This window comes from Leguminivora glycinivorella, chromosome 1, assembly GCF_023078275.1.
Source record: "Leguminivora glycinivorella isolate SPB_JAAS2020 chromosome 1, LegGlyc_1.1, whole genome shotgun sequence".
NCBI classification, from domain to species: domain Eukaryota; kingdom Metazoa; phylum Arthropoda; class Insecta; order Lepidoptera; family Tortricidae; genus Leguminivora; species Leguminivora glycinivorella.
The window spans coordinates 14,181,250-14,325,428 of NC_062971.1; the positions used below are offsets into that span (position 1 = coordinate 14,181,250).

The 144,179-nt window shown below is 34.8% G+C and overlaps 1 protein-coding gene across 2 annotated transcripts; it reads right to left on the minus strand.

The window, feature by feature from the left end:
- Window positions 1-12,907: 12,907 nt before the first annotated feature.
- Window positions 12,908-80,372, minus strand: LOC125231370 (aryl hydrocarbon receptor). Of its 2 annotated transcripts, XM_048136825.1 has the most exons (9): window positions 80,309-80,372; window positions 29,395-29,489; window positions 26,393-26,482; window positions 19,062-19,271; window positions 17,544-17,731; window positions 17,120-17,226; window positions 16,740-16,881; window positions 15,882-16,611; window positions 12,908-13,941 (listed from the first exon to the last, which is right to left on the minus strand). In XM_048136825.1, exons 2-9 carry the CDS (start codon window positions 29,482-29,484, stop codon window positions 13,939-13,941), a joined length of 1,560 nt encoding a protein of 519 aa, XP_047992782.1. In that variant the 5' UTR covers window positions 29,485-29,489; window positions 80,309-80,372; the 3' UTR covers window positions 12,908-13,938. The 2 variants fall into 2 exon arrangements, with proteins under 2 accessions (XP_047992782.1, XP_047992774.1); XM_048136817.1 differs by having other exon boundaries at window positions 12,908-16,611.
- Window positions 80,373-144,179: the final 63,807 nt, after the last annotated feature.

Genomic DNA, 144,179 nt, shown 5'->3' on the forward strand with positions numbered 1-144,179 from the left:
TCAACTATAAGAAGAACAGTTCAAGTGTCCAGTATCTCAAGTCGGTGCCCGAAATACAATTCTCGGCAGCACGGTTGCATTAAACAGAGCCATATTTTATAGTACTCTGTGGTCATGAGTACATTGAGTACCTACCTAGTTTTAGCAAATTCACCTTACGTGTTCAATTTGTTTATTTATTTTTATTTATTTATTTTATTAAGAAATAAACGGTCATATACAAAAATGTCTACAATGATACTGTCTACACTAAAGACCTACAGTTTCCTTAAATATTTATAGATGTGCTAATTATAATATTACAGGATATGTATATTAATATTAAAAATGTACAAATTAACAACGGAGAAAACTATGACAGTTACACATGGTGTTGTAAAATTTAATACTTAATTGTAACTAAGTATATTTAATACTTAATGGTAACAGTATAATTTGTTAATTATTACTATAATATGTCAATTGCAGGAAAAGGGTTTTGATACATAAATAGTATTATACTCCAAAAACGAAGGTTATTTTAGGTATATGTAATTGGTTTCATTTTTTCAAACAGAACCCTTAAGATCTACAATAAAATTCCATTAGTATCTCATTTACATCTCCTAAATCCCATTGTCATTAATGAATGCAACCGAACTCGTTTCTCGTTTATTAATGTCATACTATTTGATTATGCTACATATTATTATCTCACACATGTGCGTAGGTATGTCGTAACAAGTGTGCAAGTAGTGAACCTTATAAAAGGTGTTACGCTGATGAAAGAGTATGGGAAGCTGTACTCATTATGTGGTGAAAGTGCAAGAACAACTATGATAGATAAATAGAATAACTACCGATATTACTTAGCAGTTTTTTTATTTCGTTTTGATGCAGCTATTATTGTGATAGGTTATCGTTTCTGGTGGAACATACATGGTACACATATGATATGCATCATATCATTAAGTAGCTTTTATTTAGCTAAGGTAACATGGGGTCAATTGAAGGGTTTTCCAGCTAGGCAAGTTATAGTCCCGCCGTAGTCCTGCATCATACGGAACATTTTTAGGGTTCCGTAGTCAACTAGGAACCCTTATAGTTTCGCCATGTCTGTCTGTCCGTCCGTCCGTCCGTCCGTCCGTCCGCGGATAATCTCAGTAACCGTTAGCACTAGAAAGCTGAAATTTGGTACCAATATGTATATCAATCACGCCGACAAAGTGCAAAAATAAAAAATGGGAAAAAATGTTTTATTAGGGTACCCCCCATACATGTAAAGTGGGGGCTGATATTTTTTTTCATTTCAACCCCAACGTGTGATATATTGTTGGATAGGTATTTAAAAATGAATAGGGGTTTACTAAGATCGTTTTTTGATAATATTAATATTTTCGGAAATAATCGCTCCTAAAGGAAAAAAAAGTGCGTCCCCCCCCTCTAACTTTTGAACCATATGTTCAAAAAATATGAAAAAAATCACAAAAGTAGAACTTTATAAAGACTTTCTAGGAAAATTATTTTGAACTTGATAGGTTCAGTAGTTTTTGAGAAAAATACGGAAAACTACGGAACCCTACACTGAGCGTGGCCCGACACGCTCTTGGCCGGTTTTACAAGGTTTTATTCAACTTGCCTTGTTAAGTATGTTAGTTTGGGTCAAAACGTAGAAGCTAAATTTGACCTACTTTCCGGTTTCTGAAATTTTGCACACATATGTAAATCATGCGACAATGCAATATTATGGTATCATGGAGCTGATCTGATGATGGAGCAGAAAGGTGGTCATAGGAACTCTGTTATGAAACGTCGTGTCCCATCGAGTAAGGAGTTTTTAGAAACGTCTCGGAGAGCAGTAGATGACTGTTGAAAGACAGGTAAAGTCAGCGATAAAAGCTTGTGTCAAAACTTTGATTAAAGTAAAATAGCGGAAGATAGGTGACGCGCCACTCAAATGTGGCCCTCAAAAATCAAGCTCCCGTCGCTTGATTGCCTTCAGTTGCAATCGGCACTGCGTGCGCATCGGATGTCGTGAGACGTGTGACGTGAGGAAATTATAAATTATTTTTTATAGGTAAAACGTAACCAAAATGCTTTCGTGTGCTTTTATGCGTTGCACAAACCATTCTAAAAGGAAAAACCAATCGCATGGAATCACATTTCACTCGTAAGTACATGAAAAAAATTATTTTCTAAGATAATTTATAAATTCAGTATTTGTTTTGACGGCCATTTTGTAGAGCGGGATAGAAATATAAGTTTCATTGACGTGCGACCAAATACGCATGATACATTAATGACGCTCAAAGATTGCCTTTTGTGATTTGCCTTCGCGGTAGCGTCAGCATAAAATGTTGATCATAATAAATCATCATCACTACATAGTATAAAACAAAGTCGCTTTCTCTGTCCCTATGTCCCTATGTATGCTTAAATCTTTAAAACTACGCAACGGATTTTAATGCGTTTTTTTTTTAATAGACAGAGTAATTCTAGAGGAAGGTTTACATGTAGGTATAGTACCCGTGCGAAGCCGGGGCGGGTCGCTAGTAATTTATATAATAAAACTTTTACCTGGTATTGATTGTTGATTGATTAATGATTATATTATTTTTTCGTTAAATGATATTTGACCTCATTTTTGCAACAAACTTTAGTAGTACATTATTTTGTTATTTTTATTTACAAATAATAAAATAATGATCAACTAAAGTTTGTTGCAAAAATGCTTGCCTTATCGACAAGATTTTTTTTAATTCACTCGCACCAAATATGTTTATTTGTTTTCTAGTTTTCCTGGAGATGAACTTGTCAGACACAAAAGGCTTATTGTAGTGCGTAAACAACTACAAGAGCCAGACTGGACGCCTCGACTTTTCTCGCTATGGTGAGGGGAAAAGTTTTGTAAATAACTATTATTCTAAGTATAGGAAAGTACCCTATCGTAAGCAATTTTAATAAAGTTTGTCTTAAAGAAAAAATATGAGGTCACTATTTTAGTTCCATCAATTTCTGCCATTTCATATTTTCAAAAAGTAATAGTGTGTTATGAGTGAGATTAGGGTTGCAAATAGAAAAAAAAAAAAACAAATGTTTTTTTTTCAGAATTATGAAAAAAAAAACCGAGCACCATGGTTTTTTTTCTAAATATGTTTTTTTTTTCACATGAACAAATAATTCGACAATAACGGTTTTTCGTGACTTGTAACGTGTTTAAATAACAATAACGTAAATTTTAATACGATTAACATTCAGTATACAAACGTTTATTGGGGAATCCCCGAAGCTACGTGCAGCGTGGAGAGCCGGTCGTGTTGCCAACAGTAAATAGTGATAACTACCAACTACAGATTTCGTAAATGTTACTTTTATAAGACCAGAACTTTAAGTTATTTGATTAAATTCGTTTAATAGTTAACATTAAGTCTAAAACTGCTTTGCAAATTTTGAGATTTCGTACTTTAGAAAAAAACATACTCCAGAAAAAAAGTTGGTTTTTTTTCACGTTTTTTTTTCATGTTTTTTTAAGCCAGAAAAAACCGTATTTTTTGCAACCCTAAGTGAGATACATGTCATCAAGCTCTTCTATTTTCATTTCAATTTTACGAAGTTTCACTTCTTTCGCGCGGAGTAACTCCACGCGCTTTTTTCTAATGTCTGTATCAAATAAGATATTGTTGACAGTTGTGGCAAAAAGTGCCTCATCTAAATTTTGGTTAATAAGTTCATAATTTAGTTTAAAAATAAGACGTAATAAATATAAAAAAATATACTCATAATTATGTTTTTTTTTGGTAACCCTACTTACACCAAACTAAACATCGCTCCACAGTGCAAAATAGTAAAGTAATAAATAATAAGTAATTTATTTTGTTTTCATAAAAAATATGTTGCATAATTCTTATACTCCAATTTGTCTGCTGACGCTTCTTGATTCTTTGCAATGACATTTTTTTTTAATCTTTATTAAAGAGCTTTGACATGACACTTGGAAAGAGGCTCATCTCGATGCGCGCGTTTGTCTCGTTCGCACTACCGTCGTAATAAATCGGTGTGTCTCTGTCGTTCAATAGCGTAAATTTACATAGCTGTGTGGGTCTTCTTGTATATAGTAGTGTGTAGTGCCATTTATTAGCTGACATGATTTTTCTTCCGCAAGAAAAATGATTTTTTCGCAAGAAAACTTATTCATCTTACCCCTCGAGAAAAACCCTTCAATGTTCAACCCATGTTACGTGACATTTATTTACGTAGCATAAATAATACTTAAAAGTATCTAACAATAATGAGAAACAGATTTGTGTGCACCCAGGCTTAGTAATTATAATACATCGACCCACAATTGATCAAGGCCTATTAACGTCTTCAACTGACTGGCTAACAGCTCGTTACGATTTCGTTAAACGACGCAGTTTTCTCGGCGAAAGTGAGAACGTTCTCGGCTATGGAAAAGTGCAGGTTAGGGTTACGTGGCTACGAAGCATGTTAGGTTAGTTTTGTATAGCTACATATGTAGTTATGTTTGCCAATGATTTGACATGTTGAGTGATAGTTACCAGTGTGAAAATGTATGGCACTTTTATAGACAGTAATGAAATATTGCTGTGACTTCCTACATATTATTACGACTAGAATCGTTTCACAAAGTGAATTCATAGGCTCGTTACATGAGTCTTTGAAGGTATCATACATTATTTAGTTCATCATGCACCTCTTGATATTTATATTTTGGGGTTAAAATTTTATAATTTAAATTGTGATAACATTACTCATTCTGTTGCAAAATGTATACATCTATATTTATAAACATACAAGTAATCTGATTTTAATAGGTTATTAATTAGATATGGATCTGTTCTGTTAAAGTTAAGTGACGCTAAACGTTGCTCAGAGTTGCAAAATTATCTGTCACTTTTGCATTTATATTGTTAGAAAAATACTTTGAAAGAAAAATCTACTGGTATAAATGAGAACTGATTGTGAGAACCATTAGAAAAACTGTCATTTCACACTTGACTGTGACGGTATCAGTGTAACAGTAACAGTTTAAAGTGGTGTCATTTCATACCACTTTAGTGCACTTTCGTTTTGTAGTGTTATGTGCAAATTGTTATATGTACTTAACTCATGATTGTCATGATGAGGCACGCAGGAGTTATTCCAATTTTAAAGATATGGGAAGTGTTATTGAAAAGGTCTAAATGTCTGAATATAAGAAAAATAGAACGAAATAAATATTTCATGATAAGTATACATTAGTGTTATTCCCATCACAGAACAATGGTTTTCCGAAACTTTAGGTGTGCGCGGAGTCGAAGTCAAGAGACCCTTTTGACATTTTGATGAAATGAAAGGGGTAGGTTACATCGATCGGATGCTGCCTTTGCACGTGTCAATCGATGAACGCAGAGACAGCACCGGCCAACGAGTAAGGACCTAAGGACTACCTATTTAAATTAGTTAATCTAAAATTATTAGGCTATTTGTAAAAGTAATAGTTTTTTGGAGGATTAAGATTGAGATTTATGACTTTTATGAGTGTTTCGTTACAGATATTCTTATGAACGTGATGATTCTGTAAAAAAATGTCATGTTGCATGTTAAAAACTTAAAACTAAGGTTTGTTTATCTATTGTTTAAAAAGGACCTAAAAAGAAAGTTATCTTGTTTTTCTTTATGTTCATGTTATCTTATATTTTTTGAGAAAAAAAATATTTTCATTTCAAATAACTGAACTTATACCTACCTATATGCTACCTACATGCTACCTACTTATGTTATTATTGTATCATCAAGTATTCATAAAAAACTCCAGCGATCTTTCAAATGTACGTTGCCCTCAGATGTAAATTTTACGTAACCTATAGTATCAAAATGGGATTATAATTTACGTAGAAGTACCATAGCTGGTTTGACCGCGCTTTCTTTCCATGGGTACATATTACGAAGTAAAACTATGGGTCAAAAGTAAAAAAATGCCTTTCTCAGTTAGCTGAGAAACATTAATATGGCCATAAACTTTAACTGGCGCCCGTTACTGTATCTACGCTAAAGGTTAACATCTACCACAAAAATATAGTACAAAATTAACTGTGTCCTACATTGTTATTATCTCACCGAAACCCACGGTAATCAGTCGCTGACCACCAATAAAATGCTGACATCTCTATAGAGACTGGTCTTAAAAGAAAATATATGTAAATTGCAGGAGAAATATGAGTCATGATAATTAATAATTAGCATCGATTCGTAATGCTATATGATCGTAGGTAGCTTTCACGTGAAGCTTACTACAACTCCCTTATTTGCGCGAGTTAAGCATGCCTATAAAACCTTCCAATCCCACAAGAATAATTAGCCAGCAAATGATATCATGACTTATTAAATATTAGAGCTTATTAATGATCGTTTCACGGTACCAGAAAAATGTAAAACGATGACCTCTGTAATAACTATATCAGCAAGGTAATTTTATTCACAAACGTAACTTAATCCTAACTTTGACCAAGCCATTGGACCGCACGAGACTGGATTTCTATCTGGGATCTGACCTAATTTCTCTTAAACATAACTGCTTTTATATGTAGGTATATCTACCTACATAATAATAGTAGTGACTATAGACTTCTAGAGCTGGGTTAACTTAGTATAACAATGATGTAAAACCGTACATAATTAATTGAATATAGCGTAGAGTATTAAGCTGTGTGTACATTATTGTAAGAACATCCACAAAGTGTCATAATGTCAATAGACGTAAAAAAAGAAAGGCTCAAATTCCTTTGACTTCGCCCACCAAAAAGCAATAAAATAATCAGTCATGTCATTCCCTCGATTTTAATCATGCGTCAGATCATACGTAAGGTACTCTAAGCTCTATAAATATTGTAGCGATCCGACCTTTAGGTCACAAATATAGGAGGCATGTGACCGGCGTTTCCATACATTTTATTCTAGCGTAATTATTGAGGGAAGTAAGAATATAATATGCTAAAACCATACACTGACTGCACAAGATGCTGAGATTTCATACAAAATGCGGTCTGGTAGGACTAAGATGGACGGCTGTCTATCATTTGTCACCATGTTCTGTCACGTTCTAACAGGTAAGTGCGAAAGTGATGCATGATATGACTAAGTAGTGTCAAAAACACGACCATGATACGGCCACTCATTTGATTGTTGCATATAACGAAGAACATAAATTATCTTGTCTCGGTTGCTATTTTCCTTAGCTGTATTGGCAATCTTGTAATGATACTTATTTATGATATACCTAGAGTAGTCAGTCATTCTAATGTTTTATCTATTTTCATCAAACTAATTAGTTTCATATTATTTAGAAAATACCGCGGATAATTGTATAGCACGGTAAAAGTCTTCTCAAACAAGTTTTATCCGTGACGGAATTTATTTGTCTTAAGTTGTTTGCTATGGCTTAGTGACGGTTAGCTTGCTTGTTTTCTGAATGGTCCGAGGTTCCCGTTAAAATGTCATTTAGGCCACTTTAAGAACAAGAGTAATTTGTGGGTCAAAAATATTTAGGTATGCCATTAATGAAGTCGAGTGCGTTAGTATATTATATTCTGTGTTTGTTAATAATTATGTTAGAATGATTGATATTAATCATATACTTGCGGACATTATTGTAATTGTATTAACTACTTCGTATAAACTTCCTCATTTTGTTTCAATAATTTGATTCAAAGTTTAGAATTTAATGGTTTAACAAATTTAAATTAAATATATTTAACATAATATATTATAAATATGTTTAATATAATGTATAAGTATGTATATCATTTTTTATTTATTTTATTTATTATATTAAAATAAAAGGCGACAAATATAACAGAAATTGAACCGAGTTTTTATAATAGTGTAGGTAATTTCTCAATAAACAATAGTAAAATTCTTTAGGTTTGAAGAGATCCTCTTTCCTGTCACCAATACTAATTTGTTCTCCAAAACTATATTTAACTTGTCAAAATAAAATCTAGACTCTTCATAAAATGGTTTGTAGAAAATGCCGTGTACTAATTAATTATAATGTTATTATTATTTAGGTATAAAATTTAGACTCACCGTTAAAAAAATAAAACAGAAGACGTTTGACAACTGCATCTTTCACACACGTAAAACGAAACAACTGCTATCAAAACCTATGTATAAATAAGACTATCAAAATAAAATAAATAATATATATAAGTGAGTGGTGTGGCCCGATCGAAAGCCAGGTAGGTAATGCGAATCGCTAGAGATGACTGCGGACCGGTGGGCTGTGACGGTACACCTATAGAGTTGCTGACACCACTTGTTTACTAATAAATACACCAATGTAAACAGACTCAACTATATCAACAATCGGTCAAATTCTATTTTAATCTAGTCCCCAGTTATTTGTAAACTAATTCTATCACTTTGTTTGTTGTCATTAATTATGTATTTGTGTATAAATGTCTATTGTATCATGTCACTTTTGTTTCCATATGACAACATTTTTGTGGTTGGATATGGCTTTCCAGGGAGCCTGTATTTAAACTTGTTTGCAGATGTCGATGTCGCTTCAACTGAATATACTTGTACTAGTAAGTACGTAGTGAGAGTTATGTTACATGGTCGCTGAAGCAAAATTTTGTTGTATCTCTACAGAATACAGATGCAATGATTTTTTCTAGTTTCTTTGAATATAGGTACTCATATCATATCGAATTAAATAATATATACCTATGTACATAGTATAAGTTAAACATAAGTCCTTTAGGTATCGACGCAATTATAGGTGAATGAAAGAAGGAATGTAAAGACATTTGGTTATGTTTACCGGTATCTACGTTTGTTTTGAAGTTGTATCAAAACAGTAAAGCAACATTTCAAGAAATTGACAACATACCTGTTTGCGTCACTTGATATATTGAATGTTCCGAATTACTTTTGTGGAAACAATCAAGTCATTCATTACACTTACATGTTTATGGATTTTCCGGTAACCTGATCAATCTGATCATGTAGTTAAAGCCTGACTAGAAATATACATAATATGACTACGCGCCATGTTGCGGAATTTCAGTTCAGTTTTTTAAATTAAATGGCTTCAGTCCATTGGGACCATTTCGCCAGTGTCCAGGTGATATGAGCTAATTATTAATAATTTTTGTACGGTAAGTACGACAGTGTACGGTGAGTTAGCACTCGTAAATTGATAGCTAGATTTTACAAGAGCACGTGGACTACTGGCCGTTGACGACAAAAACCGGCCAAGAGCGTGTCGGGCCACGCTCAGTGTAGGGTTCCGTAGTTTTCCGTATTTTTCTCAAAAACTACTGAACCTATCAAGTTCAAAACAATTTTCCTAGAAAGCCTTTATAAAGTTCTACTTTTGTGATTTTTTTCATATTTTTTAAACTTATGGTTCAAAAGTTAGAGGGGGGGGGACGCACTTTTTTTCCTTTAGGAGCGATTATTTCCGAAAATATCAATATTATCAAAAAACGATCTTAGTAAACCCTTATTCATTTTTAAATACCTATCCAAAAATATATCACACGTTGGGGTTGGAATGAAAAAAAAATATCAGCCCCCACTTTACATGTAGGGGGGGTACCCTAATAAAACATTTATTTCCATTTTTTATTTTTGCACTTTGTTGGCGTGATTGATATACATATTGGTACCAAATTTCAGCTTTCTAGTGCTAACGGTTACTGAGATTATCCGCGGACGGACGGACGGACGGACGGACGGACGGACGGACGGACGGACGGACGGACGGACGGACGGACGGACGGACGGACGGACGGACAGACAGACATGGCGAAAATAATAATAAACCCTAAAAAAGAGGCTAAACGCGTTTCGAGATTAATTCTTCATCAGCTTCTCACTACAACATTAGTTTACTGCATAATAAGCTATCGATATTACATTTTAAACAATATTAATGAATAAAAGAAAAAAAAATTATTCACGACATGAAACCGCTAAGATGGCGTTCGAACCGGAAGTCTGCGGAATTTCATTAGAACTATTTTCTTCATATTGTACTGAACTGTCACCCCATACATCAGAATAACAGCGCTCTCCTGACAATAGTCATATATTTCTGCTCAGGCTTTAATAAAATAATTAAAATGCTTTCAAACTTTACACTGAAAAGTCTATATCCGATGCCAAAAGTGATCCACAGAAATTTGAAAGTCGCGTCTTCTTAAACGCCATAAGTATCTACAACCACGTAGTGTGTAGGAAAATATTTCCATAACAACAAATTCGATAAATAAACATATTAGACGGAGAACTGGTAGAATTTTGGAGTAGATACGCTTGAGGCAAACTGGAAAGATGCTTAGATGTTAGATGCTGCTGTTATCATAACCTACCTCAGTCCTGCAGGTCTGGCAACTGGGGAGCGGGGCTAAATCATACTCATATTCAATTTATCTCTTTTTTCATTTAAAAACTGTTTGAGCACTATAACTCGGTGGAAAATAATTTTTAAGAAAAAAAAACCGCCGCTTTGGGGTTCTGGTGGAAGCTACTTGCGAATTGGATTATGTAGACATGTGTAGGTATTTTTTAAACTGCTTCTAATGCTTTAATTATTTGATGGCAAACAAAAATCAATATACGTATGTAAGGTTTGAGGAGTTTCCTGAATTCCTCATGAATCCGATTATAAGAAATCGAAGCTTGACAAAATTTGATCAGAAAACTCAATATGCTTAACAAATATAACTAAATGAATGTTACTGTTCTGAACTTAAATGCATGCTGTTCTTAGAATAATACCAAAGTCACTATAAGTGTGCCGTTCAGATTTGAGGAGTTCCGTTCTGACCATCATCAGGAGTTCCACTGCACCAAATGTCACTGTTCTGGATGTAAGGGCATGCTGTTCTTATAAAAATACCAAAGTCACTATAAGCGTGCCGTTCAGATTTGAGGAGTTCCGTTCTGACCATCATCAGCAGTTCCACTGCACCAAATGTCACGGTTCCGTACCTAAATGCATGCTGTTCCTTTAAAAATACAAAAATCACTATATGTATGCCTTTCAGATTTGATGAGTTCCCTCGATTTCTCCAGGATCCCATCAGAACTGGGTTCTGAGAAAAATGGGACCAATCTGTATGCATATACTATCAATCAAAAAAAATTTCAAAATCGGTCCAGTAACGACGGAGATATCGAGGAACAAACAATAAAAAAAATACAGACGAATTGAGAACCCCTTCTTTTGAGATTTGAGGCGGCGGTTAACAAACAAGGCAAATGTTTAATATTTTAGGGGTTTTAACATCCGGTTATATATGATCAGACTTCGATCGCACCTACACGCTCTCTCATCGTCACTTATTGTCAGTTTATATTTACTAACAACCCCTTACGACAGTCACATACAAATAACTGCGAGATTAATCGTATAACAGATGTCTGTCAACACTTGGTATACTTATTTAAATTGTTATGAAGTTTGTTTAACTTATTTTTCAGTACAGATGGTGTTTTTTTACGCACTAGTGCGAGAAGTGGTTCATTATATGTCAGGTCGAAACTTCGGAGGCTCATCTGTACTGAAAAACGTCGTACGATACACGTGCGAAAAGGAAATTCGAACTTCCTTTTTTACGCACTTATATCGTAATGTACTAATTAGCCAAATGCCAATCCTTTTTCAGATGCAAAATATGTATAAGCTCTGTAATAACAATAACTAATAACTATATCCGCAAGGAATACCTTCCTTGATCAAACTTTATTGATGGTTATTAAGTACTTATTTATTTTGTAATTTTAAAACCGTTAAAGGATTAGGACGACCGGCAAGCGAAGAATAGCGTGACAGGGTAAGGGGAAAATAGATTTAAAAAAAAACACCTTAGTGTAATAAGGTTGTTAAAATTTCGTTAGCGTAGTGTAATATTTTTCGCGGTTGTGTAGATCCTGAATTAATTAAATATTGACTTTCGCTCAATGGTTTGCACCCATGAACTTTGAAAACAGCTTTAAAAATCAGCAGGCAATTATATCTCAGGGAACATACATTTATTTATTTATCTCAAACATATGTATACTTACATAGTTCAAAATTTTTACAAAAACTTTTTAGCTATTAATTTGGAGTACAGTTGACGTCAAAGTAAGGAATAACGTGAAATATAATAATATATTTATTATGTATCTTTTGAATCGACTGTACTATCTATACTGTGTTAATAGCAACTACCGCCACCTTTCTTGCACGAGACATACTATTGACATAACCTAGCAGAAACATTATGAGGTAGTTCATGTAGTACCTGCTTTTTTCTCTAGATGGCGTTGTCAACCACTTTAATTGCTAAATTGATGCAGGAGTTGGTTCTGAGCTTTTCACTCGGTTTCACCAAGGTTTTACTCATAACATGACATGGAGTTCCTTTATATTCTCAAGGAATAAACATAACTGTATCGATGTTAATGTCTGCATATTTGCTAGTTAGGTCTGACGTGACGGTAAATCTTTCGATTCCGGTACCAAAAGGTTGGAAAAACGAATACTACTTCAAGGCTGTTTTTTAACCCCCGACGCAAAAACGATGGGGTGTTTGACGTGTCTGTCTGTGGCATTGTAACTCCCGAACGGATGAACCGATTTAGATTTATTTTTTGTTTTGTTTAAAAGCTGAGTTAGTCGGAAGTGTTCTTGGCCATGTTTCATGGAAATCGGTCCAATATGTCGCGGTCGGGGGTTTTTTCAAAATTTTAATTTTGTGGTTAGGTAACTATAACAAACGCTTTCAAGTTGTCAAAAAATACCGACCTTTCTCATTTTCTCAAGCTTGATTTTTATGGGTTTCCTGCGTATCATTATAATTATAATTGCTGTGTCTAATCTAAAAATACAAAACAAAGTCAGTGGCATGAAAAATTTATTTAATTTTCTTTTAATTACATTAAAATGTAGGTATGCTATGCTAAAATAAATACAGAAACTGTTTGGATATCTTCATCTTACTTATTATGTTCATTTAAATAATTACGAATAACTAATGTTACATAGAGTTAAGTGTAGAACTAAATATTTATTTACAATTTTATTAATAAATTAGAGCATATTTTAATGTTATTATGATATAAAGTGTTTTATGTTTCCATTATGTTTGAACGCAATTACTCGTATTGCTTACTTTCAAGTTTACAATTTTTAATTTTTGTTGAATTATTTAGGGCAACGTGTCTTGAATAAATTCAAGTAAGAAAAGTGAGGTGAGATAAGACTACCATAGTTTCTTTTACTCGGGGCAAGAGGAACAGTATGAGTCTTATCCCAACTTACCTTGCCTATATTGAAGTATAGTAAATGGTTTTATATACTTAATTTTTACATAACGGCAACCTTACTTTTTAATGATGTTTAGAAAATAGTTTTACACGCATTTTCAAATCATTAAGCAGCAAGAAAAAACTTGAATCGTGCATTCCAGACCGAACTCCTAATTCTTCAGTCTATTATTTTAGTAATTAGGATATATCAAACAGAGATTATTCAATAAGAATTTTTGCAAGCTCGTCTAAAACATATGAATAGGTGGCATATTCCGAAATTTTGTATCAAGTTTGTTTAAAATAGAGTTAATTATTATCATATTTTTGAGTTTGATATTGCGCCACACTTATGCATTATACAAATGAAATTAGGTAGGTAGTCATTGGAATACTTCTGTCGATTCTTACGTTGATTTTTCAATGATCTTAACGATAAGTTAGAAGACATTGTTTTATGTACATGACGAAAAATACTGGTTACAGCAAAATTATTTCTGGAAATAAGCAGTTAACCTGCCTGCAGCAGAACCAAGAGATCCAAAATGTTTGCCTATTTTACGACTCAGTGTTTTTCGTAATATACAAATATACGAATTTTAGACTAACTTAAGTCTAGTCGTCGATGGAGTCGCTGCCTTGCCAACCCGATCACTGTAGCACAATAAAAGTAGGATTAATAAATGGAAGAGAAAAAGGCACGCGAAGTGTATGTACAAAAGTGCTGATTTAAAATGACGTTGGCAAGGCAGTGCTGGTACAGCGACACTATGCGCGGCACGCTCATTCCAATAACACACAAACTCTGCGTAGCTCTGTGTGTATTTCCATTTGTCCGCACCGGTCACTTATGGGAAATCATAGATTTACATCTCTCATTTGGTCATTTGGGATGGGCAAATGGAAATACACCGTTTTTTGGCGGTACAAAGTGCAGACAGTCTAACGTTATTACGAGTAGGACAATTTGTTAGTGTTTTTTGCTATATAATTTTGTTTTTAATCTGATATCTGTTACTGAGTTGGTAAGTATAGTCGGGGCAAAATAAGGACATACACTCGACAGTTATCAATTGACCTTTATCATACAATGCGAAGACCTATTGGCAACTATTTCAGAGTGAATTATTGTACGTTGTACAATATTGTAAATTTACCTACTTGCAAAATTAACATGTGGCAAAAGTGTGGCGCATAACAATATAAAATATTATAATTATGCTAATATTAAACTGATATGTTTTGTTCTAGGTTGTTCTTAAATCAATTTTATAAAACAATTTTATGTGAGAAAGCCCTTAATAACTTTTATTTTTGTATTTGACCATACTGCCATCTAGCGTATGCCATGCCAAACATCGGCAGACATTTTAAAAGCAACTAATCCTTTCAAAGTTTTATACCATACATTGGAAAAATGCTCAATTTTTATTTTTGCGAGCTAAGCTATATTTCAATACAAAGCCCAAGCATTAAATAACTATTTAAATTAAATATGTACAATTAATTACTAAAACTCTCATTGTAAGATATAATAATATTAAAACCTAACTACAAAATGGACTACTTGAATTTCATAATTCTAGCATAGAAGAACATTTGAATATTTACAAGGAATTTATCTACATTGAAGAAAATGGAAGGACCCTGTTTCTGGTCTGACATGCTCTATAATCAGTGTCATGAGCATGTCTTTGGATATATCTAGACAAGAATAGACAATGAAAAGGTCACGATGTGGTATCAAACCATAATGAAAAGAGAATCATTCTGTAGAAACGTATGCAAAATGGGTGTCACCTTATTTAAGGTTTCGTGCTTTACTACATGCTAAAACTTTTACAGTCAATGGTTTCCACATTTGATTAGTTATGAGTTTACTAGGGTAATTGAAAAGGACACCCTTATTTTTTTGATGCCAAGTATCGTCTAGATTATCCATTAGAAAAAAAAACAGAAAGTCGAAAAAACGTAAGAAACTTGGTCTTACGATTTTTGGACTATAAGGCTTAGCAAAGAAACAAAGACTGGACTGAGCGAGATATAAGAAGGAAATAAAACTCCTGGTAACAAGTTGTTTTGACGCGTGATAGGGAAGTCACGTATGATAGTAATATTATCAATAAGTAAAATATCACTAAACATTCTAGGTAGGTAGTTGATTTTTTCATTAACGAAGTCACGCGACAAAACTTTGAAGACACGAATTTGATGGAACTGTCGTCAAAGTTACCTTTACGGTAAAGTAAATTTAGACAGTGATTGCAAAAACTTTGATGGTGGAACATTACTCTTCATCAATTTCAGTTTCGGTGTGTTATTTAATTGAACGTAGGTACTCGTACCTAATGTATCATTTTATTTTGTAAGTTCTTTAAATTTATCAGTAAGTAAATTATAATACTTTGTCCAGTAATGAATTTGAAGTATACCCTGATGTGATGAAAACTTTTTCTCATAATCAAAGATGCAATGCGACAGTTTCATCAAACACCATAATCTACTTAAAACGAAACAATCGCACGCAAAAAAGGCTACTAAAATCATTGTGTCGCTTCAGCGGTGTGGTAATGTGATGGATGGTAGCGCCAAACCTGGGGTGGGGAGTACTCCACGGGCACTTCTTGAGCCGTCCCGCCAGCGCCCCACATGAGGACAGTCTGTCTGGGCACCTCTGCTGGTTGCGTTTGCTGCATCCGTTCATGTTCCGCAGATCCGCTGGACCCCCCCGGACTTGGCCCGGGCACAATACTAGGTGATCTTCTTTCTTGTCCCGTTACAGGACTCATGTACCTTCCAGTAGTATCCACGTACGTGTATTCTCTAGAAGGGGGCCTATGGTATGTCGGTGCCACGTCATAACCGGGCGGTGGCGCCGGTTCTAGGAAGCCATTGGGCGTATAAGGAGTGTAATGGTACGATAGAGGTTTGTATTGATGGAAGATATTGTCGGCCGTGAGAAACCTGTCATCCAAGGGCGGGGGGGCATAATGTAAGGCGGGTGCTGGAGGATATTCTCCGTATGGTGCGGTGTAGGCACCGTTTAGGTTAGTATACGCTGCTGCGACGGCATCAGCGGCTAGATAGTCTACAGGAGGAGGAGCAGGAGTGGAAGGCACCCGTCTTTTATTCCGACAGGTAGAAAGGAAGTCTCGAAGTTGTGTTTTGTAGCGGCGCGCGTTTCGTGGAGGGGTTGTGACGGTAGACTCGCAGCCTGAAAGTTGTTCCGTTTCCGAAAAGTACAGACTTGTAAGGCCCGTGTCCAGATAGCTGACTTTGAAGTCCATAGTCCGTTTGCCGAGGAGGTCGCGGCCTTCTTCCTCCCTGAAAACAGACATTCATTTCCAATAAGCAGAGAATAAAGTCTCAACTGTAAGTAAGTAATTATATATATAATAAATACATCATTGCTAATACGTTGACTGAGCCTTCCAAATATACATTTCACTTACATTAGCGGCCTATGTGTGCTAATAACGAAGTCAGGCTTTGAGTTTTTATAAACTAGCCGCGATGAGGTCTGTAGCCACTGCCACTGCCCTTCTTTGGTCTGGAAGCGGTACGCGATCATGCCGGAAGCACCCGTTTTTAATACTGAAACATATTTGCCCATATTTATTTTATATGCGTAAACTTAAAACATGTATTAATCAATTATAATGGTGAACTTAGATGGTTATTAAGAACTATTCTCACAGTGAAAACGTGAAGTATGTAAATCTAAGAAATTCTTGATTATTTCCAAGGAGGCTTTTTATTAGGAACAAAATCAATTTTGTTGAAACAGGCCAATACAAAATATGTAACTGCGGGGACATTTTATAATACTTACGTTCTTGATGAGCGCTGGCCACATATGCTAGGTCATCGTAGTGTACTAAGTCGTAACCCCCCATGTTCCCCAGTTCTGCATCCGTGTACCCTAGAAGCATCTTGCCCCTGAAATCATAAAACATAATATTTTTTACCTTCATCTTTGAAAATTAAGCTAATAAAAATAAGTGAAAACAGTAATTGAAAAGGTACGATTAGAAGTCAGACTCCACCAGAATTACTATAGTTAGCAGTACTGTAGTGCGATACTGTATGTCATCGTTTGTAACAGTTTCGGACGTAATACCGTCGACAGTAATACCGCCGACAGTAGCCTAGTAGTAATAGTAGTAGTCCTGATGTAGCCACATTTCGACCGTCACACTGATTGAGATTAAAGTAGAATTTACAACCAAAAAATTTTATGTTATACCCAATCTTACCTTTGGTCCATAGACACGAGCGAAAGATCTAGTTTGTGCTTGCTCTTAAACATGACCTCTTTCTGAGGGATTTCTAGTAAGCTTGGTGGTCCGAAGGGGGCACATATTGCAAACAACGCTAGAGGTGGTTCTTCTGTCTTTTTATTCTGCCCGTGTAAGATTTTGACTCGACCCCGGATGTCTAGCCTCTGTAAAAAGTATATTTACATTTTAAGACGATACGATACAGGTCAATTCTCCATACAAACGCTCTCGACTATTTCCTCCCTGGTTTTTGAAGATAGAGCAATGATTTTTTCAACACAGATTATTATTATTTTTATCTGTGTCGGACCGTTTTGATTTTTTTGGTATTTTTATTTTAAAAGACGCTAGAGCCAATCAACAATTTCTAAAAACGGCCTTTTTCAATATGGCTCAAAAAAACCGGCCAAGAGCGTGTCGGGCCACGCTCAGTGTAGGGTTCCGTAGTTTTTCGGTATTTTCTCAAAAACTACTGAACCTATCAAGTTCAAAACAATTTTCCTAGAAAGTCTTTATAAAGTTCTACTTTAGTGATTTTTTTCATATTTTTTAAACATATGGTTCAAAAGTTAGAGGGGGGGGGGACGCACTTTTTTTCCTTTAGGAGCGATTATTTCCGAAAATATTAATATTATCAAAAAACGATCTTAGTAAACCCTTATTCATTTTTAAATACCTATCCAACAATATATCACACGTTGGGGTTGGAATGAAAAAAAATATCAGCCCCCACTTTACATGTAGGGGGGGTACCCTAATAAAACATTTTTTTCCATTTTTTATTTTTGCACTTTGTTGGCGTGATTAATATACATATTGGTACCAAATTTCAGCTTTCTAGTGCTTACGGTTACTGAGATTATCCGCGGACGGACGGACGGACGGACGGACGGACGGACGGACAGACAGACATGGCGAAACTATAAGGGTTCCTAGTTGACTACGGAACCCTAAAAAGGTGTGATACTCAAGATCGGTAACAATTAGCCAAAAAATCTAAACGGTCCGACACAGATTATTTTTTTGTTATTCAGGTTCTCAAATTTCGTTCCGTTTAAGTAAGTTTTGAAGGTGGAAATAGTCGAGAGCGGAACCTCAATTTTAAAGATTTTTTCGCAATTATCTTTTAACTGAGTAGTTCTTAATGGACATTTTTTTTCGATAAATCTAGTTAATAACACTAGTATATTTAACTGACATTCCCAAATTGAAAGGGCAGCTTCGCTCCCGTAGCGATAGCGTCTTAAAATGATTTTAGTTTTATTAGCCATTAGTACATAACTATTTGTGTTATAATACTACGACAAGAGTTTATCTTTTAAATCCACCATTTCGAGCTAAGGATATTATATAGGTAATGGTATAGGATGAATAAAATTAATGTTTTACCCACTATTTACTAACATAAGAAGCAAACTGTGGATTCGTCATTCAATCGTCAAAATCTAATCATCATCTCTAAAAAACAATGTATGATACTATTTATAAACTTACCAAGAACCCCGAGGTATTGTCTAGCAGGCACCTAAACCGTACAGTGAAGCTTCTCTCCAGAAGATGCGCTCTCTCCGGCCTCAAAACATCTTGGAGTGTCAGATTGCTGACTTCAGGAGGTAGGAAGGAGTTCCACAGCAGCTGCCGCTGCAGCTCTTCTCGGTCCTCGGAGTGGACTAGCTCGTAGACCGACTGGTGGACTATGTCTGACTGGAATAGATAAAATTCAGGGTTATGATTAATGAAACTCAAATATCACTAAATAATTTTTAAGAAAAAAAAAACCGTCGCCTTTCGGGTTCTGGTGAAAGCTACTTGCGAATGTTGGATTATGTAGAAATGTGTAAGTATTTTTTAAAACTGCTTTTAATGCTTTAATTATTAGATGACAACACAAATGAATATACGTATAACGTATACGTTTGAGGAGTTTCCTCAATTCCTCCGTGAATCCGATTATATTATAAGATTTCGAAGCTTGACAAACTTTGACTTGAAAACTCAATATGCTTAACAAACATAACTAAATAAATGTCACTGTTCTGAACTTAAATGCATGCTTTTCCTACAAAAATACCAAAGTCACTATGAGTGTGCCGTTCAGATTTGAGGAGTTCGGTTCTGACTATCATCAGCAGTTCCACTGCAACAAATGTCACTGTTCTGGACGTAAGCGCATGCTGTTCTTATAAAAATGGCAAAGTCACTATAAGCGTGCCGTTCAGATTTGGGGAGTTTGGTTCTGGCCATCATCAGCAGTTCCACTGCACCAAATGTCACTGTTCTGGACGTAAGTGCATGCTCTTCTTATAATAATACCGAAGTCACTATAAGCGTGCCGTTCAGATTTGAGGAGTTCGGTTCTGACCATCATCAGCAATTCCACTGCACCAAATGTCACTGTTCTGGACGAAAGTGCACGCTGTTCTTATAAAAATAGCAAAGTCACTATAAGCGTGCCGTTCAGATTTGAAGAGTTCCGTTCTGGCCATCATCAGCAGTTCCACTGCACCAAATGTCACTGTTCCGTACCTAAATGCATGCTGTTCCTTTAAAAACACAAGAATCACCATATGCCTTTCAGATTCGAGGAGTTCCCTCAATTTCTCCAGGATCCCATCATCAGAACTGGGTTCTGAGAAAAATGGGACCAATCTGTATGCATATACATTCAATCAAAAAAAAATTTTCAAAATCGGTCCAGTAACGACGGAGATATCGAGGAACAAACATTAAAAAAAAAAAACAAAAAAAAAACATACAGACGACTTGATCAGATAACCGTCCTTCTTGAGAGATATGAGGCGACGGTTAAAAACTAGGTATTAGGTAGACAAAACAATTTAAGGATTCTATTGTTCTATCTACTACAAAGCACACTAAAACAATAAATAAACTCGAGGTGAATTCAAAAAAACAGAGTCATCATCTAACCATAATTCAATAAAATACGAAATAGCCCTAAATAATCGATTTCGACTCGATCATCAAATCATGTGTAACGAAGATGGACATATTAATTTCGTACTCAATAATGTAAATGTCAATCTTACCAATAATGAATTAGGGTGTAATATTGATTGGGGTTGGACAGTTTATTTAAAAAAAACAGCGCTTTAACACATCATGTAACAAAGACCGTGTAAATATGGATAATGCAGCGTGCTGCAAGGAACTAATTGAAAATCAATGGGGTCGCTCAGGGGACGGTACTGGGGCCCGGTGACATGTAAATGATTCATACACAAAACCCCAAAAGGTTAGTGAGAGTGGGGGAACATATTGCTGGCATTAAACGTCAGAGGATGATTTGTTGGGTAATTGCTTTTGGGGTAGCCGTTGCTATGGAGTAAAGCTGTGTTTTGTTGATATCCCTTTGTTTTTGCAACAACGTTTGGAACATCGAACAATGTAGTAATCTTCAACTGTTTTGTACATATGGAAATGATTATCTTTATAAAAAGAGTGAGAAAGAGATCCTTTCTTTGTGAAACTTATAAGTACATCATCATCGTCGTCTAAACCGTATCCGGCTATGGCGATTCCTTGTTAGTCTATGTGATCTGAGTTTTGGTTTTGGTGGGCTCTTAAATGACTCGCAAAGCCGAACTTAGTTTTAAACGTGTGATTACACGTCTTTATAAGTACATAGAAAATGTACAACGTGTAAATTAAAATAAATATTAATCAAAACATAATCAAATCAAATCCATTTGTTTAAAAGTTATCAAGTATAATAAGGTTATCAAGTAGCATTACGTATATTTAAACCTTCATTATTCATAATACTAGACATGATTTAGAAGAAAATCACTCTACTAACAAAGAAACACAAAAGGAATCATCTGACCTCATTCATAACAGAGAGTGAAACATCAAGTTAGGTGTAATGGACATGGACGATCGATACGCCACCTGGTGCGCTCCTGACTCAGGAACGATATGGCACAGGAGTGCTCCAAAAATATTTGGATCAAGGTAGAATAGACTTTATGTCAGAGTAGTAACTATTTTGTTAATGCTAAATAGTTGTGGTAGTTTTATAAGGATAAAACAAATTGGAGGGAATTGATATTATACAATAAAGAACCTAATATCTAATCTTAATGTACTTATATTGGAAACTGTAAGATCGAAGGCTATACATGTAGTAACTTTACAAATTGTAAATGATTATTCTTATTTCAATACACTTCAAACTTAGTAATTTAGTTTTTTAACTTTAATTCTGTATTTTAGTTTGTTTTATAGCATCTCAGGTAAGTAAATAGTTTATGTTCTGTTGGGCCAATATTTCTAATTACCAACTATATAATCTTATGCAGTATCAGATACATATAGTTTATTTTATTAATAACACTAGGTTACATATTATAACCATTACATATATTGCATTAATTATTAAATTTATTGTTTTACACTTCAATTTAATTATTACACAACTTACTGTAAATATTTTTTTTTCTATTTAAAATAAATTAATATTATATGTTAGGGAGCTCTAGGAACTCGTGTACGGAATGAAATACATGGGACAGAGTGATGGATTAGAGGACATAAAACATCAGACTATGTACAAACAATTTATGAGATACACAGTTATCAAATATAAAAAAAGAAGGCACTGATATTATTTAAATTGATAAAGAATACAATTCTTTAAAATTTGTTTACTAAAGTTAAACGGATGATTGTAGAGAAACGCACCGAGGGATTCCTGGAGCCCTCCTGGCTCGTACCGGGCAAAGGGCACGTGCGCACGCCAGGAAGTAGCAAGTACCGCCCGATTTAATGATTCCAAAATCGATTTGTTTAATCACCAGATACCCCTGCTCGCAAAGAATAAAGAGATAGAAGATGCATTGTGTACAATCAAAGGCAATGTAACTCCATTGAAGACAAATGATACAGTTTAAAAAATAAACCTACCTGTAAACCTACGATTGCCTAATATTAATATTTAACAGTTTTGACACGTATTAGGTAAAACATACGGGTCAAATTGTCAAAACTGAAATTCTAAATGTTTTAACCCTGTGTCGAGAGATGGCAGTTAATGACGGTTGACTACAAATTTTAATTTTACTTTTACAAAAATCTTGTATATGCGTTCTCTTTGGTATAATTAACTGAAAATTAAGTGATGTCTATGAGCTAGCTGAACTAAACGCATAATTTCAAGACATATTTTTCATTGCTTTCAGCTGCCATTTCGCGTTTAACGAGCTATTTATGAAAACGAGTAAAACGACTTCTAATAAGGCATGCGAATATTCAAGAAATTTACTAACAATCGATTGTAAATATAATTTATTGAGGGAATTATAAAAAGTTTCTTAAAAGAAAGCAAACAAAAAATGGTTGTGAGCTGCTTAAATCTTGCGCCATTTAGTTTGGTACCTCCCACGACTACATTAAAGTATAAATAAAGTAGCCTTTTTAGGGTTCCGTAGTCACCTAGGAACCCTTATAGTTTCGCCATGTCTGTCTGTCCGTCCGTCCGTCCGTCCGCGGATAATCTCAGTAACCGTTAGCACTAGAAAGCTGAAATTTGGTACCAATATGTATATCAATCACGCCAACAAAGTGCAAAAATAAAAATTGGAAAAAAATGATTTATTAGGGTACCCCCCCCTACATGTAAAGTGGGGGCTGATATTTTTTTTCATTCCAACCCCAATGTGTGATATATTGTTGGATAGGTATTAAAAAATGAATAAGGGTTTACTAAGATAGTTTTTTAATAATATTAATATTTTCGGAAATAATCGCTCCTAAAGGAAAAAAAAGTGCGTCCCCCCCCTCTAACTTTTGAACCATAAGTTTAAAAAATATGAAAAAAATCAAAAAGTAGAACTTTATAAAGACTTTCTAGGAAAATTGTTTTGAACTTGATAGGTTCAGTAGTTTTTAAGAAAAATACGGAAAACTACGGAACCCTACACTGAGCGTGGCCCGACACGCTCTTGGCCGGTTTTTTATTGTTCAGTTTTATGAGTGGCATTGACTTTCTATAAACATTTAATCTATGCTAAATAGTCAGTCAGGTAACGAAATAACTCGGTTGCCTCGAGCATAAACAAAAGCAAGCGGGGGAATAAAATTTATACCATGCTCCTTTAGTGAAAGTTTTATTATAAGGGGTCGGATTTGGAGCAAAATTGGGGTTTTTACTTCTGATAGCAATAACTCACCGCGGGCTTTATTAGCCGTAATGCGGAGGGCATTTATTAATGAGCAACTTTTTAAAAATGCTGCCTTTTTGTCACGTTTTTTTCGTGTTTAGGGTTCCTTTTGATTCCTGTGTTAGCCGTCGTGATACTTACAACATTCTAGCGTATTTTATCTAGTTTTACTCTAGTTGTTACAGTTGACATGAGCAGGAGCCAGAATATTAGTGATTTTTGGAATCATACCTCAGTGTTTATTTTCGTTTAGCACCAATAGATCGTTGAATATGCTCACATTTCTGCGTTGTCAATAATAAAAATTCATCACACTGTACCTAATGATAGTGATATTTTATTCATAATATTGATGTCGTTACTTTTTTAATAAACAATGTTTGAACGGTGCAGTAAGTATAATTGATTAAACTAATTGAAAAACCTATCTGATTAATACATTGTGCAATAAAAACATCAAAGGAAAGATCAAAGTAAAAAAGGCTATTTTAATGTTTTGCAAATTTTATAATGGTACTAATTTCATTACACAAGAATTTATATATTTTATGTACATTTAACAATATCATATAATAGTATTTTATACAATCGTGATATAATACAAAGCTTTTCAGTCGAGTACCATGTTTAGGCCACGAAGCTTTGCTGAGTGGCCTAATAGTACGGTACGAGAGTGAAAAGCTTAATTATATCACTATTATATACCTACAATACTTTTTCTACGAGTATCATCTTCATCATCAATGGACGGAAATATCATCATGCAAGTTCAAATTAATGTTAATAGCGTTGTTCACCGTTGTATCAACATCGAATTACCTAGCAACCAATTGTTTGTAATAACCGCCTCTGATTGGCCGATAACGGGACGGATAAAAAAAAATGTGTTTCAGATGCCGACAAATTTGCCAGGTATCGCAAATTAGTATAGAAATTGTATGAAGTTCTATTTTTGAAATTATTACAGTTAACTAAAGTCAATTATAATGAGATTATTATAGTTGAGTCGGAACTGCCATAGAGTATCCAACACTGAAAAGTTAGCACTTATAGTTTAGTCTGTGGTTTCCTAATTGACAGATTACAGTCGACGAGTAGAAAAACTATTTTATTCAGCAGAACCCTTGAAGTTATGATATTATTTATTATATTACTACTTATAGTCCGATAAAAAGCTTAACCGATAAAATGGGGTGGTTACTGCAAAGGTTTATCGTCGAATATAATATTTTTATTGCAAGAAAAAGTTTCGTGAATAAGTAATTAAAAATGTTACATGTTCACGTTCAGGTATTTTAACATTTTTGTGAAAATAATGAAGTCCACTTTGCTTCTTTTATTAACTATTTTCGTATTTTATGCTAAGATGAGAGTTCGTTAATTAACCATCTTTACATTTTAAACTTCAAATGAAATAAATATAAAATATACTAAATGTTTCAGATTTAGATGAAAAATAAAGTAAATACATATTCCGTGCTTATATGTAGGTAAGTAGGTACCTCAACAATTTAAAATAAAAACTATTAATACAAAAGTAGTTCCTTATTTAGAGATTAATCACCGCAAGTTTCGTGATTAGCAACAATTAGGGTTAATTACCACTAAATCAAATTAACCAGTGACAAATTAAACTAGCTATGGAGTGAAGGTTTTTTCAGCCACCGTTAGTAGAAAATAACTGAAACTTTAGTTTCAGGTTCAGTAGAAAATAACTGAAACTACATATGTAGTGCAAGTGTACACATACAAGGTGTATAAAAAATAGTAGAGATCCATTTAAGGGTATAGGTATCACATTTGCTATGCATTGCACATTTTCTATATTTCTATTTCTTTCTACATTTGTACGGATTACCAAAAGTGGAAAAAAGATGACGGTTTTTATATATGAAATCTTCCTGCCTTATAAATTGAAACAGTGAAAAATGTTATGGCGTCAGAAAATATTTCTTCTCATTAGGGAAAATTTGAAAAAACACGATAACGAATATTCTTTTAAACAGATCGGCACTGAAAGTCAAAACGGAAAAAAAAAATAAGTAAATCGCATTCGACGCCTAAGAGACATTGAATATTAGATCCCCAAAATTTTTGCTACACCTTAAGACGATACGATACAGGTCAATTCTCCATACAAGCGCTCTCGACTATTTCCTCCCTGGTTTTTGAAGATAGAGCAATGATTTTTTGAACACAGATTATTATTATTTTTATCTGTGTCGGACCGTTTTGATTTTATTGCTATTTTTATTTTAAAAGACGCTAGAGCCAATCAAAATTTTCTAAAAACGGCCTTTTTTCAATTATGGCTCAAAAAAAGGTGTGATGCTCAAGATCGGTAACAATTAGCTAAAAAATCTAAACTATCCGACACAGATTATTTCATTGTTATTCAGATTCTCAAATTTCGTTCCGTTTAAATAAGTTTTGAAGGAGGAAACAGTCGAGAGCGGAACCTCGATTTTAAAGATTTTTTCGCAATATCTTTTAACTGATTTGTTCTTAATGGACATTTTTTTTCAATAAATCTAGTTAATAACACTAGTATATTTAAATGAAATTCCCAAATTGAAAGAGGGGCTCCTTTCCATTTTAGCATTTTCGCTCCCGTGGCGTCTTAAACTTGTATTAGTCATAACAAACCTGGTGGAAGCCGAGGTAGCTCTCTATGCTGTGGGTCGCGAAGAACACCTCGCCTTCGCATGTGAGGATCATCAGGAAGCCATTCAGCGCCTGAAAATTTGTAATTCACATTTCATACTAAATTCTCATACTAAGTTCAATACTTAAAAGTCGAAACACTTTCATACTGTAATTTATATATGACTAGCTTTTGCCCGCAGCTTCGCTCGCGTTAGAAAGAGACAAAAAGTAGCGTATGTCACTCTCCATCCCTTCAACTATCTCCACTTAAAAAATTACGTCAATCCGTCGCTCCGTTTTGCCGTGAAAGACGGATAAACAAACAGACACACACACTTTCCCATTTATAATATTTGGATGTACTCTTTGTATCTTCACTTTCCCATTTATAATATTAGTATGGATGGATACTTCGAAGGCCTCCAAATTCAAATATCACGGACAACATAGTCAATATAACGCGAAGACCTTTCACCATTTACAGTGATTTCATATAGGTACTACAATACAGTTGTTTAGGTCCTGATATGAAAGTTTAACACATCGTCATTACAGGGGATTTTATAACAGTCCATTTTCAATTTTCAGACTAAGTTTTCACTATTTTTTTTTTTAATACTACGTCGGTGGCAAACAAGTATACGGTCCGCCTGATGTAAAGCGGTCACCGTAACCTATGGACGCCTGCAACTCAAACAGTGTCACATGCGCGTTGCCACCCCATTAGAAACTTGTACACTCCCTTTTGCTGTGTTAAGTACACAGCAAAAAGGAGTGTACAAGTTCCAAGGAGGGTTCGGATTGCCGACGACTCAAAGGACAATAGACGGAACAAGTTAGTTCCGTCCGTTCCGTAACACACTATTACAGTGTGTTAAAAGTAAACACTATAGATTATGAGCGAATATGACATACATGACGCTTTCTTATAAGATAAGCGACAGGATTTGGTGTCCTGTGTAAAAGCACTAGGTATACAGTGTAGTTCAATCTACGTTTTGTAGTGAGCTCTGCGTCATCTGGCGCGATATCGCTCAACAACAACAACAGAGTTACATACATAAGTAAGTGACGTGCTCTTGTGTTGGCGGCCAAAACTCATTTGGGTTATCGCGCGAGCCAAGTAAGTAATCTAGCTGTTGCGACGCGACGGCCTATTCCCTATGTAAAGAAGTATACAGTCGTTCAATCGAGGCCCTTACGACGGCGGACGGGAGTCGGCGAGTTTTTCCTAAAGGAACGAGTTGGCAATTTCCCGCTGACGCTTGAGTTATGAACGCTGTTGACTGAAATGCCGCGTGTCCACTGAATCACGTTAATATATGTGTAACTTTTTAAAAATAAAACTTATACTTATAATATACCTACGTATTCTTTATTAGGACGACAACTGAGACCTAGCTTTGTCTTGTGATCGTTCTACAAACCACAGTAAATGTCATGTATTTGATTGGCTTCTTTCAATGAAATGGAACACTATAGCAGATAAGAATTATAGATAAATACTTAAACAAGCATAATTATATGTATGTGAATAAAAAAGTTTTTATTTCATAAATTAAATAATATAATTGGTCACCTTTCTCAGATTATATAATATTTTATAGGAATGAAATGAAGTTACAGGGACTATTATTTACACGAAGTCTATGGGACTTGTGGAAACGCCCTCGTCCAAAACTTAAAACATTCGCTCCACCAACTTACGGGTATTTATTGCTCGAGTTTGGATTGATTTATTGGCGAATAATTCATAACATACCTATTTATTTGCAAAGAACGCCAAAGTAAATGTTTTGGAAGATTTATATCTAACATAAGTATATGTACATTTATCTGTAACATTTATGTGGGTTAGAAAATTTTACTAGTAAAAGTTGAATGGAATTTACTCTAAAAGATACTTAACGTATGAAAATATGTTATTTATTTATATAAACTTTATTGCACAATATAACATATGAAGTACAAATGGCGAACCTTAATACCTAATGACATTCTCTACCAGTCAACCAACAGGCTAAACAGAAAGAGTAGTGGGTTCGGGCTTTAAAAAAATGTTAGATCGTACGCAAAGTTTAGGTATATTCTGTCAAACAAGTCTGTCAGTAAATAAGAACTAAGAAAACTATAAGTATCCTTTTCTCTAGCACCCTAAAGAAAAGGATCCATACAGTTTTCTTTGTTCTTATTTACTGACAGATTTGGTTGACAGAGTATAATTAATACGAATCTATACAGCGGTGTGAACAGCATAAACACACAATGAAAAAGGAGGACGAATATTATTTAAACTGTATGTATCATCGCAGTCTGAAACACAGTTTAACGGGTAGGTAAGTTGTTTGGGTTGTTGTACTGCCAATACAACTGATCAAAATTATTTTTGAGCTATGTCGACTAGTCGACTACCTACTCAAACTTGTTAAACCATCTTTTGTTTGAACCCGAATATAATTTTAACCTACGTACCAAAAAAGAGATGTTATAAAATAGTCATTGTGAATGTCATCTCTCTTTGTGTGGTTAGTGCCTGTACCCTATCACTTTGCTGTCACAGAGGATGACATACCACGGGAGTTGCAGGCGTCCATAGGTTACGGAGACTACTCACCACCAGCAATTGGGTGTTGACGTTATATTAAAAATAAAGTAAAATCTCCCTCGCTGGCATGTCGACTGGCTAGTGTTGCCGTCAGTGCCCGCGCTTATTTTCGCAAGCAAAAGAACAAAATAAGGCACTGGTCCCACCGCGAGCTAGTAAGCTATGAGCTATTGGCTAAAAAACGAACAAAAGATAAGGACTCCCGTGCAAATAAAAGAGACACGGCGATTTTGATAGCTCACCGCTGGGCGAGTAACTAACATAAACATCGCCGTGTCTCTTTTATTTGCACTTGAGTGCTTATTTTTTGTTCGTTTTTATAGCCGGTAGCTCATAGCGTACCAGCTCGCGATGTGACCAGTGCCTAAGGTGAGACAAAATAAAATGGTGCACACACCTGCAGGAACATTTCCCCGTCCGGCATGACGTGGTCGTAGGCCGAGTGCTCGCGCCGGTGCCCATGCAGCTCCTCCTTGTCTTTGTGCATCACAACTGCAACAAAATACATGAGTTCCTTTAATACCACATCATCATCATTTCAGCCACTAATCGCTCACTGCTGAGCATAGGCCTCCCTTCGTGTACGCCACTTATCCCGGTCCTGGGCTAATCTCACCCAGAAATGCCCCGCAGTACATACCCAGTACCGCAGTATACCGTAGTAGTCTTTATTTAATACATAAAGTTGAAGAAGATAACATCCATATAGATTTATAAGGTACGGGCAAATCTCGACTTTGGGTAAATATAACTGGTCCATTTTGTCCGTGTTTTACAATGTTTGCATTATTAAATAGAGTGTCCAATGTCCATCGGTTACAATATATATTATATGGTAGCCGTGTTCAGTGGATACATGTAGAGAACTCAACATCATAGTGTAATAATGAAAATAATTGATTAGTTATAATTGCCCCCTAGTCAAGAAAGTCAAGATTTGCCCCGCTGTACCTTATTTGAATTTCTGTAGGATTTAAAATATTAACTGCCTGGGTTCTATAGGTACTATTGCAATTATGTCATCAAAAATACAAACCCATTTTCATTATTTTTTTTTCAAAGCAGAAATGTCTGCAACAAATGCTAATAAAAGCCCGATTTTCATTATCGCCTTAAAAATACTATGGGAAATATCTGAAATATTCTGGATATCTTAATGTTGATTTCCTGGATAGAGCTTGAGTTGGGCTGTCATACTTTTAAGGAAGTCCTGGATCCCAGGAGATTTCTTTGAAGAAAAATTGTGAGATAGTCAGTTACCTTTCTTGAGACACTAAATTAATAAACATTGTTAATTCAGCATGTATTTTAAACTGCTTATTGTATTAGCGTCTCTGGATGACAAAGACACGTTGCTATTTTTCTAGTAACCAAGTAGATCACTTTATGCAAAGTTATACAGAAGACTTTGCAATTGTTTTACAACCTAGGTACCAAATTTACAGGTAGAAAGTGGGTCGTTTTCTTATAAAAAGGTTCAATTGAGATGAGTCTGGAAATCCCTAGTGCTTATAACATTTTTTTTATTTCCATTTGAGCAGGTGTATGTAAGAACTTACAGCACCTGATTCAAATTTAAACCTATTTATGATACGTACACACTGAAGGTACCTATCATATAGTGTTAACCCTTAACACGGCAAGACATGAAGTAATGTAACCATGTATCTCTTTGCATGTTTTTAGGTATAGTTATGGGTCAAAACGAACCATTTTTCAGAAAACATAAATGAAAGTATTTTGAAAGTAGGATTTTCAGGACGTCCGTTAAAACGGACATTGCCAGGAATCTCACTGAGTGATGGCCCCAAAGGTAGTCCTAAAAAACGGACAACGCCGTCATAAGGTGCCCAAGAACAAAAATTAAATTACGTATTATAAAGTGAAAAAACCTTAAATTATTAAAATAACATACTACTAAATAATTAAAAACACTTAAACAATCATCAGAAGATTAAAAAAGACACATGACAATCCAAAAAACTATTAAGTATATAAATGTTATTATGGTATACAATCAAAACATATTCATCCCTTAGCCTAAACCCCAATGTTCTTATCTAATTTATAATTTCTACGGACTAGAGCATAATTCTTCTCGTTTAGTTTACTTACAAATGAGTTTCAATATTATAACTATTGAAAAAGTAAGGTAGGTAGTCAATACATACCTTCCCTTCCTGAAATACACGTTTTTTATTTGATGATTCAAAATGCCACCTTTTATGAAAATGTTAACTAAAACATAATTATTTTTACGCTGTTATGCCGATAGTAATATAGTAATTCAAATTTAAGACATATTATGTATATCGGTAGTTATACGGAATTAAAAATAATCTCGTTTCGAACTCTGTACAACATCTGTCTGAACAAGAAATTATGTTTTCACGTCTGTCCCAATTGTAACGTGTAAAACTACCCACATTCAAAAATATTTAATAAATCTGTAAGTTTCTAAGCTACGGCTAGTTATAAATTACAATTATTGTAAGTATTAAGACTAAATACGTAAATATTCAAACCATTCATTGTGGTCTCACAGTCTTGACTTTCTTGTTTCTTTATTAGATTGACGACTGAATTCTGAGCACAGGAAAAGTTAACTTTCACATTAAAAATTACATATTTCTTGATCATATTGGCATCTGGCAACATAGTGGGATCATATTGATTATCCTTAGCCAGAAATAGAAGCTGATATATAATTTTATTGCGTATCTCCATAACATACTCCATGACTGCAGACTCTTGGTCCTTGGTGTTTGACATTAGGTATGGAAAGTTTTGCCAGAATATAAATGATTTCCTTTGTCTCTACACATGAGAAACTTTACTTTTTTAAGTCTGTTCTGAATTTTGTGGTGAGTCATCCAGCATTTTAAAGACCTAAAGGATCATAATATCTTTTTCATCAGCTTGAAAAGGTTTCATGAGTGAAAATTGTTTATACTGCTAATTAAAGGCGGATTTTGCATTTGCTAATGAAAACCCACGTTATGTAAATTTAGTACTAAAGCATAGTTTGTATTTAGGCCCAGTAATTATAAAAACGATTAAGAATTTAATAAAAAACTTATTTAACACATAGGCAATGTCCGTTTTCTGTCACTATTTTGATTGCCCATAAGTCGGCACTGTCCGTTTTTTAGGACATGCTAGATGGTTACTTGGTTACCAGTAATATCGGCAATGTCACAAAATTGTGACACGAAATATTTCACAATTTCTGAATATGAAAAAATAAATTATTGCATCAACTTTATACACGAAACTAAAGTTTAACTCATCTAGTAACAAAATGAACAGAAACAGTACACCTGGATGAATTAGATTATATTTTATGACGTCACAAATGCACTTCGCCGCATATTCCGAAAATTCGAAATTTCAACTGTCGCTTGCGCATAAACCGAATGTTGCCTAGTCATGCTATAAGCTCAAAGACGTAGTGTTTTTCTTCCACTTTCATGAACCTATAGCCTTTTCTAGCTAGCACTTAGTGTTTAAACTCTAGGTCACATTAAGTGACTGTACTAAAAAAGTGACAGGAAAGCTTTAAGGGTTAACCCTTAGAACATGAAATATACTTAAGAGCACCAACGAAAAAAATCTGTTGTCATATTTTATACCCCACAAGACTGGGTATGACCAACATGCACTTAAAGTACCTACCTAACAAGAAACGTTGAACGATGAAAAACTTATAACGATAACGATTATAGCGTAAATAATATTTTATAACGCCATTACTCCTTTGAAATTGCCGCTTCTGTTTTAATTAGGAGTTACGGTCGCCTGCGCGCTTTAGAATATACGTATCTAAGCATGTATACATGGCTAATAAATATATACGAAAAGTACTAAGGTTCTAACACCTGCCCTTTCGCAATCCCCGATTACTATTCCAGGCTCGTATTTCTTCATCTCGTGTCACCATAATATCGACTTAAATTCCTTCAAGTAAAGTTCTATTTTAGTGTAGCGTGAACTGACTGATTAAGTCCTGTATGAATTGCATTTTCAGTCGTGTTTTAATTTGCGATTTTTAACGGTTTTTCTTTGATAAGAATCTAGTACCGACTGATGGAATTTTAAACAGTTTTAAACTGATATGAGTAATTACGTGTGACTTTCAACTACCTATGTTTATTTATGCAAAACATTGATATTAAAAATATGTATTAGATCGCATAAGTAATTAGTTCAATATACATGTTTATAATTATGTGTCGTACTTATAGTTACTTCTATCATATACTCAAATTACAAGCAAATAAAATGAAAATGAAAATACGATCTTAAAACCGATAACATAACATAAATCATAAAAATAGGTATGAACTACTGAATGCAAACCCGTATCCAAACAATGGTCAACATTTGAACTGTAATACGTTGAGACAAGATCTTATTTGTAACGAAAGTACCCAGCATCCCGGCTAGATACGATTTGTCGCGCTGGCCCCGCCCAACAAGTGGCTATAATAATAAACATATATCGCAGGGGACAGCGAAGGGATGGAATGGAAGGGTCGACGAATAAATATGACAAATCACGGCTGTTAGTACGATATGATATAATATAAGGAGCCAATATAATATAAACTTAACTTATACAGGGTGTAATAAAAATAAGAGGGAGTATTTGGTATAGTGTTTAAATTTAAAAAAAAGAGGCAAAAAAAATTCAATCAAAACACGATACTAAGTATGCCCTTATTGTAGTATAATACATATGTAGTATTGTAGAACTTGCGCACAGTTACGTCTTACATCTAAAAATTTACTCCAAAAAAATATATCTGAGCACGCGTTTAGAACAATACTAGAGTTATCAGATATTTGAGCGACGCATACGAAATCAAACCTTATCGATATGGAAGTAGACGATGCGATGAGACGCGACGGCGACCGTCGCCCACGCAAGGCACGGCGTAAGTGAAATTGAATTAAATTAAGTGGTAATTAAAATAAGTTAATAAATATTATTAGAACGATGAGGTGGGATTGATCTCTACCATAACATACATAACTGATAGAAACAAAGTACTCCTCATTACAAGGTTTTAATTTCAATAAAAGAATTACTTATGTTAGGCAACGTCAATATAGTAAGTTTTTATAATCTTATACTTTTAAACGAGCAATTCTTGTATATTTATTTATTTATACATATATACCGACGATCTCGGACACCGCTCTAACGATTTCACTGAAATTTGTTATGTAGGGGTTTTCGGGGGTGAAAAATCGATCTAGCGTAGCCTTAGATCCCGGAAAACGCGAATTTTCAAGTTTTCATGAGTTTTTCTTTCGCGTTAGTAAATGTAAATATGGTCGTTAATTTCGCCGCGCGCGCATCGATTCCGCTTAGCTCAGTCGTACGAGGTCGGTCTAATGTACGCAGATAGATCGTAGGTGTCAGGGTTTCGAATCCCGGCCAGAAATTAAGTTTTAGTTTTTTGTCTTTTTTTTTGTTTTTGTATTTATAAGAGTTTTTTTTTATCTAAAGACGTGATATATTAAAATAGAACCGAGCGAAGCTCGGTCGCCCAGATATTGTTATTCTAAGTGCGTATATAATGTATTACTTTGTATTAGAGAGCGTCACTGCAAAGAGTTCAAATGTATGTACAGTATACATAATACTTACACAATTAAACAAACAGTAGCAGTTAAAAGCAAATTATTTAAAATTTATCATTCGCAAACGAAAGTCTTAGCATAAAAAAATGTTGAGATAAATCACAAACAAATAATTGAAATCAGTAAAATTGTATATGTTCAACTACTGTTGCATTATCAAGATGCGGTAATTTAATTTGTTAAATTACCGCATTATTTACATAAATACAAATGCAAAATTGCCACAATATATTCCGACTTGTTGATGGCAGTCACCACCAACTGTAAATTTACCGGTTCACTACATTTTTTTTAATATTCCTAAGTAACAGTAACTGATCTAGACAAGTCATACTAATATAACCCTTTCTTAAGTGTGGCATAGTCAGGTTATAATTACCGGAACGAAATAACCACCTTTACGACTGGCAGTGCTGTCAAACGCTGTGAATGTAATTGTATGTATGAATGTAATATTTATATGATAAATTGAATTAGCTACACGTTTTGACTGGCCCTTATTAATGAACAAAGAAAGTAGCGCGTGTAAGTAGAGTTCATAATTTCTTTGTTATAAGGAGTAAATATAGTCATTAATTTTAATATTGTATATATATTTTGAAATAATTATGTAAAATGTACACATTGATGAGTATTTGAGTTTAATTGAACAATCTCTCTCCTCAATAGTCCTCAATACGGACTGTGGTTTTTAAAACACCAATCCATTTCTATATAGTCCTGTAGGTATATGGTTAAAGTGGTAGTGCTACTGATCCCCCAAAGTTTGGTCTAGGGTTGCAAAAAAACGGTTTTTTTCTGGCTCGAAAAAAAAACCATGAAAAAAAAACGAAGTACGAAAGTACGAAATCTCAAAATTTGCATAGCAGTTAATACTTCTATACGATTTTTTAGATTTTATGTTAACTATTAAACGAAATTAATGTAATAACTTTAATTTATAGTCTTATAAAACTAACATTTACGAAATTTGTAGTTGGTAGTTATCGCTATTTACTGTTGGCAACAACAACAACGGGGATTCCCCAATAAACGTTTGTAAGTATACTGAATGTGATTCGACTTAAAATGTACGTTATTGTTATTGAATCGTTAAAACTAACGAAAAACTGTTGTCGAATTATTTCTGAAAAAGAAACCATATTAAGAAAAAAAAAACATGTTGCTCGGTTTTTTTATGGTTTTATTTTCATAATTCTGATAAAAATACATTTCTTTTTTTTTCTATTTGCAACCCTAGTTTGGTCACTTAGTTTCTTGATTTTCTTTTTGCAGATTTATATCGCATGGACTACTTGTGGAATAAGCAGATACTTATATATTTTTAGTATACTAAAAAGAGGAGACTTTTAGGAAAAATATCCATTCAGTTTTTATATTTTAAAAACAATAGACAGCCATTAGGGTGGCCTATCGACGAACCATTTTCAAACCATTACCAAGGTCTCATAATTCATATAAAGGCTTTGGCAACAAACAAACAGACAAACAGTTATTTATGTGTCGGTCGTTATGGCCCGGGCAATTACCTCACGTGGGATACGCCATGTGGCCTCATTAGGGCTTGGAGAAGGTCGGTATTTCGCTTATCGATATAAACTTTTGATATTTATTATCGATATGATTACTGCAAGCAGGGTGCTTAGAGTAAGGGACAATCACTTACGCTGAATATTAGTGAATATTGAAAAGCTTCGTCTCTTTATCATTCTTCCATATTATTGCGACAATAACAGTTGCGTTATGTTCGCTAAAGAACATAAATGATTATAAAATAAATATGTAAATGCAGTGAACTATAATTCTAGCAACCATTGGCTGCTTAATGCATTTGTCAACTTTTTATGAAACAAACAGCAAGCTTCCCGTCAGTGGAACAATTTCTTAATACATTAACATTTTTTCCGGTCTGTCCTAATATATTTTACTGTTTTTTGCTCATTGTTATTCTTATTCTAAAGTAACAACTATTAAATAGTGGGAATCTGGGAATAAATATCTATTCTAACATTATCATTAAGCCATCAAGCTATTGTTTAATGCAGGAAGTTGTTTTTTTGAATGATAAATAAAATATCTAGTTCATGTCAATTACAACAGTAAGCAATCCAGGTACTGAACATAAGAAGCAAGTATTTTAATAATCCTTTAGCAACCTAAGGAGAGTCGTAAAATAATTCCCACTCTAAAAATCCGTGAGTTATTGTTTTCGCGCCATCTCGATAAGCCAATATAGATTGTTGTATCGATAAGCAGCCATCGACAATCGATGGTATCGATAATGTCCACAGATACGTCACTATTTAAACGCGCTGGTTTTATCACCCTTTATAATCGTCATCGCTCCCTTCCAGCATATACTTAATTTTGCAGTTAATTAAATATATTGTTTTTTTTTCAAGTTATAATAATTTTGCAGCCAAAATTATAAAGTAGGTACCTTTTTCTTATTTTTTTATAATAGTGTTAAACGTAGAGTCTACGTCGAAATCTACAAACAGAAACCTACATAATTTTTAAGAAAAAAAAAACCGCCTTCCTTTGGGGTTCTGGTGATAAATACTTTCAAATGTTGGATTATGTTATCAATTCGTCTGTATATTTTTTAATGTTTGTTATTCGATATCTCCGTCATTTCTGAACCAATTTTGAAATCTGGATGATTCTGAAGTACTTACAGATGAGAATGATTATCAGAACGGAACTCTAACCAGGGGCGGCTCACTCTTCATCAGCAGTTCCACTGCACCAAATGTCACTGTTCTGGACGTAAGTGCATGCTGTTCTTATAAAAATACCAAAGTCACTATAAGTGTGCCGTTCAGATTTGAGGAGTTTCGTTCTGACCATCATCAGCAATTCCACTGCACCAAATATCACTGTTCTGGACGTAAGTGCATGCTGTTCTTATAAAAATACCAAAGTCACTATAAGTGTGCCGTTCAGATTTGAGGAGTTCCATTCTGACCATCATCAGGAGTTCCACTGCACCAAATGTCACTGTTCCGTACGTAAATGCACGCTGTTCCTTTAAAAACACAAAAATCACCATATGTATGCCTTTCAGATTTGAGGAGTTCCCTCGATTTCTCCAGGATCCCATCATCAGAACTGGGTTCTGAGAAAAATGGGACCAATCTGTATGCATATACAATCAATCAAAAAAAATTTTCAAAATCGGTCCAGTAACGACGGAGATATCGAGGAACAAACATTAAAAAAAAAAAACATACAGACGACTTGATAACCCCTTCCTTTGAGATTTGAAAGGCGGTTAAAAAAATGAATTGAAATACGTCCTTGTAAACATAACAAATCAGTATTCTATGTAACACTACGAGTATTGGTTAAGATTGCTAATAATATTTATAAGTAATTTAATTTTTAAACAAATTTCTGCGTTACAGAGTACGTTGAGAGTCTGGTACTTATATTATGTATCATCTATGTAACGTAATAGCTAATTATAATTAATAGAACCATTTCAATGACAATTTGTACAATATTTCAATCGAAATCGGCACAACGGCCATCCATCAGGCATGTAGCCATGCATAGCATCACGGCATAAATAAAATTAGCAAATATTAATAATTAATAGGTAACAACGATTAATTACAGCGATTCTCGGAATCAGCTGTCGCATGACTAAGTACGGTTAGCAATTAAAATTCAAATGACAGTTTAGTGTCATGCGAAGTTTTTAGGGCCGATTTTGTGCGCAACTTGCGGATGCTAAGGATGTTTTCCAATCAGTCAGTATCTCGATGCTGATTTATACTTACCTGTGTGCGTAGCCGAATGCACAAACGATCACGAAACGCTCACGATAATATCTTTTTCACATTTATGTAACGTTTCGGTGGCGTTTCACGTCGTAGAAATGGCATTCGGCTACGGGACCTGATGTAAATGCCACTGACTTTGTCACACCTTTTGCCTTCTTCTCAATCGGTTTCTCAATGCTGAGAATGACAACTTCTTCTTTTGGAGACCAGGCTTCTGTTCTGCGTAGCGCATGACCTCGTCTAATTTAAAGCATATGTGCAGATATTAACTAGATCACACATTTTGTAGGAAGCGGTGCATTTTTTTATACCTTTTGGGCAGTCTTGTATCTTTGAATATTAGTCTGTGCAGTCTTAAACGTAAATATCATTATTGGCTCCAGCACTCTTTCTCATTAAACGAATAATGCATTATCCGTGACAACGTCTAGGGGCGGCTACGCGCTGTCACGCCGGGTTATGTCACGTGTCTTGACGTGACAAAGGGTTGATTAGTGCCTTTACTTATTGTAAATAAACGCTCTTTGTTTTAACGTGTCAATAAGTCAATGTGAGTGAAGTTGCTTCTGTAATATTGATATAGATGTTAGCTATTATGCTATATATCCTATACAGCTTTCTTCTTCATATGTATAGTCTGCTGTCAGTGGCAATATGGTGATTCGATACATAAATAGGTACATTTGCGATGCAAAATTTTAGCCACGAATACAAAAAAAATAGGTAAATATTTCTAAAGAAATTTTTAGTATTTTGTTGTCGTTTTATTTTTAATTGAAACTAATATTGATATTCATAAAAAAATCATATACACATTATATTATTTAAGATTGTCTAAAATTAAAATCTACACTAGAGCGTAACTCAGTTCTAAACTGTTCGTTATTTTTGGAAGAGCTTGGTAAACTCTTAAATAGTCTACAAAGCCCTCTAAAAAAGAACTAAACACCTAATAATTCGCTCTAGTTTGTATAATTAACCAACAGTATCTAAATCTGCCCCAACCCCCGTCACGCTGGCTGCGCGCGCGTGCCATATGCGGGACGGTTGCAACATCTGCGTGCGCGCACCATATTCGTTTTTAATTGCACTGACCGTGCGACCAGGGGCCATATTGTTTTAGATAGACAACTGTCATTAGGGCAATACCGTCTGATCAAGAGACGTACCTTTCCTATAGAATATAACTCTTTGAACAATGGTATGTCAGCAATTCCCGTCAACTTTGTACAATGCCACGTCAGCAAATTTTAATTGATCCTATTTTGTTACCAACATTTAGTAATATAATTCGACTTTCGTAAGATATATACAGGATAATTGTTATAATTAAGAAAATATAGATACTAGAGAAGCTTAATGACGAAATAAAACTTAATAAAATCTCAATTCATAAACAAAATCTTGGTAACAAAATAGGAATTAATAAAAACAAATTTAACTTTTCCCTTAATTTTTGTACAAACTTTTCGAGAACTGCTGTCGTGAGGCATTATATTTCTTAATATTAGGTGCTGGGAATTTAGGTTTAGTTATAAAACACTGATTTAAGGCTGCTTTCAAAAAAAACGTCAAAAGAATGTAAAATTGATAGTTTTAGTCGGTGAAATACTACACTTTCCGTTATCCAATAGATTTATTTAATTCAAGTTCCAGTTAGAGCATCTTATTATCTCGATTTTTATAAGACTGGATTTTTGAAAACTAACTCACTAAATTAATTATGAATTTTTCTCTAATGCACGTTTAGAAAAACGCACGTATAGAGCTGAATCAGTCGATCTTATTTGTAAAATTTGGACAATTTTGAATATTAAAACGGGTAAATTTATAATTCGTATATCCTGTACCACAATCATTTCGTATATCCTGTAGACTAGATTTTTATTTTAAGTTTTTGAAAAAGAGTAAACTAGCCTAAGGCGAATTCAATTTTTTTCAGAAATTACCTAAAATTAAGTGACAATTTCTTTGAAAATCTACATCACATAGAAGTAAGTTTTGTACTAAATTAATCTGCAACGTTTACTTAAATTGCTGTTATGCCTTAGTGATTATAAATTGCTATTATTGATTTTTGCCAATTTTTTGAAAACGAGCCTTCTCCGGTACAATTATTACCACTTTTGGACATTTTCTCATATTTTGTTAGACCAAGTAGAAAAAGTCCTATAATGTGATATATATTTATAAACTACTCGCAAAGCCCTTTAATTTGATACCACACACGGTATGATCGAGCGCTCGGTTGCGATTTCACTATTTTTAACACGAAAGCCCTCTTAAACTTTTACGACTATTACACATAATTATTTTTAAAATTGGGACTTAATCGCGTATGACTACATATTAAACTGACCTTCAACGTTTAATTAATAATTAACAACGTTTAATTAATCGGGACTTAATACGCGATTAAGTCCCGATTTTAAAAATAATTAATTAGATTTATAAATAATGATTAGAGTACCGCATCAGTGTAGACAGCTGTAGACCAGGGTCATACTGTTCGTGATAGACAACTGGCATTAGGGCAATACCGTCTGACCAAGAGATGTGTGCCTTTGAAGCACGCTCACCTCCTAACCGCATATAATTTGTCATCGAACTTGCTCTTGTCGCCGCCGGTAGTACCTACAAAGGTGTCAAAGGTATACAAACTATGTAACTCTAACGTAATTAGAATGGGATTAGCGATGATAGGTTTGCCCTATACATACGTCAAACTTTGTATGAAATGACAGCTATCACAATCCCAAACTAATCACAGTTCAGTTATATAAAGATTATCAGAAATGAGCTGGATATTGAATGCTTATATTATTATATCGGCCTATGACGTTTATAGGGTTAAAGAACATAACTCTTTGAACAACGGGAAGTGTGTGAGATAGGTACTATTTATATTTGATAGAACCTGGGAGAATATGTTAATTATGTCCAATATTATGTCTCCAATTTTTTCAGAGGCTGTTCCTGAAGCCTTTAATAAGAGAAGGCAGCTTCTTTTGATGGCTGCGGAAAGATTAAAAGATCTTCCGGCACACGTAGTACTGGTTCTTTTGCGGGTTTGTTTTGCTGTGCCTAAAATTATTTATTTTCTGCGCACCGTACCAACCTGGTTGCACCCAGTACGACTCCTTTGACGGTTCTTGAAGGAGTCGGTGGAACGTTTGCGATCAGTTTGTTTTTATACGACGTGCTTGGGATATTAGTCTGCCAGCCTTCTTGGCATCGTCAGAGGGGGTCGTGGGTCTTGTTACTAAAATACTATCTTTGAATGACGACAGAGCCACGATTCCTTTCGCGTCTGATGCTGTGGCGGCCTGGCAGACTTTAAACCCAAATATTACATCGTTGCCGGATAAACCGCACATACAATGGATGTGGAATGAAATAGGTGTGAGACGGGTTTTTGATAGCCTGCTGGAAAATGCTGTAGGTGCAGATAAGGCGAGACTTTTGGCTGTTGCAAGGCCTGAAGCTGGTGCATGGCTACAAGCACTACCCTCTCCGCACATAGGTATTCTTCTCGACAACGACTCGATGCGGGTGGCTGTCGCTCTTCGCCTGGGCTGCGATGTTTGCGAACTTCATAAATGCATCTGCGGCTCTATGGTGGAGAGTAATGGCCATCATGCGTTGAGCTGTTGTCGGTGTATGGGGAGGTTTCCACGGCACCATGCCCTCAATGAAATTATTAGGAGAGCATTTGTATCGGCAAATGTGCCGTGCATGTTAGAACCTCCAGGCCTCAGCCGGTCCGATGGAAAAAGGCCGGACGGGCTGACACTCGTACCGTGGGAGAAGAGTAAGTGCCTACTCTGGGACGCTACATGTTTTAGCACGTTTGCCGCCTCGCACATCGGCCGGACAGTCCGGACTGCTGGAGCAGCGGCTGAACACACAGCATCACGGAAGCGCGACAAATATTCGGCGCTGCTGTTGCGCTTTCTATTTGTCCCGTTGGCAGTGGAGACGTCGGGGTGTTGGTGTGCGGAGGGGAAAGCCTTTTTGGTCGAATTGGGGCCATGACCCTCGTTCCGGGTCTTTTCTGATGCAAAGGCTGTCTATCGCAATTCAGCGTGGGAACAAATCGAGTGTTATGAGCACCTTTGCGTCTGGGAGGGCTCGGAACGAGTTTTGTGAATAGAATTTAGTTTTATAGTAATGTTAGTTTTAATTGAGTAGTATTATATTAATTAGTATTTTTAAGTTGGTTTTACATGTACCGATGTCTTTTGAATAAATTCTTTTTTTATTAATTATATATTAATAATTATTAGAGTTGTTTTTGTAGTCAACTGCAAACCTGACGAGATTAATTTTATGCATCATATTAATATATACCTATTATCTATAAAATTCAGGCCTTAAAGCGTAGTATGACGCATATATTTTTTTTCCTAATATTAATAATTGGACAGGAAATTATCTAAAAACAATAAATGGCCCAGTTATTGAATGAATACGATTAGTTGGTAGCAACTTTATGAGACAAAGTACCAACACGTGGCTTAATTTCTCGTTCGTGACCAAACGCCTTTAGGATCAAGTTAAACTAAACTATAACACAATTATGACACGACGCAAGCACGACACTTTAAAATTAAAAAGCACCTGGCTTTGTTTAACACTTACCATGACTTATTATGTCTTAACACGGAGCTTAAAAATCAGACCGGTTCATTATTATAATTAGAGATGGGCTTAATATTCGGTAAATATTCGGCAAGTTTTTCAATATTCGTATTCGGCCGAATAATTCGGTTGCATTGCCGAATATTTACCGAATAAACAAAGTAAATAACTAATGTAAATCTTACGTATTCCATTGGATAATATGCTCCTATTATTTTAGTAGCTTTTTAAGGAACTGCTAAAAAGAGAGAAACCTATGCGTCAAAATATAAATACAATTGCTGTTTTTGAAAAAAGTTAAAAAACCTTAGTTTAAGAGTTGAAAAGAGTTTAGAGTGGTTTTAACACTTTTAACGAAGTTTTAGTTATCTACTAAATCATAAAAACATAGTTGTAATAACATATGTAACCATTATCAATCATTTAATAGTTTTAATGAACATCCCCTTTTAAAACATGGCGTAACCAAATATTCGGCCGAATGTTCGGTTCGGTAAGAGCTGAACCGAATGTTCACCCGAATATTCGTATTCGGCAAAGTCCATATTCGGCCCATCTCTAATTATAATTTATAATATATATTTACCTACTAGTACATGCGGGTACTTAACTTTTATAACGGACAATTTGCGCAACATTTGTTTTGTTTACCACGAGATATGACAATTGACACCCACCGATCCGGAGGTCGCGGGTACAAATCCTGGCATGAGTTTTTCGGAACTTATGAATAAAATATAATTTGATGTTTATTCCCACCAGCTTTTCGGTTAAGGAAAATTATCATGAGGAAACCTGCATACATCTGTGAAGAAATTGAAAGGTGTGTAGGTATGTAGGTACCAAAATATGTAGGTATGTGATGTCCCCAATTCGCATTGGGCTAGCAGCGTGGGGACTATAGACTCCCAGTAAGGGCATTTATTTGTGTGATGAGCACAGTATGGGTAACTACCCAGGTAAATACCCGACGGTGGGTATTTACCGGGTAAATACCCGATATTTACCTACCCGCGGGTAAATATAAATACGCGGGTATTTTCATCTTTCTTCCAAATTTGACGTTTTAAATGGTGTTTTGGGCTAAAATAGATTAATTTAAGTCAGTCTTTGTAATTGTACACATAATATTTATTCAAATTGAGAACGAATAGGTTGCTGTGAGATAAAATGTGATTTTAGTGTATCTTTCCAACTATAAAAATGGTGTAATATCATTCTCTGACACACGGAAATAATTTTAAATGCTTTTAATATAAATTATAAGTCTGATAAATTAAAACTGTAAATGAAAATATGTGAATAAAAATATTTTAAAAATCTCTTTTTGAAGCTCATAACTCATACATAGTATGTTTTATGACAAAAATGTATATACACTTTTTTATAGGAAATTGTGTCTACTTTAGTTCGTACATACAAAACTTTTCGATATTCATGATAGTTTCCATGAAATATGAAAAAAATACATTTTACCCCCCTAACCCCACCATAACCCCCTCCAACCAGTACTAGGAAGTTTATCTTTATCGTATAAATACGACTATTTAATGCAATCTAAAAAGCAAACGTAAAACATATTTTTTTAATTATTTTTAAAAATATACATTAAAACTTCTGTAATCTTTATTGTATATTGGACTGAACAGTTTCGTTTTGAATTGTGTATAATAATTACAACCACTAACTTAGTATTTATCTCCATTTTAACACAAATCAGCATGTGCAACATGAAATGAATCTACCCGTCAATTTGGGTAGATACGGGTAAATACCGGGTAGATAGGTATTTACCGGGTAAGTACCTGGGTGGGTAGATTGGGTATTTACCCACGACCCATCTCTACACAGATATTTGTTCCTACATTTGACTTAGTCAATCTGTGTAAGAATGTCTGGTATTTATTGATTTATGACGAGCCCTCTCATGTCACAGACAGTCTATCAATTTTATATGAGTTTCATGTAATGAAATGAAATTAATTTATTGCCGGAAATACTTTCCATAGATTATTACTAGAATTTACATGATAAATAAATTAAATTAAAATTACAATTATTGTTATTAGCAGTCATAATATTTTAAATAATATATAATGGGGTTTAATATATAAAAAAAACATGAGTTAAGGGGTATAAAATTGCACATGTATCGTCATGTAAAGAAAAAAAAACCCCTTGTAAAAAGGTGGCGTTACAATCAACTACATTATTTAGTTACGATAATAATGGATATATTTTTTTTTTCCGAGTATAAACTGATACTTTACGGCAAACTGACGAGCGGTAATAGTTATATGCAGCGTTTATAATAGTATAAAATCTATGAATAGAAACAGAAAAAAAAAACTTTTTATAGTTTATTAAGAAACCTTTAGCATCCGTATGAGTAATTAAAACCTTTTTACTGTTGAACTTCACACGGTGGTCCTTCATTAAGTAAGCATCTCCATGCTATTGGAAAATTTTGCACCATTTTCAAAGTTGAATAAAAACCTTAATGAACTTAATGGTTTGGCGGCGGGCGCCTATACTAGTTACACTCTGAACTTCACCTTGTAATATGTATTAATATTAATATGATCATGAAAACGTTGACAAAACACATGTTTAGGTAAACTCGTTACGTAATTGTTTTATAAATGGTAGTTAAGTGAAGGTCAGGTGACTTTTAGCGGAAAGTAAGAGATGCAAAAACCAGCGGGAATGAGGAATCATCCTTATTCCTTATTATGCGCCGATTGGATTTATCATTTAGATTTTTGGGAATTAAATTTTGATATAATGTCAAAGAGTAACTAAATAGATACGATTTAGATTGTATATATTATATCCGATGCATAGTATGCATACCCAATCTTTAGTTTGAAACAGGATGATATTGTGGTTAAATATCTAGGTACCGAAGTATTCCCCGAGTTTAACTTATACTTACCAATATTTAAAGTAAAAGGGTTCTTAGGACCTTCTGCACGAAAATAAGAAAAAATAAAATGTTATTAGACGCGTTGATTACTAAATGTTGAACAAATAAACAAACTCACACAAAACCAGCATTGTTGGCATTTATTACCTAAATATACTTGCAAAATTATAGTTTTCAAAAATGGAGATGTTTATTTTTGAAGTTCTTCTTTACTCTGGAGACCTATCTGGCTTATTTGTAATTCGAAACGTTTACAAAATTGTAATTTTAAATTTAGAATAAAGGTTCCTATAACTCTTCGGGATTCCCACAGGGAGCGTTGACAGCCAATGATTTAAAACCTCTTTGCTTCTTAGATGTTAATACGGACTTAGGTTTTATCGCCATCCTTTTCTGTCCTATCTATTATTGTGAACTTGGAGTATGTCTGTGCTTCTCGTATGAATCGTAAAATAACTTTGAATATTGAGACATCTTAGTTCAGTGGTGATTTATTCAGGACGGCGAGAAATTTTATCGATTTGTTTACTTTAAAAATTAGTGGTAAGTATAGCCATCGAATCATGTCTACATACCGCGTGATATAATAATGTAGCTTTGAACACGATGTTCGGTTTGATTGTCGGCGTCTCCGTTTGTATGACTTTGACTCTTTATTATTTTATTATGGTAATGTGATAAAATTGATATAATAGGAACATGTACGAATGTCCCTGTCCCTGTGAGATAATTTTACACTGTAAGTGCTTATCCTTATACACTACGATAACTAAGGCTTCATTTGGATTTCAATATCATCAGTTCATATGGCAAATGTCTTAGTAAAATTAGCTTCATGCATAACATAAATCAGGGTTACCTGTAATCAAATGACCGCGCTGACAAGCCTAGATAACGGAGAAATCATCATCATGAAGATCTATTAAGAGACGATCTAATTGCATCAGAAAGTTCAGAAACAAAGCAACAAAATGTGCAAAAAAAAATTGACGGTGACATTTATTTTGATGTGCTAGTGACATATGGCTCTGCATAAGTAAATGCGCTGCAGAAACGCTACTGCTGATGATGACTTAATCTGAAAGCAGCTTAATACAGACATCACCTAATCTGCAGCATGATAAACTCTAAAGTGAATTTTTCATATCATTTTGAACACTATATTTAAGCCTAAATGGACCAAAGATGGCAGTCATCCTGGAGCTATAAAGCCTTAAATTCCACATGAAACTCATCGTTACAGCATTTAAACTCGATTAAAAAATAAATACATTAAGTTAAACAATACGATAAACATTTCGAGCGGCCATTAAAAAGTTACTCGTGGTAAAATCAAACATTTCGACCAGGTTTCAATTTAAAACTCAAATCTTGGTCCAAGCAATGCGCGTTTATAGGTTATACATATATTATGTAGATTTTGACCATATAGTAGGTACGTAGGTACCAATATTAATGGTTTAAATGACCTTGACAATTTTTTTTCATAATGTATGTTCAGTTAAATATTTAATAAAAAACTACGTAAAATAAGTATTAAACTTTAAATCTGTTCCTATGTGTTTTGTGCTGTTCTGTCAACAGTCAAGTACGTAATTAATACTCATCAAGACCAATTCTAATACTCCTTAACACCTGTTAAGCCAACAGGTTGCGTTGTTTTATCACAGGACTTCTATAACCACTTTCTGTCTTCATCAGATCAGCTCGATGGTGCGTAGGTACCATAGATTTGTAGGTATGTGAAATTTCAGTGCAATGATATAATGGTGAATATACCTTATTTAGTTTGTTTGCTTGCATGTTTGATTATGATTAGGTAGATAGGTAGGTATAGACAGCGGGACATGTTAAAGAATATTTAAAAACGTCCTCAATGAATATTATTTGGTTGCCCTCCATTTTTTAGTATTTAGCGTATTAAATATTAACATAGCCATGAAACACGTTGTTGCCTCACCTGACACTGCTTTTATATTTTATTATAGACTAAAAGACGAAACAAATATTAGTAAATATTAAGCCTAAATAAAGTGTTGTCTTCCATCTTTAATAGACTTAGCATTTTACAAATTTGATATTTTCGTTACTCGCTGCCGCCCTTCCCTTCGGTCACCCTCCCAGAGATTGCGTCGGCCATTTAATTGATACCCGCTGCGCCGGAGTGGGCAAAGAGACGGTCGTTAGCTTATCATCGCGCTGATTTCACACCCGGAGCAGGCGGCTTATATGACCTTGAATTGCTTCGGGGTACCATGTTTAAGCGGTGCCCTATGGTACTACTGGTATTTTGGTACTACTGGTATTTTGGCAATTTGTAGTACCCCTATTAAGGTACATGATTAAAAGGATTTTATTTGTCCAACGGCTCCCGCTTTCTAAAGACTTTTTCTATGATCTACTTATAAGTACCAACCTGCACCTCTAACAAACCCTTGTTACCGAATCTAACAAGGTAGATCATAAAAAAAGTCTTTAGAAAGCGGAAGCCGTTCAATAATGGATAAATCTGATAAAAACTAATAACAACCGATATTATGTAAGTAAATCATTAACAAGGTTGAAATGCTTGTTCACTTTAATTCGCGTTATCCATCTCCAGTATTTAAATACCTGTGTATAGAAATTATGTAGATTTGGTAATAATAACAAAATGCAGGGATAACGCGAGGTAGAAAAAGATAATATCGAGGAAGGAACCTAACATAGGTCAAGCTGTATGATTTGGTTTTTTAGATACTTTAAATTAGAACTATTTTTCTTCTCTGACTATATTTATACGACATGTGAACCGACACTACACCGGGTCACAACTCACGAAGAAAAAGGAACAATGCAACCTTTGGCTTGAACTCTAAAACATGAGTTACCGCCCGCCCAGCTTTCTTGGTATTCGCCTACTACTGTCGAAGAATGTTGCTACTGTACTGATAACATTTCCCATTCTTATTCAATATTTCCCAATAATGGAAAAAATTAATCATCATCATTCGCTTGATTAGATTTATATTTACCGGGATATAGACCGTGATTACCTTTTTGATTTTTATTAAGGTCCCGATATTTCTACACAGTTGCATGCATCATCATGATCACGGGAAACTGAAGACGGCGGGTGGATGTCAAAGTTGCATAGACAACGCGCGATCTACCATCATTCATTTCATCTACCGTCAATAAAAATCAAAAAGGTAATCACGGTCTATATCTCGGTCAATACAAGTCTAATGAAACTAACCGTGAATCATTTAAAACTCTTATCATTCGCTTGCCCTTAACCCATTCATTTATTCGGCGCTGCATTTTTTCTTCTTCCATATACCTCTCTATCACCCGTCATCTCATCATTCACTTGCTTTCGAATCGTATCACCTTTTCATGAATCATACAGTAAATTCACCTTTTCTTTGCTTTCCCTCTTCGATCTATAATCCTAAATAAAATAAATAATACAGTGACTTACTTTCACTGATTGACCAAGTGAGAAGTAATACCTACTCAAAAAAGCTTGTTCTCTTTTAGGTCACTCTCAGAAATAGACATATATAAGTAAAAATCCAATACAATTTCTAAAACTGAAATTAAATTTATTTTGATGACTGCACTAGATAGACAGATTGATACACTGAACTTTTATTATGTAGGCTCATATAGTCAAGTTCTTCAATGTATTTAAACGAGTCTTCATAATTTACTTTTTAAATTAGATGAGTAGGTAAGTGAGTATGTAAGTCTGGTACTCGAAGGTATATAAAACGACAACAAAAAAAAACTTTAGCAATGTTGCTATAAATCTCATATAACGTTATTGGCCACAAAATAACAATAAATAATGTAATTTACCCTTCAATGAAGCTATTTATAATAGCAGATGCAATTTTACGTCTTTGTCATATGTGAATGTAGGGAACATTATGCATTTTATGGTCTTGATAGATTGCTTACAAACACCTTGGAGTCATCAAAATTTCCTTGTTGGGCTGTGTAAATAAGTTGTCATACCGTCGTCGTTATGTCCAGTCATGGTAATAAACATTTAGTTATTAGTATTATTACATAAAAACACATAATAATATATAGTTGTTTTAGTGACTTATTGTCCAGTACTTAGTAATACTATACTTATTTATTTATACTTATAAAATGTAAGCAGTACACTATTTTTAACTAACAATATTTTACATGCAATTAATATCCAGCAGTAATCTCTCATTTAATCAAACAATCCAAAAGTCGATTAATACAAGTCACTGATGAATGACTATCACGCCTAAGCCTTAGGTGATGAAACTGATGAAATTCAATCGCGACGGCCATATTTCAACCACGCATTAAAACGGAACGTAAAACAAACTGTAAGAGGCTGGGGAGGTTGTATCAATTGCAGGGATCTTTGGCAGGGACACACAGCTATGGTGCTCGCCAAGCTAAGCGAGGAAAAGGGAAAACACACTATTAATCATCAGCGAATACAACTTACATTAAGTATTGACACATATTTCATAAGATCTAAAACCGTTTCGAGTTCTGCTTTCATTTGTACAATAGTTTTTAATTTTCATAATAATTTAATAATCATAATAAACATAACTAACATAAGTTTTAACAAAGAGATTCTCGCGAGAAGGCTGGGTTCAGGAGGGGGTCAGATGCAGAAGGTAATAGTTTTTGGCAAGTGGTCTATTCACTCTTTGGCTCTATAATCTCCGGCATCTGAGGCCCTGTCCCGCTGTATTTTTTTTCATAATGCTTTTATAAATATATGAGTGAATATTGAAAAAAGTCGATGAGTTAGCAACAAAAACATATGAATAATATTCATCGGCTTGGTAAATAATATTTTGTAGACATGAATCCATTTCACGTTATGTAGGCATATATACTGGACTATTGTTTATAATCTTTGAAACTCTGAATCCCAAATATCCCAACCATCAGGCGCGAAATGAGAATAAGTTTTGGCGGGGCCATCACATAAATCAGAACACTGGTTCCACACTGGTGTAGCTCAATTAAAATACACCTATCAGATGTACACCTTACGGTAGGCGTTGCTTTTTTACTTTTTAAAGATAAACCGACCTTTTTAAATGCCTTTGTCAACTTACTTTTATTTGTAGACTGTCTCATTACGAGTTCAATTCTATTGAAGTTGTTTATGGCGGCATAATATATTATGTTTCCAATATTATGTCAATGTTCGTATTACTAGTGGCTTAAAGCCTAAACCTAAGAAGTCTCTGAGTTGAAAAAACTACTGAGTGAGACCCGAGATTTTCAGTCATGATAATGATGGTGACAATAATGAATTGAGCCTTTGAACTCTTGCAAATTATTGAATCGCAATGTTCATTATGTACCTACCTAACACGAGTAAGTTTGTAACTGACTAAGTTTGTAGAAAATGCCTACGAGTACTTTATTTGTTTGTAGCAGTAGTAAGATAATCAGAATACGATTGCTGAAGAAGATATTTTAATTTCATTATATAAGTAGATTGATTTCTTGCTCTCGTTCTAATATATGGAAGAGATCGTGGGATTAACGAACTTAAAATAGATTTATAGCCTTTCAGGTCGGATCACCGTTTAAGATAGGTTAAGTTGTTATGGTTGCTTAGGTTGATTTCAACTAATGCCAAATATCGAAACATTTATTCTAACAAAACTGTGCAGGCCCAATTCAAAATTCACAGCTATAAAATATAAGCAATTAAATCGATTCGGTTTCGGTAATCATCGGCAATTAACCGATTCGTTTATCGATTCAGGGCGATACAGTTCCGAACGCTCGTGCGCCCAATCGATTACAATCGGAACTGACCGATTTAACGATTCGTAATCGGTAATGATGTGAGACCGATGGTCTTTTACGAGTTTTGGGGTTAACGTCTCGCATACAATAAGCAAGAAATGCTATTAAAGATGAGATACTTAATTAATAAAGAGCAGGTGTATAAGGTCCTTAGTCCTTACCCCCCCGTGATAAGGTGTGCATTTTATACACCGAGCGATTGAAAGTGACAGATACTCGTAAACATTATAATCACGTTGACGTAGCACAATTACGTGTTTTTTTTGACATTAGATAAAATATGAGAAAATATTTTTTCGCCTCATTAGCTCGGAAACACGTGTTTTGTCCTTTAATACCAGCGGGTAAAAACGCATTTTATCCACTAGTGGGTAAAGTTATTTGACCTTAAATGAAGTCAAATTAACTGCTTTAAAATTGATAAAAGTAGATGAATCTAGTAATAAAGATGATTTACCACCTGTGGAACTACTGGAAGTGATAAACTCATTTTTTGCTAAGCGAGGAAACTACAAAGCAAAAAATGAGTTTATAGCGAGGAAACTACAATAGTGAGGGGAAAAGTTTTGTGTTACACTCGGGTGGAAATGTGTTTTACTTCTCGTGTGTTAAAAAACTCGCAAGTTCCGGATTATATTCTCGAACTATACTTAGTATTCTTTCACTTGCTCGTTTCTCAATTCCACACTCAGCGTTAAAATACAACTTTGCATAACAAATAACTATCTTTAAACATAATTATGTATCGAGTTCTGATTAAGAAAACGTAGAGGTTTTTTTATGCAAAAATGCTTTGTAGATTCACTAGGTACTTAGGCCATGGAGGTATAAAATTTATTTTTCCCCTCACTAGCTCGGATTTAAAATTGATAAAAGTAGGTGAATCTAGTAATAAAGATGATTTACCACCTGTGGAACTACTGGAAGCAGTGATAAACGCATTTTTTACGTTGTAATTTCCTCGCTATAGTGAGGGGAAAAGTTTTGTGTTACACTCGGGTGCAAATTTATTTTAATCAGACAATACTTTCACTTGCTCGTTTTTCACAAATAACGTTATCAGACAATGTTTAAATGAATGGTTACTATTTTTGAAATACCTTGACGCTTAACTTAACATTTACATTGAATAAATATATAGCTATCAATAGAGAAAACAAAAATAAGCAGACATTATATCAAAGCTTGTGAGTGATTTATAGATTGAACAATGTTTCACTCAGATTATAGACAATTTAATACAAAAGACATTCAATTCAAAGATAAGTTTATGATTGTAGATCTCATCAAGCATAAACCGTACATAAATAATGTACAGTCCTGTACAAGATTTAAACACGGGCGCGGAGGCGATTTACGATTTGCTCGCAAGCAATCAATGAGCGTGATATTTTGACGTTTCATTAAACGGCCGACATCTTCATATCTCGCCGGAGGTTATTTATGTAGCCGACTGTACCCCGGGGCAGGCTTCGTACTGCGCTCGGTATGTCTTTATTGTTTATTCTTGTGGGCTACAAGAGGTAGTGTCGCCGTCTTTGTGCAAATGTACACACCTATATAAGCAGTGTCGACATTTTTTAAAGTAAATGTGGATTTCGGTTTGTAACTCATAGCAACGTTTAACATGACTGGGTGAATGGTTCAAATAGGACAAATATTATTACGCTTTATATGTCAGGGCCCTTTGTAAATATAATGTATTTGAATTCAAAGTTTGTAGGATGGCAATATTAAAACAAATAATATAAATTATAGTATTATACCTAATGTAAATGTAAAGTACAAATTTTTGTACGAAAGCCTATCTATATGAAAAATATAATCGAACGATCTGTAAAATATGTACTTAGTTAAACTTAGTTGTAAAGATTATATTATAAATTAGTATTTTATTGAGATAAATATACATTATCAATTTATCATGGATAGAGGGATTTTTGTGACGCATGTAAACGTTGATCAGACTATTATTGGTAAAAGATAAAAAAAAAATATTCTTATATCTTTAATTTCCTTCACTTACCTGCAAGTACAGGTAACAATAATAAAATGGTACTACGTATTATATAACACGAATTCACCTATGACGTTAAAAAAGGGAATACACAATGTTTCTAACCCTACATCAACTCATCACTGTCTTATAAGTAAAGAAAGCTATTAATACAACCCGTTCAAAAAACCAGAATGGCTTCGTAAGTAAATCCAATCAATCTTGCAAACATGGCCACAAATCAAACCGCGAACTATATCTAGGGGCGAAATGCAAATACGCCTAACGATGAAATAGCGATTACGGGCTTTTTCCTTCGGTGTTTACTCATAATCGAGCTATTTATGATACACAATCATTTCTATTTAAATTACCTACCGTTTGGTGGGCGGTAAATTATGTTTTTTTTTTTTGTGTGAAAAAAAAACAATAAGTTACAAAATATAATAGCGAAAAAATATAGTAAACAGGTAGAATTGATTGATTGAGGTACCTACCTCTAGTTGGTCTTTCCCATCACGGAAACCATTGCGTAGAGCCGAAGTCAACACGTACCTTTACGAAGAACCTTTTGAAACTTTATTGAAATGTACCTAAGGGATATACCAAACGGATGTTGCCATTGCTCGTGTCGGAAGCACGCAATGTCAGGAATCTAAAATGAACTAGGCTACCTATTGGATGAAACTTATTGATTAATTTAGTGGGCTATGCTATAAAAATCGAACGAAAACTCGTCTCCATAATATTGGCCCCCACAATTCCCACAGAGATTATTGAGTATTATTATGAATAAATTGTAAAAATATTAATAATGTGTTAAAATTATTTGAAGTCTGTAGGTACTGTAGATTCAGTAGTTCGGTAAGAAAAGGTGTTGGAGATTCTTGGGGAAGACTTAAGTCCTGCAGTAGACGTCTTTCTGTTGTTTTGATGATGATAATGATGACAGATGATGATATTTATAAGTAGATGCTAGTAGCATACAGTTTTAATGGTCTTTTGATAAGGTTATGAGCACAATTTTTGTTTGTCGACTCACCGTTTTGGCTCAAATTGTATTCTGTATACTTCGCGATATAATTATGCTGCTCGCTGCTAAAACCGGTAAAATAGTTAGTACATATTCCTTTTTCTGAAGTTCAACTTTACTCAAAACTCCTTTACTTATTTACAGTCTATAAACACCTATTTTTGCCATCTAAAGTGGAGCAGAACAAACAGAATGGTACATAATGACGGTTTACACGTACAATTATCACGTACGTGCATCGCGCTGACGATTATATGAAATAATCGTAATCGGCCGGCCTTCCGGTTTCGACCGGTGACCGGTGTATCGATGTCACGGGAGATTCAAATAGTTGGGGTTCAGTATACAAGTGGAATTTCACTCATACCCTTGTAAGTTTTAGCGGCTTAGTTATAGAAAAATATATTTTGGGCATTTTCCGCAAAAAATATATTTTGGGCATTTTTCGACAACCATTGTGTATTGTGCCTATTTTGCGTGAAAGACGAGGTGGCGCTCACTTTAACCACCCTGCCTTATAAAACCTAGCTGTGTTGTGAAATACCACTTTCAGTGTGTATGTGTGTGTCTTATTATTGGTACAGATTATTCATAACCCACTTTTAAAGCCAATTCTGATTAAACCGTAATATAAGTAGAACAAAATAGTTTTATTCGTAATAAAATAGTTTCGCGGTTAAATTTGTAATGAATCTTTCGATACTGGTGATCTAGAGATGATGACAATCGATGGAATATAATCGAAACACTATTGCATAAAGCAGAATGATAGAGAAGATTAGTTTTGATTTCTGTTCATTTTAATAACTGTCACCTTCTTCCCAGATATTCTTGCCACAGCAGTCTGCTGCAGAGAACTGCTTCGAAGTAATAAAGCATTGAGATAATAAACCTGTATTTATTTTCAATTTTGTAGGAACAGTTAAATCTTAACCTAATTTCGAAACGTGTTTCGTATCGAAGTTTTTATTTCCTTATTTATAATTATGCATCTTTGCACCTGTTCCATATCTATAAGTCATATTTGCACGAGCATCGAATTATTAATCGGGTTTCAACTACTTGTCTTCAAAGCCTTGTTTCTTATATCAACTTCTTAATCTAAAAACAACCTTATTTTGAATAACATTGCGTTTATAATCAAGGGTAGTGCAAATACAAGATATGAGTTTTAAAAAGTAAGCCGATTTACAGATAATACGACTTACTTGTAATTAAAATAACGGACTCTTGAAATTGGAAAATGGTGTGGGTATGTTATCGTCGTTTGATACGTGCTCAAAGGGCAACAGTGAGATGCATTCATTATGCCCATGTTCCTTTTGAGTGGTATAGATTAGGTAGTAAGGAGACCGACATTTTGTAGCAAACACTGTGTATTTATTTTTATAGTCCATCTAAATTATAGTGTGCTACGGTAATACACACAATGAGAAATTATTTTTCATCACATTTGCTGTTTAAAGGTATCATAGCGTCTACGTGTACTGAAGCATAATGTACTATTTTATTCCCAAGGGAATAATGGATTTAGTTTTAAAAATTAATACAATCCGTACAATACTTCAGGCAAAGGATGTTTCAATCTGCCAAGGATTTTTATTGCACAACCAAAATTTTACTATTAAGCTATAAAATATATTATACGGTGTGATTAATGCATTTTATTTATGTTTTACAATTATTTCAGTGTGTTTTGCATTTATTTCGTAAAATTTAACTCAGATAAATTGTTATAATTTACAATCTGACAATATGCTCTCTACTCGCGCTTGACCGCGTGCGTACGCGAGGCACCCACCGTTGCCTAGCAACGGAGAGAACAACAAATCGAAATATTTAAATAAATGAGAAAAAAGTTCAATTATATGATTTATATGCTTTTTTGGACGTTGCATTTAATTTATATGCGGTATTTTCGTGTTTGTTTTCGTTCAAAAAGTGTTTGTTGTCAAAAACAATGGATTTAATATGAATAATCTGATGTAGATCAAGATACAGTACTGGTCGCAACGCCGCCGGTTGAAGGTTTTGCCTTATGAGTATTTCCTCTGTATTTTTCTCTCAAATGTGATGAAAAACATTGTGTGTAACTCGGGAAGTATGAATATTACTAACTCGAGTCTTTAAATCGCTCCGGCAAGCCGTCGCGATTTAACTTACTCTCGTTAGTAATATTCAACTTCCTCCCCTTGTTGCACAATGTACTATAATAATATTATCACCTGATATACTATCAGCGGTCAGATATACTATCAGCTGCAAAAGTGCATGGAGAAATTATGAATAAATTCATCGATAAATTTGCTATGCACTTTTGCAGCTGATAGTCATAGAGGAAACTGAACCCCTTTGAATAGAAAGTTGTATTCAAAGACGAAAACCGAATAGTTTTGCTCATCGTACATGCTTCCAACTGAATCGAGTGTTTTAGAGTAGGTAAACAAATAATTCTTCTTAATTTAAGTTAGTTGTGATTTTGTAAGTGTCTACCTGTAACATATGTATGTACATACAAGAAATAAGGAAATATAATGTTGGCATTCAACATCAAGTTCAAAGACAAGATTCTTACGGTCAGAGTTTTCTTTGATTCTCACTAAGTGTGATTCTAGCGCCTGCCTTAAATAGTTTTGACACAAAGTCATACTAGAGTTCGATAAAAGAGAAAACTGTAAATTAATACCTACAATTAATTTTCATATTTTAAGCTTGCCCTCAAAAATGTACAAAAATATTTAATGGTGCACTTTACATATAGTAATCGTGCGAAAATTTATTAATGATTATTTTTCGTATTTACTTTTTTGCTGACAAATTAGATTTTATCGTTGATTTGCTGTTAACCAAGTAGGATTCTCGCTCAATTGACTTATTACTGAATCCATGTACCTAATCCAATACACTTCTTCATAATATGCTTTAAGTAATTCATCTAGGAGTAGCAGCTTCAGTTGGAATGCCGTTATGTATCAAATTTATTAATTATAGTACATCGTGATCGTAAATTTTACTTACAAAAATGCACTATGAATTAAAAACAATACTTAGTTCATAATAAAAATAATATAGGTATTGCAATAATGTCACTGTAACAAAAATTTTAATTTCTTCATCATCCGGTAAGGAAAATACATCTGTTGACGGACATGAACTAATTTAAACTGTGATCGGTTCATACAAAGTTTATAATAGTGTTTTGCTTCCTCCCTGTCGTGATGTTAATAAAGCTAGAGACATACAATTATGATTATGAAAGTGATAATTAATGAGTAATTGTGAAGGTGCTTTTTCTTATTTCCCAGAAGTGTCCGTTGACTGAGACGTTGTAAATATTAATAATTCTATATTCTTAAGGGTTGACGCTTTGAGTCTAAAGGACTGTTTTAATTCCGAAAATTAAAAATACCTTTACAAAGTAAAAAAAGAAAAGGTCCAGGTCGTGTCGTAACAGAAGGTGAAAGGAGTTGGCAGAAGACCGGACGAGTTGGAGATTGCTCCATCGACAAGAGCACAGCTCTTAAGTTAGAAGAAGAGATATAAAGTATAAAATAAAATGGAAAATTGAAACTAGATTTTTTATGCTTCATAAATTTCATAATATAAATTTAGGTATAGTACTTTTTTTCAGTGCTTATTATCTATAGGAACTATACAATAAATTAATGGCGTTAAGTGTATGCACCTGATTAATGATACAGAATAGGGTTACAAATAACGGTGTTCTGAACTAAGGTAGGGTCAATGTACTCTGAGTGTAAAAAAAAACGATTTATACTTTTTAACTACTAAAACCATGTTATGTATTCCTAAAGTAGAGATACGTGTACCTACCCTTAAGTCATTGCAAAAATATAACGTAACTAAAACTATACCATAACTATAAACTACAAGTGACATGTTAGCGATGGCCCCGTTACATTAGAATGGAATGTCGATTACAGTCAACATTGTCTGAAAACACGTCGTTAGTATGAAACGAATGCGACGAGAGAATCTTTTTGTCACCCCCGTTCTTGTAAATTTATTGACGCTGTATAAGGTGCAAAGAGAATTAATATGTCTTCATAAAGTATGACGGCTGCAACCGGTAGTCCGATTTCAATAATCTGTATTCATATGTGTATTTTATTTTACTTATATTAACCGAAACCTTTATTTTCCGGGTTTAACTTGGCTAAAAAATTTCCGCCAAAAACTTACTTATAACACGGAATAAAATTCAATATAAGTATATAAAAAATTATAAATTACACAATTCAATGAATTCCTAGGCACATCTATTTAAGATTATCCATCCATCAAGACTACTATTATTTTACTTATGGACACAGCCTACATAATTTGCCACATATAAAATTAAAATTACACCCTGGTTGAAAATTATTCCTTAATGTTTTGTGAGTGAATTTATTTGAATGTGTCAATTAACGCCACGCTTTACGCCCTAATAATATTTAGGTAATTCATCCACCCAACCAGCACTTAGACATTATTTATCCAAACATTTTGATTCATTATTGAAACAATTATCTTTTTTGCTCCAGATTTATGACTAGGTAATATTAATACAATTAATAGGTGAAATTGCATCAATATGAATTAAACGCGTTGCTTTTTCACGCGACACTACGTCGGCATTCCACCTAATCAATAACCCACAGACTCAAAAAACACACTTAAAATAATTAACCACACAATCTCTCATCGGCCCGCGTTAAAACACCGGGCAATCTGAATAAATCTCCGCTTCCACATTTCTCTCGCATTATTAAACGAGAAAACGAGCAAAAAGGAACACAAGAACAAAAAGGAACACGACGAGAACTCACGAACTCGACCGATATTGGTGACAAAATGTTTTTACGCCTCAACCGCGACATTGTTCTTTTGTCTCTGGTTGTTTTGTATTCGTTTCGTTTTAGGGTTTTTTAATTAAGTTTTAATTTTTATCTCGGAGCTCCCGTTTGATCATGTAGGTTTTAGGACGGGAAGCTCTCAATTTTAATTGTAACAATGTGATTTATTTGTGTAAGACTGTCGTGTCTGGTTTGTAAAGAGTACCAAATCTTTAGGGCTTATCTTGTGACGGGTTAAACGGATTTCTTAAAATAAACTGTACAAAAAGTACAATTTTATTCTTGGTAAGGTGACGAGCTTGGTAAGGTGATGAAATACTTTTTAAGTGAGTATATTTTGTGCCTTTCAACCAATAATATTTCAGGCTGTATTTTAAAATTTCAGACTAGATGTTCAATATTTAAACTATCAACTTTTAATTGTCTCCGTGTTTTAAGAAAACCGTAAACATTTGTACAGCAAGTATTCTTCTGTATTGCACTTAAGCATGTAGTCGTGAACATATCCATAAAGGCGTGTCCGTGCCACGCCGGGGTCGTTTCACCGGCTATCGGTGACAATGTCCAGGCTACCTGTTAAATATGGACTCTTAAGTGATAGGGCGTACGAACTTTTAGAACTGGCCACTTGTGTAAAAATACAAAAGAGATAAAATTGGGATACAAACGAAAACTACTGACTACGCTTCTATGTTTCTAATATTAAGGTCATCTTCAGATATTTTTGGGTCGCGTAAAGATGTATATTATGTGGCAATACAGTATAAAAACCTAACTAACTTAAATTATGTATTGTCAACGTTAACAAAACCGTAACGAGTGGCGGAAAGAAAACAGAGGAGGTACACGTAATTTCCCAGGAGCGAAACACAATATTCTGGCCATAATAATGTAGCTAGTGTCTATTTACTAGGTACTAGACGTACTGCACAAAAATGAAACTTAATTTATCGTCTATTAAGAGTAAAACGTCCCAGTTTGTCGGTTACCATTAAGGCGAGATTTACTTGTATCTTTATAATAAATAAACTGACAAAGCGGCTTTATAGCAATCGACAAAGTGGGACATTTACCCGTGCACACTCATATATGTGTTTATTACGTTTCATAAGTCACTAGAGCAAAAAGTGCAATAATTTCCGTGTTTGAAAATATACATGAAATCATGTTTTCATTATTTGTCTCCTACATTGGACAATTTCAAATGTATATTATGTCGAATAACTTGATGACGATGTCGAAAATAGTGTAGTCGTATCGTGGCATGGTTAAGTCTGCAGCGGAATGTCTCACTCATCCCGGCGGGTCATAAATCGGGCCTCATTTGAATGTCGATTGTGATCGACGACGCGCGCGCCGCTTTATAACTCACGGCCGAAACGAGCTACACTCACTACCTATATTGTATGTGATGCACTTTGTATGTAGGTATTGCCATATTTTCGTTTGAGAATAGAATTAACCAGAAAAATTAATAAATTTAGAAATAACAGATGTAGTCTGTTTGAAAAAAAGCATCGTAGAATGTATGGAGCTTTAAATATTCTGTGACTCTTTCACATATTCATAAAAAATCTTCAGTGTATTACTTTAAACTCTCAAAAACTAAAGATATACCTACAAAATTGGCTAAATTCAAGTGCGAGGCTGAATTCATTCGCTTAGTAGAGTCATGAGATTCATGAGTAGGTATAATTGACCATTTAAGTACTTTGTACTAGTTAAAATCATATATCAAATTATTAGTCTTTGTCTAGGGTTTTAACCGGACCTTGATCGCGAACGTAAAGTTCAGATATAAACCCACTATTGTTTCTAATGACTTATTAGAAAATAGATGTCATATAAGTTAAAATATTCTTACTATTAGAACCCGTTTCGACGTCACCATAATGTATTGAATACGGAATTAAACTGAATCCTAAATAAAACATGTCAGCGATAAGCGGGTGAGAACGAAGTGTCCCAATTAAAGCGGTTTTTAATGTGTTCCCAATCATTTAAATGTGTTTCAAATAATTTAAATTTGTAATCGTACGGGAGCAGGGACGATAAACATGTATGTTACTCTGCACGGGGTGGAATGTGAACGTTGGCTTGTCAAAAATATGTCGACCACAGAATAAATAATAGGCCTCGTACTTTACCCTACAGAAAGGATACTGTAGTTTACACCGCTAGCGGGTTTACCGCTCGATTTTCAGACACCATGATTGAAGGTGCATTCGAGATGTGGTTTGAGGTGTGGATGATGCATTTGAGATGTGGTGTTGGCGCAAGATGTTGGCTGTCCTATGGACGGCGCGCCGCATCAATGTGTCGACTGTCGATCCTGGTGGAACTTATGCCGCTTGTCTGTCATTTGTCTCCAACGAATCCTTTACTACTTTGGACACGTGGCCAGACGGGAGCCGGAAAACCTCGAGAAACGCATTATGGTTGGCATGGTGGCTGAAGGACGGGGAAGTGGCCATCCACCAACCCGCTGGGTGGACAGCGTTAAGAAGGCCTGCCAGGGATTAACACAGGCGCCTATTATTAGGACTGCAGAAGACCGTGCGGAATGGAGAGCTTTGGTGCGAAAAATAACGACCTCATGTGGTCGCGACCCTCAGCCATGAGGAACCGAGGAAGAAGAAAATTGAAGGTGAAAATCGCAGCATGGGCAAACTTTTCTATTTTAATTTAAACATGAAAACGTTTGATTGTATTCCTCATAGTTTTATACCCCGGCTTAAACTCGAAAGAAAATTTAGGTACGTATCTCAGGTCTAACTAATTAATTCTAAATACGTCATAGTCTTAAGCGTTTGTCTGCATAATATAGCATCATAAACCTCTCGTCCACAAGTGTGCGCCCGCGACTAATTACTGCCGATCCCAGCGCCACAACCGTATCATTCGCTTTAAAAATAATACTGATTTCTCTACGGCCGCGCACTTTCCAGTATAATTACGCGTAGATATGGCTCGGTGCGGAAAAAATATGAAAGTCGTATAAAGAAACAATTTCACGGTTGATTTACATAGGTGTATGCATGGTGTAGATGAGTCAAGGAGATGCTCTGATATTGATATGACTGCGTTGATTGAAATGATTGATGTGAGAGGACTTTAGACGAGGTATAATATCCCTACCTGAGCTGCGCGACACATCAGCTAAATAAATTTTCTTAAAGGAAAAACATGAAACACAAAACATGCCGTTTTTGCGGTGAAAATTAATTATATATTAACCATTTGATTTCTTTCAATTGTAGGTATTTTTATCTATATTTTATTTTTAAGGGTTCTTATTTGTAGAACAAAACTGTTACTGCGATTGCCGGTCTATCGATCTATCGATTCGCGCAAACTTGTTCGTGTTATATTTATGTAACTTAGACATTTTTAAATCTACAGTGCAGGTTTCAAAACTTTTTCAATAACTTTCATATCCAGGAAGCAAAATGAGGACTACTTTGATTGAAAAGGTGACCTTGCAAAGAGCGTCCTCTTTTATCTAAATAAGATAAATTAGCATACTTAAACAAGTGAGTAAGCGAGTATAACACTTCAATAAACGAGCATTTTTCTTATTCGTTAATGAGTGTTTAGTATATACTATAATTAATAATGATCTAGGCTGAGTGTTTACAAGTGAAAACTAAGTTATGTCGGATAGGATCATAAAATCTGAGCTAGTAGGGCGGTCACGCTAGGTATGGTTAGCAAAACACATTTCGCGTTTTCACAGATTTTCCAGCACAGAAGAATAAAATGGGTGCCATAGTTTTAAATAACATTAGTTGAACCATGCTAAGCGATTTGAAATCAATGGCATTATCCTTGTCGGATTCTGGATATATATTTGACCCTAAGTAACCTTCACAGTTTAATGTTTACTTATTCATTAGAATTCGTTAAACTACCCTAGTTAGATACATAATCCTCATTAGTGTCTTGAGATTTCGTCATGAAATAAATTTAAATATGATATTAGTTAAGATTTATTTTTAACATTACATGAGCTTGGCATTGTACTTATTTTAATAACTTTGTTTTTTACATGAAAACATATTGACCAATATCTTATAATTTTGATAGGATGTGTTTATGGTAATATTACAATTTTTTTTGTCGTGTGTCTATTTTGTCAACCCTACACCGACGTATCTAATAACTGTCAAAGATGGCGTGTGCGTACGGTAATTGCAAAGATTTAGTTGCAATTATGTAGCTCATTATGGCAAAAGTAAAACTGATAGAGTGAAGGTCGTCCTCTATGTATTTGCTGATATTTTATGTTCTGCGACTTCAAAGTTACATTGTTTTAAATCTGAATCCTTTAAATAGTGGACTTTGTATTAACTATGTTATACTACCTACTATGCCTGGGATAAGGGCAGGCGAATGATGATGATGATACTACTATGCCATGGCAATCTAATATTGGATTATGAATCATAATGCAATATTTAGTTGGTGATAATTTATGATTATATGTAGGTAAATTACAGTTAAAAATATTATACCAGACTTAACTGAGATGTACGGTACCTAGTCAAAAGATTTATTTATATGAAATACTAATAAGTAAAGTTGTTTCTAGAAACTAAGTTGTAGGAAAAAAAGGAAAAATCATTTAGTGACGGTTTTACTGAAACAACAACTTCATATACAAAATAAAAAAAAATGTCAAAGAAATTTGGTACATAATACAAAAAAAAATACTTTCGCCATAATACGTAACGTGCTCCACCTTTGAATTTTATTTCAGTTTAAGGGTGGTCAAAGAAATTTATACCCCTGCATACTTATATTAAATTAAATAACAAGTGAGTTATATTCATAATGATTAGCATAAACTCATTACGTTACTTGGTCGGGCGTAAATTACTGAAATATGTCATAATAAAAACTTTATCTATGGCGCTCCCTCCAGGGTGCGTTGTTACATTTATCTACAAAAATAACTTTTACGCTAACTATACTTTAACATGGAAAAGCGCTAAGTTCAAAGAAGTGTTTTTTTGTTACCTTTAGTAAATTTCCTTTTTAAGTACAAAAAGAAATAATGAGCTATCCCTATGAATTTTTATGATACAAACTTATGTTATGTGTCCTAAGAATCATTGAATGATTTGATGCTTAACTATCGATTAATTAACCGGAAATAATGAGCTATCGTATGAAGTTTTTTGACGCACGCACGAAGTCTAGGGATAAAATAATTAATTTATCGATAATTAATCTATTTATAAATTTATAGGTATAGAAATGCGGATAGTTTTATCGATTTTTTTCCATTGTTCACAGAGGAGACCAAAGTTATGTTATTGGGAAATCCAAACAGCATCGTTCGGGGTTGAGGTCTAGCTGAAGTGACAATAATTCACGCGTGCGAACGAAACGCAATACATCGGTCGTTCTAATGCAGAAAAAGTGTATATATTATGTAGTATAGGCGTCGGTTTCAGTAACAATTTTATGTTACAAAGCTTCATGTTTTTATGAATTAGTGCTAAAATTACCACTTCATGTTAGTAGGTATAGTGTCTACCAATCGTGTCTAACAAAATATATAAAAGAACACAATTTTCTAAAGAAAATAATATAAAGTGTAAGACTGTAAGTATTCATTTAAGTAAGACCAAATAATCCTTTAGAAAATATGTATGTGTGCACATCTACACAATACACTTGTGACTTGTGTGTAAACAATTTAATAAAATCAAAAAGTCCTACATTGGCATACCTACACGTAGAACGTTTTTGGCACCTAAAAACGTGTAAAACCTCTTTATAACACATGACATTGCTACCAACTTAACAACCAGCAGAATCCACACAGAAAAAAATGTAACTGTATATACTACAAACTACAACGATCTATTGCTTTAACACAATAAACATTTATTAACTGAATTAAAAGAGAGCATAACAAAGAAAATTTTCGGATAAGGTTTTAACTTGTAAGTAGGTATAACAGTGAAAAACTTAATAAGCCCTTGCATATGTAGGTACCTACTTGAAGTACAAGTAGAAGTAAAAACGTCGTTGATGTTTGTGAGCAACGCTCAAACAACCAAGTACCAAAATATTTACCAAAATACTGCTCACAATTTGGTTAAAATATAATTTTACGTAGCACGTTTGAAGACCTAGTGATATGTACTGAGTAGATATCACCACCCCCATATAGATAGGATCTAAAACTGTCCTTAAATATGTATCTACACTATTTGTTCGCGGTAAAAACAAAAGTAGAAAGCTTCTAAATAATAATATAACATAAAACATTAAATAGTGACTCCTTTTGTAATTTCGATACATGACCAATCTGAAAAATTAAAATAGGGACATATGAATATTTTGCAGCTTTGTAGTATCACCAAATGGTAGTAGCAACCGCTCTAAATAATAACCACATAGCAGTGTTCAAAACAATAGCCATTTCACTAAAAATAACTAATAAGAAAAAAACACGTAAGTGGCACAGTGAATATCATGATGTTAAGAACAACTTAACATATTTACTACTGTGCTAGTCGCCAGATAAGGTTTATGTCTAGAGGTTTAAACTTCAGTAATAATATTCGCTTTAAGAGCGCTATGACAAAAAAAGGCGATATATTGTAAAATGCACAATATTTATCGACAAAATTGTACACTTTACTCATACTAAAAGACAGTGAAAGTACTTGTTTCAGTTAGAACATCTTATTAACTGTCGGTTAATTAAAAAACATATGGAAAAAAAAGCTTTTTCAATTAGTAATGATTGTTTTCCTGATGCTCGTTTAGGAAAAACCGCGTGAAGCACAGAATTCGGAGCTCTTATTATCTACAATTTGATAAGCTCACTCTCATAAATGAGGTAAATTTAAGTTCCAAATATCTTGTACTTAAGGCCCATTAAACAATATTTATCATTTAATCCTTTGAAATTGAGAAATTGAAAGTAAAACGAACTCAATTTTGTCTTGAAAATACATTGAAACAAGTGATGATTTCTCCGAAAATCTACATGTTATCGAAGTTATTTTAGTATATAAATAATCTGTACAATCTGCTTAAATTGCTGTTATCCATTTGTCGTTATAATATTATATAATGATTTTTTGCCAATTTTTTGAAAACTAGCCTTCCTGTCGCTATTTGACCGGCGACGGACGCCTGCGATTTCAGTGCCGCGCCGGAGCTCGTATAGGTGAGACGTATGTCACTTCGCTCTCCGAGTTTTGATCGCAAACGTCGAGAATATTTATCGTTGTGTGGGTCGGACGCCTTGTTTATACACGGGCTATCCTCGCATTGTGTGTGTGTAAACAGCGACCAACGAATTTGATCCTAGATCCGTAAATATTTGCTTTTGTAATATTTTGTTATGTTTGAATGTTAAAGTATTACAACGTTATGATGATAAATATGTAAAAATTACAATACGGTCAAGATGATAAGACACATCAAGATGGTACTCGGGATCTGATGATGGAGCCAGAAGGTGGTCACCAGTACCAGTGAACCATGTAAGTAAACGACTTCGTGTTTAGGCTCGTTGGGTTCGTCTCAACAAGACCTTTGACAAGAGGTGGTACTCAGGGTCTGATGATGGAGCCAGATGGTGGTCACCAGTACCAATGAACCATATAACTAAACCCAGAGATGGGGAAATCGTAATCGATTCCGGATTACACGATTACTTGATTTTACTTTGTAATCCACTACTGGGTGTCAGATTACTTGTAATGTAATCAAGTGAAACGGTAAATTACCATTAAATGTAAAGGAATCACTAATCATCTATACAATAATTACTATTACCAATAATTCGGAATCATAGTCGATTCAAAATAACTGAAATTATTGACTTGATTACTTTCAGATTACAAATATGTAGTACCTCAGATTGCTGACTGTCACTTTGACACAAAAGTCATCATGGGTGTCGTAAAATAGGTTTTAGGGGGTGCTGATTCCAAAATTAATGACCAATGTGGAATCTGACATTGCTGACTGTCACTTTGACACAAAAGTCGTCATGGGTGTCGTAAAATAGGTTTTAGGGGGTGCTGATTCCAAAATTAATGACCAATGTTCAATCTGACGTTGCTGACTGTCACTCTGACACAAAAGTCGTCATGGGTGTCGTAAAATAGGTTTTAGGGTGTGCTGATTCCAAAATTAATGACCAATTTGGAATCTGACATTGCTGACTGTCACTTTGACACAAAAGTCGTCATGGGTGTCGTAAAATAGGTTTTAGGGGTGCTGATTCCAAAATTAATGACCAATGTGGAATCTGACATTGCTGACTGTCACTTTGACACAAAAGTCGTCATGGGTGTCGTAAAATAGGTTTTAGGGGGTGCTGATTCCAAAATTAATGACCAATGTTCAATCTGACATTGCTGACTGTCACTTTGACACAAAAGTCGTCATGGGTGTCGTAAAATAGGTTTTAGGGGGTGCTGATTCCAAAATTAATGACCAATGTGGAATCTGACATTGCTGACTGTCACTTTGACACAAAAGTCGTCATGGGTGTCGTAAAATAGGTTTTAGGGGGTGCTGATTCCAAAATTAATGACCAATGTTCAATCTGACGTTGCTGACTGTCACTCTGACACAAAAGTCGTCATGGGTGTCGTAAAATAGGTTTTAGGGTGTGCTGATTCCAAAATTAATGACCAATTTGGAATCTGACATTGCTGACTGTCACTTTGACACAAAAGTCGTCATGGGTGTCGTAAAATAGGTTTTAGGGGTGCTGATTCCAAAATTAATGACCAATGTGGAATCTGACATTGCTGACTGTCACTTTGACACAAAAGTCGTCATGGGTGTCGTAAAATAGGTTTTAGGGGTGCTGATTCCAAAATTAATGACCAATGTTCAATCTGACATTGCTGACTGTCACTTTGACACAAAAGTCGTCATGGGTGTCGTAAAATAGGTTTTAGGGGGTGCTGATTCCAAAATTAATGACCAATGTGGAATCTGACATTGCTGACTGTCACTTTGACACAAAAGTCGTCATGGGTGTCGTAAAATAGGTTTTAGGGGTGCTGATTCCAAAATTAATGACCAATGTTCAATCTGACGTTGCTGACTGTCACTCTGACACAAAAGTCGTCATGGGTGTCGTAAAATAGGTTTTAGGGGTGCTGATTCCAAAATTAATGACCAATGTTCAATCTGACATTGCTGACTGTCACTTTGACACAAAAGTCGTCATGGGTGTCGTAAAATAGGTTTTAGGGGTGCTGATTCCAAAATTAATGACCAATGTTCAATCTGACGTTGCTGACTGTCACTCTGACACAAAAGTCGTCATGGGTGTCGTAAAATAGGTTTTAGGGGGTGCTGATTCCAAAATTAATGACCAATTTGGAATCTGACATTGCTGACTGTCACTTTGACACAAAAGTCGTCATGGGTGTCGTAAAATAGGTTTTAGGGGGTGCTGATTCCAAAATTAATGACCAATGTGGAATCTGACATTGCTGTCACTTTGACACAAAAGTTGTCATGGGTGTCGTAAAATAGGTTTTCATGGGTACTGATCTCAATATTAATGATCAATTTGGAATCTGATATTGCTGACTGTCACTTTGACATAAAAGTCGTTATGGGTGTTGTCAAATAGGTTTCCAGGGGTACTGTGCAATGTCAGGTTCCAAATCGGTCATGACTTTTTAAATCATTTCATTAATTTTGGAATCAGTACCCCCTAAAACTATTTGACTACACCCATGATTCCTTTTGTGTCAAAATGACAATTAGCACTGTGAGATTCCAAAATAGTTATTAATTTTGGAATCAGCACCCCCGGAAACCTTTTTGACGACACCTATGACGACTTTTGTGTCAAAGTGACAGTCAGCAATGTCAAGATTCCAAATCGGTCATTAATTTTCAAATCAGCACCTCCGTAAACCTATTTGACGACACCCATGACGACTTTTGTGTCAAAGTGACAGTCAGCAATGTTAGATTCCACATTGGTCATTATTTTTGGAATCAGCACTCCCTAAAACCTATTTTACGACACCCATGATGACTTTTGTGTCAAAGTGGCAGTCGGCAATGTTAGATTCCATATTGGTCATTAATTTTGGAATCAGCACCCCCTAAAACCAATTTTACGACACCCATGACGACTTTTGTGTCAAAGTGACAGTCAGCAATGTCAGATTCCACATTGTTCATTAATTTTGGAATCAGCACCCCCGCAAACCTATTTGACGACACCCATGACGACTTTTGTGTCAAAGTGACAGTCAGCAATGTCAGATTTCACATTAGTCATTAATTTTGGAATCAGCACCCCCTAAAACCTATTTTACGACACCCATGACGACTTTTGTGTCAAAGTGACAGTCAGCAATGTCAGATTCCAAATCGGTCATTAATTTTTAAATGTGAAAGTGAAAATGCTAGAATGACATGTAAACCAAAAACAATTTGAGTGACATAAAGAAGTAAAGTAATAAGCCTGGAATCGAAGTAAAGTGGAATTCAGATTACTTAAGTACTTGATTACCGAGGAATCCATATTACATTTGTAGCTTTATTTGACGTTCATATGCGCATTGTAATATGCCTACTTGAAAAATAAATATTTCATTTTCATTTCATTTTCATTTCATTTTCATTTCATTTTCATTTCATTTTCATTTCATTTTCATTTCATTTTCATTTCATTTTCATTTCATTTTCATTTCATTTTCATTTCATTTTCATTTCATTTTCATTTCATTTTCATTTCATTTTCATTTCATTTTCATTTCATTTTCATTTCATTTTCATTTCATTTTCATTTCATTTTCATTTCATTTTCATTTCATTTTCATTTTTTTCATTTCATTTTCATTTCATTTTCATTTCATTTTCATTTCATTTTCATTTCATTTTCATTTCATTTTCATTTCATTTTCATTTCATTTTCATTTCATTTTCATTTCATTTTCATTTCATTTTCATTTCATTTTCATTTCATTTTCATTTCATTTTCATTTCATTTTCATTTCATTTTTTTCATTTCATTTTCATTTCATTTTCATTTCATTTTCATTTCATTTTCATTTCATTTTCATTTCATTTTCATTTCATTTTCATTTCATTTTCATTTCATTTTCATTTCATTTTCATTTCATTTTCATTTCATTTTCATTTCATTTTCATTTCATTTTCATTTCATTTTCATTTCATTTTCATTTCATTTTCATTTCATTTTCATTTCATTTTCATTTCATTTTCATTTCATTTTCATTTCATTTTCATTTCATTTTCATTTCATTTTCATTTCATTTTCATTTCATTTTCATTTCATTTTCATTTCATTTTCATTTCATTTTCATTTCATTTTCATTTCATTTTCATTTCATTTTCATTTCATTTTCATTTCATTTTCATTTCATTTTCATTTCATTTTCATTTCATTTTCATTTCATTTTCATTTCATTTTCATTTCATTTTCATTTCATTTTCATTTCATTTTCATTTCATTTTCATTTCATTTTCATTTCATTTTCATTTCATTTTCATTTCATTTTCATTTCATTTTCATTTCATTTTCATTTCATTTTCATTTACAGGAATCTATATACCGATTCCAAAGGAATGGATTACAGAGGTAATCATAATACAGCATTACAGTAATTTTCATATAACAAAAGCAAATATTTGGGATGGGATCTACTTTTATAATTAATTTTTTAAATAAATTTTAACATAATTGATATTATTTTGCGCTACATTCTAGTATTTTCGTACAAAATAATGTTTATTAGAAATCAAAAGTTTATATCGAGATAGTAGATTGTGGTTGTTATCAAAATTCCATAGAAAGGATCAAGATTGTTTTGTCCATTATTGTAGTGCGAGCGAGTGATAAGACGTGCTAGAAAGGGTCGGCATATTGGGCTCGCGCGGCGGGTAAAATACCTAATTTCGCCCGACGCCGAAATGTTATAACGCTCTTAACAGCTCAGTGTAAATATTTTCACTTTCACAGGCTACCCCGGGTCACTGCCGAAATTCTGTCACGCAATGTAGCCATTAAGGGTTGCTTCCCCCAACCCCCCTTCCGCCCCCAGTCGGCGAATTTTACAAACTACCCTGCGTAATTTTGTGGCCCCCTATACCCCTAGCTTTTTATGCGAACCCAATTGGTTGGCTTGTCGAGGGTTTTTAGGGGTAATGCAGTTTTTGGGGTCGTGATTTTTGGGGTGGCTTGCTTGTGGATTACAGGACTAGTCTTGAGACAGTGAAAACCAGCTTATGTACATTTTGAAATTAAATAAATAAAATTGTAATTAATCAAATTGTATACGATAATTATAATCCTTTACTCCTTACTTACTTACTTTTTACTAAGTGTTTTGATCCTGCAAATAATAAAAGACAATATGTCGAGTGACGACTTTTTACTTTAAAGTCGCCTAGAAAAGTGTTTTAACTTACAAGGGTGTTATATTTTCCAACGTAGCCGGCTATAAATAAGCTCAATGTGCTTACAAAGTCCCGGCCGAGCTTTGTTTATACTTGCGGGGCCCGCCCCCATACAGGGTGTTATTAAGGCTTTAACCGGATTACACGCATTACGGACACGTTTAATGTAAAGTGACGTTTTAGCTTTTACATTTCGGTGTGGCAAGTAGAGTAAAAGGGATATTAAAAAAGTCATTTATGAAAATTAATTTGGAAGATTTTTAATTGTACGATATTAAAATACAGGTTTCTGTATGGTGATATGATAGCATATAAGTTATGCTCGAAGTAAAAACCAAGTACGAGTAGTACTTATAATTATGAGAACATAGCCCATGCCTCCTCTCTCTAAACGTAATGGTCCATTTAATGTACGTGACCTGTTGGGTGTTACACCAGCCGGCCTATTATACGATATAACTGATGTAAGTGCATCCTGTAGCTGCCACAATCAGCCTTCGTGTAAACGCAATGGACTGTACATTTTTTCATATCGTCAAGTGAGAAAATTGGAGATTGGTGAAATATTTTTTGAGACTATGAACGAATCTAGCTAAAACTTTACTGTATCTAATTGAATCTAAATAGTTAAAAACCTAACCGTACAATATTTTACATTGTTTAATCCAGATTCAAAAATACATCGGTAACAAGTAGTACATTGAGTGTATGTATATTTTTGTTGACAGGGTCAGTCATCCATCCTCCTGCGTTACGCCACTTGTCAGTTCCTAAATTTTCTTCGGCACGCCCAATATATGACACCCTTTTGTCACATTTATTGACTACTAGCTTTCGCCCGCAGCTTCGCTCGCGCTAAATTCGAAAATTGCGGAATGCTCCAAACAAACTTCCACCCCCATTTAACGGAAGAGGGAGTTAGAAAGAGACGAAAAGAGCCTATGTCACTCTCCATCCCTTCAACTATCTTCAAAAATCACGTCAATTCGTCATTCCGTTTTGCCGTGAAAGACGGACACACACACTTTCCCATTTATAATATTAGTATGGATTATTTAAGATTGAAAGGGGCATCTATTTATACTGATAGCTATATTGGCCAACACTGGTACTTTTACAAAGAAACTCTATACTTAATGTAAATTTCAAACAACCTGTGCTCGCCGCCCTTTTATATAAAAACAAATACGTATAACGAACACATACCTCCAACGTTCGTGCGTTAACGTTATCGTCAACTTAACTGGCTCCTACGCAGTTCAGTTAAACGTTAAGCACCGTTTAATTTCTGTTTTATGAATGTGTTATAAAAATTGCTGATTTAAGATTTCTCTGACACGCTAACTTTAAGGTTGCTTCGATTACAATGTTGCGTCATAATTTCAAATTTACGCATATATTATTTACATTGTAATGATACCTACGACTAATAAAGACCAAGATGAGTACAGATGAGCTGATTTGGAGATCATTATTACACTATAGCTAATTTTCATTATTTACCTACATATTTATTCATATTATGAGATGAACTATCCAGTTTGTCGTCCGGTAGGCTGCGACTCGACTCTAGGCTTGATAAAAAATGATTGTTAAACGAACGAAAACGCAGACTGTGGTTAAGATACATATCGTCACTACTTTTAAAAAAACTTGTATCTTCGTCTGTCAATGAAAAGAAAATTGTAGTATGTGTGTATGGAATGCATATAGACTTACTGCGTTTTAACTTTGAGAAGCAGCGTGAGATACGACATTTTTTAAAAGTAGTGAAGATATTACAGAGCACATGACACTGCTCATGTTTCAGTACTAATTTTAGCAATGAGGTTGAACGAAAACGGAATTTTGACATCGTAGATGCTTCGCCTATACTTCAATGGAACCCACAGTCGATTTAATTTTCTACAACACCCACGGGAGAAAAGAGGGAGGTAATTTTTTTAATCCGTCACCAGACGGGATTGGGGTTAGTTGATCTTTCTATTTATTTTTCTACATGGACCTACATAATTTTACAATGATTTATGTTTTTGGACTTTTTGGTCAAATAGAAGCCTGTTTTCTACGTCACACACAGTCAGCTCGAAATCAAATTGAAACTATTGTTTTATATTATGATGTGCACATTGGTACATACAAAGTTTATCAACTAAAGCGTCATTAAAAATATTATCAATTTATTAATCCATGAATGTACACGTGTAAAATATTGCCGTTATATTACAAGTAATTCCAAGTTCGTTAGTGGCACTTATCAGATGCTAGCTAACCTTTTTCAGATTTTCAAAAACAATTACCCTTCAACCGATAAGCTTCACCTGTGACAAATTAGTCATTTTCCCAGCTCTCGCCGAGCGACTATAAGCTTTATATGTGTGGTCTGAGAGTAGATTGTGATGGCGGTGGTTATTGGTGAGTGTTTCAGAAAACAATCGAGCGCGATAAGGGCAATCCATCATAGTGACCACAAATGGATTTTTACAGTAAAGGTTGAGTAAAAATTTAGCTACGCGCAGCTACACTACATACATTTTACAGTATATTCATATTTTTAATGTGTATATGAAAAATAAAAATCATTTTAATAGTACGCAAAATATGAATAGTCTACTCTGAGCGATAGGCTAGGAACCTCTCCCCTATTATTCCCTTAATTCCTAAAAGTGGCACGGGATATTAAGCAGTTTCACTTGAGCTGTTTCACGTTCAAAATAATTAGAAATAACCTAACTAAGCTTACCTTACTACTTTTAACATCTAACCTAATTGTAGACATATATTAACTAATGAGCTTGGACGCACATTAAAATATGATTATATCTGCTTAGAAGCAATTACTAAACAGTTCACTTATTGCTATACAATTCTTACATATTCATTATTCAGCATTAAAACCCCTTTATTTTCAATCTATTCAGTTTTCCCATTGTTCTGCGTAGCCAGATATAATATCGTAGCAGTTCGTAAACAAACTCCGCCCCCCGGCTGTGCCTAGCACGGCCGGCTCCGTATCGATCCCATGCTAATACCGCTATTGATGGTATTGGCTGCTATTTGTGAAGTTCCGGATCTTTTCAGGAAGTTCTATACATTCTATAGCCGCTATAAACCCTTTATGGATTTTCTAGAAATTGCCTAGGTATTTATGTGAGTAAAACGTGTGATGTAAATTGTATATTGGTGTGCTTACTGGGGCAAATTGTTACAGAATGAAATTGTTTTATTTAAACAACTAGGGAACAAATCAAATTAAATATTTTATTGAATTTTTTCTTTGATTTTGTTCGTTTTAAGGTTCTGTACCAAAAAGGTACAAAAGGAACCCTTATGGCGACGCTCCGTCTGTCTGTCTGTCTGTCACATTTCTAAATATCTTGAGAACTTTAAATGTCAAGTTACTAGGTCAAGTGGGGTATCGAAAGAGCTAAAACTGTACATGTAAAAAAAATACCGCCCCCCCCCCAACTAATAAAATAATTTGATTTGTTCCCTAGTTGTATAGATAGCAGCACCATGATCATGCCTTTTAAAACTAAAAATTATGTTCATAGTTCATTCTTAGTATTACCTACCTCTATAACTTCTTTGGGGAAACTACAGTGTAACTTAAAATTTAAATAGCTACTCGTGATCTCTCTCTAAGATACAGGGGTACCATGGCGGGCACTGGTCTAATGGTAAAGACGTTAGCCGCGTAAGCTGAAGACCCGGGTTCGATTCCCGGCTCGGCCACCAGTGGGCCTTGTCGTGTTTTTTCGTGTATGATATATATTTATTTCAATCAATGTTTTATTATTTAAGATTAGATTAGTCCCGGCATCGATGTCGTCGACGTCAGCAGGTTACAAGATGAAATTTTGTAAACCTTTGAATATATATTTTGAGGTTGTGCATTGAAACCAAAAAAAAGGTTTTCTGGCATCTAAAGACATAACGTTTTTAGTTATAGTAATTCTAATCACGCCTTAATATTTTATAGAAAATGCAAGGTATATTTGGAAAAAAGTATGTATTTATGTGTAGGTAAGTCGTGTAAGTAAGTACTCCTTTTTATTATTAGTTTAGACTGATCAGCGATTGACCCTAGTCACACCTGATGGAAAGTGAAGACAGCGTCTAAGATGGAGCTCGCCGATTCAGTAACTAATAGCCTATATTTACCTATCCTTACTGCAAAAAACCTCATACAACACGGTAAGTTCTACGTATACCCGAAAGTAATCAGTAATCACACATTCCTTATCTACATTTATAATATACAGATATTAAACTCATTATTACAGTTAAGAAATTTCGGAAGGTACAAATTTACAAGCTACCGGTATTGGCGTTCGGCGAACTAGTGGCGCCCCGCGGCGCGCCTCGCCGCCGTCAATGCTTCAACAGTCGCTTTCGTTAGAATTACAAGCCGTTTTCGGTACTGATGCTGTCAGAAGTCTTAGTAATTTATGTGCCAACACACATATAGTCTTAATGAAAATTATTAATCAATAGCTGTTAAAGGTATTTTATATTTTCCTTAAATTCTGCGAAGCTTATTTCAGTAACCGCCTTTTATATCTCTACTAGCTTTTGCCCGCAGCTTCGCTCGCGTTAGAAAGAGACAAATAGTAGCGTATGTCACTCTCCATCCCTTCAACTATCTCCACTTAAAAAAACACGACAATTCGTCGGTCCGTTTTGCCGTGAAGGACGGACAAACGTCAGACACACACACTTTCCCATTTATAATATTAGTATGTATAATAAATAAGAGGACTGGCTGGATCCATAGTTATTAATTTTACTACAGCCTACACTCTTCAAAGCCGGATATTCAAATACTTGCTTGTTGTTTCAAAGACGTTTGCTAACATATTTAAGTATTATTTAGTTATGACATCCACTTTACAATTTTTGTTTCACAATTTACCATCCATGTCCATGTTACATCTACATTTTTACGTCGATTGTATACGCTCACATTTTTAGTTTAAGTAATGCAGAATTTGTAGCCATGGTAATTTTTAGTAATTATTGACAAAATTCTCAACAACGCTTTCTTGAAAATCATTTCGCTTCTACCAGTACAGAACAACTGAAATAACCAGTTAACATTTCACGTCATCGGTTCCTTAAACCCCCGCTTACCCCATAAAGCATGCAGCGCCCCCTACTGATTTTTATATTCGATTCTTGTACGGTATAAAATTATAAGGCGCATCAATAACTCACAGCTGATATATAGGTTGGTAGCGGACGTATGCAAATGTAGTTTTTTTGTATTGACGATTTACGCGACCAATTACTGATGTCGGCCGTATTGATTTGTATTATTTTATTAAGTAGTTTTTGATGTAGCTCAGTTCTTTGCTTTCTAGGGCTAATGATTTATGTTTATTTGAATAAGGAAATGACTTATTGGACATGAGTCGAAGGATTCAAACTACAAACCCTATCGAAATACATTAATGCACTGAATGCATAGCACTGAATGATAGTTTATTAAACTATCATTCAGTGCTCCCTTTGCTCTTATTATTGAAAGACATTTTATATTAAAAAAAAAAAACATTTACCATACACCACAGATAAACAGTAGCTCCTGAATACTTAAGCGTTAAAAATATCAAATAACCGAGCAACTTGTAACATCACGACTTCTACGATTAAATCAAAATCGACTGTGATATCGGTTACTTTTACACAGAATCGAGAACGTACATTTATTAATACGTGTTGTAGTAATAAAATCGGCTGACAGCATTAAATACGTGTAGGGCATCGCATTTATTAGTAATCGATACATCGGTCGGTATGCATATCGATTATCGATTCTAAGCCAGATTACGCTGCATGTTAATACGTGCCTAATATTGTAGAGTTAAATTAAGAGCAGTGTCTTGGAGAAATGCGAGCGAGTGGTTTGCACTAGTTAGTTACTAGTTACAAATTATAGTTCACTTTATGAGTCTAATAATAAGCCATTCAGAAAAGGAATATCATATGGTAATGGGATACGACGATCAAACCATAGTTGAAGGTTTTTTAAGTCAGTTTTTTTGCATTGCATACCTAGTTGTTTTGAATGAATTGGTGGGGGACTCAAGAAATTTAAACATTTATAGGAATAATTAATTGAAATACGGTTGTACTCACGTTATTATATCGCTATTGCTGCGATATAATAACGTGAGTACAACCGTATTTCAATTAATTATTTGAATATGTCTCACGGAAGTTTAACGTGTATTTATAGGAATGTGTCTACCTCAAGAAAAAGACTCTTGTTGTCAAGTTTTTGCTTGCCCAATCAAAGATCCGTCCGGGTGGGGCAATTCATAAAAACTTCATCAAAAGAGGTAGCTATGTGTGTCGCTTATCTTCAAACTCGGGTAAATCCATTCTGCTATAACAGCGGTTCTCAAACTTATTTTCCCATGGAACCCTTTTAGAAAGTAAAACATCTGAGTTAACCCTTAAATTTTTTTTATTGCAATCTTTATTTTAATAAGCAATCATGACAGTAAAATCTAATCACTAGATTCTAATGTGAGGTATTACATGAAGCAGTTTTTTTATTATTTAACAATTGGTGAATATTTGGTTTTATGGAAGAGAGTTGAAGTTGCATATCAGGTACCCAAAATTCACACGGAGCCCTCAGAGAGGCTTTGCGGAGCCCTAGGGGTCGGCGGAGCACACTTTGAGAATGGTTGTGCTATAAAGTTGATTATTTTTCAGATTATATATATTTTTATACATGATCAACTTTAAAGCAGAATGGATTTACCAGAGTTTGATGTTAAGCGACATATTTATAGAAGATAATTTAACCAGGAACTGTTAGCAGAGACTATTTGGAAAAGTATTTGAAGGTGGCAGACTTTGGCACGTTACTCGTACTTTATCCGCTTCTATTGATACTAGCGTACGCGGTGTCGTTTTCAAAACGTACCTTGCAATTTGTTTCATCCGCTAATATTATGTCAGCATAACTAGTATAGGTCCGTCCTAAGGTAGCTGACGGACAGCCGCAGGATGGAGAGCCGGTCCAACTTGCTGAGGATGCTATTCCTTATCATGCCATCTTTTAGCCAGATCATCCGCTAGAGTAGCAACGCTGACTAATATACTTCTCCTAACCTTGAAAATAACTCTTCATCCTAAGGTAGCTGACAGACAGCCGCAGAATGAAGAGCCGGTCCAACTTGCTGAGGATGCTATTCCTTATCATGCCATCTTTGAGCAAGATCATCCGCTAGAGTAACAACGCTGACTATACTTCTCCTAACCTTGAAAATAACTCTTCATCCTAAGGTAGCAGACGGACAGCCGCAGGATGGAGAGCCGGTCCAACTTGCTGAGGATGCTATTCCTTATCATGCTATATTTTAGCAAGATCATCCGCTAGAGTAACAACGCTGACTAATATACTTCTCCTAACCTTGAAAATAACTCTTCATCCTAAGGTAGCTGACAGCTATGAAGAGCCGGTCCAACTTGCTGAGGATGCTATTCCTTATCATGCCATCTTTGAGCAAGATCATCCGCTAGAGTAACAACGCTGACTATACTTCTCCTAACCTTGAAAATAACTCTTCATCCTAAGGTGGCTGACGGACAGCCGCAGGATGGAGAGCCGGTCCAACTTGCTGAGGATGCTATTCCTTATCATGCATCTTTTAGCAAGATCATCCGCTAGAGTAACAACGCTGACTATACTTCTCCTAACCTTGAAAATAACTCTTCATCCTAAGGTAGCTGACGGACAGCCGCAGGATGGAGAGCCGATCCAACTTGCTGAGGATGCTATTCCTTATCATGCTATATTTTAGCAAGATCATCCGCTAGAGTAACAACGCTGACTAATATACTTCTCCTAACCTTGAAAATAACTCTTCATCCTAAGGTAGCTGACAGACAGCCGCAGAATGAAGAGCCGGTCCAACTTGCTGAGGATGCTATTCCTTATCATGCCATCTTTGAGCAAGATCATCCGCTAGAGTAACAACGCTGACTATACTTCTCCTAACCTTGAAAATAACTCTTCATCCTAAGGTGGCTGACGGACAGCCGCAGGATGGAGAGCCGGTCCAACTTGCTGAGGATGCTATTCCTTATCATGACATCTTTTAGCAAGATCATCCGCTAGAGTAACAACGCTGACTATACTTCTCCTAACCTTGAAAATAACTCTTCGTCCTAAGGTAGCTGACGGACAGCCGCAGGATGGAGAGCCGGTCCAACTTGCTGAGGATGCTATTCCTCATGACGCCGTCGTTTAGCAAGATCATTCGATAGTAACAATGCTGACTTACTACTACTAACCTTGAAAATAACTCTTCGTCCTAAGGTAGCTGACGGACAGCCGCAGGATGGAGAGCCGGTCCAACTTGCTGAGGATGCTATTCCTCATGACGCCGTCTTTTAGCAAGATCATTCGATAGTAACAATGCTGACTTACTACTACTAACCTTGAAAATAACTCTTCGTCCTAAGGTAGCTGACGGACAGCCGCAGGATGGAGAGCCGGTCCAGCTTGCTGAGGATGTTCTGTTCGAAGGGCAGCAGCGACGCCAGCGTGTCCAGCTCAGCGTTCAGCCGCTCGCGGTGCCGCTTCGAGGGGTTACTCTTCGTCACGCCATCTTTTGAAGGAGGTTTGATGCTGGAAAAAAATTCGCGGGTTAGTGCTCTGAATTAAAGCCAGTTCTTATTATTCCTTAGGGTCAGTTGCATGAACCACGGTTAAGAGATTTTCTGGCTCGTACCAATGCATTTTTTAGAACTTATGTACGAAATATCAACGTCACGCGGCAGTAATCTATGGCAATTCTCATACAGAAAAAATTGTGAACGCTAAATTCGGTGACCGACGGTTTGGTGCAACCGACTATCAAGATTATTTCTAGAAATGAAATTCAACAACAATTATATCACTGAATTATTTGTAAAATTAAACATGTACAGTCAGAAAAACAATAAGAAGTAACTTGTTAACACCCCTACATAATGCATGTAGTTATTCTGGATGGAGATAGAAATTATACTTACTACAGTACGTATAACGTACTGCACGTTATACGTACGCACTAAAACTGTAGAAGGTTCTGTTTAACCCTATTATTTGAAAAATCAATAGTCTGGCCGACTCAAACCGTAACAATTTGAACCGAGAATAAATCGTTTACTAGGTACTTTCTATAAATACAGCTGATAATCTTTTACAGTATTATTTAGCTATCACATTTTGTGTATCTTTATACATACATACATACATATATAATCACGTCTGTATCCCATAAAGGGGTAGGCAGAGCATATTAACTACTAAGTTTCAGTGCCACTCTTGGAAAAAAGGGGTTGAAAGAAATCCAAATTGTGACATTGCAGTGACAGGCTACCAGCCTCTTGCCTACGCCACAATTTAACACCCCCAGTTTAATTTATCCTACAGTCGACTTCTACAACACCCATGGGAAGAAAGGGGGTGGTGAAATTCTTAACCCGTCACAACACGTGGCATCTTTATCATTCTAGCATTCCATAATTCTGGCAACTGCCTATTGGTTTAAAAATGTGAATAAGATAAATATATATGATTTAACACAATAAATAATTATGATACAAATTAATCAACCACAAATTATACATGCTTACTATGCCTAGTGTATTTTGCCCTAAACGTGAACTTATTTTCTATGTCACACCTCGAGTGTAAGCTTGCTAACAAAGGTAATTAATACGAATTCCATATCAGTCATATTTCGAAAAGGCTATTTAAAATGACACATCGCTTTGTGGTCAAGGAACAGTAGCATGGGGTCGCACTTCAAACTAACCAAATTAACTTTGCAGTCGGGTAGAACCTGGATAAATGGGAATTGATTCTTATTTTGTAGGCAGTACAGTGAGCGGTGTGTTAGTGTACTGTAAATTAAGTTGGTGGCACTTAGCTAAGCTAACTAGAGCTCGGTCACGCGAGGCTACTTGTTAGCATAAGTTACACTTGGATAAGGAGCGAGCTTGCTTATTGTGCTAAGCTTTTGGGTAAAAATTGTGCTATAGGAAGTGAATAAAGGTAACGCGACAATGTTTTCTTTCAGGCTGTCGTTTTTATGTTTTATACCATGTTCACATGTTAGTTCGTTTTCACATTATCCGATCCGATATCGGATGTCAAAAGGATTTCAATGGAAAAAATCCAAGATGGCGCCTGTAATGTATGGGTATATCGATCTTACATCCGATATCGGATCGGATAATGTGAAAACGCACTTAAGTAAGTATATAATGTGATGTGTGATTTGACTACCACTGATATAAATATTTATCCGACAGTATATGTTTACATACGTTGTCCCTCTTTCCCAATTTATTTATCAATACTGATAAGTATTGAAATATTAATTTCATTTCATGTAAAAAACTAGTGTCATTATTACAATTTGGGTAATTCATATTCATAATACCTACTGACTCTTTCTATATTTCATTAGAAACACTAAACTATGTAAATACATCTAAATTAACTAAATAATAAAAGTATATTGTTTCACATATTCAAATAAATCGTAACAAATCAATTGACCTTTCAATACAGACTCAGTGAGTCGGTAATCTATTTTAATTACGGTTTTTTGTGTTAAATTATTTTGGGTGTAGACAAAGTGTATTTGATTTTGTTAATTTGTTTTGAGGCTCGCATTAGTTTCGTTTAAATTAGTTATACGAATAGGGAAAGGTTGGGAGACGCGACACAAAATGTTTAATATACATATAATGAGGATATGGATATTTTTGATACCATAAGTAAGAAAACTGTGATTATTAGTTCTTATATAATAAAATAGCGTTTAAAATAGACGATTTTTTAAAGTTTCCCTAAATATAAATAAATAAAATAAAAATAAATAAATATTGGGGACACCTTACACAGATCGACTTAGCCCCAAACTAAGCAAAGCTTGTACTATGGGTGCTAAGCGACGATATACATACTTAAATAGATAAATACATACTTATATACATAGAAAACATCCATGACTCAGGAATAAATATCTGTGCTCATCACACAAATAAATGCCCTTACCGGGAATCGAACCCATATCATAGATCAATGTTGCATAAGATTGAAGAGATTAAATATTAGCATGTATTTCCTATTTGAATTAAAATACGAGTATAATCTAATGATTATCTTTTAGAACTTTCTGTCTTTGAATTATAAACTGTCACTGCGCGTAAACTATGTATATGTATGCAGCACTTTGCAGTTATAAGTTGAATGACCAAGAATTTTTTTATTTTATGCTACAAAAAATACACATTCATATAACTAAAAATTGATAAAACAGCAATCCATTTGCAGGCAGATGTACTGGTATCCTTAATTGAGCCGATAAGTAACTTTGTAACGTCTCCACACATTTCCTTGTTAAAAATAACTCCGTACATCGGGCATTAGTCATCGCTCCCCGCCGTTTTTGTTGATTTATTCAAAGGTGGGTATCAAACCGCGCAAGAGTCGCCCTTTGATAAACTTCGGTTCAATTTGTACCATGTTACAACACTATAGAAAATACACCTCACGACATTGTAATACGGTTCCATTTCAAGGGTTAAATAAAATGTCAAGTGCGAGTATCGAATAAATCAATGACCGATTATTTCTATAAATCGTAACTCGATTAAGTTATAATCGATGGTCGATTGTGATAGGTTGTTATATCGTAGACCGCGGTGTAAGTAATTGTAAGTAGGGACGTTGGTAACGTTAATTATAATGTAAGTTATTCGATTTATTCAAATACGTCTTAAAGTTTCCTATAGCTTTTAAGGAGTCGGAGTTTGTGATGGTATTAAAGGATAAACATGTTTTAAAAGGTGAAGGTAGGGGAAAGTTAGAATAAATAACCGATAAGGTAAAGTAACAACAGTATATTCTTTTCAATGGGCATTTTCAGAATTTGGGTCCCTCCAATTAGCGTAAGTTGTTTACAAAAATTAACTCGCTTTCAGTTTTGTGACGACAATTAAGCATAAAATCTGTCTAAACATTTACTTTTTTCACATTCTGAATGTTGATTATCGTTTATGTAATTAACACAAAAACAATATTTTTACTGAAATTTCATGCTTAATAAAATTATCGTCACAAAACTGACAGTGAGTTAATTTTTGTTAACAACTTACGCTAATTGGGGGGGCCCAAATTATGAAAATGCCCCAATAGGTAAGGTACTTAACACGTGAACATTGTATTTATTTATTTCAACTTTATTGCACAAAAGAATAACTTAATGTACAAAATGCGAACTTAATGCCATGAGGCATTCTCTACTAGTCAACCTTTGGGCAAAACAGAGAAGATTGTAGGCGGTGCATTAAGAGACCAATTTTGAAAAATCAATCAAAGACTTAGACATTTATGTATTCCTTCAGTCAATTTCTTTTAAACACTTTTGTTTAATTTTATATTGCAATGATATTACTAAACACAAAGACCAAATTATGTATAGGTACATTATTTGATTTTTGATATTTTAGATTAATTTCTCTAGATAGGTACTTGTACCCTAAAATTACCTGCCATTGGATCAAAGACCTTTCTAAACGGTTTAAACATTTTAAAACACAAAATGGCTCCGAAATGATCGAAACAAAGTGTTGTAAGTTGCTCTTTCTCATATTTAAGTGTAATTTCGAGTCTAACGAACATTTAATCGAGCGGCTTAATAGTACCATTTCGACTAAGGTTAAGAGGTAGGAGCAGCAACGAGGTGAATTTATTCAGGACGTCAATATAACTAAGATTTTATTTAAATGTGAATTCGTTAACATTTAATAATATTTATTTAGTTAATATTATTAATTTTGTCAGCTAATATCTGAACTAATAACATTCTTGATTATCTTTTTGTTAAAATAACAAACGGATTAAATAAGAAATAATTTACTTATTAAGGGCCTAGTTCTGTATGAGTATACAGAACTAGACATACATAATGCAACTTGTATCTACACTGCACCTGCTGCGTTGCAACTTGCCAACGATTCAGTTAGCGTGAAGTCGGCATGCAGTTCCCACTAGGTACTTGAAACCCCAAAAATTGTCACGAATTAGGAATTGTACTTATAAATATAGCAAATCAAAAAACCCTCTAAGACTGTAACGCAACCCTAACCCTTCCTACCGGGTAGGTAATTGGCAATGGAGATCATAAGTATTATATCAATTTTCTTGACTTTTGCGGATTCACGTTACTAAAGGCATTATGGTGTATAGCAGCCGGCCGAAACAAGGTGAAAATCGCGCTATGACAACGACACGCTTCGTTTCTTTATATGTATCTTTCGTATTAGTGATTTGCACATTGTCTGCATGCCCAGACGTTTGGAGGGTTTGGATTAGGTATCATTTGCACAGATATATTCTTAAATTAGCCATTGACTATATGTTCGCCAGACAACAACGGCCTGTCAGTTTTTTGCCGCTGTAATTTTAAATGACTCATACTTTACAGGTGGTCCGATAGCCAGTGGGCCCTCTAGTGCATCCCGTCAGTCCTGGGTCAACGAAAGCCAATGTCAGCACGTCGATAGTCGGTGTCGTCCCGCCTGACGTCACGCCACGCATCGTCTCGTGCGGCATGCGCGGCGCGGCTCACGCGGCCTTTCGTGTCATAGGGCCACGCGATCCGGACCGCGCAGATCCCACTGAGACGATCCGGCTGATGAGTTTATGGGATCTAAATTGGAACTGAAGTGAATGTACATATATGAAAGAAAAAGTCACCAAAGCGACCAGTGCTGAGGTGAGGCGTATGACTACTTTAAAATAAAATAAGCAAACAAATCATATTAAGATATTTTTTACTTGTTTTATTTTACAGTTTTATGTTATTTTAATTAGTATAAGTACATCGTTTTTTATGGGCTCAGCTGATCTATAACAGTAGACTGTTAATTAAGGATAGAACAGTGTCTTTCAAACCTTTTTCCCGAATTAAAACTTTTTAATTACCTACCTACCAAACAATTAAGGAAAAATGTTGATTGTTTACCTTAAAACTTATATTTGGAAACAAAAAGATTTAGTGCTAACGCACTATTAACTTTCAAAGCATCAATTTAATACCACTGTCTTTGGCTTGAGCGGCGGCGAAGACGTCTAATTACGATCACCGCGTTCACATTTAAGAAAATTAGATAACTACATATCTTGTAGTAACTGGACCACTGAATCTTTCAAATCGACATTAAGACAGTATGAACACCTCGAAATCGTTTCAATGTCAGGAATGAACCTGCGAGGCTCGCGTGGCGGGCATATCCGCCCTTCCTATTCGTGACGCGCGCCGTTTACCCACTATAGTAAAGTTAACGGTAGTAAGATTTCATTTCACACGCATTGCTTGGACACGTCATCATCATTGCGACAGGAACTTGTCTTTCAAAGGTATTTTATTTTCACTACGAGTCTCATTATTTTTATATAACATACCACCTTTTTCTAGACGACAAGGTTCATCATCACGTTTTATAGAGGACCTCAAGGTATCCTATGCTAGGTTGGCCAGTCCTATCCTCCCAATCATGAATTCCCAGAATAAATTTTACATTGTATTCGTAATAAATATTATAGAAATAAACATATTTTGATATTCATAATTTTATCTTTTTACGTTATTGTTATGCTAAATTTATTTTATTATTTTCCAAGAAGTTGTCCAACCTTACCGAACCGACCCTGTCTTCAGTAGTTTTGCCGACGGCTAACGATCAGAGCTTTTCAATCCAGACTTTTCAATCTTTGAAATATGATAAGTATACTTTTTGGCGGCTTCGCTGGCCGTTATAGCCTATTTCACATTCGATGGACGAACAAACAAACAGACACACACACTTTGAATTCGTTAGTACAATATGGCTGATTTTGCACCCTAATTTGTGCTGGAAGTACCCAGCAACACGCTGAGATGAGACCATTTCGTGGCACTTCATTATTTTCTGTCTTATTGTTATTATGTGTATTTTGTCTTACCTGTGTTCACGAATAAAAAATGTTATTCTATTCTATTCTAATGTTTTTCAAATCGGAACAACCGGAAATAGATTTCAGAGCAAAACGAAACTTTAAATCTTCATAATTATGTTAAAATTCAATTGAATCTCTACTCATGCGTAACCAAAGCAAGGTCACTAGGCGCCGTCGTAAAGGAAATTAATAAAAAAAATGTTACGTCACAGACCCTATGTTTACAAATGTGCCGGTGCCAGTGCTATAATTATAATCGTATTAGGGGGTCGATGGCCGGCCGGGTTAAGGCTGCTTTGTTTAGAACTGTCCCGTTGTATTAAGATTAAGGGACCATCTTTAGTTTTAATATAAGTAATCTTGTTTCTGGGAATTTAGAGCAGAGACAGGTGAACAATCTGAATGTTAACATGATATTTGAATGATGATTCAATATATCAAAGAGATAACTTAAACCTTGCAACGAGATGGACATAATATATAGTAACTGATATAATACTATTTGATGGTAGCACGCAATGATAAATAAATATTGGGGGACACCTTCACACAAACAACCATGCCCCAAACTAAGCAAAAACTTGTATTACGGGTGCTAGACGACGATATACTTATTATACAGATAAATATATACTTATACATACAAAATATAGAAAACATCAATGACTCAGAAACAATTATTTGTGCTCATCACACGAATATACCCTTACCGGGATTCGAACCCGGGACCGCGGCTTAGAAGGCAGGGTCACTACGCGCTAGGCCGGACCGGTCGTCAAAGATATGATAGAGGCAGACAGTAAAAAATAATAAGCTATATCGAGATTTTTTTTCAAGGTTTATTTTTTATCTATTCCACAATCCGAAATTTTCTTCTAATAAAAATTTACTGGAATTCTATGGTTACAGATACTACACCCAATGTTACATCCAACCAACATTATTACATTTTTAACGAATTTTAAAACTAGGTATTACATGTGAATTCTAACTAGATTGGCATTAAAATACAATTTTATTACAGTAGCAAAGCAGTTAGCAAATATCCTCTCCGGGTCGTTGTGCCACAGTAATATTTAAGTAAGTAAGTGGGCATGAATAATTGAATGTGATGTGGTACAAACATCTAGAAGGTGTTGATCCCTTTTGACGACATTGACATAATATTAGTTTAGGTGTCATGCTCTGTTTAGACCAAAGTAGAACAACGTATATTTATACCCGAAATTGTATCTTTGACACAAGTTACAGTCTTATTCACGGACTAAATAATCGTCAAACATTATTTTAATATCTTGGCGCTGTTTCTCTCTATTTCAAACGGCGTAAACAAATCAAAAGTACCTATAATTTATTGTACAATGACTAATCATAGAAAATGTAAAGTTATAATAGACAATAAAACGGTGTCAATTATTAGCTCCCAGGAATCTTCGGCAATAAAAAAAGTCTTATCAGAAAACCATAATTACTGCGACCGCATATATTCTGCCCTGCGTAAATGAACAGCTTTAACAAACCTAAGTTTTAAAGGTTAATACGTCTTTCTTGTTATCACGCATTATTCTTAACAATCGGCTATCGAATAAAAAATCTGCAAACAATGGAGTAGGAATCAGCCTTCAGAGGAGTAATTGAATAATCATACCAACATTTAGGACAAGGGAACTGTAAAGAACTCATCTGCTTTGAAGCGCAATTAGAAACCAACCTTAACTACCTATTAATGCAATTTAGATCCATTTGAGAACAAAAACATATACGACATCGTGAACCTGAAACGTCTTAACGTCAGAAATAAAGTATCTGACTTCCATTTTAGTCTCAATTTGCAGGATGTTAAGGGTTATTTTATCTTGTTCAATGTGATCTATGATTATGAATTTTAACGTTAGATGCGAGTTCATAGTCGGATGGGCATATATGCCACGCAAAATTAAGTATGCCAATATGTACGGTTGATCGCGCTCAGCCTTCATCGGAATGACCATTTTCCGTCGATTTTTCTTACGCCTTATACTTTTCTACGAGCGTCAAGGTCTTTGACATGGCTAGATTGGCTTGTTATATTTGTTATGTCAGTACTGTTCAGTTGGTTCTGATGTGTGAGCTTCGTAATCATTTGAATATTCTTCTGCATTTTTTTTTGTACAAACTTAGGCAAATAACTAAATATGTACCTATATGCTTTAGCTCTATTGCTTTCCTGTAGCCAAATTTCATAATTTAGTTATATACTTATAGAACTAGGGAACAAATCAAATTATATTATTTAATATTTTTGATTTGTTCTTTTTTCAAGTAGTCACACTACTATATATAAATTATAAATTGAAATAGATATCATACACGAAAGAAAAAACGGCAAGGCCCACTGGTGGCCGAGCCGGGAATCAAACCCGGGTCTTCAGCTTACGCGGCTAACGTCTTTACCACTAGACCACACGCCCGCCCAAAGTCTAGTCGCGGTGTCTAGTGGTAAAGACGTTAGCTCAATTATATTATAATATATATATCATATATATGGTTCAATTTATAATATATACTTATAGTACTAAACTCTTTACCAGCTGCTGTAGTACGAAATTCATGATAGATTTCTAGTATTTCTACATCATTGCACAATGTATGATTAGTATCTGTCCTATAATACATACCCTAAACATTTAAAAAAATAGTTCTGTCATCTGGCATTTGCTCTCTTTGGAGGGCTGCTGTTTGTGTTTTGCCCGTTGTTTGTGTCAGTGTTTATAAATTTCTTTTCTTTTTAATTGTCTTACAAAAAACATTTTACTGTCTCTTATCTGACATAATTCCTCGCCATTTTTAGCGTTCCGTAGTCAGCTAGGAACCCTTATAGTTTGTCTATGTCTGTCTGTCTGTCTGTCCGTCCGTCCGTCCGTCCGCGGATAATCTCAGTAACCGTTAGCAATAGAAAGCTGAGATTTGGTACCAATATGTATATCAATCACGCCAATAAAGTGCAAAAATTAAAAATGGAAAAAAATGTTTTATTAGGGTACCCCCCCTACATGTAAAGTGGGGGCTGATTTTTTTTTCATTCCAACCCCAAAGTGTGATATATTGTTGGATAGGTATTTAAAAATGAATAAGGGTTTTCTAAGATCGTTTCTTGATAATATTAATATTTTCGGAAATAATCGCTCCTAAAGGAAAAAAAGTGCGTCCCCCACCCCTCTAACTTTTGAACCATATGTTTAAAAAATATGAAGAAAAACACAAAAGTAGAACTTTATAAAGACTTTCTAGGAAAATTATTTTGAACTTGATAGGTTCAGTAGTTTTTGAGAAAAATACGGAAAACTACGGAACCCTACACTGAGCGTGACCCGACACGCTCTTGGCCGGTTTTAATCATGATGAAAAAACTAATACCTTATACTACTAATACCTATACCTTATAATAATACTAATACCATAAAAATATGTTTGATTTTCATTTCTTAAAACCAATGAATATTATATTTATATTTATACTGGTTAAAGTATCAGTTTTTGTCATTGATATAATAATATAGGAATATTATAATTCCTAATTCCTCCATAAACATAATAAAAATGTGTTTCTAAAGGGGCCATATTTTCATTGCAATCTGTGGCCAGCAACTATTGGAGTCTTTCTCTAGCATCTGAGTAAAAGAGGGATAGCAATAGGTGACGGCCACATAATGCGTATTGCTGTTGTAGTTAGTAGGATTGATTGTCTCCCCTGTTACATTCGCCTTGTAAGTTATAAATATTTTCCTTTGATATAGATTTAAACTTACCAATCGATTTACAGTTTATCATAAATATTAGATACCATGACATACAGATATACAGATATTACAGATGTAACTTGGCATATGCAGCCTCGTTTGAACCGTTTAAATAGCCGTTCCGATCGTAATAGCACGTAATGGCAAAAATCTATGCAGTTGCCGGACTAATCGGGCAATTTGCGGACAAGTGCCGCGATTTGTGGCAATCACTGTTGTTGCTTCACTGTTATGTCAACCGTCATGACCTGTGAGGTTCACGTTATGTGACTCTGTTTAAATGTGACTGATATGTATTAAGTTATCCCTGGATTTGACGACGCCAAATTCGAAATCCATGTTATCATTTGCCTCTCTAATATGAATCTTTGTTATTCGAGAAATATTGGTATTCGTATTTTTGCGGTATCGTAGAGTTTTCGATGTGTACTATGTATAACAACATCTAAAAATAGCGACTTTATTAGCTTCTCCAACACACCTATAGTTATAGGACACCTCTCAATAGAGAGCTATTCTGTCTCAAAAATTGATGACTCAAATACACAACGAAATAACAACCCACAGAGTAAATTACAGCATAAAGTTCCGTGTTGACTTACGTAACTGAAAATTCACTTACTGTCAATTGTTAAGTACACACAATAAGCTCAACGAATTTGTTTACCAACACTCAATGACCCCATAACCGTTAAAGTGCTTTAAACACCATGTATAATCGCCTTAGCCCGCGGATCGGGTTCCATTTGCACTACTGTATTGCCCCGGCCCTCTTCGATACCGGTCTCAGAGTTGAGATCCGTAACATAACAATTTGAAGGTTCATTTGAATATCTTGGCGCAAATAAAATAACAACACTCAGCAAAAAGTACTACATTGAACCATCATTCGTCATTTCTATTTCTATCTCTATCGTACCTATTAACTGTACCGCTTGAACAATGGCATTGACAGTAGGCTTTATTGGCACATTAGGAAATTACCGGTCAACGTAATATATTTTTCGTGCTATAGCATCATTGATCTTTAATTTTCAGTACAATATGTATAGTATAGAGACCATATACATATGTATATTTTTGATGATGTAATAATCAAAGCGCGGATCCAGCTTCGTGCCCAGGGAATGCTTATAGTGACCCTGTCGGAGACGGAATTCGTTGGTGGTTTTAGACGGTAGTCCTATTCTGGTTAGTCCGTCATCGCCCCTGGTCCCCCGGACCGGATGGCATGTGTAAATGCATTTCCCCAACGTAAAAAAGGGAGGGGGGGGTCACGTGGTCTATTTTGTATGGCCAACCTAGGCTCCAGCGCCTAGGCGCCGCGAATCCGCGCATGGTAATCATGACATGAAAAAAAAATCTGGTCCCCACAGCTGTCGATATCCGGGCCTAAGTGTTTTTAAACCTAATCGAAAGGTTGGGAGGGTTATGAAATTCCTGGACATCTCGTGGAATGTGAAAATTATTTTCTTGGTCTCTGATGCAATACGAGCAGCGTTACTACCTAACGAATGTTTTATGTATCGTTATAAAATTACTATTTGAATTGAATTAACATTTATATTCAATTTTGACTTGCCTGATATGTGACAACAAGCTACGAACACCAGCAGAACCCATAAAACATGAATGTAACACTTTTTATTGGTTCGTATAGCAAATCGAGCGTTACAGTCCGTTCTCGTTTTGTCGGCCATCTTTTTTCTTTTTTTCGGTCCGTGCGAAATTGAGAGGAATTAATTAACAAAGAATTTCTCGTGGATTAAAAGATAAATTGTTTGTTGGTGTCTTAAGTCAATTATTTTTCTTGTTTGGCGATATTCGGTAGACGAAGACTAAAATATTGATATGCAAAATGGTCTAAAAGAATAAACGTCTGTAAAGTCAGGCCAAGCTTAGTTGTCGACAATTTGTACATCATAAACTGCTTTCAAGGGTTATTATGACGTCAAACGAATGTGAAATGATGACGTGCAAAGTGTGACCTATCATAATCGTTTTCAACTTAGCTTGAACTGATCTTCCCTAAATATAAAAGAGTAATCAATGGACGAAGTAATTAAAAACATAAATCTATCAACGTCAATTAGAATACACCGAAGTTTTCCCACACAATGATTGGGATAAGTTTAGCATAAAAATAACGTGACAAGTCTTTAATGGTTTTTGCTGCCGATCGTTAATGCGATGTTTGATTGTTTTGTAATGAGAATGTATTCTTTAGCGTCGTGGTTGAGCAGTTAATTACACTGACGATGGCGAATAGTCGGCTGCACAATTGGTGGTTTAACACCCAGGGGTGTCTTAAAAATAATAATTACTTACTCTAATTGGTATTTAAGTATATGTAGTCGCAAAAACATTTCATTGGTTTCATAACTGGTTAAAAGTCTTGTCAGTAATTAAATTTGTGTTCACGTATTGCTTACTAAGTCAGGTTTTTAGATACAAAAGTGAGGCGAGATTTTAAACCCCCATAATTGTAATGATTACCTACTTAAAAAAAAGGCACCTTCTGGGCGAGCTCACTCCATCGTAGGCCACGTCTTTGCCTTCAGTTATTAGTCGGTGGCCAAGAGTAACCCCATTTATAATAATATAATAATAAAAAAATATACTTATTTATGTACCTACATAAAGCATGACCATAAATATATGATTAGCATCAGAATGTACCTTATGGGGTGACAGTTCAGCTTAGCTAGTATGAAGAAAATAGTTCTAATGAAATTCCGCAACGTGGCGCGTAGTCATGTTATAAGTATATTTCTGGACAGGCTTTGTGTCATTTTATCACTGTAAAATCTTCTTTAAGATTTATTTATTGTCAAGGACCTTCAAGTACTTGAAGACATAACTGACGGTCAAACACGCCAATATGGCGTTACACAGATAGATAACTTGCAAACTTCCTGACATACGCGAGGTTCACTGCCAATTACGATATATCCTGTCGAGTGCGCATGAAGGACATCCTTAACATTGACTATTAGTTGTTATGCAATTGGTATGGAATAACCGGACAACTAAACGAACCAGTACTTAAGTAGATTGTGGCTGAAATGGATACTTACGTGATAACATTTTCTATCCAACGAATTGTTTAAGAACAATATATGTATAATAGGTAAATACAGCTATTGTTATCTTAGACCGATTAATAATAGATCAATAAATAAAGCTAAAAGGGAAACTTCAGAATGTGACAGTAGCTAGGTTTTCTGAAGATATTGTCATAATATCGTAATATTATTATGAACAATAATATACAACAATAAATTGTCTGATAATTAGGTTAGAATAAGATCATAATATGTATGTAATGAACTATTCATAATAAAGATATTTTTGCTTGTAATTAAAATCTAAGACGCCATCATTTGAATCAGGTATGCCCATCAAAAATAGTTATTTTGGTAAACATAGTCAATTATTTTTCTATAATTATACTATTTTATCAAAAAATCGTTGCAACAGTTTCCAATTTTAAATATCTCCCTAAAAATAGCCGGCTAAGGGATGCTAATACCAAATCCATTAACAAGAGAATCGGTCCGATTACCATTAACCCCCCAATGCCCACGGTACTTAGACGGCATTAGTTCCGCGCGTGTGGCCCGCTGCGCTGGCCCATTGTGCACGACCGCAGGGTTACCTGTAACCGATACTGGGGTGCGAAGTGGTCTCCACTGAAAGTTAGGTTCAAAATAATGTAATCATATGAAAAACAATATATTCAAACGTATTTTCTGGGAGATGAGTATGACTATTCTTTAGTATGTAATAAGTGGCCATAGGTAGGTATGTATATTTACCTAAAGGACGGAGCTTCTGTTATTGCTATTTGGTCAGTCCGAGAGCGGGAGTATTAATTTAGGAGTATCTTAATAGGCTCGGAAACGAATAACTGTATGTTTGTAGGTGTTTTATACCGATCATGTCTATCGCCAACTTGCTGGGTGGACATTGTTTAGAAGGCCTGTGAACGATCTACACGTTAGGCGCTTATTTATCAGGACAGCAAGAGCCTACGCAGAAAGGAAAGCTTTGATGCACAAAATAATGACCTCATGTAGTCAGGAGGTTACCACTCTCAGTCATAAAACTCATGAGGAATCGAGGAGGAAGAAAGTAATTTCCTTATAAACTCCCAAAAGCCTTTAGTGACAAGTTTATAATAATTATAATACCTACATAGATTTTATTAGGTATCCTTTAACTACCAACTACAGTTTAAAATTGAGTACCCAATTACGAAGTTTCGCTACAAACACAATTTAGACAAGTCGAGGTAACCACCATTTCTTCCCAATTAAAAATTAATCAACCATGAAGCTTAAAGCAATAATACTACAATACCATGAAAAGAGAATTTTGCGGCACCCCCAACCATAGACACCCTATCTGGCAACAATGCCATTCACTGTTTTGACAGGAGTTAAGGGATCTCCGGGGTTGGACGTCTTTACCTGAGAGACACAATGAACCCCCACGGCGCGGCGTGTGCCCATTGTCGGGTTAGATTGATATTGCACTTGCTGTAAGTGATGCTGGGATCATAGACTATAATCGCATTTGGGGATGTAAGGCGCCGTTAGTGTAACTACCCTCGTGTGGACTCAGCAGATGTTTAGTAATACATTTCGAAGGGTTTTTTTTTTGTTTCAACATGGAAGCGTAATTATTTAGTAGTAGATTAGGTCGAAATGGTCAGTTATCAAAGGGGTACGGACTAACTACTAACCACCTACAGATATACCGTAAGCAGATGAGGTTAAAATAATCGTAAATAATATAAAAGCTAACTACAAAAACAGTCACTGTTTAACATGACCATCAACAAAATTTACATACGGTATATTTCAAATTCTTTACATTTTTTTACACAAAGCTTCGATCACCTATTATCTATCACACATCTATTATGGGCATTACTCCTTCCTATATCTATCATTAATATTACAGATTCTATAACTATTTTTGATGCAAATGATCGCACATCTAGCATGACTATTGTACCTATATCTATCACGCTGGCTATTTCTATATGAGGGTTAGCCGCGCTCACATAGGGTTGCCGGCGTATTATCTGTTCTACAAAATAATAAATCTATAATAATCTGATGCTCATTTTAATATACTTCATAGCTTACTTTCATTGGCGTTTTCAGGCCACGGCGCCGTCGCCTTGACGACGGACATAAATAAAGATATTTTCCCCTGATAGGAAATCCGCTTGTATTTCAGCGGAGGTGTGGCCCTTAATAAGATTTGCAAGTAATCTCATTTGTCAATGTGTAATTTATTTGGTCGAGGCGTGACTTTACACGATTACCTTAGAAATATATTGTTTTGTCATAGGGCTGTCAAGTGGCCTATGAGAATTAACCACGCCTATAAAAACATGGCAGTTCAACAAGGCTTTTGATAGGTTTAAATAAAATACGCACTTAACGTTGAAGTGCCCTGAAATTCGGCAGATTTTCAGCAGAGATAATTTTATTATAACTTGCGGATAGTTATACTTTCATTTGAATCTATTTCATTATTTTTTCTGATGGTAACTATCTAGTTAAATGTGTTAGGCTTACGAGACAGTGTTGCACATCTCAATGCTTGTAGGTATTTGCAAAAGCAGCCTAGATTTAACAAAGAATTGTGACTCTAATTTAGAACACTGAAAAATCATAATTCCATTTCATTCTTAAATTCACAAAAGGTAAACGTTTCATTTTTAACAGCTAAAATGAATAAAACGGTAAAAACCTCAAGTTATTTACATTTTTCTATTGAAACAATTTTGTTAAGAAAACAAAGAGAATACGCACGAGGTTATAAAGCTAAATAAATCCGAGTTAAACCAATAAAGGGGTTTTATTAAATGAAAACCTATTGGATTTGCCGACGCCGCCGGTGCATTTTGTGATTAAGGGCAGCGGACACTGGCCGGCTGAAACGCTACTGTATGTGAATTGTGAACACGCACTTATCTAACTAAGCAAATATTTAATACATTGCTAAATATATCAAAATGTTAAGGTACCGAAGCTAACTTAACACGTTCAGAAAAAACAGTCCATATGTTTATCTATAAATGCTATAATTTATAGCTATATTAACTAAATTAATCTGTCTTCAGTCACTGTGATAGCATAATCTAAAAAAACTGCGGTAACATATTATTTCCTCAGGCACCCCGTCTATGAATTCTGCAAAAAGTTTTTCAATTTCGGTCTATATTGTATGTTTTCCGTTTCCATGGTTATTAATGAGAAATAATTATTTTTGATTATTATACGTATGGAAAATCGAATAAACTGATGATAAAACCCTGCGGGTCATTTTTGGATGTGATTATCTCATGAATAGAACGAGTGCCGTCTCAGAGACAGGCCTATGCTCAGCAGCGTATAAGTAAATCTCCGATATGATGATTATGAGCATTGACAACTCCAGAATAAACTGATGATAAAACCCTGCCGGTCATTTTTGGATGTGATTATCTCATGAAGAGAACGAGTGCCGTCTCAGAGACAGGCCTATGCTCAGCAGCGTATAGGTAAATCTCCGATATGATGATTATGAGCATTGACAACTCGTTACGAAAGTCACCGTCTGAGCCGTCCAGTGTGCGCTGATCCAACCCTTTCCCCACAGAGTTAAATGCGGCTCATTCGATTAGCCGCTGATTGAATTAAGGTGAACGCACCTTGCCTGTAATGGTTTCAGTTGCATAGGGTTTGATTTCATTACTTTTGTGTCAGAGGTATTCGTTATAATTGGGATTTATTACAATATTAACTGTTGCTATGTCCACTGCACTGCACTCCCTAAACATGAGTAATTTTATTGTGGGTTTTTAATCAACGCTTTTAAAACTACATTTTTTGAATATTAGTTTGAATGTAAATTAAATTGAATTCCTAACATTGGGTACGAGTAGGTACTTTTAATTTCATTTCATTTCATTTCATTTATTTAATTTAATAACTCGACGTAATTTCTTTACATCCCTTGTGTAATTAAAAAATAACCTAATATAACATAAAATACCTAACGAGTAAAAGACTCGTATGAACGAAACGGTACCAACTACAAACCCTGTAGTTATTTTATTTTTTAAATAATCTTCTCATGCCAAACCTTTATTTTAACGTTGGACTTAATACCTAGAGTCATTAAACTAATTATTTTAATGAACCTACTTAAATACTTAGTGACGGTAACCTTAAAGCGAAGTACTAAGAGTTGTATTAGGGTGGCTGGTCGTATAACATTGCAGGAGGGTGGTTTTTCAAGCATTCGGCGCAGGCGGCGGATTATTCAAAGTTTGTAATCTACATAATTCATAATCTTCAAATGTAATGGGGTCCCACTTTTAGCGGAAAAAGGCAAACCGTAGGTATTCAAATATACCAAAAAATATAACAACTATTGTAGGTAATCTGGCTGGCAATTATGGTCGCGCGATAAATGATACGATAAAACAGCAGGCAGGGATGGTCTGGCCTGTGTGGCCTATCGTACTATTTGTAAGTGCGATAGGGACGGTCCGATGTTTTATCATTTATCGCGCGATCATGATTGCCCTGCTGGTTTCAATTTAATATGGTTACAACTTACATTACCGTGATGCAAGGATCGAATGCTTAATCTTGCGGCCAGGGGCCCGTTTCTCGAAAGGTACAAGCCTTGTGTTACAAGTGCGCGAACTGTCAAATCGTATGTGTTGTCATGGAAACACACTTGTAATACAAGGCTTGTACCTTTCGAGAAACGGGAGTCGGTATTCACTATTCATTGGGGTTTAACAATTAAGAATGGTTATTCCCTCATCTCCCCTAGTTCTCCCGGACCAGGTGGTATGCATAAAAGCATCTCCCCAACGTGAAAAAAGTTGCAAATTTTGTCAGTGTGAGTCCTAATGACTCTGGTATTTTATAAAATGTTACAATAAAACTAATACAAGTAATAAAACAAATATTACCCGTTCGTGCAAAATTCTCAATATTATACAAATACCATTTATTTTATGATTCGCAAAACGCATAGTTTTTCGCAGTAAGCCACCGCTCGCACGCGGCCGCGCCTCGCCCCATCATCTTTAATTGCCGGCACAGTTGCTCTGCTCAGCTATGCTATGCCATAAGACCTTTGTTTGCCGGTAAAAAGCTAACCTAGAAACATTGTGCCATGATGAAGAATCAATGAGTTTCCGAGAAGGTAATTGAATCATCATGATTGAATTTTATTAAAGGCGGTGATTAATAGGTAAATACGCCGTTATTTTATTGGTTCAGTTAATACGGGTAAAAAAATACGCTACAAATTGACACTCGTACTGATCAATTACTCCGATGACACAAAGTTTGTTAATGAAGGTATTACAGAGTATAAACAACTTTTACTATGGGACCAACACTGAAACCGAGAAAAAAAAATTACTGTTCCATAGAAATGAGCATCACGTCAGTCGGAATTTGTGGAACAGCTAATTTTTCGTGATTTCATGCGCTGATCCAGGGGGGGGTCATGGGGGTTCGACTTGGGCACGAAGTTGGATCCGCGCTTGCGCGATTTCAGGATTGGTCATAATAATAAGTAAGTACTAAAAGTTGTTCATTATGACAGGTCATAATAAACAACTTTTAATATGGGACCAAAGTGGGAAAAGTGGGAAAGTCATTATACAATTGCAATAAAAAAAAAAAAATTGCTATAAAGCTGGTGCTTTTTATTTCACCTGAACCATATTGTACCTTAACTAATTATTAATTATAATATAACTATGCAATTATGCATGGTTGTATTTAGAACCACCACCAACTGTTATCATTTTACTAATAGTGGGTTGAGTAGCTTAGAAGAAATTTGTTTAATTTAGATAACTTAATATGTATCTAGTATGTATTTCAATATGCAAAATATGTAGTTTTACTATGAGTTTTCTTTTAATTCATTTTGCGTAATAAAATAAGACAATTACTATGGCCTTTTACCGTAAAATTGTTTTTACTTATCTAGGCATCAAGTAACTAACTGAAGTGACCTTTGGTTCGACCTACAACCCTTATCAGTTCCCAGACTATATCGGCCTGTCTGTTGAAGGCAAAATTAACAGTGCCGAATAACTGACATGCCAATGTCGTCTAGCGAACAGTAGGTAATAATAAAGGGTGGGGCCTGTAACAAAAGCAAAAAATTAAACTGTAGGCTATAATCCTTAAACTTACCAACATTTCTTTAGCGACTTTAATCTGACCATATATAGATATATTTATTATATACACGGTGTTTCCGGTATCACTCAAAACCTCAGACACCCCAACTGATTTTTATTTTTTTAAACTCATCTAGAGTATTCATCTTTTAATCTGATCGTTACTTTTTTTTAATTGAATTTTTAATTTTCTGTACAGCTCTACTTGACTTTTAGCTCTACACTCAATAAAATAATTGCTAACTACCATCATAAACCATAAGACTATTTATTTGTGTACGTTACTGCAACGACATAAGGTTTACCAATAGACAGCTAAGATGTCACTGTAAAACACTTTAAAGCTTTGTCACAGTAAACTTCACATTGGACAGGTAATCGCAGTAAGCAAATAAACTCAATATTCAAAATGACAAGGTTGTAATTAGGTACGAGTTCAATTTGTTATGACTTATGATAAACATTAAGATTAAACTGACAAACAACGTCAAACTAGTAGCGGAAAAAATAATCGTCCAAGTAACCGGCCAGTATTAATACCCCTAAATACTGAAAAAAGGTAAACAACCTCTAGCAATGCGATATACACAATGTTGTATTACGAGTACAATAGAATGGGCACGTAAAAAATAACTAATAATACTAATTTAAATAAAAACATTACCCCCATCAAGATATAGCTCAATCGATTCTACTCTCGATTCTGAACAAACTGTTTTCAGGTTTTTAGTGTTAAGTGAAACACGGTGTATAAGTAGGTATATTGCGATTGCAATCTTGACCTGTGTTTTCATATTTAATTTTAAAATCGTGCACGAAACTAACTGTTTCTGTTTAGCTCGATGTTTGCCTGGTAGAGAATGCCTCAAGGCATTAAGTCCGCCATTTGTACTCTTTTTTTTTTTGTAAATTTGTGCAATAAAGTTTAAATAAGTACATAAATAAATAAATTATGAAGTCTTTAATTTTTTGATTTCTCATACAAAATAAATAAGGTGCATCAGGATAATTCCGAAAGTCGTCTAATTTCGAAAGTCGCATAAAAATCACCATTATGTCCATCATATCAAGATCCCCTTTCGAATTTACCCGAGCATTTCTGTCATTCGTAATACCCTAATGCACCTTATTAGCTTTAATGTACGCCATTATTGTTGTCATTGACGTTGTCAACTTAGACTTAACAGAATTCGCAATACATTTGTTCAGCTACTTTTAAAAATAAGTATGTATTTTGATTTTTATCACCCTCGAAAGTCGCTGAACAAAATGTTGGTCAGTATAAGGAGTAGGTATAGCCTACAGTTTAATTTTTTGCTTTTGTTACAGGGCCCGCCCGGTATATGTACCTAGCAGTGGCGGGGCGTGAGAATTTTCGATGGTAAAGCCGGAGGACTGGTACCTAGGCCACTTACTTCAAGGCAATAAGCGACAAATATGGCAACATGACGTAATATGTATACGTAAGTAAAAATTCACGTAACAGCGATAATATTCAGAACAAACGCATGTCAATGTTGTTACTATCACTTCACTTGTTTTATAGAATTAATACCAACCAATATGTAAAATAAAGTGAAAAATTACTGCATTGGTAGTTTTCCACTTTTAAACTTATTCTAAGCTAAGGCATCGATTGCATTGCAGACGTTTCTGCTTGTCAAAAAGATTTTTTTATCTGAAATATGTAAGGTACAGAGGGACAAATCTCGACTGGGGGGAATTTGTAACTGATCCATTTTTCCATTATTACACTATGATGTTGAGTTCTACATGTATCCACTGAACACGCCTACCATATATATAACCGGTGGACACTCTATTTAATAATGCAAACATTGTAAAACATGGAAAAAATGGACCAGTTCCATTTGTCCCCCAGTCAAGATTTGCCCCGCTGTACCTTACTGGTATTTATTTTGGAAATAATCCGTCCTTTATTTTATGTTTCCTTTATTAAATCGTCAATGTCACGTCAGTGTTGTATTGTAACTAAAGTGTACCTAACCATACAATTAACGGAGGTATGACAGTGGAAAATCCTGTCAGGGTAAGTTAAAAAAGCACGAGCAATTTAATTTATAACTATCAAGTTTCTTTTGCTCTGACGTGGTGCGAGTAGGGATGTACCGACTAGTGGCCGATAGTCGGGAAAGCCGACTATCCGGCCACATTTGTAGTCGGCGATTAGTCGGCAAAAAAAAAGGCCGATTAGTCGGCCCATTATAAGTGATAGAAAATCAGGACAAAATAAATTAACAGCCAATATAGTTGTACCTATTATGTACCTATTATGGGTTATGCCTTTGTCAGTCAAAATAAGAAATATCTGTGATAATTACAGAAATAAATGGCCCTCATTGAAATTCGAACCTAAGACTGTCGGTTTCATAGCCAGGATCAATACCAACTAAACCAAACCGAATGTTAAAAAAGGAAAATTTTCTCATAGAACTTTGAACCTGTAAAAATAATGAAAATTGCGATTGAATGACCAAAAATTCTGGTGATTTTAGTCAAAAATTATGTTCTAGCCGACTAATCGGCCACCCAACCGCCGACTAGTCGGTAGTCGGCCTAGTCGGCCAAATCAATAGTCGGTACATCCCTAGGTGCGAGTTATGGCTTCAACGCTGCAATGTGAGGCGTAAATAGTTAACTGGAAGTTTGGTGGGAACTATCAATTGTTAATAGATAATAAATTATAATAATTAATATTCATATTTTTACATTTATGATTTCCAACTAACTGATAATGCACACTTTATGCTCAATAATTAATATAAATAGAATTGTTTATGAGCTATTCGAAGCTACCCACTATACAAGTAAAAGCACAGTCATGACAAAACAGTGATTTTAAAATTACCCCAGAAATGTATTCAAAACTATACGATGAAAGACCTAATTTAAATTTTAATCGACCCCTACTTAGTAAGTTAGCAAAGGAGGGGGGACGTAAAGCTCAAACATTGTGCCTACAAAATACACCCTGACTATAAAGTAATAACCAGCCTTCGTCCGCAAACACCAATTTGGGGGGTGGCGGAAAGCGTAAGCGGAAGCGGAAATCCTCTACACTTAAGTTACTCCCCTATAAGTTACAAAGTATATGTATAAAGTTGTAAGTATTCAAGGCCTTGTTCAAACGGTTGTGAAAAGAAAATAGTTTGTTTCTACAAACCATAATTATGAAAAAAAATCAAACTAAAATGTGCTCATGATACACCCACAGTGTTCAAAAAGAGCGAAGAAACCGGAATTCAAATAATGGAAAAGAGTCTGATACTGATAAAGAATTGTTCTTTGTTGTCTTTCCTTGTCTTATTAATTTTGCTTCTGAACTTCACAGTCCTTCGCATCTAAACAGTCTATCCTAGAATAATGGTTTAGGGAAAACCAACGGTGAAAAACGTTTATATGTTAACCGTGTCTGTTCCGTTACAGTCCTATCCTCCTAAGTAGGTACAAGCATTACTTATAGTGTTTGTGATGCCAATCAAATATCACATTCATGAAGGCACTTATTTTGCGGGCAATCAAGTTCATTTACATACGAGCAATAATATGCACCAAAGTTGTCCATACCTAATACGCAACGTCGTTACTGATTTTTTTATTTTGATATTGAATAATCCGCATTATTATTACAACCTGTCGCAGTAAACCATGAACGCTAAATTCGAAAGTACAATAAAATTGTTCAAAACTAGTTGTTTCGCAAAGTTACGGATGATTGAGGCTGATTCGTTTATCAGTTAATCGTATCACCACCAGTCATGCAAATAACCTATTTGAATTTATAATTGCATGAATACATACTTTTATATTTGCATACTATCGACGTTTGTGGTTGACTTTATTTTTGTCAGAAGCTTTGAGAATTTGGTTCACCCGAAATAGAGACACATATTCAGAGTTTTTTTTTTTATAAATAATTTCACATATGTAATTGATAAATTTCCAATTTCAAGATGGTAATATTTGGTGTAGAATTCCTGGCATTTTATTTATTTATTTATTTAATCTTTATTGCACAACAAAATAAGGTACAAATGGCGGACTTAATGCCTCAAGGCATTCTTTACCAGTCAACCAATAGGCTAAACCAGAAAGATTAAGTAGGTGCAGTGTCTTAACAGTGTCTTAACACATAAAGAAAAAAAAAATAGGAAATGGTCTATTGTAACATACATATTTGTCGACTTAATAGTACATTTTCATAATGAAATGTTAAAGAAAACTTTGAGAATGTTTTTAAACTTATCTGTGTTTTCCTGCCCCTTAAAACGAGTAAGTCACTAAGTTTCAAATTCATAATTATAGTTATAATTCCTATTATTATGTGTTTAATATAAACATACCTACAATTAATACTTACAGCAAAATCGCTGTCGCCTGTAGCAGAACAACTACATGTTATCCTCCATACCATCTCTATCCGATTAATCGTAATAAACCATCGTGGATTCGCATATAAATTTGCATAATTAATATAACTAATTAATGCTGAAAAACATTGCACTCGGTAATAATAGTGTGGGACTTGGTTTTCAAACGATTACAGTTTTTTTAACCGAGAAAGTGGATTCGTTAGAGAGTTGCATTTGTAATTATTGGGGTCCGTCTAACGATTTGTTGGCATGAAAGTATCGGAATGAGACGTTATTGATCAGACGTTTCGTTAATGAGTACCAATATTTTGATGACAGGTATGCATAATTGTAGCCGTGCATAATTATTACTTTGGCAAACTATGCTAGTTCGAGCATCTGGCTCACCTGATGGTAGTCAGTGACTATAGATTATGAATGTCTACTTTTCTCGAAGTTCATACCAGGTGTAAATTCTAAGACAAATCAGGTATCAATAAGTATTACGACGATATTTAACAAGCTTAAAAAAAACTATAAGAACACATTTATTCACCAAAAACTAGAAAATCCTTTGTTAATCCGCGAAAAAAATCATATTATTATTCGCGGATTAGCAAAGGAATGTTCTAGTTTATGATTAACATGGATTTCCCTAAAGTAACGCCTGATATGGAATCAGATCGATTATATTTATTCACGGATTTTCCTGTAGCTGGCACTGGGCACAGTGGGCAGTGTGTATTAATGTTAAGGGACCCTCTGACTATCACCAGACACCTCTCATTCGGCGTTGTCACTTTTTGTTTAACTGACAGACCAATATCGTCCGGCAAACTGATAGTCGGTGAATTCCGTTATTAGTATATTCTCTAGTTAATCAATTATAATTGCTTTCCAGATAATGTGTCTAATTTTACGATAACATAAAATTTCTTATCAGAAGATGTGCAATTCAAATGACAATAAAAGCCCACGAGTAACACCATAAAGTGGTCGTAAAGGTCGTCAGAATAATAAACAAAACCATATCTTAAGAGGGGGTCGTACGAAATCCTCGAAAAGTGCATTCGGCGTTTAACAAATGCTGCTCACATTTCTAAATTAAATCAAATAAAATAAATGGAGTTATTATCTTAAAGAGTGTGTCTACAACTTTTGACTATTCAGAATCTCTAATTATTAAAGGTATAATAAATAAACCCACGCAAAGTTGACCTAAAATGAGAAAAACGTATGTCGCCGTTTAGTAAACTTTGTTAAAAAATTCAATACTTTAGTTATAACATTAAGTGATTCTAAAAGCCAGATAAATGGACTAGAAGTTTTGAGGTTTTTTATATTTTTCCTCTCAAAGGCAACAAAGAAATTTTACCTTAAATTTAAACTATCGTAAAATTTCCATACATTCGCCATTGCTGTCAGAATTTCCTTTCGATTAGATGCCGTGAGCGGCTCGTCGGAGGCAGACGTGTCGCCGGTCGCTCCGCGTTGACAATTAAATTTGACAAATATTTTGACAGAAAATAGTGTACGTACACAAAAAACCATACCAGTGTAAAACTGTGCTCAAAATAAATAGGGTAAATCAAATATGTCAGGTGGAGATCCAATCTCATTTAAAATTTAAAGGTGCATGGCTTGTGCATAAAAAATAAATAAAAATATATCACATTATCAAAGAAAATAACGAACACAACCGAATGAGTATAAATGATTTCATTCTAGTTCGGTTAAATTGAAAAAAGTTTAATGTTTTGTTTTACTCATTGGAATACATTTTCATTACGCTGGTATTAACAATACGTCATTTTAAAAATATATATGACAGTACCTACGTCAAATTTTGTCAACCAAACTTCACAGGTTGTATGTAAACAATTACAATTTAATTTATTCATACATATTCAGATACGTATTAATCGATTCTTACTTAGAATAGAAAAAAGGGGAATGCGAGCGGGTATAGGTATAGTGCTTCTGGTTCAAATTTAATTGTGTATATAAAAAAATGACTCAATTTCATTAAAGATTTACTCTGTGCATACCGCGAACACGTAACCGTAAGTTGAAAACAATAATAATTATAAATCACCTAAATACATCGTTGTTTACAAAGCGCTTGTTTTGAATGGCACTTCTCCACTCAACTAAACCAAATATTCATGGAACACCAGCTGGTGACCAGCATAAATGACTATGAACAGCCGTGCAAAAATATCTGATTTTCTATAGTGGGCCATAACATAAGTATATGACGACATGTTCCCGGCAAAAATTTGTGATGCTCCGTGACCGGCAAAAACATCGTCTCTCTTTCTAGCGTCTCGCGAGCGTATAGCGTCGGGCCAACTGTATGGAAAAAGACGCCGCGTCAGCGCGGCTTAGCCATACAGTTGGCCCGACGCTACGATCGCAAGACGGTAGATGTGGGAGGGTCCTTATCCGCATACATATCTGATCGGGTCGCTTAAAAATATTTGATTCTTTATAAAAACCTAAATTACACTTTCACCCGCATAAATATCTATCCATTGTTAAAGCAAATATATATCTTACGGGCTAGAAATCATTAATATGTAATTAAAGTGCAATAATAAACCCTACCTGTACGGGAAGCATGGTCGCGCGATAGACGATAAAATATCAGGCCGTCCCTATCGCACTTAGAAATAGTGCGATAGGGATGGCCTGCTATTTTATCACTTATCTCGCGACCATAATTGCCTGCCTGGTTGCCTTACAGCCGTAAATTGTATGAGGTGATTTGACAGTTCACGAAAACGAGCCTTTATACAAGCTTTTATTATTTATTTTTTTAACTTGCCTTGTTAGTAGGTATGTTAGTTTGAGTCAAAACGTAGAAGCTAAATTTGACCCACTTTCCGGTTTCCAATTGAGCTGAAATTTTGCACACCTATGTAAATCAAGTGACAATGCAATATTATGGTATCATGGAGCTAATCTGATGATGGAGCAGAAAGGTGATCATAGGAACTCTGTTATGAAACGTCGTATACCCATTGAGTCAGGGGTTTTTAAAAATGTCTCGGAGAGCAATAAATATTTTTTTTGCAAAAAAAACTTATTATAAATTGGGAGGTGTAATTTTTTATTATCTCTTACATAGCATTAAGACGAAAAATCGACCAAGAGCGCGTCAATGTAGGGTTTCGTAGTTTCCGACATTTTACATAATGACAATTTTTAGGGTTCCGTAGTCAACTAGGAACCCTTATAGTTTCGCCATGTCTGTCTGTCCGTCCGTCCGTCCGTCCGTCCGTCCGTCCGTCTGTCCGTCTGTCCGTCTGTCCATCTGTCCGTCCGTCCGTCCGTCCGTCCGTCCGTCCGTCCGTCCGTCCGTCCGTCCGTCCGTCCGTCCGTCCGTCCGTCCGTCCGCGGATAATCTCAGTAACCGTAAGCACTAGAAAGCTGAAATTTGGTACCAATATGTATATCAATCACGCCAACAAAGTGCAAAAATAAAAAATGAAAAAAAAATGTTTTATTAGGGTGGGGGCTGAGATTTTTTTTAATTCCAACCCCAACGTGTGATATATTGTTGGATAGGTATTTAAAAATGAAAAAGGGTTTACTAAGATCGTTTTTTGATAATATTAATAGTTTCGGAAATAATCGCTTGTAAAGGAAAAAAACGTGCGTCCCCCCCCCCCCTCTAACTTTTGAACCCTACGTTCAAAAAATATGAAAAAAATCACAATAGTAGAACTTTATAAAAACTTTCTAGGAAAATTGTTTTGAACTTGATAGGTTCAGTAGTTTTTGAGAAAAATACGGAAAACTACGGAACCCTACACTGAGCGTGGCCCGACACGCTCTTGGCCGGTTTTTTTTTAATTATAAATGGGCTTACTCTTGGCCACAGACTAGCCAAAGGCAAAGACGTGGCCTACGATGGATTGAGCTCGCCCAGAAGATGCCTGTTCACTCTTGACAATTTAATAAATACCGTAATTTGGGGTGAAAAGGGTTCCGGGGGTATATAATGTTATTATATTTCTTGACATATTCCTTCTATTTTCCGCAATCAAAGTAGGAAAATAATATATTATGTTTTTTTTTTTATTATTATTATTGGTATTTAGGACAACAGCCGTAAATATTCAACTTACATAGGTATTTTTACATAGTCTTAGGCCAATAACAGTTATCTGTTGAATGAAAAGTATTATACACAATATGTTACTAAAAAAAAATGTGTTACATATTTAAAATTACAGTGAAAATGTGCAAGCCACACATTTTTATTTACAGTTTCATGTCTGTCAAAGTTGACGTTCAAATTTATTGGATTTTTACTCATTTTAATCGTTCATTATCCTTTTGAATGTGTATACACTTCTAAAGTTTATGTATAACAGAAAATCATAAGACATATTTTCATTTTTATAATGGTTTTCATGAAGAAAGCGATGCAACTGTGTTGGGGAATTTTTACGGGATGAATAAATATCCGCGGCCTGAGGGGTGAATGGGATCAGGAATGGGGGGAATCGGGTCGCAAAGGGGTGAATAGGTTTACGAAGGGGCTGATTAGGGTCGGAAGAGGGGTGAATTGGGATGTGTGGTCAATGCTTGTCACATTGTATACAATAACTTACCTAAAGTGGTATTTTTATGAATGACCTCTCTGTATATGGACGCAATTTATACGTCAATGTATTGCTTCGTAGTTAGACTAGATACAAGAAATTAACACTTAGAAATGTTAATCACACTTCTGTCTACCTCCACGTTTCTACTTAAGTCCGCAAAAATCACCCATGGTTGCTATAATATAGACGGATTACTTTAAAATAAAAATCATAAGTATGAAACTATACAACTAGGGAAGAAATAAAATTATTTTATTGAATCATTTTTGATTTGTTCTTTTTCAAGTTTATATAAATAATACATTTTCAATTCGCTCAAAGGTTGGAAGAGATCCCTTATAGGGGGTTCGCCTTTGTACATCATAACTATACTGTATTTTTATGTCCTAACTTGTCTTATGTACAATAAAGTGTTCACATACATACATACATATATTGAAATAGATATCATACACGAAAGAAAAAACGACAAGGCCCACGGTGGCTGAGCCGGGAATCGAATCCGGGTCTTCAGCTTACGCAGCTAACGTTATTACCACTAGGCCACCAGGCCAGGTTAAAAAAACCGGCCAGATGAGAATTTATTTTCGCACAATTGTAAAACTAAATTATTTTTACTAGTTACCTCCAAAATACCAAATAAAATTGGGCTACATAGTACATCGTTTTCTGAAGATTTTGGGTTCATGGGGTCGGAACGGGTATAACTAACGTAATTTATGGTGAACTGGGCCAAAACCGACTTTTGAACGTCGATAGCCGTTTTTTTATATGTGCCATGCTAATTTTTTACACAAAAAAATCTTCCGGCAGTGTGAACTTCGGTTTGTCTTTGAAAATATGTCGTTTTATTTAGTAATTTTCGCTCACCCTAACGTTGGAGTGAATAGGGTCGGGAAGGGGGTGAATAGGGAAAAGGGTTGACTCTTTCGGATTGCGAACAAAATATGACCTGTCACGAGCGTATTATATTTATTTTACCAAAAAATAAGGATTAAATATGTTATGAGTGGTCGGTAATGAAATCTACACATATTATGATAACCCTTAACCAACCTTTATAGTTAGATGGTGCTCTGACGCGGTGAATAAGTAAGTATGGTCGTGGGCAGTGCGGATAACGTGTCAAAATATAAGCATAGTTTATTGCTATTTTTCATGTTTAAATAAACTTATAAACTAACGTAGTGGGTATTAAAGTAAAAGGTTCACAGTGAATATTAGGTTGCCAGAAATGTGTTTAGCTATACCATTGTATTGAATTTTGTATCATAAAGTCAAACTACGAGTAGGTATTTACTACTAAGTAATGATTTACTCTGTGGGGTGTCTTTGATCACTTGCATGGGGTAACATTGACCATAATGACACATAGTTAATTATTGTCTGATTTTGTCACGGTACTTGTTGAGGCTGATAATTTGATCGCTTCTTGTGATAAATATTGAAATAATTGCAAAAAAAGTTGGTTTTTCGAAGATGTTAATTTTTATTCTTGATCAAAGTAACCCCAAAATAGCGTTAAAGAGTTGTAATATTTGACTGCGAACCATTTTTTTTTATCTTTTCTTGACATAAAATACTTTTGTAAGGGATTACATTCGATTATCATTAAAAAAAATATATAGTGTATCAAAGTAACCCCAATGTCAGTTTATGTTTGATCACATCGTTTTTTTCTGCGTACATTATTTTATTTATTTATTTATTTATTTATTCCTTATTGCACATAAAAAAATAAGTACAAATGGTGGACATAATGCCTTAAGGCATTCTCTACCAGTCAACCACTGGGTTAAAAAGAAACATTTCATACGTGCAGGCATTGTGACAGAAAACAATAATCCTGATATCACTTATTTTGTTACCTTGTTAGCTTTTTAGCAGGAAAAGACTGAAAAAACCGGCCAAGAGCGTGTCGGGCCACGCTCAGTGTAGGGTTCCGTAGTTTTTCGTATTTTTCTCAAAAACTACTGAACCTATCAAGTTCAAAACAGTTTTCCTAGAAAGTTTTTATAATGTTCTACTTTTGTGATTTTTTTCATATTTTTTAAACATATGGTTCAAAAGTTAGAGGGGGGGGACGCACTTTTTTTTCCTTTAGGAGCGATTATTTCCGAAGATATTAATATTATCAAAAAACGATCTTAGTAAACCCTTCTTCATTTTTAAATACCTATCCAACAATATATCACACGTTGGGGTTGAAATGAAAAAAAAATCAGCCCCCACTTTACATGTAGGGGGGGGTACCCTAATAAAACATTTTTTTCCATTTTTTATTTTTGCACTTTGTTGGCGTGATTGATATACATATTGGTACCAAATTTCAGCTTTCTAGTGCTTACGGTTACTGAGATTATTCGCGGACGGACGGATAAAAAATGCTTTTCATATAGTTACAAACTTAGTTCAGATTTTTTTTGTACAACTTTTAAAAATTGTTCTACCTATCAAGTTCAAAATAATTTTCCTAGAAAGTCTTTTTTCTACTCCCGAACTATTATTCGTCATTTACAGGGTCGTGCATAGATCTTTAAAACCCTACATAAAAGTCTATTCCCCAAAGCCAGTGTCCGCCGGCTTTCCGCGCATGCGCGCAGTATCGAAAAAACTGAAAACGCATTGTTTGGCCCTGTAACCATGGCAACGCCTTATAACGATACGGCGCGCGTGCGCGGAAGGCTTTGGGCAGCTGAGCTGACAGTGCAAACCTTTGCGTCAAAATACAGGAAACAGTGTGAATTTCACGAAAGTTATTCGAGAAACCTATTAACAACTAAGTGCATGGTCGTAGAAAAAGTATTGTATGCAACGGTGTTTAACTGAGTCAAAAAATACTCGTGGCGTCTTAATAACAATTTTCGGCTTCGCCTCAAATTGTTACCCACGCCACTCGTCTTTTTTGATCTCCTTTAAACGCCTGTTGCATAAAATACTATTTAAAGTTCTGCTTTTGAGATTTTTTCATATTTGAGAAAACAGCCCTTATGGCCTGAAATACGGCATACGGCAGTGATATTGACATTGACATATGCTTTTTCGTATTTTGATGGTATTTTGACTGCACTGTATTTTTTGCCATGCTAATTTGAACCTTATCTCTAAGCGATGTTTTTTAATTTTCAGTTACATCACAGATGTGTATGACATGACATCTAGGTATTTTTCCATTTAAAAGAAACTACAAGGGGCTTTACAGACGTGGCGACTGCAACTGGTACAGGGCCTAAGCCATAATTTAAAATTATATTGTGATTTTTATATGTATTTGTGGTTTATTTAATACTAAGTATGAGTTTCAACATTTTCAACTCAAGGAACTGAAATTAAGAGAAGGGACTCGGAAATTGGGTAAGATCAAGAGTCTGATGCAGATGCCGATGGCAGTATTGGATAAGATAAGATATGCGTCGATATTCCCTGTCTTTCTTTGTGTCTCTGACATGACTGCTGCTAGCTGTACTCTATTCATTAGGTTTTTATTTTATACACATACTTTATTTTTGTATCAAAATAAATGATAAATTGATAAAAAACCTAACGACCAAAAAGAATAAAGTACCTATCTGTTAGTCTTTAATACACCCCGCATATACGTAATGCACAGCACAGGCCTCCGAAGACCGGCAGGGCAATCATGGTCGCGCGATAAATGGTATAACATCGGGCCGTCCCTATCGCACTTACAAATAGTGTGATAGGGCTGATGGTTTATCATTTATCACGCGACCATAATTGTCTGCCTGGAGGTATCGGCCTTTAGCCCTTCACACACGTCTTTGAATAATGTTTGCGGGGATAGGCAGGCTGACGATTTTTAATCTAAGTATAGAAAAGTAACGCAAAATGAAGTGCAATGTAATTTGAAATACACCTAGATAAACAATCAATTGAATAAGGAACGTTATCTACATATTTAGGTAAATTTAAGTCACATGAGACATGAACAGAGAAGGAAAGCTAGATGATGCGTATTTTTTCTCTGTCTTCTTGTATGCTACCTTTTTTACAGTTTTAATTTCTCAAAGGAGGTCAGTAGTTGACTACAAACTCAAAATAACACTCTTGAAAAAAATTAAGGGTCACTGACCTTTCACAGTAAATTGAGGTAGTGTGAGTGAAGGGTGTTTGTGTGTGTAATGGGGTAATTTGACAGATTCTGAAAATTCTCCCTGCTCTACCCCCTCTTAAGACGTTACCTTGCGAGGTGTAATTGTCAATAAGTTCCCAAGATTGACACGCTGCAGCGTTGTTTTTGCATCATACTCATCTAACCATTGTTTGATCAAAACCATCTTACTTACTTCCGATGTCTTTTATGAGAACTACTGATTTTTCATACATTTTTACTAGAATCAGGTAGTAGGCAGCGCCACTATCAGTTGCAGAATTAACTTGGTAGTCTTAAACATGTCACTTATTGAAGGTATAGCCTTGATAGTATTGAATGAAAGATTGGTGAGAAAAAGCAAATAAAATGATCGTCGTTGTTTGTTCATTCTATTGAATGACTTAGCGGTGAATGTCTATTAACTTTTTACGCGGAATTTTGATCACACGATAGATTATTCGTAATAAAGGTAATTACTTACGAAGATTTATTATAAAAATAAATCACAGTTAATAACGTTTCTACATATTTTAATTCTTAGAAATGATTTAGTGTGTATTACCTAATTGAATGTTTCATAAGTCAGAAGCTCAGTTTTATTTAAATAATTTCAGTGCCCACTTTTACCACCATAAATATCCATTCAATCTGTATGCATCTCTATAGCTATATTGTGATAGAATCGACCGCTATATAGCTATTCGAAAAAGGAAAGAGAAATCGGGATATGCGCAAGTTGGAGCGAGATGAGAACAAACCACGCCCCCTTTCTTGCTTCTTAGGGTGATTCTCCTAGGGGATAGTGGTAGTTGCGTTATAGTTGTAGCTATGTTATAAAAGTTAGTGTATTAAAGGCAGGGTGAACGTACCTGCATTAGGGACCGTAATTGGCTCGCACGTGTCTGAAAGAATTGTATTTTGGTGGAATTGGATATCATGCGAGCATTTGGAAATTTGGCTTTCTATTGAAACTGTTCAGTAATGGAATAAAAATAAATTTACAGAATGTCTGATGTATCAAATTGGTTTGAAAAGTGTCTGAATAGATATTACTTTTAAGGTTTTTAACAACGGAAGAACGTTATATTGTAATAAAATATAAGTAGGTATCATGTCATAGTGTATTAAAAAAATATATAACTGAATTATTTTCACTACGATAGACAAAACTCAAAAGAAATAATTAATACACAGTATTTTTTTTAAAGACAATAAAATTCAAGATACCGGCATGAATTCCTTTTTAAAATGCTTTGAAAGGACAAAAGTACCCGTAAACGCCTCTTAAGCCGGTTTATACTTTACCTGTCATATTATTATCTCCGTTATACAATTCTCACAAGTTTTTGCGCCATTATTTTACGCTATGACATGTAGGGACCTTACACTGTAACTTTGCAAGAAACGAGGAACGCGCTATGAGTCACGATGGCGGATACGCTTTTTTAACACCATTGGCCGCATTATTTCTATACCCTTGCCCTTTCAGACCCTAAGTTTCACTTGTGACAGATAATTAGGCGTCACGCGATCCTGTGGCGCTTTGAAAAGCGGGTTAAAAACATATAATGTGCTTTACTAGTGGAAGTGCTTAGCATATTATAAACAGTGAGTGAGATTAAGTAAGCGTGTAATAATATTGAAAACGGCGATTAAAAATAAGGAAGACTTGCTAGCCCTTAAGTAAAGTTGCAAATTAATGAGTTACGAGAACAACAAAGTTGCACAAGTTTCCATAATAGGTAGGTATTTGAGAACTTCTATAAATTCATCCATGACCTTATCAAGAAAGGATTTGTAGTAATTCCAAGAAAAGATTTGTAGTAATTCCAAAGTAGGCACAGGTGAAAACCCCAAATAAATTTATTTAAGTATATTTAATAAGCAAATTTTTAAAATTTCCCTTCAATACGCGTCGATATAAGTACGAGTAGTTAGCTACTTTTTGGGCTATCTAAAATTATTGGATTTAAATAGATATGCCTTCATTATTACTCTGATTTTGCAGATGTCACCAAACCTTCGCCCCCATCTGTCCCCTTGACAAAAATGAGCAATACACTCCTCATCTTATTATGTACATACATATTTATTTTACTTAATCTAATGGACGGACACCCAGTTTATGGAAAGACCTATGGACCGACAGGTATGACGATACTATTTTTGGCATTTTGGTTACGGAATCCTATCATCTACTTTCTATTAGAGCTAGGCCATGCTAGGAGTATTTTTTACTATATTTATTTACTACATTTTTAATCATGAGAATGAAAGAGAAGTTGCCAATTAAGATTTTACTATTCGCTGGTTTCTCTCAAACTGGTAATTAGAACTATCGTTAACTGGGGGAATGGAAACGGAAGATACCATTTATGGTCCAACAGTACCATTATTGCCATATTTATTATGCCGTTATAGTACTTAATGTTATGCTTTAAAATCGTTTGATGCAGAATAAAGTTATTTCTCGTTACGTCGATGACCTGATATGAGCTTTAAAAGCTTGAGCTACCTTTGGTTGATGTTTTTATGGGGTAGAAAAGAATAATGAGCATTTTCAAACCTTTCTAAATAAACGTATTCCTTACTTCTAGTACGACCTCAAGTATGGATTGACGGGCATGAGTGCTAGTTGTGCTAAACTGCCTGAACATACATGTATGTCTAACAACATTTCATCGAGTCTCCAATATACTAACGCCTAGCCAAAATTGCAAATGGTTACTCCTGTTCAAGTCAAAAGAATATGACCAAAATTACGCTGTCAGAAGAATATGACCAAAATTAAGTTGTACTTAATATCAACAACTGTAGCACAAACAATAGGATCATAATATATGAAGAAACTTTTATAGTCTTCAATATACTAACGCCTAGCCAATGTTGCAGATGGTTACTCCTATCCAAGTCAAAAGAATATGACCAAAATTACGCTGTCAGAAGAATATGACCAAAATTAAGTTGTACTTAATATCAACAACTGTAGCACAAACAATAGGATCATAATATATGAAGAAACTATTATAGTCTCCAATATACTAACGCCTAGCCAAAGTTGCAGATGGTTACTCCTGTCCAAGTCAAAAGAAGATGACCAAAATTACGCTGTCAGAAGAATATAACCAAAATTAAGTTGTACTTAATATCAACAACTGTAGCACAAACAATAGGATAATAATATATGAAGCAACTATTATAAATGTGCTAGTCTAAATGTAAAGCATCCGTCCAAGGTTCATGAGGTTTAACGTTCATGTTCGCACGAACAGACATAATGTGGTGCGGTCACGAAAGCACGGCGACGGTCCGGGTTCGGATCCCGGGACGTTACTTTTTCTCTGTGAATGTAACATAACATAACAAAGAAATAATGATAGGTTTATTTACTACATAATTATAATTTTGTTTCTAATTACTACACTAAAATATAGGTAATAAATTTACTATGCAGGTTCTTACTTAACTTGTGTTATAAAATTTAATATAAGTAGGTAGTAATTATTGAAGTTTTGTATAAAAATATATTTAGAAATAAAATGGTTATGGTATTTATTTTTCTATTGGGTATTTTTTTTCTTCAGTAATAATTTTACTATAAAGAAAAAATTGTGAACAGTGAAGTAGGTACTTAATCCTTTTTCAAACTGTTAACATGGACCCGGGACCACGGATTTTATCATCTAACAAAAGTAAGAAAGCATTAAGGTATTGTTAATTTCTCCATCATAACCTTTTATTAGGAGGCTCATACGAAGTTTGGGCTTTAGCTTCAAATTGCCATGTTGAACCAGCAATGAGGTATGCAAATTTCGCCGGCGATCGAACCGACGTACAATTAGAAGCTATCTGCGTTAGACTTGGGTTATTATGGACTTTAAATTTTTTGAAGGTCAACACTTCCCAGGTTTGGGTAAGTTTTTGAAGTGTAGGTACCTACTGATCTTTATACCAGAGCCGACAGAAATATACCAATACCCAGATAATGTGAGATAAGCGACAACGGTACCCGCGACCGCTGCCGTGTCCGCACGAGACCGTTCATTGGAGAATCTCAACAAAACTTGAACGGCAGATGCCTCAAACACGCACCGCTGCCTGACAACGACAAGCGACATGTCGCATAACTGACCCCGTCTCCTGCGTCATACCAAACCCAAACAAGCTATCGTGCATTCAAGAAGCTCGAGCACAGAAGCTTCAGGCATGCGTGTTTCGCTTGCGTGCTTTGCGTGTGTTACCTAACTAGACACCACCACGTGGTCGGCACACGCGAGCTGATAACGCCGTGTCAATGAATGGCGTGATGTTGGCTGATTTTTAATCATGGAGCGATGGGATGTTTGCGTGACGAGTGAAAGGTTTCGAGTGACCTGGTGACGATTTCGTTTGTCGCGCGGACAGCGGGACATCTCTTTACAGGGCTCGTTCCGGTGTGGTTCCTGCATGGTCATGTTTTGATACTATTACAGACTACAGACAGCCTTACTAACAAGATTCAATACTTCTAAGTATTGTAGATTGTTAACTCTTAAATTTATTTCATTAATATATAATTTTATTCTCGTCCTAACCATTTTATACTGTCCAAGAATCGTCCAAGGTCACTGAATGAAGTCATAGAACATATAAACTAAGCCGCTGCTCAATGTCCTCTTGTGCTTTGAGATTTCGACGGCAAATCTCAGACTCGTTACATCAAAATAGTATGAATGAGAGTGAAAGGTTTCTTTCTGGTTGCTGTCACGCAATTGGGAAGTTACGTGTTTGAGTGCTTATTTACTTCAGAATGATGAATACATTTGCAGCATCAACGTGCGACTGCAGTCTTATAAATGTCACAAGTAGAATAAGAGGACACATTAAGACGATACAGTAGGGGTCAATTCTCCATACAAACGCTCTCGACTATTTCCTCCCTGGTTTTTGAAGACAGAGCATTGATTTTTTCAACACAGATTATTATTATTTTTATCTGTATCGGACCATTTTGATTTTTTTTATATTTTTATTTTTAAAGCTGCTAGAGCCAATCAAAAATTTCCAAAAACGGCCTTTTTCATTATGGCGCAAAAAAAGGTGTGATACTCAAGATTGGTAACAGTTAGCCAAAAAATCTAAACGGTCCGACATATATTATTTCATTGTTATTCAGATTCTCAAATTTCGTTCCGATTGATTAAGTTTTGAAGGAGGAAACAGTCGAGAGCGGAACCTCGATTTTAAAGATTTTTTCGCAATATCTTTTAACTGAGTTGTTCTTAATGGACTATTTTTTTTTCGATAAATCTAGTTAATAACACTAGTATATTAAACGAGAATTCCCAAATTGAAAGGGCTCCTTTCCATTTTAGCATTTTCGCTCCTGTAGCGTCTTAAAACTTTGTCAATTAATTTTTGCAGGGATATGTGTCAATGTCAAATGTTTTAGACTCTTTTTGGTTATTTTAACATTTTTTTATTGATTGAACGTTTATATTTAATCGAAAACATAAAACTCAATAGCAATATACTACAAAATGAAGTTATTATTTGATTGCAGTAGGTACAATTCATGATAGCTTATTGAATAACCTCCCACTGAGACAGCGGTGTATTCAACCATACGAATAATTAAGCCATAAATTATTCTACTGGTACCTCTACAAAAAGAAAATAAGTCAGGAAAGTATATTTTTTGAAAGAAATCTATAAATTAAAAAATTATGACATTTGTTTTGCTGTCAAGCAAATCAATATAAAAAATTAAATAAATTTAAAAAAAAAAATATGTTCAGTAATAATACATAAAGTTGTTAGACCTGAAATCCTTTTGACCAAATTCATGTATACCTTGAGTTCAATAATTTTAATTAAATAGGTATATATTCAAAGGAATTTTTAACTTGACATACATAATTATGTCCTTATTCCATTTTGTTATGTAACTCATTTTGTGAAGGTCTAAATTTCTAAACATATTATAGGTAAGGTACAGCGGGGCACATCTCTACTGGGGGACAAATGTAACTGGTCCATTTTTTCCATGTTTTACAATGTTTGCATTATTAAATAGTGTCCACCGGTTATATATGGTAGGCGTGATCAGTGGATACATGTAGAACTCAACATCATAGTGTAATAATGGATAGAATAGATCAGTTACAATTGCCCCCCGGTCGAGATTTGCCCCGCTGTACCTTACCTATAATATGTTTAGAAATTTGGACCTTCACAAAATGAGTTAACTAGGTAACATAACAAAAAGGAATAAGGACATAATATGTCAAATTAAAAATTCCTTTGTAGATATACCTATGTAATTGAAATTTATTTATTTAACTCAATAAATACAAAATAACAATTATTAAAACTAGACTTGATTCCTAATGTTAACAAAGATATTGAGCATGACCATACACCGTAATGAACGTCTATACGCGTTTTGTTTAATTATTTCTTATTTCAAAACATAATTACTTAACATACACAAAAAAAGAATTATAGGAGTAGGTACGTACCAATATCACATTATATAGGTAGTATTATGTCAATAACTAAAAATCGATAAATACTCGCTTACGATATTCTTCCATTCGAGGACGCTAATAAATATATCCGCGTTAAATTAAAGCCAGTAAACCTAAGCAAAGGAAATAAACAATGAAATAAATTATGTGCTCCTAATTATTTATCCAGTTGTATTTTGCGACCTGACAGTACATTAAGGCGAAAATTGACTCATAACGTCTTGATTTAAAGTTGCTTCTTGATTAGAGTAAGGGCGTATTTACACGGAACGCGAACTCGCATATTATTTGAGTTACATTACGCACTTTGGAGGTTGGATACATTGCAGTACACCAATCAAATACCGCAATGTACTGAAACTCGTATTCAAGTTCTCGCGCCGTGCAAATGAGTCCTAAGGAATGGGTATTGCCATTTTATGATGAAAGGTGTCTAGTAAACACTGATATCGGTTTAATAGATTTCTGTATGGTCGCTGTATTATGGCCATGAACCTGAATGATACAACTTCGTTCGTGCATAATCGTGCAATCATATAATTATAGCCATTTGATATTGATTTCTGAAGTTTGTGTTTGGCTACATTACAGTACAGCATTGACATCTATGGGATAACATTTTAAAGGCGAGGTTGTATACGTACAGTCACGGACTTTAATTGTTGATCCACTTCCAGCCCATTTTATACTGGACGTCATAGCTTAACTATGCTTAACTATGAGATGTCCAGTATAAAATGAGCTATAAGTGGATCAACAATTAAAGTCCCTGACCGTATACCTACCTATAAGTTCAATTTAATTTTTACATATCATTAAAACATCACGATTATTTAGATATTTTAGATGGAAAGATTAATGAATAGTAAATTATAATATATGTATTATAATTCTGTTTAAACACTATATTTGGCGGTATCTGGGTATACTCGTACTTATTGTAGATGGCGCTTACGGCGTTATGAGCGACGTTCGTATACAACACAAATATGACGCCGCGGGACGTAAGCGCCACTTTTATACAAGATTCAAAAGACTGGCAAATAATTTGCGACATCGCACACATATTTCGTCTTTTAAAAAGGGTTAACACGATTTGACGCCCGTACAGATGTTAAGCGTTTAATGGAATGGAAAACACTTCGGTTTTGTAACTTTATACTCTTAACACCTTAACTCTTAACTTACAACCAAAAAAATATCTTATTGCCTTATACTAAGGGAATAAGTCGCCTTAAATAGCCACTTCCAGGAAATAATAAAATATTTTGGACCTAATCTATGTATAACTACGGTTCATTTCAGGTTCAACTGGGCGTAAAGTGTAAAAAAGCTACTGTTTAGTATCAATTTACGTGTACTTTTAAGTCTCGATGTCCAAAATCTGATTTTCGGCCAATAAATCTGATGTTCGCAGAACTGATTTAAATCAGCCACCACTACCATTCACCATATTCAATTTGACATTGAAGTAATGAAGCAAGAAATGCATGACTTCCATATAATTTTTATTTTATGATTAGTAATTGAGTATTTTTGAATGACATCTCTCAGATACGTTTGACTTGGTCTGTTCCTTTCGCGAATGGAATAAGACCCCAGTAGCTCGCCAGCTACCGGCTGCTGAGAATCAGAACAATAAAGCACGCGGTATCGCGCGCGGCCTCATCGTACGTCACAGCGCCTCGAGTGCCCGCGCAGCGCCCTCGAGGGACCCGCTTCATTTGTAAAACTACGATATCTAATATATGATTGTGATATATGAATATTAGGTTCTTTAAAAAACTGCTACTGAAAATTATATATTTTCGAATGAATGTATATGGCAGTCAGAAATACCTACATTACCTACCTTATATCGAAAATAGTCATGTGGTAAACGAAGGTTTGTTCGATAAATTTCGGCTGAAGTACACCGTGTCCAATAAGTCCGAATACTCACATTTTACCTCAGTTCTAAAGATATAGGGATCACAGGCCATCAAATTCTTATTCAAACTAAAGAGTATATTCCTCTTCATAAAATACAAGCACAAAGTACATGAAATTTCCGAAGTGTCTAAGAAAAATAAAGAGGTAAAGTGCCAACAAAATACTTGCTCGGCACGCAGGTGACGAGTTATTTTTTATAAGGAGAATCTGTATGTGATAAAACAGACGCCACGTGTCCAAAATAAACTATTATGGGTACCGAGGATAGATAACGTTCCGGGCAACTAGAAAAATGTGCCTAGGTTCCAGAGCTCACCATCGGCCCAGGTGTGGGATGCAGTATGTAAGCGAGGTAAACTACCTTCAGTACTTACAGATAAAAGCGTTAAAATCAACGTTTTTTTCTTTAAAACCAAGGTATTGGACAGGCCTCCAGGTTTAGGCCTATTAGACTATTTTGTATGGTCATACATGCTTTGAAGACAAAATTTTTATAAAATCATAAACCTAGATCATTTCAAAAAGGTTATCGAGAGTATTTGGGATGAAATGTGCAGAAAACGGTGCGTGCCGCGTGTGATCCGTTTGAGAAGCGTTTGAGGCTGGTAAACAAGTTAATGCTGGAGTTATTCCAAAACATTTGTTGTGAATGTAGTAAATAAGAGTGCCATTCATAAAATATAATAATAATGTAGTAACTATTTGTTCATTTTGTTTTATTGGCTATTTGTGCTGTATTCAAACTTATTGGACACGGTGTATCTGTTTGACGCCGATTGTAACTGCTAGAAGATTGTTGAAGATTATTGTTTCGAATAGGTACCACTTTCTTGTTCCATGTTCCATCTAATTTTAGGGACTCATGACATGAGATGTATGAATGTATAATGTCTTACAAAGCGACTGAAATACCTAAGTGATTAGTTTATTTATTGGCAAGTGTGACAGAAAATGCATTATATCAAAGTATATTAGGTTATCTTATCTTGTACTATGATAATAATTTGACAAAGTAAAAAACGTCCTGGCACATCCACTCCATTCTCTGTTCCATAAGTCCGAGATAAGAAAGCCTCGGTCGATACGAAGTACAATATTTATCCAATTAAATTAACCAAGTGTGCCATTATAGCCGGTAATAGGTTTCTTTTCTGCACAAAGGAGCCTTTGATTAAATGTTTTGCGAAATATTTTTACTTCAAATGGCTACTGCCTTAGGTGAAGACAAAAAAAAAATTACCGCAAATGTGGGTGCTTTAAGAATAACTTACATAGACAGAAAATTAGTGCCGAAAATTATGATAAAACATATTTATTTAGTCAACTGTAATAACTAACGGAATTTATATTTTTAGGTCAACTTTTACTACAGGACCAACTTAGAATAATGAAAAAAAAAAAAAATCTTATAGAATATGTCTCTCATATTGCAAATTATATTATATTGCCAAAATATATGAAATATTTTTTTTGTGATTTTGGAGTTTGTTCCATACTGAAACCTGCTTAGATATTTCTCCCGTAAAGTATCCAGGTGTCTAAATACTGTGTATAAAATTAGTCATTATCTTTAGACAAATAATTCCAGCCCTTTCAAATTATAAGCGAAAGCGCACAGCGATCTAGATAAAGCCACAGTTTAATTGCACAAAAGCCCCGCGAACTTCCCCGAAGCAGTGATTCAGTTAATCAAACGTATTTTAATTTTTAAACCACTTTTTATGGCGTAAGTTGAGTGAACTTTGCGCCGCTTATTTTTACACGTTTTCTATGAAACAATAATGTTATAAGATGTACAATAATAATATGGATTTATATGTGATTTTTAAACCAATAATTATTTTAGGAGTGAATTGAATGCACCAGATACGAGACTGATAACTTTCTAAATTATAAAGTACTTACAAACAATAATATTTGAAATCAAATGGTGACCTTTTGTCTAGTAATAGTAAAAATACTTTTTATTTATACCTCTATATTCCATCGTCATATTTACTCTAATATAAAATACATTGACGAAAGCTTCGACAGCAATATTTATTATACAAAAGTAAGTTTTTCATAATTTGTTCTTATTATACTGCATCAAACGAATGTTTCGGAATTCGTTCCTCGAAAACGTACGGTCAGCAACGAAATTATACAACGGTGTTACCGTAATTGTGCAATTATATACAATTATAGTCAAAATGTTTTGGAAAACATCGCCATTATGTTATTTGAAGCGTTAGTGAGTTTAAAATTGAATAAAAAATAGTTAAGTTCACTAAATTATCTCAATGTTAAAAAAAACACGGGTATAACCGTGAGTGATGCTGTAAAATATAACTAAGAAATATATGTAACATGTTTTCTTACTCCTGATTAGTTGATTGTTTGAGCCGATATTGCTTGGCAACTGCATTTTACCTGCAATCAATTGCGTGTCTGTTTTCTTGATTTTTACCTGTAACAAAATATATTTTAATTAGTAAATATTTAACTCCTGAAATCCTAAAAAATAACTCAGGCATTAAAATGAACTAATTTATAATAAATCTTATAGCAAACCAATAAGAACTACAGCTTCACTTTCTATACATCTTTTTCGCACTTATAAACTATGCATAAAACTCATATACGAGTATATGCGACATGCATACATACCTATACATTATTTTATTTATTTATTTTATTTATTGTTCAGAACACATACAGTCATATATCAAATAACATAGGTAGCAAACATGTATAAGGGATAAAAGACCTGGAGGTTCATAAAACACATTATGATCTTAAAATAATGTACTTTCTCTGCAGACTGTACAACCGTATTAAGCCCACATAGCCCACTACCCGGGCCGCGGGCGGCGTTTAAATGGCTTATCATTAGGTAATTACTATCATTGCGGCACACATAGACCCGTCAGTCATCATCGTACCAGCTTCATTCCCTTGGTTTCATCTCCGATTATGGCACTGATATTTGGCAATAGTGTTTGAATGACTGCCATTGAACAATGCTTCTAATAAGTCAATAAGAATTTACTGTGATGTCACCGGGAGTGACAGTGACCATCACTCCCGCTCCCCGCTGAATGTGCCGCCCACCCCCTCTCAGCTACCTCACAGTTACCGCATGTCAAAAATGCGAACAGTCGGCCTGTCATATTTCACTCATACAAGCATAGTACGCGTTCACCTACACGAGCATAGACTGTGCTAGGAACGCGCCTCTTTCATATATTTGATCGCCAGTGTCCGAGGTGTGGCGATACGATACTGATCCATACTGTACTCTCCATATCCCGTAGTTATCTACTCGTAGATCTAATATAAGATCGCGTTTTTAGTCACCAAATTAGTATTATACTATTAATAATAATAAAAAATACCTTCATATATTACATTTTATGCTTACATATTTTTGTTCTTTGTCTCGTTACTGATTCCTGTAGAAAGTAGTTTCTATTTCCTGAAAGGGTTTATAGTACTTATAACATATACGAAGAATAAACTTGAATAAAGTTTCACAAATTTCCGTAACATGATAAAATTTTGCCATAAGCTTTCGTCATAAAACTCTTGTATCTAACTGTGACCGTATTTTTATATTACACCAACATCAACTTGTATATTCTCTATTATTTAGAACATGGTGGATTACACACGTGGAATATATTTAAGTCAGCTTACTTTGTACACCCGGATACAATAAATTTTAATTACATTTTCTTCCAGGCACCACACCGGACCTTCTAGGACTAACGCCAGACTAAGAGCATGAGCCAAAAAGTCACATCTTGAAAAAATCCAGTGGTTTGGACGAAAAACTTACTTTCTTTTACTTTTCTAAGATTCACTCAACTGAGCGGTTACTACAATGTGGTGCATGGGGAAATGGCATCTCACATGGATATAAAAATAGTTCAATTTCTACTGTTTTTTGCCAGGCTGTAATAGTACATTGTGCAACAAGGGAGGTAAGGGGGTCATTAAATACGAGTGTCCTGATATATTCACGACAGCCGCAGGCTGGAGTGAATATAGACACCAGTATTTAATATCCTTACCTCCTGAGATACACACAATGTTTTTCATCACATTTGAGAGAAAAATACAAAAAAAGTCATAAGGCAAAACCTTCAACGCAACGACGGCGCAAAGACCAGTAGTGTATCTTCATCTATATCAGATTATTCACATTAAATTCCATTGTTTTTGATAACAAACACTTTTTGAACGAAAACAAACACGAAAATCCTGCATATAAATTAAATGCAATGTTCAAAAAAGCATATAAATCATATAATTGAACTAAATTTTCACTTATTTTTCTGTTGTACTCTCCGTTGCTAGGCAACGGTGGGCGCCTCGCGCTGGCACGCGGTCAAGCGCGAGTCGAGAACATATTGTCAGATTGTAAATTATAACGATTTATCTGAGTTAAATTTACGAAATAAATGCAAAACACACTGAAATAATTCTAATACATAAATAAATTGCATTTTTCATACCGTAGAATATCTTTTGTAGCTTAATAGTAAAATTTTGGTTGTGCAACAAAAATCCTTGTCTGATTGAAACATCCTTTGCCTGAAGTATTGTACGGATTGTATTAATTTTTAAAACTAAATCCATTATTCCCTTGGGAATAAAATAGTACATTATGCTTCAGTACACGTAGACGCAATGAGACCTTTAAATAGCAAATGTGATGAAAAATAACAATCATTTTGGCATTTTGCGAGCATACGATCTTACTCTCCATCAGAACAGATAACCTACTCGGGTATGACCATATTTGAAGATAAATGAAGCGAATCAAATGATAATAGTAAACATTAAACATGACACGTAACGAATAGTGGTGCGTCAAAATGACATGAACGCGCGTTTACCGATTAATGCATAGACCCAGTAATGAACATAGATCTGCCATTTCCGTGCGCCCTCTACAGAAAAAATTCACATAATGAGGAGAAATTAAAAACAGGTTGAAGATTTTCCTTACTTACCAAACGTAACGTCTACGTCAGCGTAGTTTGTATTTACGTAATTTGGTTGGGTTAATTGCCCACCGCAGTCATACACATTTTTGCTAGATAATAAAAAATGTGCGAGTGTGACAACTACTCCTAAGGACAGTGCCATTGAGTATCTTGTAGGGTCCGCTCTCCCACTCCCTGAATAAATAAAGTATGTACTAACGTCCAAAAAGGATACTTCCTACAAATGCATGGCATTTCGACTGTTGTCATAAATCAAAAAATAGTCTTATCTGTGGTAGAACACGCAAAGATGTTCAAGTTGTGCCATCCCTAATAAATTAATAATTGCTACGTAGCTATGCGAGCCAAATTGATCCGGAATCGCCCGATACGAAGACTGTCCGAAGTGTCCGACCACTGGCTGGCACAAGTCACCTCTATACTATGGTACCTCTATGGATTAATGCGTGCGCGCTGTCAGTGTAATTGGACGGATCGATGTCATACCGCCTCGGGGGATTTGCAAATTGGAATAATTTGTAATTTACGGTCTATTCGATTCAATAAGTGTCCTTTATTGCCAATGTAAAAGGTGTTCGCTTTGATAAACTATCCATTAACATAAAAGTTTAGTTACCTTATAAGTACCGTGAATCAGTCGAGTTGGCTTCGGATTAAGTACGCGATGAAGTTATCTCTGCAGCAGGCAAGTCATATTTGATTTTACACACGATTATTTAATTTTACACAATTAATCGACATTTTTGCCTGCGATTTGTAAATTGTACTGTCAATGTCAAAAATAAAAAATGCAAAAACCAAAAAGGTTACTCTTTATTCAGTTACAAGATAAACTGAAACCTCAATGATTGATTGAATTAAAACAAATATCATTTATTGTCCTCATATAAATACCACAGGCATACTTAACTAAATTGTATTTATACCCAAATACAATTATATCTTATTTGATTTTAATAATTCAATCATATAAAATGAGGTTTTAAAATGAAGCAACTACTGAGACAATCATCTTTTATCCTTTCTGAACAGTAAGTAGTACTTTTAACCTCCGTGTAACAAACTGTATGAGTATTATACCAGTAGAATCAATGCAGCTCTTAAGGAAAAAAGACATAGAAACAAACACACAGTATTAAAATATGAGAAACTGCAATGCAGCCATGCTAACTCAGCCGCAGAATACGAGTAAAAAGAAACGGATAAAAATTGGCCAAGCACGACGGTCTTGATGTGTTCATAATTATGCTGGTCAGTGAGATAATTAAAATAAACGGTAATAAGGTGTTCTAGGGCGTTATCAGGAAGTAAACAACTTCTTGTTATCTGACTGCTGCATATGCAAGGTGGTACCTGGAATAATACGTATTTAACGATCTGCGAAATAGTGTTTGACGTCCCTAGTTTCGCTTGTTAACAGTACTTACTCGAAGCCCCGTAAGTACAATGTACAATTGTACATATTACATTTAGCACAGTAGTTCAATTTCCATTTGGCATGAGAGTATCATGAAACCTTTTAATATTGTGCAAAATTTGTTATAAATCACAAAGTACACTGCAGTACACACAACAAAAACAACATTAGAAGAATAAAACGAGTTGTACTCGCGTTGCAAGGGTTCCGTACACTACAAGAAGGTCTTAAGTGCCTCCTTTTTAGTAGGAACTTAAGTCATTTTTGCCTATTTTCTTGAATTATTTTACTAAAAATTATTTAAAAAAAATGTTTTGAAATACTTATACAAAGCTCTTTCATTTGATATATAACACAATATAGTTCTAGAAACTTTGATTTTTAATTTTCACTTTTACCCCCAAAAGTGGCCCCTATAATTGATTTTTCTTAATTTAAATTACATGTCCATCTTTGGGTCACAGGTTTACATATGTGTGCCAAATTTCAAGTTAATCGGTTCGGTAGTTTCGGAGAAAATTGGCTGTGACAGACACACGAGTGATCCTATAAGGGTTCCGTTTTTCCTTTTTGAGGTACGGAATCCTAATAAGGTTCGAAATTGATAACGGGCTTAAAAAAGACGGATTTTTTTTATATTTTTTGTGTCAACCACAGTGACGTTTTAAGCATGCGTGGTGAAAATGTTGACACCGTAGTTACATTTTTGGCTAATACAGTGCTACCGTTTCCAAAAACTCCGCTCTCCGGAAATATAGCGCGGCAGAGTAGTTGCGTTTAGTAAACAAATCTGGTGTATTCTGGTGTAAATATATGATTGTTTAAGGTAATAATTGCATCGAGATATCTCGCACGCAGTAAGCTCTTACTGCGTCATGGTCAATAATTTGAGACTAAAATAATGCGTTTCAGCCGAGTTGAACACTGCTCTTTATTTCCGACAGTACAATACACACGAAGGGGGTTGCATGAAAGAACCATGAGCCATCACTTGCATTATTTTCTTAGTATTGGAAAGACTGTAGGTAACTACTAGTTTTATTACTTTTGATACACCAACAAACATTTTAATAAGATCCACCTCAAAATTATCTAACACAGAGACTTCTTCATAAACTGAATTTTAATGTAATGTAAAATACCCTATAATGGACGGTGATGCCATTATGGACAAAAAACACAAATACTTAAAAATAAGTATCTAAAATTAGGTTCTAAAAACTGACGGCAATGTGCCTTAAACTATAGTTATAGAGCTGTTTAATTTTGAAGTTTCAATTAATTCGGTTATTTCTGAAGGATTTGGTGGCAAGGTAAAATTCACCAGTTTACTGAAAAAAATATCAAGACGAATTCTTAGTAATGTTGCTAAGAGAGTTGAGTTCATGTATAAAATAATAACAAAATAATACTCGGTGTAAACTTGAATGAGTTTTACTTACTGCATTAAGCATGATATAAGGTATAAAACATACTAGTTTGTTGCTCCAAAGATATAAAAGAAATAGCGTTATTTTGCGAGTATCCATTACTGGAACCGGAAAACTGCGTACCTCCTATGATGGACAAGGAACAATTTACAAAGCCAAAATTTACAAGAAACAATCCTATGTTAAAATAACCCAAACTATTTTTATTTATGGTATATAAAATTGACTCATTGAGTATCAGTTGGCTTTAAAAGTAAAATTTTAAACTTATTTCACTGTCCATAATGGGGGATCCATTACTGGAGAATTGCCGTCCATGATTGGAGAAAAAACACCTAGTTTTAATTTGTTAACTATGAAGAAACCAATAGGAGTATCTATTCAGCAATACGCTTGAAATGTAAAAGAAGGATAGGACATTCAAGATTTAATACGCTTAGCGATAGAATTTTTACATTTATCAGTGAAATATAAAAAACAGGCGATTTTTTTTCTTAAACTGTCCATGATTGGGTCCGTTACCTGTATCTTTTTATCAACGATTTAGTTAAAAAAAAATTGAAAAAACCCTCGGCAGTACCGTAGTGAACCGATTTCCATCAAACATGGCTAAGAACACTCCCGACTAATTTAGCTTTTCCCAACAAACAAAAAAAACGAAATCAATATCAGTTGATCCGTTCGAGAGCTACGATCTCACAGACAGACACACACACACCGACAGTCAAACAAACAGACAGACAGACACGTCAAATTTATAACTCCTCGTCGTTTTCGCGTCGGGGTTTAAAAATATAATTTGTATAAGTAGGTAGATAAACATCAGAATCATTCTAATGGGAATTAAATAATGAAAAATTGCCAGAAGTTTAAAAACAAAAAATGAATGGTCAGGAGCAAGTGTGCATAATTGTAGATCTTTATATATTTAGAATAAGATGAATATTGTACACTGTTGACAATTTAAAAGTGCTTATTGTAAGCCTATTTGAATAAAGAATATTTTGATTTGATTTGATTTGATTAAATAGCCGAGCGTAGAAGGCCTACCTTAAACAATTTAAACATTTATAACCGAAAATTTACAATATCTATCCTTTGTACTACAATTAAGGCGTAATTAGAGTGACAAATATATTTCCTTGCTCAATTATCAAGGAATTTATGTAGTGGTAGCAATATACCATACTACACCCTGTTTTTATTGCATTCCGCTAACTTTTTAGGGAAGGTTCTTTAGGTCAAATACAATTGAGGGGTGTCTTTTCAAAAGAACTTATTTCTATAAGTCAACAGAGGTTATTTTTATCTATGTCTTCCTAGAAAAATAAACATTGACTTATACCTCTAGAAATAAGTCCTTTTGAAAAGACACCCCTCAATTGTATTTGACCTAAAGAACCTCTTACGGTTATCGAATTATGAAAAAAAAATAGGTACTGAACACGTGTGTGGCATCCCTTACTAATTCCTTATGTTATTTGTTTTGACATTTGCCGCCAGACACTTGACACTGAAAATATTAAGGTCCTCTCACCCTAATTAGTTCATTTATTATGTATGGAAACGAAAAAACTTTTTTTTTTAATTTAACGAAAGTGATATATAGGTTGGTTCCTGATGATGAACCTAACTGCGTGTCGAATTTAACGGAAAACAATAAAAACACGGTGTATAAAATACACGTAGTTACACTTTTTTTATTTAAATACGAGAAAGGCTTTTAATTGTATTATAATTAAGGCGTAATTTAAGTAACTTTTGATCGTTTTAATAATAAGTTTTCATTGTTCATGTGCAGTAAAACACTAATAAGTATATCCATCGAAATTTAAGAAAAGAAAAACATTAGTACATACAACATTGTACGATCATAATAGTAGATTAAAAAACGACAGTGACGTCGTTACTCTGTATCTAATAGGGACGATTATACATAGACCACACACGGCAAAATTAAACACTAAAAATGCAAACTGTATCCTCTGATTACGAGCAGATGTTCACTTAAATGTCAAACACCGGGTTTAAAATGCTCGGATAATTTTTGTAATGTATCCAGGACAGGTTTTTTGTTATGTTTCAATCTACATGTATCAGGTTACAGTTTTAATTACTTATTATTATTACTTACGCAATGTTTCTTAACATCAAACAAAAAATTAAGAGTCCTAATACGATAGTACTTTTTATTATACTGTGGTACTAATGTTATACGAGTACAAGAGAAAGGAGTCAACAGATTTTTTGGTTAAATTATTTCAGTTATTTACGTTAAACCCCAGCTTTTTAAGACAGGTAGTACTAAACTACCTACCCTGAAACCCACTAATGCCTCGCATCTTACGGTCTGTGTGCTGAAACAGCTGAAAATCTTACCACTAGACTAGACTACAAAAAAAAACAATTTTATTACTTTTTTTCTAAGACTTTCAAGCGTTTAATGAAAACAGTTTTAAATGAAAAGAAAAGTAGACCTTTCAATCTGTTTATTTTATGGTGTCCACAGGTACGACGCGTAAACTAAACCGTTTGTACAATGTTGTCGATCCACGTGTAGGTCTTCACTTTTTACAAATGAAATTAAACGAAAACATTATTAATATGCTTTTCATTTAAACTTATTACTTTTGAGAGATGTATTATTATCTTGTTCCTTACAACAAATTAGACGTGATATTAAAACGTAACAAATGAACAATTATCTAGAACTCGCCAACTCGTAATGTATAATTATAATACACTTACTTATAACTTTTCAAGCCAACGTATCTCGACATACCGTCATTTTCTTAGAAGCCAAAGAAGTTAAATGAAGCAATAATAATTATAGTAAACAACAGACTTATTAGCTATTGAAATTTCGCGTTTTTTTATGTTTACGGTATCTTCAGTCAAGCATCATTTAGTGCAAGAGCGGTACAGTACTTGACCAGTTATGAATGACCCCTCGTTTTACCGTATTATTCCGCTTTCGCTTGTCACTGACGTCAGCCATCTGTCTGAGATGGGTCAGCGTGCTATGGACAACTGACTTGGCTATTTTTAACCTTAGTGCTTTTGTAATTAGTTCACAGTACTAATTGGTAGTAAAACAATGTAGGCATTTGCGTATTTTTAACTTATCAGTATGAATGGATAAAAGTTTGTTTACAGATAGGGTTCATGAGAATCATGAGTATACATAGCATTTATCGCTACTTATATATCTAAAGATTTTATTAAGCCGACCGAGTTACTTTTGCCATTACAAATCCAGAATATAGTTACTGTCTGTGCTTACGATTGGCAAATACATATGTCTACTCACCCACACAAGAAATACCTACCTAGATATTGATCATGCACGATCTAGTTTTTATTAGAAAAAAATCTGCTTCTACAAAAGATTTATAGTAACTCCACAAATTGCCGGAAATAGTCGGTTTATCGTAACTATGCGAGTAAAAACTAAGAAAAAACTAAACCATTACGTGAACGGTCGCAACCTCGTGGGAGACGCAATTATTTTCCAATTTTAATCAAAAATATCGCCTTCTCAGCCTTTCACTTCCACTTAAGCATTTAAATGTCAATCTCTCGCTCGTCGTGTGCATTCCAACATAAGTTTTTAAAAACTAACACTGAAAATTAGACCTTATTCTCTTACGATTTGATCTTAATATACTATTCAAACTGCCATTTGATCTAAACAATTTGGCTTTGTATGATTAATGCGTGTTAGTATATTCTAACCTTCAATTGTTTTAACTCAATCTGAAATTGCCACAGAAATTCAAATCTTAAACAACTGTAACTAAATTACATTTTCCTTGAAACAAATATAAATCTTTGATGATATTCATTAGAAAGTACATTGAAGAAATTGATAAAAATACCATTAGATTGCAATAAACATGCTCAAATCAGGCGTCGTATGTACTAGACATCATAATATGTAAGAATCAAAGTTTTTTGTACTTAAATGTAATTGTCTTTAGATTAAAAATTACTATAATACAGTTTTCTTCACACAGCGTTGTTGAGGGCTAATATTGATAAAGAATCGTGTGAAGGCATAGATATAATCAGTCAATGTCATGAAACAATGGTTGAAAAAGTTCATTATTTTAAAGCCAAATCACTTCGCGGATTGAAAGGGATCATTAAATATATCAGAAGATAATCATTAGACATAGACCATGATTAGAGGGAAAACTAATCAAGTGGATTTATTTCTTGTTTCAGTTTAGGAAAGTAAAGTTAGGAGAGTAGAATAGACACGCACTTCATATTTTGGTCTTTGTCTGTAAATCGTATATTTTTTATGTTTATTAAATGTGGACAAAATATAATAGAGTTCTACTATGAATTTAAAGAAATACATGGTTTTTAGAAACTTACATTTACTTGAATCTGCTGTCATCGAACGAGCAAGCAAAACGCAGGTAAGTTCTTGCATAAAATAGTGAAAATTAAAACGGCTAACTAGAAGCACGTCTCATCTCAAAGTTTCTACGTTCTACTGAGCTATCAGGGAATTGTAAAATGACACATGTACTTTAGACGTTACGCAGTAGAAAAAAAAGCAATTTGTGTTTTGAGGGATCTTGCTATTTTGGTTATTTTGTTGGTAATGATTGGTAGTGATACTAAATGATTTATCAAATAAAAGTGATACATAAAATCTATACCTGATCGATCCAAGCATCGGATATATGGTCTACCAATAGTCAATACAATTGCCGACGTTTTCGATTAAACTAAAATACAACATGCACATACCTACTACTAACATTTGGAATGTCAAATTGTAGTTAGAATAGAGTTGTCCGATGAATGGATTGCGATATACTGTTTATAAGTAACGGTACGACTGCACTTGCAAATAAAAACATACTGCATCTCCGCGCTGTCAGACAGTTAGGCGTGACGTACACTGACGAGATAAATTATAGGTACTGAATATTTTCTTCCACCATTATCCATATTTCCCAACTTGAATAAATGTAGTTATAGGTCCAGCTTGCGACATTGAGCTTTGGATTCTGGGTAAAATCAGAAAAATAGGGAACTTGCCTGTACACAAAATAAAATATTTTATACCATGCACGAAATAACATCAGATTAATAATAATAAAAACCGGCCAAGAGCGTGTCGGGCCACGCTCAGTGTAGGGTTCCGTAGTTTTCCGTATTTTCTCAAAAACTACTGAAGCTATCAAGTTCAAAACAATTTTCCTAGAAAGTCTTTATAAAGTTCTACTTTTGTGATTTTTTTCATGTTTTTTAAACATATGGTTCAAAAGTTAGAGGGGGGGGACGCACTTTTTTTTCCTTTAGGAGCGATTATTTCCGAAAATATTAATATTATCAAAAAACGACCTTAGTAAACCCTTATTCATTTTTAAATACCTATCCAACAATATATCACACGTTGGGGTTGGAATGAAAAAAAAAAAATCAGCCCCCACTTTACATGTAGGGGGGGTACCCTAATAAAACATTTTTTTCCATTTTTTATTTTTGCACTTTGTTGGCGTGATTGATATACATATTGGTACCAAATTTCAGCTTTCTAGTGCTAACGGTTACTGAGATTATCCGCGGACGGACGGACGGACGGACGGACGGACGGACGGACAGACAGACATGGCGAAACTATAAGGATTTCTAGTTGACTACGGAACCCTAAAAACATAGAGAGTAGGTATTTTTAAACCCAATTTCTATTTATTAAGTCGGATAGAAAAATATATTATAAAGTACCTAAATAAGTTGACCGTGACGTCACTCAACTCGATTTCACATTAATTCCATATTAGCGAATCGTTCAAATTCGTTTTGACAGATCATAAAAAAGAAGCTGATTTGACTATAAGGTAAGTAGCCTATTGTATAGTGGACACTTGACTTATTCTCGTAGCTCTTAAATCCGATGTTAAAAATAAGTTATTCATATTTTTTTTTAATTATAAATAAATAATTGTTTGTTTGATTATATTAATTTAACAATGGTACCAAAACTGAATAATTAAATACCGTACCTAAAAAAACACACTGTTGCACAAAATGGTAATTCAATTCTAACTGCATACAATCATTAACTTGGTGGAAAGCGTGGCTCATAAAATACAAGTGCTACCAATTGAAGAAAACAAATCACAAGGCATGACACCCATACTCGGTTATAGAGATGTACATACATTTCCATACTACGAATACCTTATAAAGGATGTCGACATGCATATTTCAACTTCGAAATTACACGAAGATTTTTGAATGATTCACTATTCGTTTCATTAGACGTATATATTGATCGGGAGACCGTGATTATTCCCAATTATTTATTATATTTTATAATTCAAGTTAAAATGTGTATTTCAAAATGTAGACCGTCATTACCTTTTTGATTTTTGTCGAGCTCCCGATATTTTAGCAGTTACATGCATCATGGTCACGAAAACCTGCGTCGAAATATCGGGAGATTCGGGAGCTTGACAAAAATAATAAAGGTAAGACGGTCTACATTTTAACTTGAATTACAAAATATAATAAATAATTGTGAATAATCATATAATTGTAAATGTATAACTATTTTTATTTAAAATCTCTTGTACTCATTTCCTTCTTCGTAGCTTTATTCTGGTAATTTCTTAGAAATGGCGTAGAAACGCGTAGCGTATCTGGGTGCGTAGCCGAATGGCACAAACGCTCACGAAACGAAACGCTAGTAGATATCTATCCCTATCGCCCTTGCGTATTGGCGCGACAGAGCCGGACTACGTTTCGTTTTCGTTTGGCGTCGGAGAAATGCCATTCAGCTACGGGGCCTGGTTCGGCCTGGGAAATTGATTCGGTACGGACGGTGACCATAGCAATAAGGCGTCCACTTTATACTTCTACCTCAAATAATACAAATGACTTCAAAGATGAGGTAGTTTCTTATGAGTTGATTAGTGTGTGATTAGTAACAGTCGTCCGTCGCAAACGAAATGTGGTGTAGTACCGAACGGCAAGTATCTGCAGCAGAGCGATCTTAGTCCTTCCTTGTCACGTCATGATTGTCATGATACGCTGACAAAATTGCTTTGTTGTATTTTTTTTTATTAATATTGATCTGGGTTCATTATTGTTTATATATTTTTTTTAATAATAGCATCTTAAACATATAAGTGTACTGTTATGTAGTATATTTATCACTTAACTCAAACGCAAACACCCTGGAGGTACTACAAAAACTGCATTTATGTCACTGTGTGGTCTACAAAACCCATAGCCAGTGCGCGGTGTACCTATCGCAGCAACGGAAGCATGACGCGGCCCATACCGGCGGTGAAAATTGCAGAAAATTAATTCATTTATACGTCTGCTGGATATGCAGCGGTGCGCTGTGCGCTGGCCTTTACGTTTCCAATGTCATCAGAACGTGATTCTAGACCACTTTATGACAGTTCATTTAGAAGGCCGCCTTTAACAGTTGTCAGTGATGCCACCCCCTTTTTTTAACGAGGGGTAATGTGTTATGCACGCATACCATGAATACCATCCCAGGCGCAAGGACCGGCCTGGGATGGTTATGTGGGACTCCCATATAGGCTAATGAGACCCATGGTTTACCCACTAGTTAAAACCCCTCGATTGCCGCCTCAGGGCTATAGGACGAGGTCACAGGCACGTTTCGGCACTCCTCCGCAACAGTGTTGTCACCCTGCCTAATAGTATTCTTATGAGTTTACAATATATGAGAAATATCTTTATGTCATAATACAAAAAAGACGTATGATTTATGTCTAAGTGAAATTTGTAGTCATGGTGCATTTCCGGTAAAACTTGTAGAACATCAGTTTGACCGATATCCTTTACCTGTTTTTGTTTTAAGTTTGTTAAATATTACAAGAGTGTTGCCCTCCAATCGACAATCAACGAATGATTTTGTTTATCTTATACGGAGTTACATTATCTTCGCAGGTACTTTTTTAATAGTGATAGCTGTCAATTTCGATATCAAAAAAGATAAAATCACAATAAAACTTATCACGATTACTCTAAAAACTGAGATGCTAATATGCGCCATCGTATAATGTAAGCACACAAAGAAATGACTACTAATTTTCTTTTAGAAAAACTGACAACACAATTAAACAACCACGATTATATCAAGGAAACCTGTAGCGAATGGCTTTATAAAGCAAACAGACACCGTGTGATCCAAAAACAATACTATATCAATAATTGGAGATGTACTATAATAACGCTATTTTGTGATGGTTTATTCCACTTACACACTATTAGTAAAATAATTAGAAGCTCCACTTCATCACCTTCTTTCGGGACTAACACGACACACATTTTTAAATGAAAATAACGATAAGACCACGGGCAGGAGAATAGGTATAATTTATCACTAAATGTACTTATACAGGGTGTATTTTTGATATTACCTCATATTTAAAGGGTTGTTAGTATAAGCCCTACGGAACATATTTTCATATGATTAAATAAAAAAGTACTACTACTTTTATTTTTCCTCGATATTTAAAAAAAAAACGCTCTGACAGTAGGGACCAAACTAATTTATAATTACCTGTTGTATGGGTTCTTAGCACTAAAACCTTGGTCTGGTTAAATTTTGAGGTATTATCAAAAATACATTCTGTATAGAAAGAGCTCAGAGCCGCCAGATGCATTTCTAATTTTGTCAAGGATTCCTTTTAGCACTAATTTATACTGTTAAAATCTTGTGGTTTCTTCGTGCTAAACTGTTTTAGTCTTTAAAAAAAACAAAGGCGTAAAGTGGAATATACCTCTCGATTGTTGATCGAGGTGTAACCGACTATCCATATTTTCTATTGTCTTTGATAATAAAAGTCAAATGAAAATTACGCGAATCTTTACAAGTTTATGCGTGAAACTCTTTCACACACATTTAAAACTACGCTGGTTTAATAACATGCAGGTGATATTTTATACTTGTCATATTTTTTAAGTTGTTAAGTTAAGTTTTATACGTAACATAAATCATAACACACATAACAATTAACTAAAAATTTAAAAATTATATGAAAATAAATTTAAAGTACCTATTAACTAGGCAAGGTCACCGAGGTCTGAACCCGCCGGTAAGGTTCCCATAAGGCTAGCTGCGTTCCCCCTTTGGATCGCAATACCAATTCGTTGGGTGAGGAACGAGCCAGCCCTACGGTCCCCGGTGACATCACAGATTTTTTTTGATAAGTCCTTAATTAATTTGTGAGCGCTTGGGCACCACGGTCCTAGAGTTTCGACTGCAAATGCCGCAAATATATGATGGTCCGTGAGGGCTATATATTTGCGACATTTTGCCGCTTCAGCAGCAGCGGCTGCCCCGCCCGCTCTCATTGACGTTGAGCTGAGGTGAGACGGCGCCAGGGTGTCCACGCACGTTGCGTCCCAAATAAGGGGCCGTCCGACACTCCAGGGCACAAGAGTCATTCCGTCAGGCCTTTTGCCGTCGTCACGTGCAAGGCCGGGTGGTTCGAGAACAGCTGGAACGTTTGCGCTGACGAAGGCCCGAGGGAGGATATCATTTAAGGAGACGTGGCGTGACAGTCGACCGGCGCTTTTAGTGCATGATAAACCGTGGTGTCCAAGGCTGTCCACAGAAGCTCCGCAGAGGCAACGATGGGGTGAAACAATATTGGATCCCAGGCGCAGACCGACAGCCAGCCTAAGCGTATTATTGTCCATGAGTGTTCCTAAGTTGGCTGATGGCAGAGCATGTAACCAAGAGTAAATAGCAGGTCGAAAAAAAAAAGTTAAGTTTTGTCAGTAAGGAAGGTGATGGGATTATAGTAATTTGTTTTACAGGGGGGCAAAGGTGTTGTTTAAACGCACGTGCCAATATTGATACCCGAGTAAGCAAAAGATTCCATGATTCCAAAAAGTGGAATCTTAAGCGTTGCGAGGGTTTCAAGGCACGAAAGTTATGAAACACAGTGAGTGAAACACAAAATCTTTCACCACACCAACAGGTACAAAATACTGACTATAAAACATCAAACTAAATCATTTCCATCCATTTATTCAATATTTATGATTCAAAATCATCATTATGGACGTAAATTCTACCAGCCAGTTTAGACATCAAGTTAAAATTTGTATGAAATTACTTTGCACTCTATCTGTTTTCGAATAGCAAAGTGAGTATTTACCAGTTGGTGATAGTGAAAATTTCTTTTTTCGTAAATATCATCTAATGTCATCCACCTATGTCAATTAAAATATTTAAAACTTAACTAGAAACCTTTAGCTGGTAAGAAATAATATTCTATTATTAAATTAAAACGGGACTTAATCGCGTAAAACTTACGTTTTATATTTAACCCGACGTTTCGGACATGACATTACGTCCGTGGTCACGGGTAGACTGGCTGGGAGTTGTATCAACATCTTCTAGCTGTACGAGTTTTTCGAACTACCCGCACTTGATTGTCATCAGTCACTTTTACGCTAGGGTTGCCACTCTGCCTACATACAACACTCACGACATCCGATGGTATGAGACGGGAAGTTTTCTCACGTTTACACTTGCTAATCACTGGATTCCACCCAGCCACTCCCAGCCAGTCTACCCGTGACCACGGACGTAATGTCATGTCCGAAACGTCGGGTTAAATATAAAACGTAAGTTTTACGCGATTAAGTCCCGTTTTAATTTAATAATATGAGTGAAGATCGTGTTAGTTTAAATCAATATAATAATATTCTATTTAATCAGACATAAGAGTATACATATACACACCTATTAGCTGCAAAGAACAACATGGACGTGGTCATTGGAGCTAAGAAATTTAATAATTAAAGTTCGATTGCACTTGTAAAAAGGCATGCAATGCCAAGCTGTCAATTCGTCACCTCGCGTCGATTGTTGCTAATCGTGTGGGAACCCCTTTTAGTTTTTACTTCAATTCTACACACTTCTATTTATATTTCATTACCAACACTAAAGAAAAGCGTAACAGGGTACTTTTTGAAATAAAATAAATATTACAAACTTTAATAATTAACTTCAATGTATATTTTTGTTACTATGTAAGTATGTATCTGAGTAAGAATGTCCTGTAATATTTATTGATTTATTCAATTACCTATACCAAAAATAATAAGAGGTTTTTGGCCCTCGCATAAAACAAATTCATATGCAATGAGAGCATTCGATCTCATTCACCATGGAACACATAATTTATATTTTAATCTCATTAGTAGTACAGTTGGCATACGCAATAATAAAACTAAGTAGGTACTTAGATACTTATTCATCCATTTACTTGTTATGGCTTTAAGTATAAAAAACCGGCCAAGAGCGTGTCGGGCCACGCTCAGTGTAGGGTTCCGTAGTTTTCCGTATTTTTCTCAAAAACTACTGAACCTATCAAGTTCAAAATAATTTTCCTAGAAAGTCTTTATAATGTTCTACTTTTATGATTTTTTTTCATATTTTTTAAACATATGGTTCAAAAGTTAGAGGGGGGGAGACGCACTTTTTTTTTCTTTAGGAGCGATTATTTCCGAAAATATTAATATTATCAAAAAACGATCTTAGTAAACCCTTATTCATTTTAAAATACCTATTCAACAATATATCACACGTTAGTGTTGGAATGAAAAAAAATATTAGCCCTCACTTTACATGTACGCCGTACCCTAATAAAACATTTTTTTCCATTTTTTATTTTTGCACTTTGTTGGCGTGATTGATATACATAATTATTGGTACCAAATTTTAGATTTCTAGTGCTAACGGTCACAGAGATTATCCGCGGACGGACGGACGGACGGACGGACGGACAGACAGACATGGCGAAACTATAAGGGTTCCTAGTTGACTACGGAACCCTAAAAACCGGCCAAGTGCGAGTTGTACTCGCGTTGCAAGGGTTCCGTACACTACAAGAAGGGCTTAAGCGCCTCCTTTTTAGTAGGAACTTAAAAGTCATTTTTGTGAATAATCGATATTTTGAACAAAACGAAACAGAAATGATTTTATATGTGATATATTTGGTAACTCCTTGCAGCGGCACTGAGTGAAATTCGTAATTTGAGTTTTTTTTTATTTTAAGTCCGACTTACGCTTTACTGTAGATTTCTAATAGATTTTCCTGTAATCTATAGATTGAAAACTATTTTGTGTATTTTTTTGAAAATTTTACGCTTAGTAGTTTCGGAGATAAGGGGGGGGGGAAGGGTCATTTTTGCCTATTTCTTTAAATAACTTGAAAATTACTTTAAAAATTATTAAGACGCTGACAACACCCAATGACCTTGACGCTAGCGTACACTGTCTATTCGCAAGGGAGTAAGTGAGAGCGCGATGTCACTAAAACAGGGCGGCTAGGTACGAAAAGTACGGAAAAATATCAAAATAAAATAGAAAGATGCATTATTTGTGCAATCTGTTTCGTCAGTGTTTTAGATATGTATATTTTGGTTATTGTAATTTTAATTAAAGACAACTAAGTGAATAATTGAATGACATAGAACCGTTAAATGACGAACTCGAGACCAATCTTTGCAATTTTTTTCTATCGAGCCGATTTCGTTAAATCGTGTATCGAGTACGGCTATGTTCGTTGAAATATAATGAATAATAACATATAATTTACTTGCCTTACTAAAACTAATAGTTTATCTTAAGAAACTGCGCAAGTAACATCAATTTTGCGCAGTTGGGTGTTGTCAGCCCCTTAAACAAATATTGTTGAAATACTTATAAAAAGTTCTAGAAACTTTGATTTTTAATTTTCACTATTACCCCCGAAAAGTGGGCCCTATAATTTAATTTTCTTAATTTAAATTACATGTCCGTCTTTGGGTCACAAGTTTACATATGTGTGCCAAATTTCAAGTTAATCAGTTTGGTAGTTTCGGAGAAAATTGGCTCGACAGACGGACAGACAGACACACGAGTGATCCTATAAGGGTTCCGTTTTTCCTTTTTGAGGTACGGAACCCTAAAAAAGATAATTAAATAAAAAAGTTAATGCTTAATTTATATCTTCCTTCACTTATTACAATTAAAACAAGTACCTAAGGGAAAATCGAATAGACAGCGATAATTGGTACGTTTCCTTGTCATTCTTGACACAAATAAAAGAGCCCCCCCCCCCCACTTTTTTAAAGACAATATTTATTTTTTTTAAAGACCATATCGAATTCCGGGCAAAAACATCCTGTTCATAACACCCCTGCCTCAATAAATGCGAAATTGCACTTATAATCACAACCGGTTTCTGTACAGTCAACTTGGATAGAAAAAGCTATAAATTTATTGACAACTTTATTGAAGGGGGTGTTTTTTATCAGAATTCTTCTCTACGAACGGATATTATAGTTATTAATGTTCAATTCTTATTGAAACCGTGATGCTTATGATCTGACAATTTAATATGTCGATGTCGATGGGTTTTTGTTTTCATTCTCTATAGAAAATTTCTTGAGGCTTTTTTGTTACAGTATAGGGTAACATTAAAATTTCTTATTTGCAAATAATGTTCATTAGTATGTTTGAAGTAGTATGTAATTCATCAAAGTACAATCAGTATAAGCTTGTAGGTTGGTACTATAATAGTTATAACTTCCCTGTACTGGGTTTGTTTGCCTAAGCTGGAAACTTGATTTTACCTCTCTTCCAACACCTCCAAAACATTTATATTAGTCCTGTCTTTGTTATTTTTGATTAATTTGTCGCTTCCGGAGTCCGAAAAATACCCACAGGTCAGAAACTTCTACAACACATGTTTAAACATTAGGTATTACATCAGCCAAGTAGTCAAAATAAAATTGTATACTTCGATGCATGAAATCTAATCATAAGCCATGCACTTGTGTAAAAATGACCACAGAAGAACGTAGTGAAGTGTACATAAAAGTTCATTGTCGGCTCACCTTTGATCTAATTAGGACAATCAACATGGCGGTCACGTCCCGGTCGCGCAAAAACTTGCGCGATGCAACCGTCGTGCGTCCGCGCAGCGCAGGTTATAAAGCCTATTTTAATTTCATTTCGCGAAATTAAAAAAAGTTTTTTATATTATTTTAATATAGGATACTTGATAGTGTTATAAAGAAATAGTAGACTGTTATTGTGTTCTACAGACAAAAAGACGCTGGAATACTGGGAATAGTTAATAGCAACTCCGAATATTTTCCTGCTAAATAAATATATCCCTAGTCAGATGCCTGCTAGAAAATCATCAGATGGCTACTAATGTTATATTGCTGACGCAAACAAATATTAATGTTATACTACTTAGTATTTAATAACACTTTTAAAAAAATCACCAAGAAGCTGCAAATCGCTGGTTAGGTTCTAAGTTCTCAGGGTCTTCTGATTTGAAACTCAACTCGGTTTTTAAGATTCTAATCATTAAGTCGAAACTTGAGATTTTATTTAAACGTGGGTCTTCTACAAAGACTTCAAACCATAGAGTTTTTAAAATAGGCGTTATTGAATAATATCTTACAACAAATATCATTTAAGAAAGCCTATTTTAAAATTTGAATAATTATTTATCTAAAGGCTTGAGTTAGTTGCGCTTAAGACTCCATAAAGGACTTCTGACTTAAAAAAAATTGTTGACTCGGTGCTTAAAAAATGACTTGGAAGTTT

Coding starts and splice junctions, on each gene's coding strand:
- LOC125231370 (XM_048136817.1), bottom strand. CDS start 29,484: ATGCACAAAGACAAGGAGGAGCTGCATGGGCACCGGCGCGAGCACTCG. Junction 26,483..29,394: donor ACGGGGAAATGTTCCTGCAG/GTGTGTGCACCA, acceptor ACAAATTTTCAG/GCGCTGAATGGCTTCCTGAT. Junction 17,732..19,061: donor ACAATACCTCGGGGTTCTTG/GTAAGTTTATAA, acceptor TACTTTTTACAG/AGGCTAGACATCCGGGGTCG.